General features: G+C 40.2%; 2 protein-coding genes and 1 long non-coding RNA gene across 20 annotated transcripts; all 3 read right to left on the reverse strand.

The window, feature by feature from the left end:
* Window positions 1-12,806: 12,806 nt before the first annotated feature.
* Window positions 12,807-63,206, reverse strand: LOC131257928 (putative disease resistance protein At1g50180). 15 transcript variants are annotated; one of them, XM_058258897.1, is made up of 9 exons: window positions 61,539-63,206; window positions 20,268-20,866; window positions 18,472-18,754; window positions 17,092-17,194; window positions 15,587-15,718; window positions 15,117-15,395; window positions 13,992-14,089; window positions 13,751-13,867; window positions 12,807-13,033 (listed from the first exon to the last, which is right to left on the reverse strand). In XM_058258897.1, exon 1 carries the CDS (start codon window positions 63,107-63,109, stop codon window positions 61,976-61,978), a length of 1,134 nt encoding a protein of 377 aa, XP_058114880.1. In that variant the 5' UTR covers window positions 63,110-63,206; the 3' UTR covers window positions 12,807-13,033; window positions 13,751-13,867; window positions 13,992-14,089; window positions 15,117-15,395; window positions 15,587-15,718; window positions 17,092-17,194; window positions 18,472-18,754; window positions 20,268-20,866; window positions 61,539-61,975. The 15 variants fall into 15 exon arrangements, with proteins under 15 accessions (XP_058114880.1, XP_058114868.1, XP_058114879.1 ...); XM_058258885.1 differs by lacking the exon at window positions 61,539-63,206 and adding an exon at window positions 33,956-34,034 and having other exon boundaries at window positions 20,268-23,152; XM_058258896.1 differs by lacking the exon at window positions 61,539-63,206 and adding an exon at window positions 14,202-14,237 and having other exon boundaries at window positions 13,751-13,830; window positions 20,268-23,223.
* On the reverse strand, window positions 37,438-84,828 carry LOC131257930 (phosphoglycolate phosphatase 2-like). 4 transcript variants are annotated; one of them, XM_058258899.1, is made up of 11 exons: window positions 84,653-84,827; window positions 84,472-84,539; window positions 83,794-83,886; window positions 83,628-83,699; window positions 82,031-82,102; window positions 81,580-81,639; window positions 81,366-81,418; window positions 76,770-76,867; window positions 76,561-76,660; window positions 75,535-75,638; window positions 37,438-37,746 (listed from the first exon to the last, which is right to left on the reverse strand). In XM_058258899.1, exons 1-11 carry the CDS (start codon window positions 84,747-84,749, stop codon window positions 37,646-37,648), a joined length of 918 nt encoding a protein of 305 aa, XP_058114882.1. In that variant the 5' UTR covers window positions 84,750-84,827; the 3' UTR covers window positions 37,438-37,645. The 4 variants fall into 4 exon arrangements, with proteins under 4 accessions (XP_058114882.1, XP_058114881.1, XP_058114884.1 ...); XM_058258898.1 differs by lacking the exon at window positions 37,438-37,746 and adding an exon at window positions 71,951-72,260 and having other exon boundaries at window positions 84,653-84,815; XM_058258901.1 differs by lacking the exons at window positions 37,438-37,746; window positions 76,770-76,867 and adding an exon at window positions 71,951-72,260 and having other exon boundaries at window positions 81,575-81,639; window positions 84,653-84,828.
* On the reverse strand, window positions 52,790-61,207 carry LOC131257931 (uncharacterized). The gene is made up of 7 exons (XR_009177717.1): window positions 60,172-61,207; window positions 58,334-58,616; window positions 56,933-57,035; window positions 55,426-55,557; window positions 53,903-55,195; window positions 53,662-53,778; window positions 52,790-52,900 (listed from the first exon to the last, which is right to left on the reverse strand). It is a non-coding gene; the product is annotated as an uncharacterized LOC131257931 (long non-coding RNA).
* Window positions 84,829-101,216: the final 16,388 nt, after the last annotated feature.

The following is a 101,216-nucleotide window of genomic DNA, read 5'->3' on the forward strand; positions in this document are numbered from 1 at the left end:
AGGAGGAGGAGGAGGAGGAGGGTGATGGTAGTGGGTGGTTGTCGGGCCTGGAAGAGGAGGAGAATGAGGGAGGGAGGGAGAGAGAGAGTTTAGGTTCAGGTCGGGGTAGGGTTAGAGAGTCAGGTCGAGTCGGGTTTCGGATATAATCGAGTCTAACCGAATCGAGTTTTGAGTCGAGTTATTGGGTAACTTGAACTCGACTCGGTTTGAGTTTGAATTGGGCGAAGCCGACTCGGTTCGAGTCGAGTCGGATTTGAACGAGTCAAACGAGTTGAGTTGGTTGGATCAAGTCCGATCATGCCCACCTCTGGGTCCAGCTGGGCTGGGCCTCATTCTCTCCCACAACCTGCACGGTTTGCGTGCATGCTTCAATATCGATCATTCACCTTGTGGGCCCATTATGGATAACCATGGCCCAAAATCCACAGGGATCAAATGATCTAACAATCCAAGCACCATCCATCGGTTGCGGTATCCATGTGAAATTGGACGATTGATATCATCAAATCAATATAACAAGCGGATCTCGCTCACAGACCTATACTCCAGCAGGAGACCATCTAATGAAGCAATGAGCTTTATTTGAGCCGTCCATAATAGGTCCTGAACTTTTAGGCCTAACCCGACCCGTGAAACACCTCGCCCAAAGACCAGACAGGCTCACCAGACCGTTCCTGTGAACACGTGACACGTGCATGTTTACTATAAAATGCAGGTCCACTATTTTTGTGGGCCCCACATAAATGTGGAGCATGAATCGCAAGTCGTATTTCCTTCATCTCCCATTGATTTTGCACCATATTGCCCACCTGATGAGTAGATCGGGCCTATCTTCTGGCCAGAGCATCTACATAGTGCGCCATACCTGATGAGATGCTGCGGATTCAGTCAGGTCGAGTTCCTACGTGAGGTGTACTGTATACTACGGAAGCCGTTGTGTCGGGAAGCTGCAGATTCAGCCTGGTTGAGTTCCGACATGTCTTTTCTGTGGGGCCTACCTAGATGTATGTATTGTAACTTGTATATCCACACTGTCTATCCGTTTTTCCAGCTAATTCTAGTGCATGGGCACAAAAATGAATGAGATCCAAATTTCAAGTGGACCACACCACAGGGAAAAACTGATCATTGAAAGCCCACCGTTAAAAACTTCTTAAGGTACAAAGCAATGTGTATTTGCCATCCAACGTGTTCATGAGTTAAAAAAAAACAAGGATGAAGGGAAAACACAGATATTGGCTTGATCTAAACCTTTTGTGGTCTAAAAAAAATAAAAAATTAATGGTCAATCACCACTGTTTCTTGTGGTGTGGTCCACCTGATATTTAGATATGCTTATTTTTTAGCCTATGCCTTTAAATAATCTGGAAAAACGGATGGACTGCGTGGATGTACAGCATATACATCGAGCTAGGCACCACTGAAAAGACGGACGGAACTCGTTCATTTCTCGACCGGACTGAATCCGCGCACATGATTTAGATGGTTAAGAGTGACCACAGTTTAATTACACGTGGTATATATCTAATGCAATCTGGACCGTGCATATTGTGGGCCACCATGAAGATGGAGCAAACCCAAAATTTGAAGTGATTTCACGAGATTAACCACCTGATTTCTCTCTTCAAATTCAGACCACCGATCATTTTATTTTATCTGTCCATTCGATAGCCACGCGGTGGATGGCTAGGATCATCTGATCAGTGCCATTTTCGAGCTGTTCTCCATGCACAGAGGACCTGCTACGGAAACGGATTGGCTACTTCCCCTGCCACCAGCCCGATGGCTGATGGTCAGTGCTCTGTGGGCCCCATACTAATGTATGTATTTCATCCATTCCGTTCATCCATTTTTACAGATCATTTTATAAAATCATCTTAAAAATGAAAGGGATATAGATCTCATATGGACCACACCATAGGAAAACAATAGTGATTGGATATCCACCATTAAAATCCTCTTAAGGCCCACCGTACTGTTTATTTGACATCCAATCTATTTATTAGGTCATACATGACCAGATGAAGGGAAAAAACAAAAATCATCTTTACCAAAGACTTTTATGGCCCCCAAAAGGTTTTTAATGGCCTATGATCATTTAACACTGTTTCCTGTAATGTGGTCCACTTGCGATTGTACTATATCTAATTTTTTTACTAACACCATAAAATCATCTGGAAAAATATATGGACGGCATGGATGAAACAAAAACATCATGGTGGGCTTGGCTGGTGGCAGCGAGAGTAGCCAATCCGTTCCCACCTACTACTTACCGCGCACCGTGAGTAGTCTCGAGATCTAAAGGAGTTACCTTACACCGTGAGTAGTATAGCCAGCCATACGTGTGCCACTCGGCTAATCTGATCCGTTGATCTGGTTCGGCACTATGTGGACAGGTACTACTGGTAAAAGAAAAAGGAAAATAAAGTAAAAAGACTTGGATATTAGAAGATCCAAATCGTCCAATTGATGCAGTTTTGGCCCATTGAATATGAACCAATGATCTTGTCATTTTCTTGTGTTTTCTTGCAATGCATTTCGTGCTTCCCATCCATTTCAGTGAGATTAGATTAGTCGAGACCCCGGTCTCACCTAAGGCTAAAGCCGGACGAGATGATTCGAGTCGAGTTGTGCTGAGCTTGATTCATTTATGCAGCAGCTTTACTCGACTTAAATTTAGCTAAACTTAGTTCTTAAGTCACGTACGCCATCTCAGCTTGGTTTATTCAATTAGCTAAAAAGAGGTGGCTTTTTAAAATAAAAAATAAAAAATGTGGGGCAGGCCTAGCTTCGAGTTGAGTCAAGTTGAACTCAGCTCAAAAAAATTTTAAACTCAATTAAACATCTTGATTTGGCTTGAACCCAACTTTCAAGTGAAGCCGAGTTGAGCTTATCTGAGACAAGTAAGTAACCGAGCTGACTCAGTTCATGTCCAGCTATATCAAGATGGTGTGACCCTTAACATGGGTTACCTTGGGGCCCACCTTGATTTGGGTATTATGGGTATGTATCATGTATCCACAATGTTTATCTATTTTTCCGCATCCTTCTAAGGCATCATCCAAAAATAAAGTAGATCCAATTATCCAATGGACCATATACCATAAGAACAATAGTAATTAATTAGCTGTACTATCATTTAAAACTTATAAAGCCGCACTTTAATGTTTTTCTCAGTGTTTATTTACTATCCAATCTGTCACATAAGTTTGGATGAAAAGAAAAAATAAATATCAGCTTTGGTCTCAACTTTTTGTGGCTCATTGATGTTCAATCAACGCTGTTTCTTTTGGTATAGGTCATCTGACAATTGCATCTGTTTCATTTTTTCGGATAACTTTTCTGAAAAACTGAAGGAAAGATCCACGAAGAGAATGTCATCTTTGTGCATAGAGTCCATTGCAAAATGCGCTTGTGAGTGCACCACCTCGACTAAGCTAGTGTATTGATCCAGGTGATCCCTCCATTTACATTCTCTGCCTAAGCACGCTTGTCCCTTCAATTGTTAGGTCAGCTATTTACAAAGAGAATGGACAGTTCACATTCAACGTATTTGTTCGGCCTACCAAATTAGAAGAGTGGCCCTTTTTTATCCAAGAATGCCTCCAAGGTGGGCCTACCGGATATGCTGCTTGGATCTAACATTTTTCCATGTCTTGAGACAGATAGAGTGGAAACTGCAATCAGCTTTATCATGTGCGGTGAGGATCCAAATGCCGCAATTGATGATCACGTACGGACTTACTTTCAAGGCAGAAGTCTGCAGGGCCCACATGAGCCGGAAGCGGATCGTGTATAACTCAGTACAGTAAGTGTACTGAGTAAACTCCGTGGGCCCCAGTGTCATTCATACATTATATCCACTCCGTCCATTTCTTGTAACACATAATTTTAAGGCTTTATTCAAAAAATGGAGTATATAAAAACCTCAAATGGACCACACCATGGGAAACAGTTTGAATTGAACATCTATCATTGAAAATTTCTTGGGGACAACGGAAGTTTTAGATCAAGCTGATATTTCTATTTTCCCTTCATCCATGTTTTTCTTATCTTATGAAAAGGTTGGATGACAAATAAACATCACTAGGGGCCTTAGAAAGTTATCAACGGTTGAAATCAATACTTCCACTTTTTCCAGTGGTATGGTCCACTTGAGCTTTGTATATGTATCAATTTTCGGTTGAACCCATAAAATGATATGGAAAAACAAATGGACAGCGTGGATAAACCACACGCATTCGTAGTGGGCCCAACTGAGTTTACTCAGTACGATAAGAGCGTACTGAGTAACTCAGTACGCAATCCGATTCCACATGAGCCAGGAAACGGATTGGCTACTCCCCCTGACACCAGCCCAGTGGCTGGTGGTCGGTTCTGTGTGGGCCCCACCATGATGTATGTGTTTCATCCACTCCGTTCATCCATTTTTACGGATCATTTTAGAGCATCCCAAAAATTAGAGGGATATAAATCTCAGGTGTACCACACCACAGGAAAACAATACTAATGGGATATTCACCATTAAAATACTCCTAAGGCCCACTGTACTGTTTATTTGACATCCAAGCTGTTGATTAGGTCATACAGACCCAGATAAAGGGAAAAAACAAAGATTAGCTTGATCCAGAACTTTTATGGCTCTCAAAAAGTTTTAATGGTCGATGTTCATTCAACACTGTTTCCTGTGATGTGGTCCAATTGAGATTGAAAAATATCTCAATTTTGGTCTCATAACATAAAATGATCTAGAAAAATAAATGGACGGCATGGTGAAACACATACATCGTTGTGGGGCCTACATAACACTGACCACCAGCCATTGGCTGGTGGCAGGGGGAGTAGCCAATCCGTTTCCCATGAGCCACGGTTTTTGCAAAGTGGATTGCGTAGTGAGTATACTCTATGGGCCCCACCATGGATTTATCTCTCTTCATCCATGCGGTGCATCTGTCTCCCAAATCAGTATACAAAGCTCAAGAGGACCACACCACAAAAACAACAGGAATAGTGATGTATACTGTTAAAACCTTTGTTTATATATGATCCGCTTTGATGTTTATCTTTCATTTAACTTATTAATAAGGTCACATAGACATGAATGAATGAAAAACAAATGTCAGCATCATACAAAACTTCTGTGGCCTAAGAATCTTTTAATGATGGGCACCCAATTTACAGTGTTTCCTTTGGCATGCTCTACTTGAGCTTTAGATATACTTCAGTTTTGGGGATCAGGCACTAAAATAATAAAAAAGATATAAATCACAATAGGCATCGATGTCTACCAAGTACCTTTAAGCATATTCCCGCCTTTAGTAAATGGATGGATGGGTCAAGAGAGAAAGCGAGACCAGATCCATTTAACCATCTGGTCTGTATTTTCACCCCGGCGTTAGTTTTTTAAGTTTAGGATAGGTCCAAGCCAAAATAAGCTAACTCATTTATTTAAGAGTGTGCTAGAGTGGCAACCGGCAGTTGAGCAGATGTAGGGCCCATATGATGTGTGAAGGCTATCTAACCCATACATCATAAGATTAGCCTTATGTCACTCTCAAAAGTCAGCCTGGTCCAACACTCAAGTGGGCCACAAAACTTGAAACAAATGGGAGAGGAAGCACTTACCTCCAGGTTACAGAGGCCATCCAAATTCTAAGCCGGTTTAATTTTTGGTTTGTTCCTTCATCCAGACAGGTTTATTGGTTTTTTTTTCCTTTACTTTTTCCCATTCTATAGATAAATGAGAAATGATCACCGACGTATTTATATCCGAATCTTCACTCTTTGGCAGTCCATACATGGGCCCAACTGATGAATCCCATGGATTGGGCTTGGATCTTCCTATAACTAAACCCATCATATTAAACAAATGAGTTAAGGGTCATTTAGGGGTGTTTGGTCGGTAAGTTACTTTAGATAAGCTATTTATGACACAAATAATTTATCTTAATTTATATTAAATCAACAGATAAGTATATAGCCTAAAAGGTAGAAAAACATATTTGGTTTCCAACATTATAAGTCATAATCTTGAAAGTTTGTTTTGTCCACCTCACATCTACCGTCCATCATATGGGGCCAAGCTTTCATGTATATCGTTCATTGTGTGGGCCCCACCTTTGATGTGGACAATCCATCATGCAGGGCCCACCTTGGTTGTGTGCCATTTATTATTAGTGGTTGACCTTTAATGTGCACAACTCATTAGATAGGGCCCACCTTTAATGGTAGTCATCCATCATGTGGGGCTATCAATGTTAGCATCCATCATGTAGAGTCCATCTTCAATATCACGTCCATCATGTGGAGCCTACTTTTGATATGAACCATCCATCATGTGGGCCCACCTCCGATGTGGGCCATCCATCATGCGGGACCTACCTTGGATATGGGCCACTTATCATTAGGCCGACCATTGATGTGGACTATCCATCATGTAGAGCCCACCTTGATGTGGATCATCCATCATGTGGGGCCCACCATTATTAGTTGTCCATCACTTGGAGCGCACTTTTGATGTGGGTTGCCCATCATGTAAGCCTTACCTTCAGTGTGGGTTGCCCATCACACGGGGCTCACCTTGGATTGAGGTCATTTATCATTGGGGCAGGCATTTGATGTGGATCATCGATCATGTAGGGTCACATCAAAATGGGCCATTTTTATGTGGGGCCCATTTGATCATCTATCCATTCATTGAATGATTTTTCAATCTCATGAACTTAGATCATGGCCACAGAGAGCACATTTCCTTAAAGAATTTTCTAATTAAAATGCTTTGTTACCAATGAAAATGAGGGAGATATAGTTACTTTTGGAAGTTGAAAAGCAATAAAAATAATAATTTATAATAATAAGTTACTTTAAAAAAAACCTACTCATTTAAGTTTAATAACTGAATTAAATTTTTTTTTTTTTAAATTAACTTAGTAATTAAGGTAAGTTTAAAAAGCTACTCATTTGATCCTATCCAAACAGGCCTTGGCAATATAGATTTAACTGCATTCAGAATCTGAAAGTTATTTGGCAGAATGGATTTGGAGGTAGGTGCTTGGAATTGAAGGCATTCGAAATATAAAATTCAGATGTATTTTGAAATCTCTCTTTTGTCATGATTATGAAAGAAATGCATTCATTAACTCCTTTTTTGAGGTAGAATAGTTACACGTGTGACATAAGGTACCACCGTAGGCTATTAATCCACGGTACACATGAAATATTGATGACACAAAAAATAACGACAGTAGTACCTGCATCACCAACATCACATCAATAGAATGATTTGAACGGTCCAAACATTACGTATGTAAATTAATGATTAAAATATATTCGCTTGCTTCCAATCTTATGCTTGTGCCACACTTGAGGCTCAAAGCTTTATCATTTTTTTTTTATTGGAGCATACACTTCAAAAGGCTTATTATAATTAATTTATCAAATATCACGAACGTGCATTAATCTAAGATATTAAAGTTGATTTAATAATCAAAATCAAATACTATAAATACAGTTTTTTATTTTTATTTTTAAATTATTATTATTATTTAGTGCATTCTGTGTACAAGCTAATGCCAAACCCAACAAATAAAATCACTTTGATTTGTGATTTGGAATCCAATACGTTACAGATACAAGCTCCCAAACAATCCCTTTGATTTCGACCTTGAACCTGCGGTGAAAGTACAAACAGTTACTAAATGGTTGGGTCTTGAACTCCTTTCACCTGACCCAGCCCATATACACACGCACGTAGAGAGAGACCCTGCTCGTAGATTTGCCCCCTGTTGCTCTATTCAACATGGGGGAATGACCTATCTCTCTATAGTAAGCTATGTTCCATTTTGGGATTTTTTTTTTATTTTAAAAAAACAAATAAAAATCTTATATTATTAGCTCCCATGCTGTCTTTCATTTTTAAGCCGGATACAATACAAACATTTCTAGATGAGCTCAACCTGCAAATTGATATGTAGAATCCGCTTGATGTTTTCATGGCATCCAACCCGCCCATCATGGGCACTAATCCAATACTCAGGTGGATTGTACCATGTAAAATCTTCCCTAAATTTTCTAAATCTTGTGTTGTGTTCCACCTGTGTTTTGGAATGGCCTTATGTTTTGGGTGTCTTTTGATCATCTTCATCAAATGCATCTTTTGAATGGATTAAATGGCATATACAGGACCTCTGGGGCCCACATACAATTTGGAAGGTTTTTAATTCGTGGGTTCTCATGCCAACTGCTCACTTTAACAGCCAATGAGTCTTGGATGGACGAGATTTTTTGAAGTGAGTGAGAGCATTAAGCTGTGCACATGATGGATGGATTGGATGTCATTAAAACATCACTTTGGACCCCACACACCAATTTGTAAGTTATCTGAAAATGCTTGTATTCAACAAGGCCTGAGAGTAATCAGTATATAGCTGAGAGTATACTAGCATGAATTGGGCCATGCATATGGATTATGGATGATCATAATCCTAAAACCTTATGATTTGCATAGATGAAATCCTAGAAAGCTCAAGTCCATTTTTAATGGTTAGGATCATCTTTGACTGTCGATAGTGTTCCCTACTTAAAGAGTGGATTTTTTTATTTATTTAAAAGATGAGCAATTTATTGAAATCTAGCGAAGGAAAAACAAAACAAAATAATAATAATAATAATAATCATAATAACAAACTGGCAAAAAGCTACTCCATAATAGCTAAAAACCCCAATAACATAAGGGCCCGTTGCATTAGGTGGTATTAAGGTGGATGAAATCGTAAAAGTTACGATACATGCATGTGTAAGGTATTGTCTCTTAAGTGGGTTTATCCCATATTTTCTAATACCATATTTTGAATGTATGCATTAAAAAATAAATCCTATGATATACTTTCAAATTGCATTTGGATTGAACTGGATGAAGTGAAAATCCATCGTCCATGAGATTAGTAATCCCATCTCACACTTTCCAACACAAGGCTCGTTTTCCAAAGCCTACTAAGTTAATTTTAATCCTATCTCACACTCTTTCTAAACATGTTATGCAAAGTGGGATTAGTAATGCAATCCCATTTAATACAACTTAATACCAGTGTCCAAATAGGCCCTAAAAGGATTAGTGGACATTTCATCTCAGCCTTTTGAGTTATGGATTTTCATTATTTTTGGCATTCATGCTTAACACCTGGCAGTATTTCTAACAAACAAGATGAATCCACCATGTCTTTTGATTGTAAATTTTATAGGAACTTTATTTTAACTGATTGAGGTCAACTACATGATTCTTATTGTACCATTCCTTAAATGCAGCCAACTTCTCAAAATTCGAAATCTAATTCATACAATGCAAAGATGTGGGCTGTGCATCATGTAATTCATTCTTCAGGTCTGTGGATCTCATCTGAGACTTATTCTAACTAATTGAGATTAACTATATCGATCTTAATCTACCACTCTTTTGGTGGGGCCCACTTCTCAAAATTCAAAATGCATACACACAATGCAAAACATGGGCCGTGTTTCATGTAATTTGTCTTTTGATTGGGATGTTTGGGCCAAACATGGTTAGATTATAGAGTAATGATGTGATTGGCTAGGTAGTGCTTTGGATTGACCAAATGAAATGCTTTAATTATCATCAATCGTGCAATGCTTTAATTATCAATAATCATTAGTTGGAGCTTGAGATGTTTCATTTTATACTGACACATGTGTGAGAGGCACTACTCAAGATCACACGTGGTTAACATTCCCATCCAACTTTTAAAATAGTATTTGACAGGGATTTCTATTGCAAAATTATTCAGGAATCAAAATGACCAGGTGGTGTTTTTGAGAAGAGCAATTACCAAAATGCCCTCTTTAATTTTATTTTTACCTTTAAAATGGAAGCCGACCATGTGATGGGTTTACTCCGCTAACTTATGTGGGCCCCACCATGATGTATATGTTATATCCAAATCATCCATCCATTTTATGAGATCATTTTAAGTCATTCGCTCAAAACTGAGGCAAATCCAAAGCTCAAGTGGGCCGCGCCACAGAAAGCAATGGGGATTAAACACCTACTGTTGAAAATTTGTTGGGGCTACAAAAATTTTGGATCAAGCTAATATTTTTATTTTCCCTTCATCTAGATTTGTGTGACCTTATGTTGGATGGCAAAGAAACATCATGGTGGGCCCTAGGAAGGTTTGAACCATGGGTGTCATTGTCCCTACCACATTTTTGTGGTGTGGTCTACCTGAGGTTTGGATTTGCCTTATTTTTGGCCTAATGCCTTAAAATTATCTTGCAAAATGGATGGACAGTGTGGATATAACACATACATCATGGTGGGGCCCACAAAAGTTGGTGACATTAACACACCACGGAGGTTTCCCCTTTCCTTTAAAATGTGCTAAATGAAGATATGTAAGATTTCATGTGGTATGCATATGACATCCAAACCTCTCCAGACTTAGAATGTTTTTGGGTGGTGTTTTATTATTTTTATATATGGTGTGGCCCACTTTATGATTGGATCTGTTAGATTTTTTGTTTGTTTGATTGTCGTGATGGGTGCAGTTGTTGGATAGGTTAGGTGACATTTAATTAAATGTGGGCCCTACAATTCTCGACTTCACCACTTTTTAAAGAAACTAATAGAGCATTTTGATAATTGCTCTCCTCCAAAAGCACCACCCTGGAGTTCCCCTTTGGCAGAGTCATTATTTTCATAAATTTTGAATTCATGCGAATTTGCCATGACAATCAATATTTAATATTTAAATGGGTTGTGATTAAGCAAGGGCTACTCATTGAGAGGAATAACACAAATGAGCAACTCAGGTGAACAGTCACATGTAAAAGATCGATTCATTCTAACATGGAAGTAGATTGGGTGGTGACCCCAACACTACCCAGCTAGACGACCATGTTGGGCATTGTGGGGCCATCATGGTGTATGTGTTTTTATATCCACACTGTCCATCTATTTTGCTAGCTCATTTTAGGGGGTATGGGCCAAAAAATGAAGTAGATACCAAACTCAAGCAGACCCACCACAGGAAACAGTGGAGATAATGACACCCACATTCGAAGCCTTTCTAATGTTTATTTGCCATTCACCCTGTTAACAAGGTCCCACAAACCTGGATAAGGACAGATACAAGTCTTTAAATATATATATATATATATATATATTAAAAGCACGAATATCACCTTCACCCAAAACTTTTTTGTGGCCTCCAAGAAGTGCTCAATCACCACTCTTCTGTCGTGTAGCCCACTTGAGCTTTTGATTTGCTTCATTTTTTTAAGCTCATGTCTTAATATGAGCTGGCACAACTGATGGACAATGTGGATAAAACACACACATCATGGTGGGCCCCACACATGTGGTCACCATCCAATCCACTTCTCACACGGATGTGGATTGGATGGTGACCCAACACCACGGTGTACATTGAAACATGTATGATTCACCTGGACCTCAAAAATTGTTCCACTCACATGACAAGGAATCATGATTAGAGCTGGGCATCAAGTCCAGTTGGACTGAGTTAGGACTGACACGGCAACCCAATTTTCAAATAGACCTGATCTAAACTCAACCTGACTTGGTACTGAGTCCGGCATGCCTGATGCAATCCGAGTCTGAGTCTAGACTACTAATCCGGACCGAGTCTGACCCGGTCACAAGTACCGAGTCGGGTCAAGTCAGCATGGAGTTGAGTTGGTGTGGTGGGTATCCGTGGGATGAAATCACAGCTCAAAACCTAAATGCACCGGCCAATATTGCAGCTTCTCCATCAGCTACATAGCATCTCAGATATTAAATGTTAAATATGGATTTTTTTATATATTATTTTTTTAATATGTACGAGTCGAGTTTCGGATCAAGTCGAATAAGTATTGAGTTGGATTTCGGGATGAGTCAAGTCAGTTACTGGGTGACTCGAACTTGACTCGGTTTGAGTTTTGATTCGGTTCAGCTCGTCCCATGCCCGGCTCTAATCATGACTCTATCAATTATATAAATACCATATAGATTTAGGGCATTTTGGAGAAACTTACGCAAAAGAGGGTTCTATTAAGTCCCTTGATATATATTAATACACCATCATCTAATGGCTCAAGCATTTAGAGTGAGTGGCTGTTTGACATGATATGAGAGCAGAAAGTCAAGTGTTTCAATCCTAGGAGCAGCTAATGTACTTTCATAATACATTCTCCCCGGGGGGTGGGGTCATGATTAAAAGCTCTATTGTTTCCTTTTATTTTGGTGGATGATGACACTTGATTGAACCGCATCATGTGCAAGCAAATTCTTTCTTCTGAAAGTGGGCCATATGAGTTAATAATCCAGACCATTTATGTATTTTGTCCAAAGACAAATGATTCTAATTAGCCCCATTCATCAGTTGAACCCGGAGCATTGTAAAGGGTTATGATAACATAGAGCTATTAAAACCAGATTATGGTGGAGTCATTTCTCTACTTTACTCATGATCCAAGTTTTCCATCAATCTGAACTGTCCAACTAGTGGGCCATGTTATAGGCGGATGATGTTTGGAGAATCATACTTATCACAAGACCATAGAGATAACTCATGTTTACTGTCTAGCACTTCTGTTTTCATTCTCATTGTTGATTTGCAGTACATGTGGGGCCACTAAGAAGATCCAAAGAGTTGAACTGGTGAGATAGAGAGCTGTTTGGTGCCTCAGAATTTTCAAGATTAATTGGAGGATCCTAGTCATTTGATAAATGGCTCGAGAAAAGAAGACAGCTGAAGGGTCTAATCATTATTTATAAGAAAATAACTCAATGATCAAAGGGTGCATTCTCCTGTCAAGCAAGATTTCTTGGGTGTCACCCATTCAAAACATCCTAACATGAACCGGCACAATAGATGTTCTTAGTGCATTTTATTTTACTATATGTAGATCACTTCCTCTCTGGTCAGGAGATTGATTCTTTCTCAGGTGACCATGGATGATGTGGATAATTTCCTTTGTAGAGTTGGGGATGCTCAGAAACCACCGCGTGCTGCACCTGGAAACGGAAAAAAAATCAAACACTTGCCAAGAGTGATAACAAACTCTGCTGAAGACCTCATCTAGTATCTCCATCACTATATGGTCAACATGAAAAGAATCTTGCGATGATCATTATGTAAAAATTCTATAAGGTGAGCCTTATTGATTAACAGTCTGGATCTCCCTAGGGGTTGGATGATGTGATCGGGCATACTAGTGTACCTCACTAAAGTTGGGTTGGTGTGCTAATCCTAAATTCGTGTGGAGCCTAAAAGAGAGGAATTTCAGTAAATATAAAAACATGGCTGGGTACCAAGCCTAAAACACATTGAAGCCTCTATTCCCATCTCGGTGCTTCTCTGAAGAGTGCAAGGTGCGAAAGATCCTAGCAACTTGAAATCCAGAGATGGCATCCCAATCAGGTACGGATTTTAGTTTGGATTTATCGATCCTCATGTCCGATGCACTACGATCCTTTCAATTCCGCGAATTACAGTTCAACAGATTACTCATGCAAAGGCGAGAAAAGCCTGCTTTTCTGGATGTTTCCAAGTCGCCTTAGAGATTCCATCACATCAATGGAATCTCTAAGGTGGGGCCCATCATATGAACACTGTAGATAACCATATCATTCCTCATCAATATATTTTGCGCTTCCACATTTTTTTTTCTAAACAAATAGAATAAAAGAGATTTTTTTTTTATATATTTAAAATGGCAACAAAAGAATTACCAGTGTCGAGTTTGCTGAGTGACGTGTATTCCCCAAATCTCGTTCTTTGCCAAATCAATTCAGCCGGAACTCTACCACGACTGATATTTAAGAAAACCGATATAACATCCAGATGATCTGAATTAAACAAAATAAAATAAAAAGTTGAAAATAAAGAATAAAAAACTGCAAAAATATATAAACATGAAGAGAAGAAAAAGGGAAAAGCAGAGAAATTAAATGCAGAGATTATTTATCTTACTTCAGATTCCCATTACTTCTTCCTCTTCATGATTGGCAGCAAAACTGTTGATAATATCTTTGATATGAGTAAAAGATCACATCTTGTGCTTTTCCTTACTGTGATAAAGGATTAAAAGAGAAGAAGCAAGACAATTAGAAAACACGCTCTTCAATGGAATTAAAAAAATGTAGTAGAAAATCATTAGGACAGTTCATTGAGTTTCTCCACCTTCTAAAAATGATCCCAAGAAATTGGGTTGAGAACCTGTTACTCGATCGTAACCAGCCCACGTATGAGAACCATACAAACAATTGGTTCAATGTTTTAATGAAAAATAACTTGCATCATAAGCAAGGTATTCCGTAACAGTAAAAGTGGCCGTAACAGCCACCATCATTACCTTTATGATATGGGTTATAATGGCCATTATGGTCCCCAGACACTTTTTTTTTTTTTTTTTATAAAATTTTATAATGGCCATTACGGTCTTGGACACTTTTTTTTTTTTTTCCTATTGAAAAAAATCTGAAAAATCTGTGTCGGCTCCATAACAGGCCATTACAGGGGCATAATGGGCTGTTACGGGGGCTGTAACGGCCTTTACATGTTATTTTATCCATAATGGCCGTTACGATATTTACGATCCATAACATGTAACGGTTGCCACCATTTACGACACACCATGATCATAAGCTTCTTATAGATAAAAGATCTTTTCTTGCAGATGATGGCTCCTCATCAAGCAGGAAGGTGCTCCTGTAAATCTGGTAGGTTCATTAGCAAAATTGTTCAATAGGATGCCCAGATTCTGCCTGAGAATTATCAGGCCTGATAGGACCGCCCTTTTTTTTTTCTTTTTAATTCAGGATCAGGAGTATATGAAGGATCGACAATTAGCATTGGTTTCTGAACAATTCCCTGTGAACAGACAGAGCTAACACAGCATTCGACTCTCCAGAGTTTTCAAGAAATTCATGTGCTTCATCACTAGGCAGCAGATTTACAATATTACATTCCAAAGTAGTCCTGGAAGCCATTGTTAAAGCATCTTCCTATTTGATGGGGATTCCATGCTTTCTTTAGGTGGTGTTTGATTTTTCATTTACTGGTGTAAATACTTGTAAATAGATTATGATTACTTACATCCATAATTGCAGAAGCATCCTCATACAACATTGACGGCACGCCTTTTGAACTCCAAACTTGGGCAGAAAGGAAAAAACTGTGGGGCCCATTGTGATGTATGTGGCTTATCTATGCCATCCAAACCTTTAGCCAGCTCATTTTAGTGCAGGAGTCTAAAAATGAGGCAGATCCAAAGCTCAAGTGGACAGCACCACGGGAAATGGTGGTCCTAAAGACGTTCACCGTTGAAAACTGTTTCTGTCCATTAGGCTCACATTGATTTTTTTGTCATCTAAACTATTCATAAGGTCACAAAGACATGGATAAAGGAACAACACAAATATCAGCTTGATCCAAATTAAAATGCTTAAAAAGTAGCTGAATTGCATTTTCTTTGCATCACCTAGTTTTAATCAATTTACAAGAGGATTCAATATACCGGGGAATGGAAAGTCAATACAGCAGAAAAATCTATAAATGAAGTTTACCTCATGTTGTAATGGTTGCATTATTTTCTCTGTCCTGCAAGACTGGTGAAGAAGTGGATGTAAGGTCTCTGCCTGTGCTTTGATTGACTTCATTATCCTTTCCAGTATTAGCATTCCTCCCACTACCAGCATCTAATCATATGAAATTAAGACAAGATGACTTAAACTTGGAAATATAACAATGCTAAAAATCCTCCAAAAGATATCATTCCAGTAACTGATCAGCATGGAGCAAGTTCTAAATGAACAAACCTGATGGTGCAAATGCAACATGATGCAATCATCAATCACATAAAAGGTAAGGAATGTCTTCAGCTCTAACCGAGAAGCATGAAATCTACATGAGGAAATGATGGAGGACAATTAGCCACTTGCTCTAAAAGCTCGAACTGATAGAGAGTGGCGAATCAATCCCTTTATCCAATAGCTCAGGCCCCACATCGCATGGGTTAGGACCTTGGCCAAACCTCCTCATGGGCCCCACTTCACATGGGTTCCGCTTCACACGGGCCACCTACCCCGAGTGTGTCCTCGCATCCCACAGGCTACCCCACTTGAGCCCGGTGTGAAAATTTCCCTGCATTAGGAAAAGGTTAGAAAGCTCACAAGTCTCCTTGGAGACAAGGCTTGCTAGTCTCTAACATCTCCACCATAAACAAGGAACATGTAATTCAACCACTCATCTACTGCGCCATCATGTAGGCGAGACAATAGCCCAAAAAAAACACAACACTACAAGAATCCCTATTATATCGGTTACGATTTCAGTCGTTGAATGGGGACTTCTAGCCAAGGGCGGAAATGCTTGGAACTGCCTTAAACCGGAGGGACCCTGCGAATGAATCTGGAAAACGATGAATCCCCTCTCTTAGGGCCATGGCTTCTGCCACAATCAGCTCCACAGCCACTAATAGGTGCAGGATAGGAAGCATTCACGTGAACACATCGTAATTAGCAGCACCACAAATACCAAAGAGCTCTGGCATATCAGAACAGCAACCCACTTAATCTCCACCCTCCCAGCTGAGGAACAGACCACAATACCTTCCATGTGTGCCAGGCCCACTGAATGTGAACCACTCAGTCTTTTGCTCAACTTCTTTTTACCATCCATTAACAGGCTGCCAATGCCTTGGCAAATATAGTTCAATGCTGTGATTTTTAGCCATAGGCCCTTCATGTGGTGGGCCATCAGATTAACTGTTCTGATTTCCCTTGAAATGTTCCATGTGTGCAGCAGAGATGCTAGAGACAAGTGAGCAAGATCTCCAAGGAACCTCATGAGCCTCCCCACACCTCAGACTGCATATGGTCATGGTTCAAATGTGAAATGGTAACACAAAAACCAAAAATTAACATCACTATCATACATGGAATTTGAGAGAAGCAAATGCAATGCCATGAATTTGAGACCATCCAAGTGCTAAAGCAGGCTTCAACGGTAACCAAGTGTTTCAAATAAATGCAGTTTTTTTTTTTCATATTAAGATGGGGAACATGTATACCACAGGAGATGTAATGAGAAGAATAGCTCCCTCAAACGCCACAACCCTGCGTTGCAGGTGATCTCCACCAAGTAGTCTCAGCAGGCTCCCTATTGCTAAGATTCTGCAAGAAAAGAAGAAGAAGAATGAGAAGATACTTGTTAACAATTTCAGACACTGGAAAGGCAAAAAATGAAAAGAAAAAACGCCAAGCTACTACGATGCTTATGCATTTATCAACTTAAGGACTCAATGCCGAATGTCGATAGACTGAGACAATAAAACATTAAACAAGGTATTTCAATCTTACAAACAACAAACTCATAGGTAAAAAAGCGCCATCATAAAATATGTCTAAGAGATGACAATGCATGCAACAGAAATATGTTGTGCATTACACACAACTCTAGCTTTTGGACACACAGAACTCTAGCTTTTCGCAGGCGTCAAGCGCAGTCCTGAAGAAAGGATGACTGTTCAACAGAAATAGAATGTAACAGCCATGTTTCCAACTTTAAATTGGACAACCTAAGGAAGTGAGCTTGTATACACTTACATAAATAAGAAAAGGATTCTAATGAACATATCCAATAAAAATCACCTAGAGAAAAAAAAAAAAAAAGGAAAAAGAAAAAAACAGAAGGCTAAATTCATACATTTTGGCGTAGTTCCCATGGAGACAGGTCCTGTACAGACCTGGTCCCGCAGTCCAAACTTGCTCTCTTTTAAGCTTGCAGGTAAAACATAGGCCTATATTTAAGTGCACCAAATGAACGGGACAGGCCCAGTCCAAGTTTGACAACTTTTTGAATTAAGGTCTAGCCCAAGATGGTATTCAGGCCCAATTGTTGATAGCCAGGCCCAGGTAGGTCTGGCCTGAATCATGGATCAGATGATTAAATGGGCGGGCCGTGGCCTCAATTTCAGTGAGGTTGGGTAAACAGACTAGGCTACTAATCCATTGTGCACGTGGCAGTCTAATGACACCTCAAAACAATCAAATTATCAACTGCATCACTAAAATTGCATTAATAGAAGGATCCTAACAGTCCAAACATTGGCCATGTAATTCAACAGTAAAAAACATTGGTGGCTCTCTTGCTTGTAGCCTACCCAAGGCTCGAGGTTTCATCATTTTTTACCAAAGTATATATTTCAATGGGCTTATTAAAACTACTTTATCAAATATTACAAAAATCTTGGCCCATTTATGTAGGATTCATGTCCTTGTTGTCCACTCACTTCTTATAATAGGATAAAATGAAAAGAATAAAATCTAAGAGCTTTTCTCATAGTAAAATTCTCCACAAGAAAGTGTATAGTTCTTTCAATTTCCTATCAAATGGGAGGCCAAATAACTGAATTAAATTTATTTGAGATACAACAGAAACATAATATCACCTGTTTGATAGAAGCATCTTCCGAGCTTGTGAAGACATATGATGTGCTTAGAACAGAGAAACTCCTAAATGGGTCTTGCTGCACAGAATTCGTAGGGAGTGGGTCCCTCGCTTTTGGTGACCCTCCAAGGAGTAGACTCGCCTGATTTTTGAGCTGTGGCATCAACAAGTAGGGACCCACCTAATGGACAGCTTGGATCTTGCACATCTCTTCCATCTGGGCCTGTGTTGGCTTGTAGGGGAGTTGGGTTGCACAAGCTTGAGACTTTCCAATCTCAACACATCTGTGTAAGCATTGGATATAAGGCTTAAGTAGTGGTTAAGGTCCATTTCTTAACTCAAACAACTATGCACGAGCCAAGCACACATGGTTGCATATCTTGATGATCTGAACCATCTGGATTGTCCTTAAACAGGGCTAAAAGCAAAATATGGTTGACGTTTATTAAATATATATTATGTAAAAACAAGGAATGATAAAAGAAAAGTTTCTGTGGTCAGACCACCTACTTTTATTCAATGGGGCATCATGGTAGGGCCTTCCAACCATACAACCATGTGGGCCGATTCATCCATAGAGAAATAATAGGCCCACAAGTGAGATCCATACAAAGAGGTAATTCATCAAACAGTTGGCATGCATGACATACAACAAGTATTATGCAATGGTTGGCATGCATGACATACAAAGAGGTAATTCATCAAACAGTTGGCATGCATGACATACAACAAGTATTATGCAATTCTCTGTCTGAAGGATTACAGATTACTACTTCAGTTCTCAGTTGTACAGGTAGGCCCATTGGTTTGGTGACCCAAAATGCCGACATTATGGTGGGAGCAGATTAGGTGAGACCTTGGCCTCACCCAAGATGGTGTGCCCTTACCGTAGGGCCCATCTTGATGTATGTATTCTGTATCCACAAGGTTGGACGGCAAATAAACATTCTGGTGGCCCCATGAAGTTTTTAATGGTGGGGTTTCAATCACTACTATTCTCTGTGTTGTAATCCACTTGAGAATAGATCCGCTTCATTTTTAGATCCATGACCTACAAATGATTGAGAAAAATGAATGGTGGATATACAACAGATATACCATGGTGGCCCCACGGTTAGGGATCCACCGACCTTGGATCCATTGAAACCGTTCCCAACTCATTGGTAGAGGAAAAAAAAAATGGGACTCAAATACAATCCACACAAAACATTCTTCGTTCAGCCATCTCATCAAACAGTCAGCATGCGTGACATGTAAGAGGTATAATACAATAGGTTTTTTAGTTTTTACAAATGGAGCTACTGTTCAGGTGTACTAAAATGCTGATATTATAGTCCTTGAACCAAAAATATGAAAAAGGGACCCAACTTGTACAAACCCCAAAACAAGAAAGATAACAATAAAAGCATAGCAATAAAGAAACTTGAATCCGGATCCTCTGCTTGCCACGGGCAGGAAAATTTTGATTGTTGCAGTTTAAAATTGGGATCATCTGCTTGATACAGACAGAAAATTCCTGTTTTCCTGCATTCTGATTGGTTCACATCATCATTGACATTGTTGGCACTACTGCATTAAATGCAGTGTGTGATGATGTGGCCCAATCAGATTGCAACAAACAATAATTTCTTGTTTCTGCAATTTAATTGGACTACATCATTACACACTTCATTTAATGCAGCAGTGGTGCTGCTTGTGGCAAGCAAGGATCCGGATTCAAGTTTAAAATGACTAAGATTATAGTTGAAAGTATATGAATGAAAAGTAGAGAAATTAAATGAAAGAAGTAAATGTCACCTGCTTTACTTTGGAGATATCCTGAATCTATCTTCAACAAAGAATGAAAGCCTGTCTTTGATTGCCAGTCTCCACAACAAATAAAATTTCTCCATATCAATATTTATCTTCAGAAACAGCTTCAGCATATTTCAGTGGAAGGTGTTCCTCATTAAACAATAGCTTCTACATATGTTGCTCGAGCATATATTAGCTATGATCTCTGCCTTTCACTGAGTATACTTAATGTCGATGGAGGGTAAGTGTTGAATCTTATGCCAATCCACTCCCCCTACACCAAGCCCATTGATTAAACTCTGAGGCATAGAAATTAGCTCCAAATTCCTGAGTGCAGTTACATGCTCCAATCCTTCTGGAAGCATCTTCATTTGTAGGCATTTGAAAATATGTAAATGTAAAAGACTCGGCATTGCTCCTTCCTCAACTATCCACCGCTCTAAATTATTAAAGCTAGCAACTGTCAAGGACTGAAGTCGAGGAAACCCTTGCGCAGAGCAGACCATTTCCTTTCCCTTGTATGCAAACAACTTCATTTTGAGAATCTGAAGGTTTGGTAGTTTCTCTAGTGTCATCATCGGGTCTTGCACTAAGAAAGAAGCCTGCAAGGTAAGCCTAGTGAGATTTGGTGAGAATTCATTAGTTTCCGGTAGCCTCTCTAACCTTCCCCATAAATGCAGCTTATTCAGATGCAGCCGATTTGAAATTGCCGGAAATAGGCTTGCAATATTTAGAATATCACCACGTAAACTCAAAGACTGGAGGTGGTCCAATTTAGGAATAGAGTCAAACAATCCCTTTCCATGCCTACTTAAATTAACTTCCTCTATTACTAGTTTCCTAAGATTAACCAGCTCTCCCAAGCAATCTTTTATCCAGTCGCCTGCACAAATAGTTCTTAGAGTTTGTAGGTTGCTTGAAAAACTGAGTTTGTTCCCGGTCAGCCCACCTGCATTACATCCTTTACACCTAAATCGATTCTTTACGCTTACATGCCTTAATTGTTGCATCTTCCAAATATCACTAGGTATGCAGATCTCATTAGATTCGATCTCTAGTGTTTGTAAATTGCAAAGATTGGCAATCGACGATGGGAGTGTCTCAAGATTCGTATCGTGTCCAGTAATGCCAAGGTATCTCAAGTGCACAAGTGTACCTATTTCATCTGGAAACTCTTTTACCCCTATTCGGTGTAGATGTAAAACCCTGAGTAAATGAAAGCTCTCAAAAAGAAACTTTTGCTGATTCTTTTCAAGTATTTCTTTGTGTAAGCTGAAGCACAAGATAGAACGAACGCATGGAGTGGATAGCTTTAAGGAAGTGTACTCACCAATACTATGTTGCATAGAAAGTCGACGTGCTTTACATGAAGAGAGGGTCTGTGTCCCTGTGGAGAAAATTTTCTTCCTTTGCTTTTGAGATCGAGAGATCGCGTAGTAGATCATGGATGCGACAGCTTTTAATTGTGCCGATGAAACTTTTTTTCACCACTTGAATTAGGCTTCTTTGGATTAGTTCTTGCACACAATCTTCTGCGACTTCCTCCAATGTCTCAGCCCCTCTTGCATGTACAAATCCTTCTGCAACCCAGAACCAAATCAACTCCTCCACGGAGATTTCGTAGTTTTCTGGAAAAGCCACAAGATAGAGAAAGCATGACTTCAGGTGATAGGGTAGATCTTCATAGCTTAGAGCTAATATTGGAGAGATATTTGCATCGCCTTCAACAAATTGCCAGCTAATGCTTTTGAGTACTTTCTCCCATTCACTTAAAAGCCCTGGTTTCCTTGATAATAAGCCCGAAATAACAACAACCGCAAGAGGCAAACCATGGCACTTTGCCACGATCTGTCTTCCTAACCCTTCTAGATATTGAGGGCAATGGGAATCTTCTTGGAAGAACACTTTCTTATTAAATAATTCCCAGCTCTCATCTTCTCTTAAAAGTTGCAGCTCATGAGGACGGCATCGTGCATCTGCATCTGTAGCTATGTCTTTGTTACGAGTGGTAAGCAGGATTCGACTTCCGTTATTCGTGTCGGGAAAAGTAGCTGCTAAAGCATCCCATGCTTCTGTCTTCCAGATATCATCTACCACTACAAAATATCTCCTCACCATCAAATGCTCGAAAAGCTTCACCCTCAGCTGATCGACGTTCGGGTCTTCAGTGGGAATCATAAAGCATCTCATAATACTCAGCAAAAGATCCTTCACATTATATTCTTGAGATACATATATCCATGCGCAACAATTGAAATGCTTCTTAACAGCGTCATGATTATAAACTTTCTTTGCAAGAGTAGTCTTGCCAAGACCACCCATTCCGACTATAGAAATCACACATCGTCGTCGATCGCCCTCGCTCAACCTTGCCACCAAGGTCCTTATATCTTCTTGAAAACCAATGAGTTCCGTTTGTTCATATAGATGAGAGGTTCGCCTCTGCTCTCGCAAACTTTCACTCATGGAACTACTTCCTTCTCCACCTTGACAGAGATCTTTAATGCCATAATTCGATCTTCTCTTAGAGATTTCATCGAGTTGGTTCTTTATCTTTTCGATCTCCTTGCCTAGCTGATGCCGAGCAAACGTCTTCTTGATAGGACCAAGAAAACCTCTTCTCTTTTGTTCTATTTTAAAGATGAATTCGTCGATGATGTCCTCTGCTTTGTAAGCAATGTCTCTAACATCTTCTACCCATTTCTTCACCCTTGCATCGTTTTGTTTCGTCTCTGCATCTTTTAAAAAAGCCTGCATCCACGTCAGTTCTTTTTGAACCCACTCGACCTCACCACATACTTCCCGGAGAAAGAATCCTTCATGGATAAGGAGATCTCCAAGTTTTTCTATGACAGAGGAAACAACAGCCTCAGCAATCATCTTAGCCTCTCTCTTCTTCTCACAAGCAAATGCACTCTGTTCTTTCAAAACTCACCGGTGGTGAATGAAAGCCACTCTTCTCTTTCTTTTTCTTTTACTCGCTTGGCAGCTTTTCTTTCTCTTTCTAAAGAGGGAAGATGCTACCGTCCACGCCCAGCAGGTGATATATTAATCACGGCCGTACGTCCATCTTATTTACGGTTAGATTGTTTAAAAATAAGAGTGCGGATCCTCTGCCTCCCAGAGGCAGGAACTCCCTGCCTCCCGCGTTTTCATTGGTCAACGTCAGTATAAGCGCCATGTAAACAGATATTTTAAATATATTAAAAAAATACATTTAATAAGAAGTATAACGGAGACGTTAACGGAAGCGGTTTGCGTGCTGAGTAACCCAACAGGGTAAGCGTACTGAGTAAAGTCTGTGGAGCCCACATTCGTCATTCGTGCATTGTATCAACTCCATCCATCTCTTTTATCATCTAATTTTAGGTTTTACAACAAAAATTAATTATATTCAAAGATCAAGTGGACCACACCACCTGAAACAGTGTGAATTGAAATGACCACAAATATTCTTGGGGCCCACCGAAGTTTTATATCAAGATGATATTTGTTTTTTCCATTCATCCATGTCTTTGTGATCTTATGACAGTTTGGATGAATAGAAACATCATTGGGGGCTTAGAAACATTTCAATGGTGAAAATCAATACTTCCAAGTTTCCTTTGGTATGGTCTACTTGAGCGTTTGATATACTTTAGTTTTGGGCTCAACCCCTAGAATGATCGAAAAAATGGATGGATGGCGTGCATAAACCACATGAATTCATAGTGGGCCTAACAGAGTTTCCTCAGACAATATCCATGAGAATTGGACGCGGATTTCCTGCCAAAGCCTTTTGCAGTAAGATCATGCAAGGATTTTGAATGTGCCCACCGCTACATTTGTGATAAATCCAATCCGTTCATCTATTTTTAAATATCATTTTAGGACATATTACTAAAACTCAAATGGGCCACATAAGAGGAAACGTGGGGATTTAGTGTCCACCGTTGAAATATTTATATGGCCACAAAAGTTTTGCATCGGCCTAATATTTTGGTGTTTTCATTTCATCCTAGTAAAAATGACCTTATTAAACAGTTTGGATGGCATATAAACATCAAGACGCCTGAGAAGGTTTCAACGGTTGGAATTTCTTTCTCTATTATTTCATCTTGTATGGACCAGTTGAGTTTTTGATCATCCTAACTTTTGGTTACATGTCTTAAAATGAGCTCTAAAAATGGATGAATGGATTGGAATTCTTATAAACATCATGATAGACCTCACCATACATCCCAGGGCTGGAATTTCATGCAAAAGGATTTTCCTAGTGAATCCGCGTCCACAGTTTCCATTAGAAACGGATTGGCTACTCCCCTGCCACTCAGTGTTATGTGGGCCCACCATGATGTATGTGTTTCATCGATGCCGTCCCTTTATTTTTCTAGATCATTTTATGGTCTAAGACTAAAAATGAGGTATAACCCAATCTTAAGTGGACCACATTACATGAAATAGTGTTAAATGAATGCTGAACATTAAAAACTTTTGGGGACCATAAAAGTTTTGGATCAAGCTGATCTTTGTTTTTTCCCTTCATCTGGGTCTTTATGAGCAAACCAACAGATTGGATGTCAAATAAACAACACGGTGGGCCTTTGGAGGACTTTAATGATGGATATCCAATCGCCAATGTTTTCCTGTGGTGTGATCCATATGAGATTTATATCCCTCTCATTTTTGGGATCAACCCCTAAAATTATATGTAAAAATAGATTAACGGAATGGATGAAACACATACATAATGGTGGGGCCCACAGTATTAACCACTGCCATTTACCGGTGGTGGGGGAGTAGCCAATCTGCTTTCATTTCCATTTGGGATTCAGTGCCACATTGAGCGTAAGACTCGCTACTAAAGTGATGTCACCTATTTATATGGGTCCTATTATAATGTATGTTTTGTATCTACACCATCCATCCATTTGAACAAATTATATGGGTCCTATTATAATGTGGACCCCACCACACAAAATAGGAGAGAGTTACGCCTACCATTTATTACGATGAAACCAATCAAAATCTCTTCATTTGTCTCTGAATGTGTTACTTTGTACCGCAACCCCGTCACTTTATCTCCTGAACCCTGTCACTTTGTGTTGCAACCTCGTCACTTTGTCTAGTGAACCCCGTCACTTTGTACGCAACCTCGTCACTTTATATACGAACCCCGTCACTTTGTACCGCAACCTCGTTATTTGTCTATTGAACTTCGTCACTTTGTATTACAACCTCTTTGTCTACTATAGCCCGTCACTTTGTGTTATAACCTCGTCACTTTGTCTCTGCCCCATCACTTTGTCCGCAACCTTGTTACTTTGTGTAGTAAACTCAGTCATTTTATCTACTTGAACCTCCTTGCATGCTATGACCTCGTACTTTGTCTCGAACCCGTCACTTTGTCTGCAACCTGTCACTTTTCTCTTGAACCCCGTCACTTTGTACTACAACATCATCACTTTGTCTACTGTACCTGAACTTTGCTGCAACCTCATCACTTTGTCTACTATCACCTAATTTAGTGGAACATCGTTACTTTGTCTATGAACCCCTCACTTGTCGACAAAGTGTTGCGATATAAAGTGAGGGGTTCGATGACAAAGTGACAGGTGCGAGCAAAGTGATGAGGTCTGACAAAGTGACGAGGTTCGATAGATAAAGTGATGGGGTTGCAACACAAAGTGATGAGGTTGCAGAACAAAGTGGGGGTTCAATAGACAAAGTGGCGAGGTTTAGATTAGATTCAGTCGTAATAAAAGTGACGATGTTGTAGTACAAAGTGACGCGGTTCATAGACAAAGTAACGGGTTGCAGTGACAAAGTGACGGGTTCGATAGAAAAAGTGACAGGTTGCGATATAAAGTGACGAGGTTCACTAGACAAAGTGACGAGGTGGTAGCACAAAGTGACGGGGTTCAAAGTAACATGATTCATTAAACAAAGTGATGGGGTTTAGTAGACAAAGTAACGAGGTTTGGATTGGATTCGAAGTTTTTAATGGTGGACATGACTCTCTCCACTGTTTTCTGTGGTGGGGTCCACTCGAGTTTTGGATCTGGTTCATTCTTTGGCTCATGCCCTAAAATGATCTCTCCAAATGGATGGATAGTGTGGATACAAAACATACATCATAGTGGGACCCATATAAATAGGTGACATCACTTCAGTAGCGAGTCTCACTGCTCAATATGGCACTGAATCCCAAATGGAAATGAAAGCGGATTGGCTACTTCCTCCCACCACCAGCCCGGTGGTGGTAGTGGTCGGTACTCTGTGGGCCCCACCATGATGTATGTGTTTTATCCATTCCATTAATCTATTTTTACATATAATTTTAGGGGTTGATCCCAAAAATGAGAGGGATATAAATCTCATATGGACCACACCATAGGAAAACAATGGTGATTGGATATCCATCATTAAAGTCCTCCTAAGACCCACTGTACCGTTTAATTGACAAACAATCTGTTGGTTAAGTCATACAGACCTAGATGAAGGGGGAAAACAAATATCAACTTCATCCAAAACTTTTATGGTCTGCAAAATGTTTTTAATGGTCTACGCTCATTCAACACCGTTTCCTGTAATGTGGCCACTTAAGATTGGGTTATAACTCATTTTTCGTCTCATATCATAAAATGATCTAGAAAAATAAATGGACGGCATGGATGAAACTCATCCATCATGGTTTGCAAACTCTGTAGAGTGAAGTTTAATTTAGCAAACTGTGAAGAGTTCGTAAATTTGAGGCGTATAAAGACCCCATCCATTCCGTACCATTTTCCATGCATATGTGCATGATGATCGATGCCCTTAGCTTGACCTGGATTGGTCGTTCATAGTACAAACCCGACTGACAGGAACCCTAAGACCTCAAAATGAATCTCATATTGACTGCCTCATCGCCACGATCATGGAGGTATCACCCGTGCGTCGGTATGATACTCCGTTAATGAGATACGTCGTGAAGAATAATAAGTGTATCATGTGCGCATGGCGCCGTGTATTTCATTCCACACATGTACACAACACATGTGATACACACATATACATGCCACACATGGGTGAGAGAATCTCTACCCATGTGTGTGATGTCACACACCCATACCTCTCATCTCTCATGTGCATGAAAAGTCAACCTTTCTCCATGCCATACACTATGCATGACATCACCACACCATGCCATCCCATGCTCCTTTAATCCAACATTAATTACAAAGCATGAAACCATAATCCTAGCCTAAGCAATATTAATCACATTAGCTTAACTTAACTAAAATTTTATCCATTTCTTTATAAATACCCCTCCATCCCTTAGCATTTCACCATTTTCCATAAGAGAGAGAGAGAGAGAGAGGAGTGACCTTGGTGGACCATCAATTTCGTCAATCCCATCCCTTCCATCCATCTCAACCATCCATTCCATCAATTTCATCCATCAAATTCATCAAGGTGAGTACACCCACCCTACCGATTCTTATTTTGTCTTTGTTGTGTTTTTGTATAGTGGAAATGATGTTGATGATAATGATATAATCAATGGTGTGGATATGTAGGAGAGTACATATAAAAAGATGATTAAAAAAATGGTGATGATATGATGATAATGGTGTGTTTAATGGTGTGGATTCATGAAAAAATACATATGAAAAGAATAATAATAGAAAATTATATATATTTTTTGGGTGGGACCCATTGATTGTGAGCTCCACTAGAATTTTGTAGGCCATCCAAATCATCCAAAGTGTGGCCCATTATGTTGGCCAAACACACACACATGCCCATGCACACACGTGCACACAACACAAAAACGACAATAAATAAATAAATAAATACCAGCGTCCAGAGGACACTGCAGCAAGCAACGTCCCCGCTGCTACTTAAAAGAAAAGAGGGAAGGGGCTGTGGAACCATAGTAGGCCCCACCTATGATGTATGTATTCAATCCACACCGTCCATTCAATTTCCCGAATCATTTTAGCCATGGAGCCGAAAAATGAAGCCAATCTGAATTTCTGGTGGGCCATATTGTAGAAAACAGTGATATTGTGTTAAAACATATAAAAGTACTTTCGAGGGCCCACCTGAAATTTTGATGTATCCGAAACTTGGAATGACCCCTTAACTTAGTGGGACACACGCAATATTGGACTGGATTGTCCTGTTGTGGGCCCCATATTTGAAAAAAAAAACTATATATATATATATATATATATATATATATATATATATATATATATATATATATATATATATATATATATATATATATATAAACAAGATGGCATATAGAAAACAGTGGGCCTGGAGAGAAGTGAGCCTCACCACAGGCCCTACTTTGATGCATGTCGAGCATCTACACCATGCATTCGATGGGTCCCCTTTAGAAAACAGGATACCCCAAAATTCAGTCGTACATGGAACTCAAGTGGCCCATACCATCAAAAAATAAATATAAATATAAATATATGAAGCTGAAAAAATCAGCAATTTTCATGGGTCTGATCATAAGGTATATGTTATATCCAAACCATCCACCCATTTGGTGAGCTTGTCTTAAGGCTTGAGAAAAAAAATAAAAAAATAATAATAATAATAGAAAGATAGATCTAACTATCAAGTGGGCCACACTACAAAAGCAACCAGGATTGAATGTCTACCCTTGGAACCCTTTTGGGTCATAGAAGTTTTGGACCAATATGAAATTTGCTTTTCCCCTTAATTCAGGACTTGTGACCTTATGAACAGATTGGATGGAAAATCAACGTAAAGGTGGGCCCTGTGAATTGTTTAATGGTGAAATCATTATCTCCACTACTGTTTGTGGTGAGGTCCAAATAATCTTTGGATATGATTCATTTTGATTGGATAATGCTCTAAAATGATATCTAAAAATAAATGAATTATGTATATATAATAAATATATCACTTTGGGGCCCATGTAACTTTGATCTCCTTGAACCTTTCATACAACTCGGAACTCGAGTATATAGAATTACTTCTGGGGTCCACCTAAAATTTTGATGCATATGAAACTTGGACTGAAGCCTCAACCAAGTGCGACCCACATAATAGATGGACTGGATTTATGAACCACATCTCTGTGGGCCCAACAAATGATTATGAATATTTAATGGAGGGTAAACCTCTTAACTTGTGTGCGGTATGGCCCACTTTGATGTAGGAGTTATGCCACTTAATCCACCATGGTTATGACATGATATATATTTAAGATTCTCACTGTTTATGTATTTTATCAACCCTTTTGACGGTATGTTACCAAGACTCAGGCCCATCCAATGATTAGATAGCTGTTCATTATGAAATAATGTAAATTGAATTCTCATTACTAAAAATTTATTATGGGCCATTCTGATGATGTATTAGATATTCAACCCATCTAGCCCATGTACCGGGTCCCCTTTAGGGCATTGTCCCAAAGATCAGTCAATCCAACTTGAATTGGACCACACAATACAAGGCTGTGAGAATAAGGACTTAACTATTGAATCCAACCTAAGGCCACCATGGTGTATCTATTCAATCCATACGGACCATCCACTTCCTCATATCATTTTAGGATTTGGACTAGAATCAAGATAGACCTAAGTCTTAAGTGGGTCACACACGACTTAACCTCATGGGAAAGCCTCATGAGCTCCACCACCTAGATCTTATTGTAATTCCATTGATGTGTGGGCCCAAGAATGTTAAGGCCCACTTTGAGTGAACGCCATGTGGGCCCATCAGTGGTAGCCTTGTTTGGGCCAACCATTGGGCCTCTTCGACAAGAGTTTATAATCTCCATGTGTTGAACATATGACGAACTGGTATTATAATTCTTGAAGTAATGATGAGTAATCCCTTAAATGGGCTGATTGTGGACAACCCTTGATCACTTGGCACTTTGGTTAGAGTGCGGCCCTAAGTAATAAGATCATGTGACTTGTGTTTAAACCCTTAATCATGTTTAATTATAACAAATATGTAGACTCTAGTGGTGTGAGGGTGTGATATACCTGTTTGGTCCATTAATCATGTAGGTATTTGATGTATATATAACCACCTCATCATAGGCAATAGTGCAGTATATGTAGTATATGTAGTCTTCTAATTGTATGAATGTGAAATACGTACAAGGCCACCTAACCGTATGAAATCAAGTGGTATTGATGGCCATTCAACAACGTAGGTTTGTGCTTATCGATATAGATACCGCCACTTGAATCACATATAACCAAGTTGTACACTAAACCGAATGTAATGTAGGGTTATGTTACTCAAGCTAATGCTATCAAGGTCCTGGATTCTATACGCTGTGATATCTAAACTGTAATTGGTATGATGAAATGTGACTCTTGGCCCTTAACCATGTAACACCAAATATTAGTCATTTACTATGTGACGTGTAATATAAGACTTATCATAATTGGTGTAGCCCTGTATTCGTGGCCTATGGGCAAGGCCCATTGAGATATATTTTCGGCCCATGTGATGTGGTCCATAGTGATGTGTATTAGGCCCAGGTATGTGGCCTACCTGTGAAATAGATTTGAGGCCACTTGCAATGTATTCGAGGCCCAATGTGATGTATTTGAGACCCATGGTTGTGGCTCATTGAGATGTACTTTAGGCCCATGGGTTGTGGCTCATTGTGATATATTTGAGGCGCATGTGTAGGGCTCACTTATTGTGTAGTTGAAGCCCATGGGTCGTGAAGCCTGATATGGTGTATTCATGGTCCATGTGACGAGGCTCATTGCGATGTGTAAGGCCCATATGATACGGCCCAATGTGATGTATATGCAGCCCATGAGTGAGGCCCAATGCGATGAATGTGCGGCCCTTGTGCGAGACCCAAAGTGATGTATCTGAGGACCGATGTGATGTGTGATCTCACCATGATGTATGTATTGATGTTTATGTGGGCTATTCTTTGGGGGCAATGTTGGTTTAATGTCCACATTGTTGAAGCCGATTGTTGAGGCCAGTTATTGATACTGATTATGAGTATGTGACAACATAACATCATTATATATACTCATACGCATCATCTGCATGTTTGTTATGAGATGTGGTTGACCATTGCATATGTCGTTGGGCAGATTGTTATGAGACTCCCTGATAGGCGGAGGTTATCTCACATGAGTGCACGGTATGCGCAGGATTGATGCATGACTGTATTGTATGACCCATGCATCTTGCATTGTGTGCCCTAGCGACATTAGGGTCGTTGCCTCCACAGGCATATAATGGATAGCCGGATGGGACACCGAAAATGTTTGGTTATAGTATACGGGTGCCATAGATGTCCCCGGGTGAAAATCCCTAAACCTCTGAGGGAAGACGCTCCAATGTCGAGACCTAGTGAATACATGAGCGCCGAGTACCGAATACCGGAGGTCGCGTCTCTCACTATGTCGTGGTTGGTTGAGAGGGGGTGTGGCCTTATCCGCTCAAGGGTAGGGGGCATTACTAGCCGAGTTTGACTAGCTTGTGAATGGGTCCGCTATCGACGTGCCGGATAAGTATTGCAGACTATTGGCCAGGCGGATAGTCGAGGTTTCTTACGCTCACTTGGATGTGCGGTAAGAGAGCAGTGCCATTTGGAGTGTACTAAACCCTGATGATCCCAGAGAGGAATTGTACTAATATGTGGACTTATTAATTAGGAGTTACATATTCATTCATTCACTATCCACTCGGTGATGGTTCGCAACTATTTATTACATGTACCTTCGCAATGGTCGGATTTCGGTTGGGGTGCGCCACTAACCTGGATTAGGAGTTTATCATATTGAGTTTGACAATCCAAATTAGGTATGAGACTAGTTTGGATAGAAGTCCCTTGTGATGGACCACGTAGCCTGCGATACTATGTACTATCATCCCGACTTCACACTCCAGCATGGTTATTCCATTCGCACTGCATATTGCATTACATCCACGGCATACGGCATTTTGGATTACTGTGCTTTTGCATTTAGATACGGCTGACAACATTCGTGAACTCATCAGGAATTGTATATTGCATCCTTGGCATATGATATTTGACTCTTCATGACTCTTCATTTACATAGCTGATCTGTATTGTTTACTCTGACATTGTATGATTATGGCATGACAATATAATGATGATGATGTGATTATGGATGTGTGTAATACAGTTATGGACGTGATAGAGGAGAAATGAAAACATGACTTGGTGATGCTGATAGCATTAACTCAGAGTATTACTATGATGTATATACATTGCATTGACATTGATATCATACCTTACGTGTTACATGCCTTTCACATATATGATTTTCTTGTGGCATATTTATTTTGCTTGCATGTAGGACACACTGCACACACGTGTGTACTTACTAGGCTTTTTGCCTAAGCTTCCTATTTCCCATTTTTCCAGGGCAGGAGTAGCTTAGAAGACTTAGCTTTCTCGATGTATTGTATCTATTTTTCGATTTGACAATGTTGACAGCATGTACCTTTTGTAAAGCATTGTACTTGTAACCATCAAGATTTATAATGGAGATTCTTGCTTGGTATTTTGATTATGGATCTTTATGCTCAGGTATTATTATATGTACATACAACAAAAATAAAATTCAATAAAAAATCATCCTTGTGGTGCGCCGAACTCGGAACTTGGTGTATGGCAGGGGAGTAGCCAGTCCGTTAAAAATGGAAACTGTGGACGCGGATTCACCGGGGAAAGCCATTTGCATGAAGTTCCAGCGCTGGGATGTATGGTGGGGTCCACCATGATGTTTATAAGAATTCCAATCCATTCATCCATTTTTAGAGCTCAATTTAAGGCATGTAACCAAAAATTAGGATGATCAAAAACTCAACTGGGCTATACAAGATGAAACAGTGGAGAAAGAAATTCCTACAGTTGAAACCTTCCTAGGCGTCTTGATGTTTATATGCCATCCAAACTGTTTATAAGGTCATTTTTACTAGGATGAAGTGAAAACACCAAAATATTATACCGGTGCAAAACTTTTGTGGCCATATAAATATTTCAACGGTGGACACTAAATCCCCATTGTTTCCTCTCGTGTGACCCATTTGAGTTTTGTATACACCTTAGTTTTGGTATTATGTCATAAAAATGATATCTAAAAATGGATTAACAGGTTCGATTTAAGACGAACTTCACAATGGGCCCATCCGAAATCCTTGTGCAGGATCTCACTGCAAAAGGCTTTGGCAGGAAATCCGCGTCCCCATTAGACACTTGAAATCAGATTGCGTACTGAGTAAACTCTGTTGGGCCCACGGTGAATTCATGTGGTTTATCCACGCCGTCCATCCGTTTTTTCAAATCATTTTAGGGGTTGAGCCCAAAACTAAAGTATATCAAAAGCTCAAGTAGACCATGCCAAAGGAAACAGTGGAAGTATTGATTTTCACCATTGAAATGTTTCTAAGCCCCCAATGATGTTTATTTTTCATCCAAACTGTTCATAAGATCACAAAGACATGGATGAATGGAAAAAACAAATATCATCTTGATATAAAACTTCTGTGGGCCCCCAACAACTTTTCAACGGTAGAATTCAATTCACACTGTTTCAGGTGGTGTGGTCCACTTGATCTTTGGATATGATTAATTTTTGTTGTAAAACCCTAAAATTAGATGATAAAAGAGATGGATGGAGTTGATACAATGCACGGTGGGCTCCACAGACTTTACTCACAACCAAATGCAATCTGTTTTTTCAAAACTCCACTATTCTTTTTCTTTTTCTTTTACTCGCTTGGCAGCTTTTCTTTCTCTTTCTAAAAACGTTTGATGCTACCATCCACGTCCGGCAGGTGATGTATTCATCACGGCCGTCCATCTATTTCCGATTAGATTATTTAAAACAAATATGCATTTGATGATTCTAGGGGCTGTCGGATCACTTTTTCAAAAGCAATGGTGGCAAACAAACGCAGTGGACTTTCAGCGTTGTTTCATCTAAGCTGTCGGAGCACACGGTACGCGCATTTCGTCCTACACCGCCCGTCTGAAGCCACGAATGGGCAGTTCTGTGGGTGGGTCTATTGTGATTTATCTGTATATCCACGCCGTCCATCCCTTCTCTCAGATAATTTTAAGTTAAATATATAAAAATGAGGCAAATAAAACACCCAAATGGACCACACCAAATAAAAAGCTGGTTTGCATTAAGTGGGCAAATCATTTCATGCATTTTGCATTAAATGCAAGAGTCATCTGATGTAGTGCACTTGAGCGTTGGATCTAAATTAGTTTTGTGCTCGTATATTAAAATGATCTGTAGAAAGAGATGAACGGCATAGATAAACAGATAGATCACGGTGGGCCAGCTCATAGAAATGTGCGTTCATGGCTAGAGACCGGCGGGTAGATAACAATCCGCGTACCGTATGTTGCACGGACATGAATTTCCTATTGCTGCAACGGGATTGTGCCAAATCTAATGGCATGGAACAATTACCATGATATGTCCCCAGTTTCAGGGTAAAAACGACAATGTGGGGCGGTCGCGGATTAGGTGAGAGACGGGGCCACCTTTATAAATGCATTCATGACTGTATTGATTGTGCGGATTAGGTGAGAGACCTGGCCACCTTTATACATGCATTCATGACGGAATTGATTGTGCGGATTAGGTGAGAGACCTGGCCACCTTTATACATGCATTCATGACGGAATTGATTGTGATATTTTTGTTTTATCTTAGTCTATAACTGTTTTGACTTATAGATAGAAAAGAAACAATAAAATAAAATAAATTCAGGAAAATTTTCATTAATGGATATTTTCTGCTATGTATGACTCTGTTACATTATTAATATAGAAAAAAATTAAAATTCGTAATTACCAAAAATAGCAAAATTTTAACTCTAATAAAATTCATAATTCTACTAAAACTCTTCTAAAGCCTAATTTCTAAAAAAAAAAATTCTAAATAAACTTTTGCTAAAAGAGTCTAGCATACTTACAAGTTATTTCTAAAAAGGAAGAAAATCTAAAACTCTAAAAATTAAAAATTGTGCCAAATCTAATGGCATGGAACAATTACCATGATATGTCCCCAGTTTCCGGGTAAAAACGACAATGTGGGGCGGTCGTGGATTAGGTGAGAGACGGGGCCACCTTTATAAATGCATTCATGACTGTATTGATTGTGCGGATTAGGTGAGAGACGGGGCGACCTTTATAAATGCATTCATGACGGTATTGACTGTGATATTTTTCTTTTACCTTAGTCCATGACTGTATTGACTTATAAACAGGTTGGACCTTGATTAAAAATCATGATGGCCCTAAAAAGGTATCAAGGGAGGGTGTCACTATCCCTACTGTTTTCAATGGTGGGGTTCACTTGAGCTTTGGATCGGTCACATTATTTGAGTCATGCCTTAAATTGATCTCTCCAAATGATGAATGGTGTGGATACAACACAGGTGGAACTCCACAGTGCTTGGTGACTGAAGTGCCTCTTAGTGGCGATTATTTATTTATTATTATTATTTTTAAATATCATTTTATAGTATAAGACCAGAGAAGAGGATGGCTCAAGTGGCCTACGTAGTGGGGATTAAACACCCACTGTTGAAAACTTCTTCAAGGGCCGAGGAAGCATTGGATCATGCTGATATTTGAATTTTACCTTCATCCATGTATATATGACCTCGTGAATATTTGAGGTGGCAAATAAACATCATAGTGGGCCCTAAGAAAATTTCAACAGTGGATGTCATAAAAACAGCTGCTTTTTTGGTGTGGTCCACTTAAGCTTTTGATCTACCTCACTTTCAGGATTATGTGCTAAAATGAAATTAAAAAATGGACAGTAGGTATTGATATAACCCATATGTCACAAAAAAAACTCCTGAGAGCCCTGCCTGTGTGGAGCTCTAGGTGGGGCAAGACCCCTTCTGCATCCCTCTGATGGGGCTCCATGGGCCCACCATAATGTCTTTTATCTACACTATCCATCCATTTTCCAACTCATTTTAGGGCATGAGATAAACATTAGGCAGATCCATTATTTAGGGCAGACCATACAGGAAACAATGGTGATTGAACCCTCACCATTAAAAGCTTCTTTGGGGCCGCATGGGATGCATGGCTTGGATACTATACAATCATTATTCCACACACGAAAACAACATTTGAGGCCATTTAAAACACATCATTGTTTCTGAGTTAGGCTCAAAGGTGGAAATATCACATATACATGATATACATTTGGCCTACAGGACTCAAATCAAACTGACCAAATTGTTGAACCTGCTGTCCCAAATTCAGTCGCAAAATCAGATTGGTTAAACAATCCTAACCTTTGATTCACGGTCACTCCTTTGTTGAACTAGGATTGCAGGATTTTTATTTATTTATTTATTTTTCACTTTAAGCGTCCAACAAATGCCCACAAATCCAATAATCAGATAACAAGATACACGACTTGTTGTGCATGACACATTTAAACTGGCACCACTAAATTGGACAGTTAAATTAGTATTACTGGCACGACATGCTGGTATGCAAGTTCTAAATAGTTTCTATAAGATCGGACTTCTATATTGGCTGATACCGGCAATATGTAACAGTTTTGGAAGTGACGATAGGCTATGATCCTTGGTTCCAAAACACTTAGGGCTTCATTTGGACGCACCTTCCATACAGGCCTTTGAGGTTTGATGCAAACGATCATCAAGCATTTGGATGAACTTTGCAAACCTTCATCTCATCCTCAGCATAACAAAATAGGCGCTAAAACACTGCCCACAGCAAAAACTAATCATATTGGTTTTTCTCTATTGAGAAGCAGGCCTAAAACCCTCCTTTTTAGAAACTCCCCTTTGAGGAAGTGTTTCCAAATATGCACTTTGGGCTGATTTGGACACACCCTCAAAAGGGGTCTTTGATGCCTAAACTGTGTTTTGAGCCAAATCCTAGTTAGTTTGGTGTGTTTGGATGCACTTTCACAAACCTTGTCTCATCCTTAGCAAACTAGGGGCAAGATAGCTAAATTGGTTTTCGTCAAGTCACCGAAAAAGCAACTGTGAAACTAGTGTAGAAGTGCATCCAGAGGGGCCGTTAGTCCACTGAATTGTTTGGAAGTACTAGGGTCAGGTCAATTTTGGAACTACATGAGGATGCCAGCGTAGAAATCTAGTAATTCAACAAACAGAAGCTGATGGATTTGAGATGCATGGGCATCCACAAACAACAACTTTAATCAAATATTTGGAGAAATTCTCATGTATTTGATACACATGATACATAATACATGATGAATCATCTGCATTACTGCAGATTGTCATTCAAGAATTTCAAATCACAATCTTCATAAATAGCGATTTATTTTATCTGTTTGATAAAAAAATATACTAGCAGAGATATGTATGGTTCATGATCCCAAGAGTTCAAGAAGATCCGATACCAGGTTCCTATAGTAATCTGGATGGATGTTGTTAGAGGGGTCACGAAGACCAGATAAGGTTGTCACACCTGCAAATCTCCAATTTCTTTTTAGAGATACGAGTATCAGTGTATCATTTTTATCAGTGTTTGTATTAAAATGAGGTTTGTTAGGCCCACACGTGTATACGAGGGATTCCACATGTGGTACATAGCAGAGGTGCAATATCCAAGCCATCCACCAGGTGGGTCTGACCTTGAAGACGTTCTCATTTACATGGGATTTGAATGAGATTTGCAAAGACACAACCCAACCTACATGTCGCTAATTTTACTTTGGAACTGTAGCTGTTGATTTTGGGGAACCTTTAAAAATAAAAATAAAAAAATACTAGAATATTTTTACTCTTGGATCAATAACTCGCCTTTGATTATGAATAGTGTGATGTTGTTTGTGGGAGAGGCGTGGCCCATCCATGGTAAGGCCCATCATAAAAATGGTTGGGATTGCTGCAAATGAACATCTGTCCAACATAGGGATGCAACATGGGGTTGCCCTAACCCAAACTTTGGGCCATTTTGGGTTGAGGTTCAGTTGGGAACTTGGGATTGGGTTAAAAATCCTCGACCCTACCTAGGTTGGGTTGGGTTTGGGTCGAGGCCTTGGGCAACGTGAACATGACCTGATATGTTGTACATACCTGATATGTTGTACATATACATGTGGGTTGTGACTGATATAAATGATATAAATGTAAATTTATGCAAGTTTGTCTTGCATGACCAACAGACTCATTATTTTTTGTCTAAGCATGTTGACAATGATCCCTATTTGATGAATGGCATAGATCCATGACACATATGCCTTCCGTTGGGATCTTTCTTCGCATGTATTCCACCCCCTTACATTGGGGGCTCTTGATTGAATATTCCCAAGTCGGGACTCACAGGTCATGACTCTATTAGAAAGGTTGGAATCATCGAAAACTGTTTTATGCATTCCCCACAGTACCCAAGCTTTGTGGGGGACACCATGTCTTATATGTGATATCTACTCCTTGCATTCATTTAATTTTATTTATTTACAAATGGTAATTATAAACCTTATTTTTCTGGTGTTATTTTGGTCGATATGTGACACTTAATGTTAATAATGTTATTGGATGGTTGTATGTTTTATTTTATATATTAATTTACTAGTTAGGGCTCAACTCAATCCGGTTTTGAAATAGACCTGACCCAAACTCGATCCGACTTGATTCCGAGTCCAGCATGCTTGACTCGATTCGAGTCCGGTTTGGCTTGGACTGATTCGGACCGAGTCCGATCCGGTCAGAAGTGCCGAGTCGGGTCAAGTTGGCACCGAGCCGGATTGAGAGATGAGGGAGAGACCGAGAGAGTGGAGAGGAGAGAGAGGAGGAGGAGGAGGGTGATGGTGGTGGGTGGTTGCCGGGCTTGGAAGATGAGGAGGATGTGGGAGGGAGAGAGATTTTGGGATCGGGTCGGGACATGGTGCGGCGAGTAGGGTTAGAGAGTCAGGTTTTAGATGAGTCGAGTCTAACCAAATTGAATTTTGGGTCAAGTCCGGTCGAGTTACTAAGTAACTTGAACTCGACTCGGTTTGAATTCGAATTGGGCAAAGCCTATTTGGTTCGGACCGACTCACCCATTTGGTTCGGGTTGAGTCGAATCAGAAAGAGTCGGACAAGTCGAGTTAGCCGGATCGAGTCGTCCTGTGCCCACCTCTATATAGGATCCGAGAAATAGTAAATGATACGGTCCCACAACTATCCTATCAGCTTGAAAACTCAGACCCGAAGCTTGACCTATGTGGGTCCAGCTGGGCTGGGCCTCATTCTCTCCTACAATGCACAGACGTTGGGAAACCACTGCAGGGTTTGCGTGCATGCTACAATCTGGATCGTTCACCTTGTGAGCCCATCATGGATAACCATGGCCCAAAATCCACAGGATCAAATGATCTAACAATCCAAGCACTATCCATCGGTGACAGTCTCAATGTGAAAATGGACGGTCGATATCATCAAATCAATATAAATCATCGAACCAATATAACAAGCGGATCTCGGTCACAGATCTATACTCTAGCAGGAGCCCAGCCCATTGAGCAATATATAAGTCCCAGTGAGCCCCTCTAATGAATCAATGAGCTTTATTTGAGCCGTCCATAATCGGTCCTGAACTTATAGGCCTAACCCGACCCGATATCCGGATAAATCTAGATCCAAGCCCGACCCGTGAAACACCTCGACCAAAGACCGGACAGGCTCACCAGACCGTTCCTGTGAACACGTGACACAGGCATGTTTACTATAAAATTCAGGCCCACTATTTTTGTGGGCCGCACACATCTATCGCAAGTTTATTTCCTTCATCTCCCATTGATTTTGCAATATATTGCCCATCTGATGAGTAGATCGGGCCCATCTTCTGGCCAGATCATCTATATAGTGGGCCATACCTGATGAGATGCTTGGATATTGCATGCATTGCCGGTGCGAGTCTTTTCCACCGTACCTGAGGTGTATGTTTTGTATCCACACTTTTCATCCATTTGGAGAGATAATTTTAGGGCAATATCCAAAGAACGAGTTAAAGCCAAATCTCCAATGGACCCCAGCACAGAAAACAGTGGGACAGTGACGTTTAAAAACTTCTTAAGGCTGCAAAGTTTTAGATCAAGTTGATATTTGTGTTTTCCCTTATTTCATATCTTTTTTCACTTTTAAACTGGCTGGATTTCAAATATACATTACAATAGGCCTTAGGATAGTTTCAATGGTGGTAATCACTCTCCCCACTGTTTTCTTTGATGGGTCCAACAGATTTTTATTTCCCTCGTTCTTTAGTTCATACCCTAAAATGATATCTAAAAATGGATAGGAAGTATTGATATAACACATACATCGTGGTGGGGCCATTGAACTTGGTGGTGAATTGCAAGCTTGTTACTCATTTCCATGATGGAAAGCAAATCCGGCAAACTGTTTATTCTTCTCAGTTTCTTCGTATTCTACCGACGCGAATTGCGTCCTACCCGTCCGGGCAGGGCTCTGTGGGGCCCACCGTAATGTAAGTATTTTATCCACGCCGTTAAACGCTTTTTTCAGATAATTTTAATATGTGAACCAATAAATGAGACAGGTCCAAGGTTTAAGTGGACCACAAAGTGGGGATTGAACTTCCACCATTAAAAACTTCTTGGGAGCTGGAGAAGTTTCAGATGAAGCTGATATTTGTGTTTTCACTTCATCCACGTCTACATGACCTCATGAATAGGTTTTATGGTAAAAAAATCCATCACGTGGGTCCTTAGAAAGGTTTCAACGGTGGGTGTCATAGCAGTGCAGGTTCCTTTGTTGTGGTCCACTTAACCCTTAGACTTGCCTCATTTTTTGGTTGGCATACTAAATTTATCGGAAAAAATCGTTGAACGGTGTGGATAAAACACTTACATCACGGTGGGCCCCTCAGAGCCCTGCCCGGACGGATTACCGTCCGGGCGGGGGTAGGACGCAATCCGCGTCCATCCATCGGTAGGCTCACTAGCGTGGCCATTGTAGCAGAAAACTCTTTGGGGCCCACAGAAATGTTTTTGTGACATCCACTCCGTCCATCAGTTTCTTCATATCATGTTAGTGTGTGAACCCAAAAAAGAGGCTGATACAATATTCAGGGAAAAACTGATCATTGAAAGCCCACCGTTAAAAACTTCTTAAGGTACAAAGCAATGTTTATTTGCCATCCAACGGGTTCATGAGTTCACAAAAACAAGTATGAAAGGAAAACATAGATATTGGCTTGATGTAAACCTTCTGTAGCCCAAAAAAAAAAATAATGATCAATCACCACTGTTTCCTGTGGTGTGGTCCACCTGATATTTAGATATGCTTATTTTTTAGCATATGCCCTTAAATAATCTGGAAAAACGGATGGATTGCGTGGATGTACAGCACATACATCGAGTTAGGCACCACTGGAAAGAAGGACGGAACTCGTTCATTTCTCGACCGGACTGAATCCGCGCACATGGTTTACATGGTTAAGAGTGACCACAGTTTAATTACACGTGGTATATATCTAATGCAATCTGGACCGTGCATATTGTGGGACACCATGCAGATGGAGCATAACCCAAAATTCACAGTGATTTCAAGAAATTAACCACCTGATTTCTCTCTTCAAATTCAGGCCACTGGTCATTTTATTTTATCTGTCCATTCGATAGCCACGCGGTGGATGGCTAGGATCATCTGATCAATGCGATTTTCGAGCTGTTCTCCATGCACACAGGACCTACGACTTCCCTGCACCGTGAGTAGTCTCGAGATTTAAAGGAGTTACCTTACACCGTGAGTAGTATAGCCAGCCATACGTGTGCCACTCGGCTGATCTTATCCGTTGATCTAGTTCGGCACCATGTGGACAGGTACTTCTGGTAAAAGAAAAAAGGAAAATAAAATAAAAAGACATGGATATTAGAAGATCCAAATCGTCAAATTAATGCAGTTTTGGCCCATTGAATATGAACCATTGATCTTGTCATTTTCTTGTGTTTTCGAGCAATGCATTTCGTGCTTCCCATCCATTTCAGTGAGATTGGATTAGTTGAGACCCCGGTCTCACCCAAGGCTAGAGATAAACGAGATGATTCGAGTAGAGTTGTGCTAAGCTTACTCATTTATGCAGCAGCTTTACTCGACTTGAATTTAGCTAAACTTAGTTCTTAAGTCACGTTGGCCAGCTCAGCTCCGATAGAAATGATTGTAGAAACAGGATTCGTAAAGCCAAGGCCAAATAGCTCAAAAAAAAAAATGAGGGGCAATGATGAAAAGATTTGCCCGAATTGAACTCCTTAGCTATAACAGCTGCCAGCTTGCTTCATCTCTTGTATACATGTGTAACTAGACAAAATCCAACTTTCGAGTGGAGCTAAGTTGAGCTTATATGAGCCAAGTCAAGTAAAGGAGCTGGATCAGTTCATGTCTAGCTATAACAAGATGATGAGACCCTCGTGGATTACTGTGGGGCCCACCTTAATGTATGTATCATGTATCCACTTCATCCATTTTTCCACCACATTTTAGGGCCTCGTCTCAAAAATGAAGTAGATCCAATTATCAGGTGGACCATACCATAAGAACAATAGCAATTCACTGTCGTACCATTAAAAACTTCTTAAGGTGCACTTTAATGCTTCCGTGGTGTTTATTTACTATCCAATCGGTTGCATAGGCTTGGGTGAAAAGAAAAAATAAATATCATCTTGGTACACAACTTTTGTGGCTTATTAATGTTCAATCAACACTGTTTCAGTATAGTTCCCCTGACGATTGGATCCGTTTCATTTTCTCGTAAAATGATATGAAAAAACTGATGGAAAGATCCACGAATAGATGCTATCTTTGTGCAAAATGCGCGAGTGCACCACTGCCACAAGCTAGTGTATTGATCCGAGCCGTTTATCAGGTGACCCCTCCATTTACATTCCCTTCCTAAGCACGCCTGTCCCTTCACTTGTTAGTTCAGCTGTTTACAAAGAGAATGGACGGTAATAAGAAATGACCCACAGTTCACATTCAACATAATTGTTCGGCCCACCAATCTAGCAGAGTGGCCTTTTTTTCTCCAAGGTGGGCCTACCTGATATGCGGCTTGGATCTAACATTTTTCCATGTCTTGAGATAGGTAGAGTGGCAACTGCACTCAGCGTCATCATGTGCGGAGAGGATCCAAATGCCGCAAGAGATGATCACGTACGGACTTACTTTCAAGGCGGAAGTCTGGAGGGCCCACATGAGCCACGGTTTTTCCAAAGTGGATTGGGTATTGAATATACTCTATGGGCCCCACCATGGAATAGTGATGTCTACCATTAAAACCTTTGTATATGTGAGATGATTATTTTTCATCTAACTTCTTAATAAGATCACATAGTCATGGAAGAAGGGAAAACAAATATCAGCCTCATACAAAACTTCCGTGGAGACATGGAAGAAGGGAAAACAAATATCAGCCTCATACAAAACTTCCGTGGCCTATGAATTTCTTTAATGACGGGCGCACAATTTACAGTGTTTCTTTCGGCATGGCCTACTTGAGCTTATAGATATACTTCAATTTTGGGATCACTTACTAAAATGATAAAAAAGATATAAATCACGACTAGGTATCAATGATCTACTCAGAACCTTTAAGTATATTCCCGCCTTTAGTAAATGGATGGATAGGTTAAGAGAGAAAGGGAGACCAGATCCATTTAATTCTGGTCTGAATTTTCACCTCCGACCTTAGCTTTTTAAGTTTGGTATAGGTCCAGGAGTCAAAATAAGCCAACTCATTTATTTAAGAGTGTGCTAGAGTGGCAACCGGCTGTGAGCAGATGTAGGGCCCATGTGATGTGTGAAGGCTATATAACCTATACATCATAAGATTAGCCTTATATCACATTCAAAAGTCAGCCTGGTCCGACACTCAAGTGGGCCACAAAACATGAAACAAATGGGAGAGGAAGATCCAAGAAGAGAATGCTATCTTTGTGCATAGAGTCCACTGCAAAATGCGCTTGTGAGTGCACCACCGCGACAAGCTAGTGTATTGATCTGAGCCGTTTATCAGGTGACCCCTCCATTTACATTCCCTGCCTAAGCACGCCTGTCCCTTCACTTGTTGGGTCAGCTGTTTACAAAGAGAATGGACGGTAATAAGAAATGACCCACAGTTTACAGTCAACCGTATTTGTTCGGCCCACCAAACTAGTTGAGTGGCCTTTTTTTCTCCAAGGATGCCTCCAAGGTGGGCCTACCTGATATGCAGCTTGGATCTAACATTTTTCCATTCCTTGAGATAGATAGAGTGGCAACTGCACTCAGCGTTATCTTGCGCGGAGAGAATCCAAATGCCGCAAGAGATGATCACGTACGGACTTACTTTCAAGGCAGAAGTCTGGAGGGCCCACATAAGCCAGGAAACAGATTGGCTACTCCCCCTGACACCAGCCCGGTGGTTGGTGGTCGGTTCTTTGTGGGCCCTACCATGATGTATTTGTTTCATCCACTCCGTTCATCTATTTTTACGGATCATTTTAGGGCCTTAGCCCAAAAATTAGAGGGATATAAATCTCAGGTGTACTACACCACAGGAAAACAATAGTAATGGGATATTCACCATTAAAAATACTCCTAAGGCCCACTGTACTGTTTATTTGACATCTAAGCTGTTGATTAGGTCATACAGACCCAGATGAAGGGAAAAAACAAAGATCAGCTTAGTCCAAAACTTTTATGGCTCTCAAAAAGTTTTTAATGGTCGATGTTCATTCAACACTGTTTCCTGTGATGTGGTCCAATTGAGATTGAAAAATATCTTGTTTTTGGTCTCATAACATAAAATGATCTAGAAAAATAAATGGACGGTATGGATGAAACACATACATTATGGTGGGGCCCACAGAGCACTACCCACCAGCCATTGGCTGGTGGCAGGGGGAGTAGCCAATCCGTTTCCCATGAGCCATGGTTTTTTCAAAGTGGATTGCATAGTGAGTAAACTCGATGGGCCCCACCATGGATTTATCTCTCTTCATCCATGCAGTGCATCCGTCTCCCAAATCAGTATACAAAGCTCAAGAGGACCACACCACAAAAATAGTAATGTCTACTCAATACCTTTAAGCATATTCTCGCCTTTAGTAAATGGATGGATAGGTTAAGAGAGAAAGGGAGACCAGATCCATTTAATTCTGGTCTATATTTTCGCCTGCAACCTTAATATTTTAAGTTTGAGATATGTCCAAGCCAAAATAAGCCAACTCATTTATTTAAGAGTGTGCTAGAGTGGCAACCCGCTGTGAGCAGATGTAGGGCCCACATGATGTGTGAAGGCTATCTAACCCATACATCATAAGATTAGCCTTATATCACTCTCAAAAGTCAGCCTGGTCCAACACTCAAGTGGGCCACAAAACATGAAACAAATGGGAGAGGAAGCACTTGCCTCCAGGTAACAGAGCCCATCCAAATTCTAAGCCGGTTTAATTTTTGGATTGACCCTTCATCCAGACAGGTTTATTGGTTTTTTTTTCCTTGACTTTTTCCCATTCTATAGATAAATGAGAAATGATCACCGACATAATTATATGTGAATCCTCACTCTTTGGCTGTACATCCATTGACCCAACTCATGAATCTCATGGATTGGGTTTGGATCTTCTTATAACTAGACCCATCCTATTAAACAAATGAGTTAAGGGTCATTTAGGGGCATTTGGAATGCAAGTTACTTTAGATAAGCTACTTATGACATAAATAATTTATCTTAATTTATATTTAATCAGTAAATAAAGTATGTAGGCTAAAAAGTAGAAAAACATATTTGGTTTCCAATATCATAAGTCATTATCCTAAAAGTTTGTTTTGTCCTCCTCACATATTCCACCGTCCAACACGTGAGGCCAAGCTTTCATATGTATCATTAATTGTGTAGGCCCCACCTTTGGTGTGAACCATCCATCATGCAGGGCCCACCTTGGTTGTGGGCTATTTATCAATAAGGGCTGACCTTTAATGTACACAACTCATTAGATAGGGCCCAACTTTGATATTAGTCATCCATCATGTGGGGCCTATAAATGTTATTATCCATCATGTAGAGCCCATCTTCAATATTCACTGCCATCATGTGGAGCCCACCTTTGATATGAACCGCCCATCATGTGGGCCCACCTCCGATGTGAGCCGTCCAACATGCGGGACCTATCTTGGATATAGGCCACTTATCATTAGGCCGACCATTAACGTGGACTATCCATCATGTTGGGCCCACCTTGATGTGGATCATCCATCATGTGGGGCCCGCCATTATTAGTTGCCCATCACGTGGAGCCCACTTTTGATGTGGGTTAACCATCATGTGGGCCCTACCTTCAATGTGGGTTGCCCATCACGCGGGGCTCACCTTAGATCCGGGTCCTTTATCATTAGGGGCAGGCATTTGATGTGAATCGTCGATCATGTCGGGTCACCTCAAAATGGGCCATTATCATGTGCGGCCTAATATTAGATCATCTATCCAATCATTGAATGATTTTTTAATCTCATGAACTTAGATCATGGCCACGGAGAGCACATTTCCTTAAATAATTTTCTAAATTGCTGTGCTACCAGTGAAAATGAGAGAGATAAAGTTACTTTTGGAAGTTGAAAAGCAATAAAAATAGTAATTTATAATAATAAGTTACTTTAAAAAAAACTACTTATTTAAGTCTAATAACTGAATTATCTTTTTTAAGAAAAATAACTTTTTAAGCAAGGTAAGTTCAAAAAGCTACTTATTTGCTCCTATCGAAACGGGCCTTAGCAATATAGATTTAACTGCATTTAGAATTTAAAAGTTATTTGGCAGGATAGATTTGGCCGTAGGTAGCTGGAATTGAAGGCATTCGAAGTATAAAATTCAGATGTATTTTGAAATCTCTCTTTTGTCATGATTATAAAAGAAATGCATTCATTAACTCATTTTTTGAGATAGAATAGTTGCACGTGTGACACAAGGTACCACCGTAGGCTATTAATTGATTGAAATATTGATGACACTCTAAAAATAATGAAAGTAGTACCTACATCGCTAACATCATATTAATAGAATGATCTGAACAATCCAAACATTACCTATGTAAATTGATGATTAAAAAATATTGGTGAGTCACTTGCTCATGATATCATGCTTGTGGCACACTTGAAATTCAAAAATTTATCATTTTTTTTATTGGAGCATACACTTCAAAAGGCTTATTATAATTAATTTATCAAATATCAAGACCGCGCATCAATTTAAGAAATTAAAGTTGATTTAATAATCAAAGTCAAATACTGTAAATAGATTTTAAAATTTTTTTTTTAGTACATTCTGTGTAAAAGCTGCTGCCAAACCCAACAAAATCACTTTGATTTGTGATTTGGAATGCAATACATTACAGATACAAGCTCCCAAACAATCCCTTTGATTTCGACCCAACTGGATCTTAACAGGTTGAGTCTATGGTGAAAGCACAAACAGTTGCTAAATGGTTGGGTCTTGGACTCCCTTTCACCTGACCCAGCCCAATTACACACGCCCGTAGATAGAGACCCTGGTCATAGATTTGCCCTCTGTTGCTCTATTCAACATGGGGAATGACCTATCTCTCTATAGTAAGCTATGTTCCATTTTGGGATTAAAAAAAGAAAAATAAAAAAATCTTATATTATTAGCTCCCATGCTGTCTTCCATTTTAAAGCCGGATACAATATAAACATTTCTAGATGAGCTCAACCTGCAAATTGATATGTAGAATCAGCTTGATGTTTTAATGGCATCCATTCCGTCCATCATGGGCACTAATCCAATACTCAGGTGGATTGTACCATGTAAAATCTTCCCTAAATTTACTAAATCATGCGTTGTGATCCACCTATGTTTTGGAATGGCCTTATGTTTTAAGTTTCTTTTCATCTTCATCAAATGCATCTTTTGAATGGATTAGATGGCATATACAGGACACTCTGGGGCCCACATACAATTTGGAAGGTTTTTAATTGGTAGGTTCTCATGCCAACTGCTCACCTTAATAGGCAATGAGTCTTGGATGGATGAGATTTTTTGAAGTGAGTGCGAGCATTAAACTGTGCACATGATGGACGGATTGGATGTCATTAAAACATCACTTTGGACCCCACATGTCAATTTGTAAGTTATCTTAAAATGCTTGTATTCAACAAGGCCTGAGAGTAATCACTATATAGCTGAGAGTATACTAGCATGAATTGGTGCATGCATATGGATTATGGATGATCATAATCCTAAAACCTTATGATTTGCATAGATGAAACCTTAGAAAACTCAAGTCCATTTTTAATGGTTAGGACTATCTTTAACTGTCGATAGTGTTCCCTACTTAAAGGGTGGATTTTTTATTTATTTATTTAAAAGATGAGCAATTTATTGAAATCTAGCAAAGGAAAAACAAAACAAAACAAAATAATAATAACATAATAATAATAATAACAAACTGACAAAAAGCTACTTCATAATAGCTAAAAACCCCAATAACATAAGGGCCCGTTGGCTAGCTGCATTAGGTGGTATTAAGGTGGATGAAATTGCAAAAGTTACAATAAGTGCATGTATAAGGTATTGTCTCTTGATTGGCTTTATCTTATGTTTTCTAATATTATGTTTGGAATGCATGCAATGAAAAATAAATCCTATGGTGTACTTTCAAATTGCATTTGGATTGAACTGGATGAAGTGAAAATCCATCATCCGTGGGATTAGTAATTCCATTTCACACTTTCAAACACAAGGCTCATTTTCCAAAGTCTACCAAGTTAATTTTAATCCTATCTCACATTCTTTCCAAACATGCCATTTCCAATTTCAAAGTGGGATTGGTAATGTAATCTCATTTAATACAACTTAATACCAGTGTCCAAACATGCCCTAAAAGGATTGGTGGACAATCCATCCCAGCTTTTTGAGTTATGGATTTTAATCATTTTTGCCATTCATGCTTAACACCAGGAAGTATTTCTAATGAACAAGGTGGATGTTCCATCCACCGGCTCTTTTGATTGTGAATTTTATCCGAGCTTTATTTTAACTGATTGAGGTCAACTACATACATCGTACTGTCCCATTCCTTAAATGCACCCAATTTCTCAAAATTCAAAATCTAATTCATACGATGCAAAGATGTGGGCCGTGTATCATGTAATTCATTCTTCAGGTACGTGGATCTCATCAGATACTTATTCTAACCAATTGAGGTTAACTATACCGATCTTAATCTACCACTCTTTTCGTGGGGCCCACTTCTCAAAATTCAAAATGCAGGCACACAATGCAAAACATGGGCCGTGTATCATGTAATTTGTCTTTTGATTGCGATGTTTGGGCCAAACAAGGTTAGATGATAGAGTAATGATGTGATTGGCTAGGTAGTGCTTTGGATTGACCAAATGAAATGCTTTAATTATCAGCAATCATGCAATGCTTTAATTATCAATAATCATTAGTTGAAGCTTGAGATGTTTCGTTTTATATTGACACACGTGTGAGAGGTACTACTCAAGACCACACGTGATAAACATTCCCATACAACTTTTAAAATAGTATTTGACAGGGATTTCTATTGCAAAATTATTCAGGAATCAAAATGACCAGGTGGTGTTTTTGAGAAGGACAATTACCAAAATGCCCTTTTTAATTTTATTTTTACCTTTAAAATGGAAGCCGAACTATGTGATGGGTTGACGTCACTAAGTTACGTGGGCCCCTCCATGACGTATATGATATATCCAAATCATTCATCATTCTTATGAGATCATTTTAAGGAATTTGCCCAAAGCAGAGGCATATCCAAACCTCAAGTGGACCACATCACAAAAAATCAGTGGGGATTGAACACCTGTCATTGAAAACTTGTTGGGGTCACAAAAGTTTTGGATCAACCTGATATTTGTATTTTCCCTTCATCTAGATTTGTTTGACCCAATGTTGGATATGAAAGAAACATCACGGTGGGCCCTAGAAAGGTTTGAATAGTGGGTGTCATTGTCCCTACCACATTTTGTGGTGTGGTCCACTTGAAGTTTGGATTTGCCTAATTTTTGGGCAAATGCTCTAAAATGATCTTACAAAATGGATGAACGGTGTCGATATAACACATACATCATGGTGGAGCCCATTGAACTTGGTGACATCAACACACCATGGAGGTATGATCTGCTTCCCTCCAGAGGAGGTGTGATTTGCTTCCTCTAGAGGATGTGCTAAATCAAGATATGTAAGGTTTCATGTGGTATGCATATGACATCCAAGCCTCTCCAGACTTAGGATGTTTTTGGGTGGTGTTTTATTGTTTTTATGGTGTGGCCCACTTTATGATTGGATCTATCAGATTTTTTGTTTGTTTGATCGTCATACCGGGTGCACTTGTTAGATAGGTTAGATGTCATTTAAATTAAATGTGGGCCCTACAATTCTTGAATTCACCACTTTTAAAAGAAAAGAATGGAACATTTAGATAATTGCTCTCCTCCAAAAGTACCACCCTGGAGTTCCCCTTTGGCAGAGTCATTATTTTCATAAAGTTTGAATTCATGAGAATCTGCCATGACGATCCCTATTTAATATTTAAATGGGTTGTGATTCTACAAGGGCTACTCATTTAAAGGAATAACACAAATGACGAATTCAGGTGAACAGTCACATGTAAAAGAGCAATCCATTTTAATATGGAAGCAGATTGGGTAGTGACCCCAACACCTAGCTAGATGTTGTTGGGCATTGTGGGGTCATCATGATGTATGCGTTTTATATCCATACTGTACATCTGTTTTGCTAGCTCATTTTAGAGTGTGAGACAAAAAAAAAGTAGATACCAAGCTCAAGTAGATCCCGCTATAGGAAACAATGGAGATAATGACACCCACATTCCAAGCCTTTTAGTGCCCATCTCAATGTTTATTTGCCATCCAACCTGTTAATAAGGTCCCACAAACCTGGATAAGGTCACAAACACAAATTTTTTTAATGGAAAACACAAATATCAACTTTATCTGAACCTTTTTGGCCCCAAGAAGTTCTTAATGGTGGTGTTCAATCACCACTATTATGTGGTGTAACCCACTTGAGCTTTTGATTTGCTTAAATTTTTTTAGCTCATGTCGTAATATGAGCTAGCAGAATCAATGGACAATGTGGATAAAACACATACATCATGGTGGGCCCCACATGTGTGGTCACCACCCAATCCACTTCTCACATAGATGTGGATTGCATGGTGACCAAACACCACAGTCTAGATTGAATCAAGTACGGTCCACCCGGACCTCCAAAACTGTTCCACTCACATGAGAAGGAATCATGACTAGAGCTGGTCGTTGAGTTGAGTTAGACCCTTGACTCGGTTTTGAAATAGACCCGATCCGAACTCGACCCGACTTGGTACTGAGTCCGGCATGCCTAAAGCGATCCGAGTCTGAGTCTAGACTACTAATCCGGACCGAGTCTGACCCGGTCACAAGTACCGAGTCAGGTCAAGTCAGCATGGAGTCGAGTTGGTGTGGTGGGTATCCGTGGGTTGAAATCACAGCTCAAAACCTAAATGCACCGGCCAATATTGCAGCTTCTCCATCAGCTACATAGCATCTCAGATATTAAATGTTAAATATGGATTTTTTTATATATTATTTTTTTAATATGTACGAGTCGAGTTTCGGATCAAGTCGAATAAGTATTGAGTTGGATTTCGGGATGAGTCGAGTCAGTTACTGGGTGACTCGAACTTGACTCGGTTTGAGTTTTGATTCGGTTCAGCTCGTTCCGTGCCCAAATCTAATCATGACCCTATCAATTATATAAATACCATGTAGAGTTAGGGCTTGTTTGGATAAACTTATGCAAAAGAGGGTTTTATTAAGTCCCTTGATATACATTGATACACCATCTTTGAGCTTTTTAAAGCAAGTGGTTGTTTGACATTGTATGAGAGCATAAAGTCAAGCATTTCAATCTCCAGAGCAGCAAATATACTTTCATAGTATATTCTCCCACAGGGGGTGGGATCATGACTAAAAGCTCTATTGTTTTCTTTTTTTGGTGAATGATGACATTCGATTGAACCGTATCAAGTGCAAGCAGATTTTTTCTTCTGAAAGTGGGTCATATGAGTTAATAATCCAGACCATTTATCTATTTTGTCCAAAGACAAATGATTCTAATGAGCCCCATTCATCAGTCGAACACCGTAGCATTGTAATGGGATATGATACCATAGAGCTATTAAAACCAGATTATGGTGGAGTCATTTCTCTGCGTTCCTCTAAGAAGATCCAAAGAGTTGAACTGATGAGATAGAGAGCTGTTTGGTGCCTCAGAAATTTTCAAGATTGGAGGATCCTAATCATTTGATTAATGGCCCAAGAAAAGAAGACAGCTGAAGAGTCTAATCATTATTTATAAGAAAATAACCCAATGATCAAAGGGTGAAATCTCCTATCGAGCAAGATTTCTTGGGTGTCACCCAATCAAAACATCCTAACATGAACAGGCACAATAGGTGTTCTTAGTAAGATCACTTCCTCTCTGGTCAAGAGATTGATTCTTTCTCAGGTGACCATGGATGATGTGGATAATTTCCTTTGTAGAGTTGGGGATGCTCAGAAACCACCGTGTGCTGCACCTGGAAACGGAAAAAAATAAAAAAATAAAAAATCAAACACTTGGCAAGAGTGAAAACAAACTCTACTGAAGACCTCATCTTGAATCTCCATCACTATATGGTCAACATGAAAAGAATCTTGCTGACAAGAGATGATCATTATGTAAAAATTCTATGAGGTGAGTCTTATTGACTAACGGTCTAGATCTCCCTAAGGGTTGGATGATGTGATCAGGCATACTGGTGTACCTCACTAAAGTTGTGATTGATCTAAAATTGTGTACGGTTGGTGCGCTAATCCTAAATTCGTGTGGAGCCTAAAAGAGAGGAATTTCAGTAAATATAAAAACATGGCTGGGTACCAAGCTTAAACACGTTGAAGCCTCTATTCCCATCTTGGTGCTTCTTTGAAGAGTGCAAGGCGTGAAAGATCCTAGCAACTCGAAATCCAGAGATGGCATCCCAATCAGGTACGGAATTTAGTTTGGATTTATCGATCCTTATGTCCGATGCACTACGGCCCTTTCAATTCCGCAAATTATAGTTCAACAGATTACTCATGCCAAGGTGAGAAAAACCTGCTTTTCTGGATGTTTCCAAGTCGCCTTAGAGATTCCATCACATCAATGGAATCTCTAAGGTGGGGGCCATTATATGAACACTGTAGATAACCATATCATTCTTCGTCAATATATTTTGTGCTCCCACATTTATTTTTTCTAAACAAATAGAAGAAAAGAGATTTTTTTTTTATATATTTAAAATGGCAACAAAAGAATTACCAGTGTCGAGTTTGCTGAGTGACGTGTATTCCTCGAATCTCGTTCTTTGCCAAATCAATTCAGCCAGAACTCTACCACGACTGATATTTAAGAAAGCCGATATAACATCCAGATGATCTGAATTAAACAAAATAAAATAAAAAGTTGAAAATAAAGAATAAAAAACTGCAAAAATATATAAACATGAAGAGAAGAAAAAGAGAAAAGCAGAGAAATTAAATGCAGAGACTATTTATCTTACTTGAGATTCCCATTGCTTCTTCCTCTTCGTGATTGGCAGCAAAACTGTTGATAATATCTTTGATATGAGTAAAAGATCACATCTTGTGCTTTTCCTTACTGTGATAAAGGATAAAAAGAGAAGAAGCAAGACAATTAGAAAACATGCTCTTCAATGGAATTAAAAAAGATGTAGAAAATCATTAGAACAGTTCATTGAGTTTCTCCACCATCTAAAAATGATCCAAAGAAATTGGGTTGAGAACCTGTTACTCGATCGTAACCAGCCCACGTATGAGAACCATACAAACAATTGATTCAATGTTTTAATGAAAAATAACTTGTATCATAAGCAAGGTATTCCGTAACAGCCACCATAATTACCTTTACGATATGGGTTGTAACGGCCATTACGGCCCCCATAACCACTGTTATGGACACTTTTTTTTTATCTTCTATTGAAAAAATCTGCAAAATCTGTGTCAGCTCCATAACAGGCCGTTACAGGGCGTGTAATGGGCCGTTACGGGTCATTTTATCCATAATGGCTGGTACGATCTTTACGACCACATAACATGTAACAGTTGCTACCATTTACGACACACCATGATCATAAGCTTCGTATAGATAAAAGATCTTTTCTTGCTGATGATGGCTCCTCATCAAGCAGGAAGGTGCTCCTGTAAATCTGGTTGGTTCATTTGCAAAATTGTTCAATAGATTGCCCAGACTCTGCCTGACAATTGTCAGGCCTGATAGGACCGCCTCTTTTTTTTTTTTTCCTTTTTAATTCAGGATCAGGAGTATATGAAGGATTGACAATTAGCGTTGGTTTCTGAACAATTCCCTGTGAACAGACAGAGCTAACACAGCATTCGACTCTCCAGCGTTTTCAAGACATTCATGTGCTTCATCACTAGGCAGCAGATTCACAATATTACATTCCAAAGTAGTCCTGGAAGCCATTCCTAAAGCATCTTCTTATTTGATGGGGATTCCATGCTTTCTTTAGGTGGTGTTTGATTTTTCATTTACTGGTGTAAATACTTGTAAATAGATTATGATTACTTACATCTGCAATTGCAGAAGCATCCTCATACAACATTGACAGGCACGCCTTTTGAACTCCAAACCCGGGCGAAAAAGGAAAAAAACTGTGGGGCCCACCATGATGTATGTGGCTTATCTATGCCATCCATCCCTTTAGCCAGCTCATTTTAGTGCAGGAGCCTAAAAATGAGGCAGATCCAAAGCTCAAGTGGACAACACCATGGGAAATGGTGGTCCTAAAGACGTTCACCGTTGAAAGCTGCTTCTGTCCAATGGGCGCACATTGATTTTTTTTGTCATCTAAACTATTCATAAGGTCACAAAGACATGAATAAAGGAACAACACAAATATCAGCTTGATCCAAAGTAAAATGCTTAAAAGCAGATGAGTTGTATTTTCTTTGCATCACCTAGTTTTAATCAATTTACAAGAGGATTCAACATACTGGGGAATGGAAAATCAATACAAAAGAAAAATATATAAATGAAGTTTACCTCATGTTGGAATGGTTGCGTTATTTTCTGTGTCCTGCAAGACTGGTGAAGAAGTGGATGTAAGGCCTCTGTTTGTGCTTTGATTGACTTCATTATCCTTTCCAGTATTAGCATTCCTTCCACTACTGGCATCTAATCATATGAAAGTAAGACAAGATGACTTAAACTTGGAAAATATAACAATGCTAAAAATCCTTAAAAAGAGATCATTCCAGTAACTGATCAACATGAAGCAAGTTCTAAATGATCAAACCTGATGGTGCAAATGCAACATGATGCAATCATCAATCAGATAAAAGGTAAGGACTGTCTTCAGCTCTAACAGAGTAGCATGAAATCCACATGACGAAATGATGCAGGACAATTAGCCACTTGTTCTAAAAGCTTGAACTGATAGAGAGTGGCAAATCAATCCCTTTATCTCATAGCTCAGGCCCCACATCAAATGGCTTAGGACCTTGGCCGAACCTCCTCCCGGGCTCCACTTTACATGGGTTCCGCTTCACACGGGCCACCCACCCTGAGTGTGTCCTCGCATCCCATAGGCTACCCCACTCGAGCACGGTGTGAAAATGGCCCTGCATTAGGAAAGGGTTAGAAAGCTCACAAGTCTCCTTGGAGACAAGGCTTGCTAGTCTCCAACATCTCCACCATAAACAGGGAACATGAAATTCAACCACTCATCTAGTGCGCCATCATGTGGGCGAGACAATAGCCCAAAAAAACACAATACTACAAGAATCCAACTATTATATCGATTACAATTTCAGTCATTGAATGGGGACTTCTAGCCAAGGGCGGAAATGCTTGGAACTGCGTTAAACTGGAGGGACCCTGAGAATGAATCTGGAAGAAGATGAATAACCTCTTTTAGGGCCATGGCTTCTGCCACAATCAGCTCCACAGCCACTAATAGGTGCAGGATAGGAAGCATTCAGGTGAACACATGGTAATTAGCAGTACCACAAATACCAAAGAGCTCTGGCATATCAGAACAGCAACCCACTTAATCTCCACCCTCCCAGCTGAGGAACAGACCACAATACCTTCCATGTGTGCCAGGCCCACTGAATGTGAACCACTCAGTCTTTTGCTCAACTTCTTTTTACCATCCATTAACAGGCTGCCAATGCCTTGGCAAATATAGTTCAATGCTGTGATTTTTAGCCATAGGCCCTTCATGTGGTGGGCCATCAGATTAACTGTTCTGATTTCCCTTGAAATGTTCCATGTGTGCAGCAGAGATGCTAGAGACAAGTGAGCAAGATCTCCAAGGAACCTCATGAGCCTCCCCACACCTCAGACTGCATATGGTCATGGTTCAAATGTGAAATGGTAACACAAAAACCAAAAATTAACATCACTATCATACATGGAATTTGAGAGAAGCAAATGCAATGCCATGAATTCGAGACCATCCAAGTGCTAAAGCAGGCTTCAACGGTAACCAAGTGTTTCAAATAAATGCAGTTTTTTTTTTTCATATTAAGATGGGGAACATGTATACCATAGGAGATGTAATGAGAAGAATAGCTCCCTCAAACGCCACAACCCTGCGTTGCAGGTGATCTCCACCAAGTAGTCTCAGCAGGCTCCCTATTGCTAAGATTCTGCAAGAAAAGAAGAAGAAGAATGAGAAGATACTTGTTAACAATTTCAGACACTGGAAAGGCAAAAAATGAAAAGAAAAAACGCCAAGCTACTACGATGCTTATGCATTTATCAACTTAAGGACTCAATGCCGAATGTCGATAGACTGAGACAATAAAACATTAAACAAGGTATTTCAATCTTACAAACAACAAACTCATAGGTAAAAAAGGGCCATCATAAAATATGTCTAAGAGATGACAATGCATGCAACAGAAATATGTTGTGCATTACACAGAACTCTAGCTTTTGGACACACAGAACTCTAGCTTTTCGCAGGCGTCAAGCGCAGTCCTGAAGAAAGGATGACTGTTCAACAGAAATAGAATGTAACGGCCATGTTTCCAACTTTAAATTGGACAACCTAAGGAAGTGAGCTTATATACACTTACATAAGTAAGAAAAGAATTCTAATGAACATATCCAATAAAAATCACCAAGAAAAGGAAGAACAAAAAAAAAAAAAAACAAAACAAAACAAAAAACAAAAAAACAGAAGGCTAAATTCAAACATTTTGGCGCAGTTGTCATGGAGACAAGTCCTGTACAGACCTGGCCCCCGCAGTCCAAACTTGGTCAGTTTTAAGCTTGCAGGTCAAACACAGGCCTATGTTTAAGTGCACCAAATGAACGGGACAGGTCCAGTCCAAGTTTGGCAACTTTTTGAATTGAGGTCTAGCCCAAGATGGTATTCAGGCCCATTTGTTGATAGCCAGGCCCAGGTGGGTCTGGCCTGAATCATGGATCAGATGATTAAATGGGCCGGCCGTGGCCTCAATTTCAGTGAGGGTGGGTAAACAGACTAGGCTACTAATCCATTGTGCACGTGGCACTCTAATGACACCTCAAAACAATCAAATTATCAACTGCATCACTAAAATTGCATTAATAGAAGGATCCTAACAGTCCAAACATTGGCCATGTAATTCAACAGTAAAAAACATTGGTGGCTCTCTTGCTTGTAGCCTACCCAAGGCTCGAGGTTTCATCATTTTTTACCAAAGTATATATTTCAATGGGCTTATTAAAACTACTTTATCAAATATTACAAAAATCTTGGCCCATTTATGTAGGATTCATGTCCTTGTTGTCCACTCACTTCTTATAATAGGATAAAATTGAAAAGAATAAAATCTAAGAGCTTTTCTTAGAGTAAAATTCTCCACAAGAAAGTGTATAGTTCTTTCAATTCCTATCAAATGGGAGGCTAAAGAACTGAATTAAATTTATTTGAGATACAACAGAGACATAGTATCACCTGTTTGATAGAAGCATCTTCCCAGCTTGTGAAGACATATGATGTGCTTAGAACAGAGAAACTCCTAAATGGGTCTTGCTGCACAGAATTCGTAGGGAGTGGGTCCCTTGCTTTTGGTGACCCTCCAAGGAGTGGACTCACCTGATTTTTGAGCTGTGGCATCAACAAGTAGGGACCCACCTGATGGACAGCTTAGATCTTGCACATCTCTTACATCCAGGCCTGTGTTGGCTTGTAGGGGAGTTGGGTTGCACAAGCTTGAGACTTTCCAATCTCAACGCATCTGTGTAAGCATTGGATATAAGGATTAGTGGTTGTGGTCCCTTTCTTAACTCAAACAACTATGCACGAGCCAAGCACACATGGTTGCATATCTTGATGATCTGAACCATCTGGATTGTCCTCAAACAGGGCTAAAAGCAAAAATGGTTGAAGTTTATTAAATATATACTATGTAAAAACACAGAATGATAAAAGAAAAAGTTTCAGTGGTCAGACCACTGCTACTTTTATTCAATGGGGCATCATGGTATGGTCTTCCAACCATACAAGCATGTGGGCCGATTCATCCGTAGAGAAATAATAGGCCCACATGTGAGATCCATACAAAATGTTCTTTTTCCAGGTAATTTATCAAACAGTTGGCATGCATGACATACAACAAGTATTATGCAATGGTTGGCATGCATGACATACAACAAGTATTATGCAATGGTTGGCATGCATGACATGCAACAGGTATTATGCAATTCTCTGTCTGAAGGATTACAGATTACTACTTCAGTTCTCAGTTGTACAAGTAGGCCCATTGTTTCGGTGACCCAAAATGCCGACATTATGGTGGGAGCGAATTAGGTGAGACCTTGGCCTCACCCAAGACGGTGTGGCCCTTACCGTAGGGCCCATCTTGATGTATGTATTCTGTATCCACAAGGTTGGATGGCAAATAAACATTCTGGTGGCCCCATGAAGTTTTTAATGGTGGGGTTTCAATCACAACTATTTCTGTGGTGTGGTCCGTTTAAGATTTGGATCTGCATCATTTTTCATATCATGCCCTAAAATGAGCTATCAAAATGGACAGATGGTGTGGATTTAAGGAACACACATCACAGTAGGCCCCACGGTTAGGGATCCACCGACCTTGGATCCATTGAAACCGCCCCCAACTCATTGGTAGAGGAAAAAAAATGGGACTCAAATACGATCGACACAAAACATTTTTCGTTGAGCCATCTCATCAAACAGTCAGCATGCGTGACATGTAAGAGGTATCATACAATGGGTTTTTCAGTTTTTACAAATGGAGCTACTGTTTGGGTGTCCTAAAATGCTGATATTATAGTCTATGCACCAAAAATATGAAAAATGGACCCAACTTGTACAAACCCAAAAACAAAAAAGATAATAATAAAAGCATAGCAATAAAGAAATTTGAATCTGGATCCTCTGCTTGCCACAAACAGAAAAATTTTGCTTGTTGCAATTTAAAATCTGAACCCTCTGCTTGCCACAAACAAAAAATTCATGTTTTACTGCATCTTGATTAGTGCACATCATCATTGACATTGTCATTGTCAACACTACTGCATTAAATGTAGTGTGTGATGATGTGGCCTAATCAGATTGTAACAAACAATAATTTCTTGTTTTTGACAAGCAGAGGATTCGGATTCTGCAATTTAATTGGACTACATCATCACACACTTCATTTAATGCAGCAGTGGTGCTGCTTGTGGCAAGCAGAGGATCCCGATTCGAGTTTAAAATGACTAAGATTATAGTTGAAAGTATGTGAATGAAAAGTAGAGAAATTAAATGAAAGAAGTAAATGTCACCTGCTTTACTTTGGAGATGACCTGAATCTGTCTTCAACAAAGAATGAAAGCCTGTCTTTGATTGCCAGTCTCCACAACAAATAACATTTCTCCATCTCAATATTTATCTTCAGAAACAGCTTCAGCATATTTCAGTGGAAGGTGTTCCTCAGGAAACAATAGCTTCAACATATGTTGCTCGAGCTTGCATTAGCTGGGACCTCTGTCCTTCTCTGTGTGGGGATTTTTCATTAAGGATGCTTAATTAATGTCGATGGAGGGTATGTGTTGAATCTTATGCCAATCCACTCCCCCTACACCAAGCCCATTGATTAAACTCTGAGGCATAGACCTTAGCTCCAAATTCCTGAGTGCAGTCACATGCTCCAGTCCTTCCGGAAGCATCTTCATTTGTAGGCATTGTAAAATATGTAAATGTAAAAGACTCGGCATCGCTCCTTCCTCAACTATCCACCGCTCTAAATTATTAAAGTTACCAACCTTCAAGGACTGAAGTCGAGGAAACCCTTGCGCAGAGCATACCATTTCCTTTCCCTTGTATGCACGAGATTTCATTTCGAGAATCCGAAGGTTTGTTAGTTTCTCTAGTGTTATCATCGGGTCTTGCACTAACTCAGAGGCATACAAGGTGAGCCTAGTGAGATTTGGTGAGAATTCTTTAGTTTCCGGTAGCCTCTTTAACCTTCCCCATAAACGCAGCTTATCCAGACGTGGCCGATTTGAAATTGCAGGAAATAGGTTTGCAATATTTAGAATATTATCACCATATAAACTCAAAGACTGGAGGTGGTCCAATTTAGGAATAGAGTCAAACAATCCCTTTCCATGCCTACTTAAATCTACTTTCGCTATTACCAGTTTCCTAAGATTAACCAGCTCTCCCAAGTAATCTTTTATCCAGTTGTCTGCACAAATAGTTCTTAGAGTTTGTAGGTTTCTTGGAAAATTGTGTTTGTTCCCAGTCAGCCCACCTGCATTATATCCTTCACAGCTAAATCCATGCTCTATGCTTACATGCCTTAATTGTTGCATCTTCCAAATAGGTATGCCGATCTTCCAAATAGGTATGCCGATCTCAGTAGATGTGATCTCTAGTGTTTGTAAATTGCAAAGATTGGCAATCGATGATGGGAGTGTCGTAAGATGGGCATTGTATCCTGTAATGCCAAGGTATCTCAAGTTCACAAGTGTACCTATTTCATATGGAAGCTCTTTTACCCCTATTCGGTGTAGATGTAAAACCCTGAGTAAATGAAAGCTCTCAAAAAGAAACTTTTGCTGATTCTTTTCAAGTATTTCTTCGTGTAAGGTGAAGCACAAGATAGAACGAACGCATGGAGCGGATAGCTTTAAGGAAGTGTACTCACCAATACTATGATGCACAGAAAGTCGACGTGCTTTACATGGAGAGAGAGGGTCTGTGTCCCCATGGAGAAAATTTTCTTCCTTGGCTTTTGAGATCGAGAGATCTCGTAGTAGATCATGGATGCGACAGCTTTTAATTGTGCCGATGAAATTTTTTTTCGCCACTTGAATTAGGCTTCTTTGGATTAGTTCTTGCACACAATCTTCTGCGACTTCCTCCAATGTTTCAGCCCCTGTTGAATGTACAAATCCTTCTGCAACCCACAACCGAATCAACTTCTGGACGGAGATTTCGTAGTCTTCAGGAAAAGCCCCAAGATAGAGAAAGCATGACTTCAGGTGATGGGGTAGATCTTCATAGCTTAGAGCTAATATTGGTGAGATATTTGCATCGCCTTCAACAAATTGCCAGCTAATGCTTTTGAGTACTTTCTCCCATTCACTTAAAAGCCCTGCTTTCCTTGATAATAAGCCCGAAATAACAACAACCGCAAGAGGCAAACCATGACACTTTGCCACGATCTGTCTTCCTAACCCCTCTTAAATATTGAGGGGAATGGGAATCTTCTTCGAAGAACACTTTCTTACGAAATAATTCCCAGCTCTCATCCTGTCTTAAAAGTTGCAGCTCATGAGGACGCCATCGGGCATCTGCATCTGAAGCTATGTCTTTGTTGCGAGTGGTAAGCAGGATTTGACTTCCGTTTTTCATGTCCGGAAAAGTAGCTGCTAAAGCATCCCATGCTTCGGTCTTCCAGATATCATCTACCACTGCAAAATATCTCCTCACCTTCAAATGCTGAAAAAGCTTCAACCTCAACTGATCGACGGTCAGGTGATGTTTGTTCATCTTGTAATCTTCAGTGGGAATCATAAAGCAACTCATAATACCCAGCAAAAGATCCTTCACATTATATTCTTGAGATACATGTATCCATGCGCAACAATTGAAATGCTTCTTAACAGCGTCAAGATTATAAACTTTCCTCGCAAGAGTAGTCTTGCCAAGACCACCCATTCCGACTATAGAAATCACGCATCGTCGTTGCTCACCCTCGATCAACCTTGCTGCCAAGGTCCTTACATCTTCTTGAAAACCAACGAGAATTCCTTCATATAGATGAGAGGTTCGCCTCTGCTCTCGCAAACTTTCACTCATGGAACTACTTCCTTCTCCACCTTGACAGATATCTTTAATGCCATAATTCGATCTTTTCTTAGAGATTTCATCGAGTTCGTTCTTTATCTTTTCGATCTCCTTGCCTAGCTGATGCCGAGAAAACGTCTTCTTGATAGGACCAAGTAAACCTCTTCTCTTTTGTTCTATTTTAAAGATGAATTCGTCGATGACGTCCTCTGCTTTGTGAGCAACGTCTCTTACATCTTCTACCCATTTCTTCACCCTTGCATCATTTTGTTTCGTCTCTGCATCTTTTAAAAAAGCCTGCATCCACGTCAGTTCTTTTTGAACCCACTCGACCTCACCACATACTTCCCGGAGAAAGACTCCTTCATGGATAAGGAGATCTCCAAGTTTTTCTATGACAGAGGAAACAACAGCCTCAGCAATCATCTTAGCCTCTCTCTTCTTCTCACAACCAAATGCACTCTATTTTTTTTAGGAACTCGTGGTGAATGTAAGGTGCTCTTCTCTGTCTTTTTTTCTTTTACTCGCTTAGCAGCTTTTCTTTTTCTTTATAGAAAGGGAATATGCTTAGGGGTGCACATTTAACTGGTAGAACCGTAGAACCGGACCGGAACCGACCAAACGGTCCGGTTTGGTCCGGTTCTAGAGTGCACCGATTCCAGTTCCAGTTCCAAAAATTAAATAACCGGTGACATCGGTTCGGTTCTCGGTTTGGGGGTATGTAGAACCGAACCAAACCGTGAACCGATCCGTAGAACCAAATCGTGGATCCAATCCGTAGAACCGAACCGTGGAACCGAACCTCGAACCGAACCGATGTATTTTTGCATACCTTATAATTATTTTCTCTAGAATAATTATTTTCGTAAATGTATTTTTGAACACCTTATACAACATCTAAACTATTCATCAAATGGACCACAACATGGATGGACATGGGCTTGCAATTGGGCTGGATTATAAAAAGCCAAGAACCGTGGAACTGATCCGGAACCGAACCGGTTTTAACGGTTCGGTTCCGGTTCCAAATTTCCTAGAACCGTTAGTAACGGTTCGGTTCCGGTTTCACCCCAAAACCGGACCAAACCGAACCGTGTGCACCCCTAAATATGCTACCGTCCACGTCCAGCAGGTGATATATTAACCACGGCCATACGTCCATCTTATTTCCGGTTAGATTGTTTAATATAAGTATGCATCTCATGATTCTAATGGCCTGTTTGGGAGCGTGGATTCGAAACCCCTGGATTCCCAACCCCCATGATTGAAACCCCCTGGGTTGGCAATCCTCCCGTGTGTTTGGCGGGGGCGGATCGAATACTGACAAGGTCATTAGCCAAATGGCTACTGAAGTGACGTCACCAAGCTCTGCGGACCCCACTATAATACATGTGTTGTATCCATACCGTCCAACCATTTTTAGAGATAATCATATGGCACTAAAAAAAGAATGAGATAGACCTAAAGTTGACCCCACCATAGAAAATAGTGGGGACAGTGACATCCACCGCTCAAAACCTTTTAGGAGTGATATTTTTGTTTTCACTTCATCTATCTTTATGTTAACTTATGAATAGGATGGATCTCAAAAATACATCACCGTGTGTCCTATAAATGTTTCAATGGTGAGTGTGATGGCTCCCATGGTTTTCTATGGTGGGTCCACTTGAAATTTAGACCTATATCATTCTCTTTATAATGCCATAGAACGATCTCTAAAAATGGTTAGACAATATGAATACAACACATGCATCATGGTGGGGTCCATAGAGCTTGGTGACCCTACTTCAGTTGCAATATGGCTACTGACCTTGTCAATATTTGATCGCTCGTGTTTGGCATCCTGCGCAATGTGAATCAACTTTAATTCAAAAATATCTATGCATGGTTTATTTAAGGGGTTTGAATTTAATTATTAAATCAACTTTAATGTCTTTAATTAGTGTGATATATAATTTTTGACATTATGGTTATGGTAAGCCTGAAATATACGCTTTGCCTGAAAATGATAAAATTCCCAGTCTCAAATGGACTGCAAGCACAGGATTATGTCTGAGTAACTAAGTAACGATTTTTTTTTATTAATGTGAACAATGTTTAGACGGTACTGATCATCATTAGTCAGCCATGTGTCCCGTAAAATGATAGTGTACAGTAACACAAATGTTACACATGCAACTATTGAAATCATTTTAGGTATAATCCTAGCTCTCACCGTAGATTGCAAACCCTCTGAATTTGAAATCCCATTTACTTTATCTTGCCAAACAACCAAGGAGATTTTCCCTCCAATTCCCCAATCCACGGTGCCAAACAATCCGCCGGGTAACTTTCTCAAAAGTAATGGTGCAAACAAAAGCAGTCAACTTTCGGTGATGTTTCATGTAAGCTGTTGGATAACTTTCTCAAAACGAGGGGATGCGGATTGCGTCTTACTCCCGCTCATCTCAGGCCCCAAATGGATAGTTCAGTGGGCCAGCCCACCGTGATGTATCTGTTTATCCCAGCTGTCCATCCATTTTTTTCAGATCATTGGCATGAGTACAAAAATGAGACAGATCCAATGCACAAGTGTACCACACCAAATAATCAGCTTATTTGCATTAAATGCACACTGCATTAAATGCAAAAGTCATGATGCGGTACATTTGAGCGATGGATCTACCTCATTCTTGTGCAAATACCTTAGAATGACATGAGAAAAGGGATAGGCAGCTTAGATAAACAGATACATCACGGTGGGCCCACGCACAGAACTATCTGTTCGGACTAATGGGGTAGGACGCAATGCGCTTCTGACACGGATTTCCTCTAAAGTTTGAAAATCCGCTAAAGCCTTTCGCAGGAATCCTACGCAAGGATTCTCTAGGGTTTACTGTGATGTTTGTGAGAAAGACATTCCATTCATCTGATTTTTGAGCTCATTTTACCATATGCGGCTAAAAATAAAGTGTATCCAAAACTCAAATGGGTCACACGAGAGGAAATAGTGGGGATTTAGTGACCACCGTTGAAACATGTATATGGCCATGAAAGTTTTGTATCGATTTAAGTTCTCGATGTTTTCACTTCATCTCAGTGAAATGACCTTATAAACGGTTTAGATGGAATATAAAAATCAAGGTGGAGCCTAGCAAGGTTTCAATCTTGGTCATTCCTTACTCCACTATTTCATCCTGTATGGCCCACTCAAGTTTCAGATCCTCCTCATCTTTGGTCTCATAAACTAAAATGTGATTGAAAAATTGATGAATGCGTTAGATTTCTCACATACATCATAGCAGCCTCACCCAAAATTCTTGGGCAGGAACCTGGATTTCGCATGACATCCATGTCTCAAGCTTTTACAGGGCGGGGATTTTGTCCTACCTTGAACGAGCAATTTTATTGGTGAATCTGATGTATCTATATATCTACATTGTTCATTCATTTTCTCGTATCATTTTAATATATGCGTATAAAAATGAGGTAAATCTAACACTCAAGTAGACCACACCAAATAGTAAGCTTGGGTTGCATTAAATTAGTAAATCTGCAAGTTACATTAAATGCAAGATTCATCTAATGCGCTACACTTTAGTGTTGTATCAAACTTATTTATGTGCTCATGTCTTTAAATGATATGAAAAAAGAGATCAACAGCATAGATAAACAGATAGATCACGGTGGGCCTGCCTATAAATATGGGCGTTCGTGGCTAGAGACCGGCTAGCAATCCGCGTACAGTACGTTGCACGGACATGAATTACCTGTTGCTGCAACGGGATTGTGCCAAATCTAATGACGTGGAACCATCACCTTTAAGTCAAACATCAAATCCGCATGATATGTCCCCGTAGTTTCCTAATAAAAATGTCAAAGTGGGGCCGCATGATATTTCCCCGTAGTTTCCTGGTAAAAATGCCAAAGTGGGGCGGCGGATTAGGTGAGAGACGGGGCTACCTTTATAAATGCATTCATGACTGTATTGAGTGTGATATTTTTATTTTACCTTTAGTCTATAACTGTAATATAACTGCATTGACTTACGACTTATAGACAGGTTGGACCTCGATTAAATATGATGGTGGGCCCTAAAAAGTATCAGTGGTGGGTATTACTGTTTCCACTGTTTTCAATGGTGGGGTTAACTTGAGCTTTGGATATGCCTCATTAATCGGCTCATGCCTTAAATTAATCTCTCTAAATGGATGAATGGTGTGGATACAACACATATATTGTGGTGGAACTCCACAGTACTTGGTGACCTGATTCCCTATTGAACTAGTCGGCAGCTACTCCCCATCCATGCTACCTCGCTTTTCCTAAGCTCGGCACATGCAGTGCCTCTTAGTGGCGACCATATGTGTGGGTTAATAGCACACCCTCCATCTTATCTTCTTTTTTTTTTTCTTTTTTCTTTTTTAATATCATTTTATTGTATAAGACCAGAGAAGAGGATGGCTCAAGTGGCCCCCTTAGTAGGGATTAAACACCCACTGTTAAAAACTTCTTCAAGGGCTGATCTTTGTATTTTACCTTCACCCATTCTGCATCCCTCCGATGGGGCTCCATTGGCCCACCATAATACGTGTTTTATCTACACTATCCATCCATTTTCCATCTCATTTTAGGGCATGAGACTAAAACATTAGGCAGAGCCATTATCTAGGGCGGACTACACAGGAAACAATGGTGATTGAACCTTCACCATTAAAAACTTTTTGGGGCCGCATGGGATGCATGGCTTGGATACTATACCATCAGTATTCCACACACGAAAACAACATTTGAGGCCATTTAAAACACATCATTGTTTCTGAGTTAGGCTCGAAGCTGGCTATGCGATATTTCCCGCAGAGTACATGTGGCCTGCAGCAACTCAAATCAAACTGAACAAATTGTTGAACCTGCTGTCCCAAATTCAGTCGCAAAATCAGATTGGTTAAACAATCCTAACCTTTGATTCACGGTCAACCGTTTGTTGAAATAGGATTGCAGGATTTTTAATTTTTTTTTTTTTTTGTTTTTCACTTCAAGCCTCCAACAAATGCCCACAAATCCAATAATCACCTATGGATACCCGAACCTTTGACCGGATGTTGAAATTCCTGAGAGTCTACCACCATATATATATATATATATATATATATATATATATATATAAACTAGTACGAACTTTTTTGAGAATCCATCATACGTGAGGTGGATCTGAAATCTGAACCGTTCATGTGAAGCAGCACCTCCTGAAACCCCCCGGGCCCAAGTTTTACTTTGATCTAAAACTTTGATGGGCCATGAAAAATGAAAACAGTTTCCTCCCTTGATTTGCATTTCTCTTTGCTATGGCCCACCAGAATATTAGATCGGGGTGAAAATTTGTCACATGGCATTTTATGGGATTCCGCATCACATGGACCGTTCAGATTAGACACCCATGGCACGTGTGCAAAGGTGCGCACCTGTGTAGGTGCACAAGTGAGCATGACTCTCTCTCTCTCTCTCTCTCTCTCTCTCTCTCTCTCTCTCTCTCTCTCTCTCTCTCTCTCTATATATATATATATATATATATTCACTTTAAGTGTCCAACAAATGCCCACAAATCCAATAGCAGTCAGATAACAAGATGCACAACTTTTTGTGCATGACACATTTAAACTGGCACCACTAAATTGGACGGTTAAATTTGTATTACTGGCATGACATGCTGGTATGCAAGTTCTAAATAGTTTCTATAAGATTGGACTTCTATATTGGCTGATACAGGCATTTGAGGTTTGATGCAAACGATCATCAAGCATTTGGATGAACCTTGCAAACCTAACCTCCATCTCTTCTCCAGCTAACAAAATAGGCGCTAAAACACTGGCCTCAGCAAAAACTAATTATATTGGTTTTTCTCTATTGAGAAGCAGGCCTAAAACCCTCCTTTTTAGAAACTCCCCTTTGAGGAAGTGTTTCCAAATATGCACTTTGGGTTGATTTGGACACACCCTCGAAAGGGGTCTTTGATGCCTTAAGTGTGTTTTGAGCCAAATCCTAGTTTGTTTGGTGTGTTTGGATGCACTTTCACAAACCAAAGCTGATTTAGTCCAATTTGGAAGTACTAGGGTCAGGTCAATTTTGGAACTACATGAGGATGCCAAAGTAGAAATCTAGTAATTCAACAAACAAAAGCTGATGGATTCGAGATGCAAACAACCACTTTAATCAAACATTTGGAGGAATTCTCATGTATTTGTTACACATGATACATAATACATGATGAATCATTTGTGTTATGGGTGAATCTGAACCTAGCCGCATCGAGGTTAAAGTAGAGGCACCAATGAGCAAAGCCTCGGACAGACAGCATTCGACCTGAGGCGATACCAAGGGCTCTTATAGGGCTATGACGCCGACCTAGGACTTGTAAGAAGTTGTCACACGTCCTACGAGCAGGACCTCATAGCGGTATCAGTACGTTTGAGCCAACCTGCCTCCGAGACCTTTTGTAAGAGTTCTCATGTCAACTCTGAATCCAGTTCACCTCCTATTCGATCCTCACTGCTTTGCGTGTCAATGATCGCCTCGTTCGTGGGCTCGGATTGTCGAGCAAGATCTGAGCCACAAGGTCGGCTCAAATGAGAGCTTGGTCAGCAATGACATTAGTGGACTAAACCCAGTAACGCACGACAAGAGTAATGCCTATTGCACAATCTCCGGTAACAACTAACGACCACGAACGCGTAGCTCTCACGTAGTGGCTATAACCGTGCCAAGATTGTCGGGCACGTTTAGTACGATCCTCAGGTATAAATATGAATCATTTCTACAGGGATAGGTACACGATACCTGGCACTCTAACCTACTCGAATGGTCCCCAGCTCTAGCCAGGGTCTCCTTTGTCTTCCATTTGTGTAGGACATAGGGTTCGCTCCGAGCACTCGGAGCTCGGTGGAGAGTGATCCAAATTTTGGCATCAATATTTTGGCGCCGTCTATGAGAATTCAAATAAAAAGACTAGAGAGCTTTACGCTAGAAATGGGCGTTCGTGGCTAGAGACTGGCTAGCAATCTACATACCGCACGTTGCACGGACATGAATTTCCTATTCGCTGGAACGGGATGGATTGTGCCAAATCTAATGACGTGGAATAATCACCATACAGTCAAACATGAAATCCGCATGATATGTCCCCGTAGTTTCCGGGTAAAAACGTCAAAGTGGGGCGGTAGCGGATTAGGTGAGAGACGGGGCCACCTTTATACATCATTCATGACTGTATTGACTGTGATATTTTTGTTTTACCTTAGTCCATGACCGTATTGACTTATAGACAAATTGGACCTTGATTAAAAATCATGGTGGGCCCTAAAAAGGTATCAGCTGTGGGTATCACTGTTCCCACTGTTTTCAATGGTGGGGTTCACTTGAGCTTTGGACGTTCTTCATTAATTGGCTCATGCCCTCAATTGATCTCTCCAAATGGATGAATGGTGTGGATACAACACATACATAATGATGGAAACCCACGGTGCTTGGTGACTGATTCCCTACTGAACTAGTTGGCAGCTACTCCGCAGCCATACTACCTCGCTTTTCCCGAGCTCGGCGCATGCAGTGCCTCTTAGTGGCGATTATTTATTTATTATTATTTTAAATATCATTTTATTGTATAAGACCAAAGAAGCGGATGGCTCAAGTGGCCCACGTAGTGGGGATTAAACACCCACTGTTGAAAATTTCTTCAAGGGCTACGGAAGCATTGGATCAAGCTGATATTTGTATTTTCCCTTCATGCATGTATATATGACCTTATGAATAGGTTGGGCCTAAGAAAGTTTTAACAATGGATGTCATAACAACAGCTGCATTTTGTGGTGTGGTTCACTTAAGCTTTTGATCTACCTCATTTTCAGGATTATATGCTAAAATGATATTAAAAAATGGGCAGTAGGTATTGATACAACCCATACATCATAAAAGACTCCTGAGAGCCCTGCCTGTGCCGAGCTCAAGATAGGTGGGGCAAGACCCATTCTACATCCCTCTGATGGGGCTCCATGGGCCCACCATAATGTCTTTTATCTACACTATCCATCCATTTTCCAACTCATCTGAGGGCATGAGACTAAAACATTAGGCAGATCCATATCTAGGGTGGACTACACCATAGGAAACAATGGTGATTGAACCCTCACCATTAAAAACTTCTTTGGGGCCGCACAGTATGCATGGCTTGGATACTATACAATCATTATTCCACACACGAAAACAACATTTGAGGCCATTTAAAACACATCATTGTTTGTGAGTTAGGCTTGAAGCCAGCTATGTGATATTTCCGGCAGAGTGCATGATATACATGTGGTCTGCAGCTACTCAAATCAAACTGACCAAATTGTTGAACCTGCTGTCCCAAATTCAGTCCCAAAATCAGATTGGTTAAACAATCCTAACCTTTGATTCACGGTCACTTGTTCGTTGAAATAGGATTGCAGGATTTTTAATTTTTTTTTTTTTTTGTTTTTCACTTTAAGCCTCCAACAAATGCCCACAAATCCAATAATCAGATAACAAGATAACTTTTTGTGCATGACACATTTAAACTAGCACCACTAAATTGGAAAGTAAAATTTTATTACTGGCATGACATGCTGGTATGCAAGTTCTAAATAGTTTCTATAAGATCAGATTTCTATATTGGCTGATACCGGCAATAGGAAACAGTTTTGGAAGTGACAATAGGCTAAGCCAAAATGAAATTTTAATCCTTGGTTCCAATACACGCATTTCAGGTTTGATGCAAACGGTCATCAAGCATTTGGATGAACTTTGCATACCTCCATCTCATCTTCAGCATGACAAAATAGGCGCTAAAACACTGCCCTCAACAAAAACTAATCATATTGGTTTTTCTCTATTGAGAAGCAGGCCTAAAACCCTCCTTTTTATAAACTCCCCTTTGATGAAGTGTGTCCAAATATGCACTTTGGGCTGATTTGGACACACCCTCAAAAGGGGTCTTTGATGCCTAAACTGTGTTTTGAGCCAAATCCTAGTTTGTTTGGTGTGTTTGAATGCACTTTCACAAATCTTGTCTCATCCTTCACAAACTAGGGGCCTGAAAGCTAAATTGGTTTTCGTCAAGTCACCGAAAAAGCAAGTGTGAAACTCGTGTAGAAGTGCATCCAGAGAGGCCCTTAGTCCACTGAATCATTTGGAAGTAATAGGGCCAGGTCAATTTTGGAACTACATGAGGATGCCAAAGTAGAAATCTACCAATTCAACAAACAAAAGCTGATGGATTTGAGATGCATGGGCATCCACAAACAACCACTTTAATCAAACATTTGGAGGAATTTTCATGTATTTGATACACATGATACATAATAGATGATGAATCATCTGCATTACTGCAGATTGTCACTCAAGAATTTCAAATCGCAATCTTCATAAATAGCGATTTATTTTTCCTGTTTGATAAAAAATGTACTAGCAGTGATATGTATGGTTCATGATCCCAAGAGTTCAAGAAGATCTGATACCTGGTTCGTATAGTAATCTGGATGAATGTTGTTAGAGGGGTCATGAAGACCAGATAAGGTTGTCACACCTGCAAATCTCCAAAATTTTGAGAGATATGAGTATCAGTGTATCATTTTTATCAGTGTTTGTATTAAAATGAGGTTTGTCAGGCCCACACGTGTATAGGAGGGATTCCACATGTGGTACATAGCAGAGGTGCAATATCCAAGCCATCCACCAGGTGGGTCTGACCTTGAAGACGTTCTCATTTACATGTGCTTTGAACGAGATTTGCAAAGACACATCCCTATCTACATGTTGCTAATTTTACCTTGAAGCTGTAGCTGTTGGTTTTGGGGAACCTCTTTTTTTTTTGGTATAGAAGAATAATTTTACTCTTGGATCATTAACTCCTTTCCTTTGATTATGAACAGTGTATTTTAATTTTATTTGTGGGAGAGGCGTGGCCCATCCATGGTAAGGCCCATCATAAAAATGGTTTGGATTGTTGCAAATGACCATGTGTCCAACGTAGGGGTGCAACATGGGGTTCCCCTAACCCAAACTTTGCGCGATTTTGGGTTGAGGTTCAGTTGGGAACTTGGGATTGGGTTAAAAAATCCTCAACCCTACCTAGGTTGGGTTGGGTTTGGGTTGAGGCCTTGGGCAACATGAACATGACCTTATATGTTGTACGTATACATATGGGTTGTGACTGATATAAATCATATAAATGTAAATTCATGCAAGTTTGTCTTGCATGACCAACAGACTCATTATTTTTTGTCTAAGCATGTTGACAATGATCCATATTTGATGAATGGCATAGATCCATGACACATATGCCCTCTGTTGGGATCTTTCACGTGTTCCACCCCCTTACATTGTTGGCTCTTGAATGAATATTCACGGGTCGTGACTCACAACTCATGACTCTATTAGAAAGGTTGGAATCATCTAAAACTGTTTTATGTAGTCCACACAGCACCCAAGCTTTGTATAGGCCACCATGTCTTATATGTGATATCTACTCCATGCATTTATTTAATTTTATTTATTTATGAGTGGTAATTATAAACCTTATTTTGCTAGTGTTATTTTGGTCGATATGTGTCACTTAATGTTAATAATGTTATTTGATGGTTGCATGTTCTATTTTATATATTAATTTACTAGATATAGGTGTTAACCCAACCCAAACTGAATTTCAAAAGTAGCCAGTATTCATTACCTTGGGTGAGGTTGGGCCTTGAGCTGTCTCCTTATGAGCTTGGGCTGGGCTCAGGTTGACCCTCAACCTGACCCAACACTGTCCAACCTCTTCATTAAATTATAAGGGGTTGTTTAGCATAGATGGAGAAGTTTGCCAGAATACACATCCTACTGTATTGCCACAGGACACATGGGGACAGTAGCTGCTGGTGATCTATGGTCATGTTCGGTGATCCAAACTGATGTGATTAGATGCATAGATGAAGGTGGCTGCCTCAAAAATTCTTCAAAATGGGAATATCTTAAACTTCTGATCAATGGTCTACAAAAAAATGGTCATGGAGACTTGGAAGGTGTTCATCCTAATCTGGCTGAAAAGGGTGGCCTGCACTGGAGATAAAGTGAAGGTGTTTTCTGTCCGCTCCTTTATCGATGTGGTTTCGGAACCAGCATCTGCTACTGCCTGCTGTCACACAGGTTTTATCTGGAGCTACAGGGTGCCTTTGAAGGTCAATGCATAGTATGGCTTGCAGTCAAGAATAGAATCCTAACTATTGATAATCATAAAAAAGGGTGATGGCTCTCCCTAATGCTTGCCTTCTTTTGTTTGAAGGATGAGGAATCGGTGAATCAGATTTTCATCCATTGCCTGTTCATGAAGTCTGTATGATAACCTTCCTGCTTTCAGCATCCCATATGTTATGCCTAGCTCCTTTGAGGAGCTTCTTTGTTTATGGCACACTAGGGGGAGCCCTCCTGCTAAAGATCAGGAAAAAAAATTGCATTTGGTGTTGCTAGTGGTTCTGTGGTCTGTTTGGCTGGAAAGAAATAATAGATGCTTTAATAACCACAGGGGTTCTGTTCATAGTACCATCAGGAAGTTGTTGATCTGATTGAGGATGGGTCTCTTGAGTTCTGGGGTTTTTGGGTGGTTTTTCCTTCTGGGGGTTTTGGGTAGCTGTGGCCTTTGTATTTTGTGCCAGCTTTGTTTTTCTGTTTCTTGTTTTTTTGTTCATCTCTCTGCCTTTTGGCTGTTTAATAAATTCAATCTTTTAAAAAAATAAAAATAAAGGGTTCTGCAAATGGTCCAAAGAGAAGTAAAATTATCAGAGTTTAAAATATTCCACTTTGGAAGCATCATTATTGGGCATCTCCCATCCGTGGTGAGGTCTATCATGTTAACTGTTTGGATCACTAAACATGACCCTGAATCCAGTGGCTATAGTCTCGATGCATCCATGGAAACACGTCGGAATGCATTCTAGCAAACCTCTGTTTGGGAGGTTGACTAAGCCTAAATGCATGGATGAGGCATCCCAGGTACATGCCTCCTCTGGCGCCAGTGTACATGGGTGTGATATCCAACCGTACCGCAGATGGGTCCCATCCAAAGAATAAGGATAGTCTGCTAGCCAAATGGGCTATAATGTTACAAACAGGTAGACAACGCAGCAAAAAAAAAAAAAAAACCTTTGCCAACCGCTTTCAATCTGTCTATTTGTTTTGTAAGCTGTGGTCACTTGATGGGTGGATTGGCCCATTCTTTTTTATCCAGGCTGTCTAAGGTGTAGGACTCACTAGGTGGATAGCTTGGATCTCATGCTTGTATGCCATATTGGAACATGTGGGGGTGTGGATGGCCGGCATTAGACACATGTGTGGGCTTTAACTAAGGTGTGGGACTCACTAGGTGGATGGCTGGATCTCATGCCAATATGCCATGTTGGCATATGTGGAGTTGTGTAGATGGCTGGATTTAGACACACGTGGACTTAGCAAAACCTCTATAATGTGATATGACATGCATCACATTTCATGGTGTGTGCTTTGCTTAAGCCCACATGCACCTCCAAACAGGCTACATGGTATGTGTGTGGGACATCCAAGTCCAGAACTGGTTCAGGCAGGTCCACTCATTAGCAGGCACACATGGGTCATTGGCAAATCTTTAACATTGTCCGTTGTTGTTGTACACATGTGACTTCAGAAATGAGTTGACTGGCCTGATAGTTGGGCCATTTCATCTACATGACAGTCCACATGACATGTGGCATGGATGCCCCATGCACGTGTGACCACATGGAGAGGGCCTGTGCATGTAATAAAACCATTAGATGGTGTAAAAATTTCCATGGAGTCGAGGAGTGGACCTGAAAGGACGAGAAGGGTTTTGCAACCAGCATTCTGCCCGAATAGAATATCAGTGTCCAATCTATCGCCCACCATGCACATTTTGGATGTATCAATCTGAAATCTGCAGAGCAATGGAAGAACAAATCAGAATATAAATCATTACATCGCATGCTCCAGCATGTGTATTAAGTTATTGACTACTGCAATGCTTATAGGTGATTTTGATACAATGCCTATAAATTCTAATTCATACATTGTTTTGCATGCTTAATGGGCTTGTTTGGTGCTGCAGGCTTTAGTTCATTGGACCGAATGGTTGGACCAGTTTGGGCCACAACCTGCAGTCACGAAAATGGGTCGGGTTACCAGAAGCCCTGACTCAATAAAGATGGTCGATAGGTGTTTGTAGTGTCATTGATGAAATTCAAACCCACAACGTCGACTTTGAAACATCCTAATCACTGTTCCAAATGCATATTAATTGCTATTTCGTTTTTCATTTCAATTAAACTAAAACTAGATAGATTCTCAGGCCAAAGCAGGTCGACAGGAGTCTGGCCAATTCAACTGGTGGTTCCGGTGTCCAGTCTGGATTTTAAAACATTGCCCTAGACCTTAAATCTATTTGCAAATTACCCTTACGGATGCAATAGCTGTGTTAAGGTGCAGAAAAGGGGGTGACCGTGATGGCATGTGGGCTGTGTTTGGACACCATGCATTGATGTACTCAATGCCTTCTTTGTGCAGGCAACTACTCGGTCTTGACCCTCCATGTTATCTATGCCTTGTAGTCAGCAGTTTGTCAGGCAACCTCCATGTGCTGGCCCCCTTTGGGGTGTGCATGTAATAGTTGAGCCAGGGGCTAGTATTGGGTGGGTACCGTGCTGGCATGTGAGTGTTGTCAATGTAAGCCTCTGCCATGGCTGCTTGAAAGTTCTGGTGGGCAGCTTGATCATAGAACTTCCACTAATCTACCATTAAAAAGCAGCCCAAAACAGCTGGGAGAAAGGCTAAGATGATGATGATGTATTGATTCTCCACACCTTTTTAGTAAGAAGTCCATCAGAAAGGTTGATGGTTTTCCAACGACAACAGGTTCTTTTTGAGTTGATCCACATACTGCAGCAACCATGCATCCAGCACCTGAAATTTGGATCCAAAAGTCCAACTTATAATCAAGATTACACTCTTCTAACATATACTTTTAACAAGAACTTTAGTTCATGCATGAAAGTGGACTATTAGGAAAAACCTGGCCACTCCTGCAAATCGGTCATATGACCAACAGCATCCCGATTGGTGGCAATGAAAAGGCATCCTGGATTCTCGCGGATGCATAGAATTGCATACCTGTCAGTTCAAGTCATTGATATTGCTGTCAAACATGAGACAACAAATGAAGGATTATATGAACCTTGGCCGGGTGATTGGATTTGAAGCCCACAGTTTGGTGATCCAGGCCTTGATCTGGAAGGTCCCACTGTGGATGGGCCATGCCCCCAAAATCTCCCAGATTGGAAGATCGTAGCCATTCAATATCTGGGCCTCTCACTGTTACTGTGTCAGTTCCTGTTGCAAGCCACTAACCGAAAGGATTGTCCCAGTGGAGAGTTCTTTTGAGCATCCTCCATACGTAGTGGGGCTCATCTGACCTACAACCTAGATCACCGAACCATTGCCCCCCTTGTACAAACTGAGGAATCCGAGGGTGGGTGTGTGTGTGTGTGTGTGTGTGTGTGTGTGTGTGTGTGTGTGTGTGTTATCCTATAGCTGAGGCTCATATAATTCTCAAAACAATAGCAGTCTATTTTTTTAAAAAAATGTTGAAACAAGCCACAAATTATCTGGATTACTTATCTAGATGTTGGAGCTTTGGAGAAATGAAAAACTAGTGTAAGGAGTGAAAATATGAAAAGGTTTCCACATTTGTGCAAGAAGGTTGAGCTCTAAATTCAGAGATTTGCTAGGCCCACACGTGCGTACCAAAAAGCTCATGTACAAGCAACACACATATGCCAAAATGGCAGATGGGTCTAGGATCCAATCCATCCGTCAGAAAGGCACCAGTATGTTGATGCCCTAGCTCACAAATCAGATTAATCCACTCATTAGGTGGGCCATAGTTTATAAAACAAATGTATGGCTCCGAAAAACTTGGCTGAAGCTAACCAATCCACCTTTCCAATATTGGGGCCCACAAGCTGAGTAGACCAGATTTATTTTTGGGAAAACATGTAGAAGGTTGGACTGACCTACGTGTGGATTGGATCTTGCACCCAAGGTATCCGATAATGGAAATGGTCACCATAACAGCCAGCCCTATGTCCGTTACAATAGGGCCATAACGGTCAAAAAATTTTGAAAGGAAGGAAACGCATCAACCCTGTATCAGCCCATCATGGGCCTCCTTTTGTTTTTTTTTTTTTTTCAGAATGGCACATGACCCAGTATTGCATAATGGGTCGCATTGTTACCGTTGCGTAAGCATTTTTTAATACCATGCTTGAACATGGCACATATGTGGCGTGTACATGAGCTTTATTGCCGGCATGAGTGCATGGGGTGTGTGTGCGTGTGTAAAAAAAAAAAGAAGCTTTATTGCAGGCATGAGTGCACTTAGAAAAGGTCCTAAAGTTCAATATGTATGAGTCATTGAAGCCCTATGAAGTAAATGATTAAATTCAATGTTCTCTTCATCAACAGAAGAATGTTAGTGCCTGTCAATGTTCTCTTCATGAACAGAAGAATGTTAATGCCTGTCAATGTTCTCTTCATCAACAGAAGAATGTTAGTGCCTGTCAATGTTCTCTTCATCAGAGATGCTAGATTCATTGCTGTTTGTTTAATTCACTAAAGCATAGCACTCCCCAATTCTGCCATGAGAGCAAGCCTTTTTTGCTTGTTTGGCAACAGCTAACAAGATCCTAACAGTTGACAATTTGAAGAAGCACCAATGGTCTTTGCCATACGTGTGTTTTATGTGCAAGAATCAATAAGAGAATTTCAACCACCACTTCCCCCATTGTGATGTGGCAAGAGTCTCAGTGGCTTTCTTCGACAGGTGATTTTTGGTCAGGATGTGGGCCTATTTCCATATATGAAAAGTATCGTATCGAAAATGATCCCTTTGGCCCTGTTGATCAGGGAAATGAGACTATGGATTTGATCCATAAACTTGTCAAATTCATGGATTTGCATTTTTCAAAAGCAAAAGTCCACTGTTTGGGAACAACCACGCTACAAATCCATGGATTTGGGAGCATTTATTGCAATGTCAGAGCATTTACTGCAAATTTGGATTTCCCCCAAATCCGTGGATTTGTGGGGGTGTGCATTTGGGAAATCAATGGATTTAACAAATCCCAACAAAAAAACATAAAGGGGATTTTATTTTATTTTTTATAGCAAATACCAACAAAAAACATACAGGGGAAATTTGAAGTCCAAGGATTTCACAAATCCTTGCTTGAAAATCCCTCACCCTAAACAGCCCCTTATGGTATAATGTGGAGCTTGTGGCAGGAGAGTAATAGGGGAAAAAAAATGCAAACAAATTCAGTTTGATTGGAGCAATTAAGAAAGGCATAGCTTGTTAGTGACGGGTTGGGCTATGGCCAGGAAAGAGTTTTCTGGATGCTCATTTGAGGAGACTATGGAGGAATGCAGTGGAGTTGCGGGATAAGTCACGTGGGGATCTTCTTTAGCCAATGGTTTCTGGTTTGTGCTTAGCTGTTATTTGTTGTAGCTCTCGAGGGGCCAATGTCTCCTTTTCAGTGACGAGAGGGTCACTGGAGGACTGGCTAGCCTGTTTTCTCTGTGTATCTTTATCATCTTTAATGAAGTTTTGTCACAATTCAAAAAAATAAAAATAATAATACTAATAAAAAAAATAATGAGTATACAAAAGGAAAAGGGAAGCTTCGATGGAGGTGTTCATTGGGACAGGGGGAGTCGCAAATTGACATATGATGGCCCTCCTTAGAGAAACCCTTGGCTTTGTGGCATTAACAGTGTTTTAAGGGAAGATAAGGTTGAAAGTCAGATGGCCTTCTCTAGTCTAGCCGATTGGTGTGAAACTAGTGAAGCAAAGCCTTGAGCTTTTCTGTAATAACTTCTGGTTTGTTGGTCATTTAAGGAGTCATTTAAGGAGAATCTAAGAATGTAAAGTCTGGCATCTAACAACCATTCCAAGTAGTGGAAGCTATTTTTTGTGATTGATGAATTTTGAGACATCACTAATGTGATAAGCATTTCACCTGTCCTTGTGGGAGGAAAGGCAAACAACATCGGTGACTCCTTGGCCAAAGAGGTTATTAACCATTCAATTTTGTATCAAAATAATACGTAAAGAAGCATCCTAAAAGTAAAAGATAATGATAATTATTAAACATAAAAAATTAGTTACTATGAGCCATGTCCAGGATTAACGGACATGTCTATGTTGATATGGCAGAATTTCCAAGTGTTGTTCTTGTGACATGGCCTGCTTACACTTTTACTACTTTTTCCCCCCTGGCTCACAAAACATCTTTCTAACTACACTGTTTTTATGGCAAGTAACAGGGCCTTGAATCTAAGACCTCACTGTTGAAACACATCTTGTCCACCACTGAGGCATGGGCTTGAAACTGTTATCGTATTTACTAACTGAAGGATCTCTAATTGTACATGGAATTTCTATGAAATAGAAGGCAAAATTTTCTTTCGCTCGAGCTTGGGACTCTTTCCCTCCACATTCCATGCATTCTAACTTCCAAGCAATTTTACTACATTGTTGCAACTTGCATGGGTTGTATTATTCATTGTCGGAAATTAGGAAGACTATACAATTAAACAGAAGCTTTTTTAGAATTTTAACCACAGAGATTAGAAACTCAATCCAGGGCTCAAAAGATCACTATAGCCAATTGGCTCAGTTAAGGGTTAATATGGTTTTCTTTTGAGAATTAATAATTTTATTGAGAAAGCCAAAAAGGCCAGCAAGAGAATAAAGACCGACTACAACAAGCTGGAAGAGCCAGCACCCAAAAAACTCAGGGATCTCACTCCCTGAATACATAAAAGCCCTCCTTTCAACTTCAATGAGACCGAAGATCTGCAAGCGAGGCTAGCCACCATCTCAACAGAAAACTTGATTGAGCAAGCACAACACTCAACTGGGTACTTGGAGAACAAATAAAGCTCAACTACAACCTGGGCTGTTCATAAGTGAAGTCTCAATCATGTACTGGACAGAAGTTCGAAGAGTTCTAGTAATTTGGCACTCAATTTGTCTATTCTTTGTCTTTCTCTTCTTTCTTTTCTTTCCTTTTTGAGTTTTTAACCCTGGTTTCAATCAACAATTTTTGCATTTGGTAGTCCTTTTTCATGATTAAAAGTACAATTAAATAGAAAAGCAGATTGTGCATTCCTCACGTACACAGTTGTGTCTGGCTTCCAAAAACCATACATGTGGCCATTCATGTACAAGGTCCACACAGATCGGTCTTGCAGTGTATGCAATAGCTAAAAATCAACACTGACCAAGAGTTCTTAACCCTCTGAACAAAAGAGCTTCCCCACTGAATGTGGGTCATTTCTTATTCTTACCTAGTTTTCTGTCTTTTATTGCCCATTTGTAGGGTTACTGATTGGATGTCTAGGACCATCCAATCAATGTGATTTTTTATGGTCACATTCCAGATTTCATCCGCATGTGCTGCATTTACGGTTTTTCGACATCTACCATGAAAGTTGGGTCCACTGAAATAAGGAGATGATTCATGTTTTTTGTTCACCAATAGCGAAGCACCTGATCTCTACTAATTTCTAGGCAGACAATGAAAACAGTGAAGGATGAGTGCCTCACTGGAGCTTATAATAGTTGATATACTGGTCAAGTCCAACCACAACTGCTCCAACCTGGCAAGAGGAATTTCAAATGCATTAATTATATGGGTGTTGTAATAGGCTCGAAGACCCTATATCTGGTAAATGCTTCTGGACTATTATCAAGCATATAATTTGCAGAAGTGGAAAGTAAAAAAATGAAAGAAGAATGGGGCATTATGATGTTACATTACACTCTTATCATGTTCAAATAGGAAGTTTGGCTTCAGATGTACCCTTTTGTCACGATCTTCCTGCAGAAAGATCCATTATGCAGATGCAATCCTTCATAATAATAAAAGAGAAAAATCTGATGCAATCTTTCATAATAATAAAAGAGAAAAATCTGCAGAATTTGCTACTAATTACTTTCACGTATATGGGGCTCAAATTAAATCATCGTACAACATTAGCTTGTGGCATTTGGAACTCATGAAGGAGTGTTGGATTAGTAATGGAAATAACATGTATATTGAATAACATAATGATCATTTTCAACAACTTGAAAACAGTAATTTCTCACATGGTATTTGTGTCAGATAATATCACAGCAGAGAGATGGTGAAAGCATCACTCAATCATAAAGGTCTCAGGTGGTGTTCTATGCCATAGATTTAATAGTCTATGAAAACAATGAAGACTTACTGGACCACCGAGACCTGTAAAACCAGCAAGCTCCAGTTCTTCCAATATTCCCTCCTCGCCTATAACGTATACCTGCAGAGGGACAGAAGCTATTTTTGATGATGTTCACTTTCCAATTACCTGGGAAGGTGGTAAACATCTTTTTCATAAGTATATAATGCATAAGGAATGCAACACAGAATGAAATGCTCCTGTTGTTCAAATGTTCCACAATGCAATTCAACTGCAAGAAACGTTATGAAATAACAAAGAATAGATAGTGATCTACAGAAGTAATGGAAATAACCCTACTTCTATATTCGCAACACTTCAGCCGTAGCATTCATAGGCAATGAACCCAACAATCTTCACTTGCAGTATACAGATGTTTCAGAACATCATCAACTTTATGTAGATCTGATGCAAGATCAGAAATTATTTTTTATTTTTTTATTGTTATTATTATTTTTACTTTCATTTTGTACATCAGAAAATAGTTTTGCAACATATCATCATTGCCATCTAGGCCTTATCGTAGCCAATTGGGGTTGGCTACATGAATCCTTTTCTGCCATTCCACTCTCTCAAGGGTCATAACTTCAGCCAGACCACAGGTCATCAAAGCTTACTACCTCCATCCACGTCTTTTTGGGCCTTCCCCCTGCCTTTTAGAGCCTTCAACCTGTACCAACTCACTCCTAACCTGTGCAGCTCTTGGTCTCTGTTGCCCATGACCAAACCATCTAAAACTACTTAACACTCATTGTTACCTATTGGTGCTACTCCTAAATTCCTCGAATGCATTCATTTTTAATTCTATCATTCCTTGTCTTGATACTCATCCATCTTAACATCCTCATTTCAACTAATGGACATGTTATTCCTTAACTGCCAAACATTCTGTCCATTACGCATGGACCAAACTGAATTTCTGATCCATTCATCTCATGTTTTAGTCCAGAATGGCGCAGAACCCTTGCCTACTTCTCACAGCAACTGGATACAAATAAAATAAAAATAAAAAACAAAACCATGGATGGGACCCTTTTTATGAATAGGTTAACAGTTATTTGGATTATGGGCTAATTCAATAATTCCCTGTCACTTAATGTGATACACAAATTTAACAAGGAACATGATCCAGTCGAACTTGCCTATGAAAATGTATCATTCTAGTGGAGATAGAGCCATATAAATTGCTCCCACTGCATCTGGTTGTATGCTCAATGAGGGAGTACAGCAAGGATGAAGGCTGTCCATAAGACCATGATATACCAAATGCGAGTAATGCGGATCCAGGCAAAGATCGGTGGTAAGTAACTGGAGCCTAGAGGTAGTTATAAGAACTTGTACAGAAAAAAATCAGTCGTTTATGTGCAGAGAATCAGAGCTCAGATGTATGGGCGGTAATCAGAGCAAGAAGATATTAACTTTACTTTTCCAACAACACTGATTTTGGTTAGATTTTAAGCAACAGTGCATATTTAGAATATCACAAGAACCACATTAGATAAAGAGTTACAACTAAATCAACATTTAAGAGAACAAGTAAAGGCCTTCTGGCATGGAACCAAACAAGAAAAGCAGAAGGCTCAAGGAAGTCATAAAAAAACTAAACCTTTTTCTCTTGGGGGAAGTCAATGGATTTCAAATACATGGCTGCAGCAAAGGATGAGCAGAAAATCTCTTCCTGCACAAATAATGCAAACAAGGAATGTCTGTATTGGAATCCTGAACTACTATAGAAAAAGAGACATCTAGAACACATGAGATCCAAAAATTACCTCACTAACTGTGACTCCAAGCATTTGGAACTTTTTTGCATAACTCTTCCTTGATTTTGTTGAGTTATTAGTAACAAAAACCAGCTTTTTCCCCTGACAAAGCAGAAATAAGCCTTTAAGTCCTAAGGATGGATACGGTTATGATAAAATCGAAATAACTCCGTCATACACAAATATTCACTCACAACAGAAAAAAAAAAAAAAGCAGTAGAGCTTTGTTCCCCTGTAGAATGATTAATTTAATACCTTACCATGAATAAAAGGGCACAAATGTTGATCACATTTTTCTATCCAACCTCAAAAAATATTGCTTCATCATCTCACGGAAAAATATTTTAAGTACTGCTCAAAATTACAGTTGTTTTTTTAATTGAATGACAAAAAGACTATAGTACTGTTACCATAATTACTCTTGGAATATTCAACAAACCAAATATATATATATATATATATATATATATATATATATATATATATATATATATATATATATATAATACTTTTTTAAATAAAACCATTTTCCATAACAGCATCCAAACACTGGATAGCTCCCTCGGCCACCGACATCCATGTTTTAAGCAGAGCTTTCCACACATTAAATAAACTAAATTCACATAAAAATTCAAATAAATGAAAATGAAATTTCAAAAAATGGCGAAAAATTTAAATTTTGCGTACTCTTGATCGAAGCATCTCTAACGTCTGCGGCACACCTTCGATGAGCTTGTCGCCCTTCCAAATCACGCCTGACAAAAAAGACGAAACAGGAAAGAAGTTTCAAGGAAATGAGATCGGAAGCGAGAATCGAATGGCTGGGATCGATTCGAAAAAATGCTCGGCTAAAATTTGCATTTCTCACCATCGCAATCGAAGAGGAAAGCTTCAACGGAATCGAAGAGAGCTTCGACATTCTGAGCAGAGAGAGGTCGAGAAGAAGAAGCAGCAGAAGCTTCCATTTAGGGTTTCTGGTATTGCAGAAAGACAGGGGTCGCGAATGCAGGAGTTGCTGCAAAGGCAAGCAGTTCGTTATATATTTGATACTCTGGCAGAGTGTGATGGCTGATACTCAGGCACCTAGAAATTACCTAAAATTATACACATTTTATACTAATAAAAATCAAGTCGTCCAAATTATGCGTAAAGTTTAGATTTATCATGGCCCAAAATTTACTCTTTTAAAAGATCAGATTAGTGGATATTTATTGGACGGTTTTAATGAAAAGTATCCAATGGACTTATTCCAACAAACAAGTGTCTACGAATCAAAGGTCAGAATTGTTCAATCAATCTGAACTTGGGAATGTAACTTAAAGAAAATGGTTTCCGTCATTTAAACGGTTTCATTTGAGTTAATATATTCCACGTGTACCGTTTTGTAAGTGCCTGCGTATCAAGCATCAGACGCAGCCAGAGTATCCAATAAGTTCCCCGTTATATTCAGGTATTGGTATGGAAGATGACGAGAATGCCATCCCTTTTCCATCAGAACTACTGAAATACCGCGAGCTCTACGAGTTAGGTTTAGGAGATTCGCGGAGGAGAGATGAAGAGGTGATTCGCGGGACAAGTGCCAGCATGGCGTATGGATGAGGGATCCGGTCCATACATCATGTGGAAAGAGCCCTGAAAATGTACCTTCCTATATTGAAAAGGTTCACTATCCAGACTCATCTCTAGTGGGAGGGTGGGTAACACCCTTAAAAGGTATAGGATGAGAAACGGATTGCCTACTGAGTAAATTTTGTAGAGCCTTCTGTGATGTATATGTATTATCCATGCCGTCCATCTGTTTTTTCATATCATTTTAGGGGATTTGCCCAAATTTTAAGTATATCCAAAGCTCAAGTGGACCACACCACAGAATAATGTGTTTGTTGATCAATGATATCCACCGTTGGTGTGGGGAAGACGTGGGAGGTGGGCCAGCACATAGGCGGACGCGGGTTTCCTGCGAAAGCCTTTCGCAGGAAGTTCCTGCGCAAGGATGCTGCGTGGGACCCACCGAGATGTTTGTGTAAAATCCACCCCGTCCATTCGTTTTGAGAGATCATTTTAGATCGTGTTACGCAAAAATAGATTTATATAACACTCATGTGGGCCACACGAGAGGAAACATTGGGTATTTAGTGAGAACCGTTGAATCATTATTTTGGCCATAAAAGTTCTATATCAAGCTATATTTTTGCTGTTTTCGCTTCATCACATTCGGAATGACATTATAAACGGTTTGGATAGCGTATAAACATTAATATAGAGTCCAGGAAAGTTTCAACGGTGGGAATTTCTTTTCCCAATTTTCCCTCTGGTGTGACCCACTGAGTTTTGTATCCACCTAATTTTTGGTCCCATAAAATGAGCTCTCAAAACCGATGGACGGAATTAATTTCTATCATACATTGCAGTGGGCCCCACCCAATATACTTGCGCAGGAACTTCCTGCGAAAGGCTTTCGCAGGAAATCCGCGTCCCACATAGGCACTGTAGAACACGGTGGGCCCAGGGCATGTCAAAGGGCTTCCAATGGGGAGCAATGACGGGTCACAGATGTTTTCGACGGTTGAGAGCAGCCACCATGCAGTGCCGACGTAGACTGTGGACGCCACCACCGTACCCGCCAGCTGAGCGTGTGAACAAGGGAAACGGATTGGCTACTCCCCCTGACACCAGCCCCGTGGCTGATCGTCCGTGCTCTGTGGGCCCCACCATGATGTATGTGTTTCATCCATTCCGTTCATCAATTTTTAAAGATCATTTTAGTGCTTGATACTAAAAATGAGAGGTATATAAATCTTAGGTGGATCACACCACATGAAAACAATAGTGATTGGATATCCACCATTAAAATCCTTCTAAGGCCCACTGTACTGTTTATTTGACATCCAATCTGTTGATTAGGTCATACAGGCCCAGGTGAAGGGAAAAATAAAAATCATCTTGACTCAAAACTTTTATGGCCCCCAAAATGTTTTTAATGGTCGAGGCTCATTCATCACTATTTCCTGTAATGTGGTCCAATAGAGATTTTGATATACCTCATTTTTGGTCTCATATTGTAAAGTGATCTGTAAAAATATATTGACGGCATGGATGAAACACATACATCATGGTGGGCCCCACAGAGCACCTACCAGCAGCCATTGGCTGCTGTCAGGGGGAGTAGCCAATCCGTTTCCGTGAACAAACGGGCGCGGATTAGCTACTGACAGGTTGAGTAGCGAGACTCGCTAGTGAAGTGATGTCACCATGTTCCGTGGGTCCCACCATGATGTATGTTTTGTATCCACGCCGTCCATATACTTGGAGAGATCATTTTAGGGCAATATGCAAAGAATGAGTTAAATCCAAAGCTCCAGTGGACCCCATCACAGAAAACAGTGGGGACAGTGACACCCACCATTAAAAACTTCTATAGGCCGCAAAAGTTTTAAATCAAGCTGATATTTGTGTTTTCCCATATGTCATGTCTTTTTTTAACTTTTGAACAGGTTAGATTTCAAATAAACAATACGGTGGGCCTTAGGATAGTTTCAACGGTGGGAATCACTCTCCCCACTGTTTTCTGTAGTGGGGTCCATTACAGATTTTTATCTTACTCATTCTTTGGCTCATGCCATAAAATGATATCTCAAAATATATGTACGGTGTGGATACAACACATACATCATAGCGGGTTCCACAGAATTTGGTGACGTCACTTCAGTAGCCTAATCGCTACTCAATCTGTCAGTATCTAATCCGCGACTGTGAACAAACACAAGAGAATGTGTTAGACTCGACTCGCCCAAGCCGGAGACGGAGTTTAATGTATCAGCCCGAGTCAGGGGTGACTCATGAGGTAACTCATGGTACCCAGCCGGTTTGCGTAGTACCTAATCTCAACCGGCTCTGATGAGTCGCATCTTAAAACCATATGTTTCAGTTGTGAAATGTCTACACCCTTTTGTTGGTTGCACTCTTTGTTTTAATTATGACAGGGGCTCAATCCAGGTCGATTAACTTTGACCCTAAGCGTTAAAATAAGTACATATATCTAACATGAACTTAGATAATTAAAATTTAAAAAGACCGGTTACTTACTCAGCCACTTATAAAAGTGTGGGTGAGGTTTCTCATTCATTTTCAACAGACCATGCATCTATTTTGGCCATCCGCTCATGATATGGCCCGCTTGATGAGTAGATCAGCCTGATTTTCGCCCCATCTCATCTTCATGGTGTGGCCTACTTTTTGAATGGGGTGGATGTGCAGCACAAGCGACATTTTGGAAGGAAAGATGGGTGTTTGTGAAAGTTTCACAAGCAATGATTTATTTATTTATTTATTTATTTATTTATTTTTACACACCCCCACGCACTCACGCTAGTGGAATTTTACCACGGTACTCGAACCCTTGACCGTGACCGGGAGTTGAAACTCCTGAGAATCTACCACCTGAGCAGGAGTAAGGACCCAGCAATGATTCTACTATTAAGCGTGATTAGGGTTTAGATGTATACCATCCACGTCCAGGGGTTACAGTGATGCATACATGAAATCCAGTCCCATCATTGGATGGGTAATCTGGTGATTCAGGCCAATCAGTGATTCAAGTGGGTCACACCAATCGATTTCACCCTTGATTTTTTCAAGGCCAATTTTGTTAGTTATATGAAATCCACTCCAACATTAGATGCCACACAAATATTTAGACTTGAATTTCAAAAATTAGGCAGGCTCGTTATTAATGTTAGCCACACCATAGAGAAAAAGTTTAGACTGTCCTGATTGTCTTATACATTGTTTCAAACAATGTAGTCTACTAAATCACAAATGAGACTGGTTTCTGGCCATTAAAGCAAATGCTGATAGAAGTGGATTTTAAATAGAAGTAGATTTTACATAAATATCATAATGGGCCTATATACGCTGCTGACCTCTTATAGATTCAGCCGAGAGAGGAGACAACAAATGTTAAGTGCTTCAGTACAGTGAACTTGGAACTTAATAAAATGAAAGGCAAAAGTCTTAAATGCTCTGATCCAACTGTTGAATTTGTGCCACAATAAATATGGGCTGACTTGTGATTTAGGTGGGCCACGATCAAAGTAAATAATTGAAGGGGAAACATTCATTCTTAATTTTTACAAGGCTCATTATGATGATTATATGAAATTCACTCCAATTATCAATCAACAGTTACCACACACAAATTTCATTGTTGATCCAACCGCCAAAGGAAACAGTTTCAAGAGAAATGTCCACCTTTGATTTTTGCAAGGGTCACTATAATGATTATATGAAATCAAATGCAACCATTGGATACCACACAAAATCTTAGACTTGGCTACCAAAAAAGAGGCCCATCTGTGATTGAGATGGGCCACACTAAGGAAAATTATTTGGAGGGTCTGGGTTGGCCCCTTCCACCGTTTATAATTGTGTGGTCACATAAAACCCGTATGGGGCTGATTTTTGGTCCATAAATCTAATGCTGGGCAAAGAACTTGGTGGTTGCAGTGGATTCCGCATAAACATCGCAATGTGGCTCACCTATACGGCTGACCCCTCATCAAAACCCTGCCAGAGTTCCCATTCCGGTTTTCCTTTCAAAAGGTATCGCATGGTTGATATATCCGTTGGATACAATTAGTCTGAGTTCGAATCCTCAATTTTAGATGATTTGGAATGTGTTTTATTGCCAAACACAAAAGTAGCTTGTGCATTTCAAATGATCTTAAATACATTTAAATCCATGGTTCTAAACGAGCCGTTATTGAATCAAATGAGATAAATATGGGGGTGTGGGTGTAAAAAAACAAGAGGCCCTGCAAATGACATTTTTACTGAAATTTATTATGCGTTTTACCAGCAACAATTTATTACAGGAGAATTTTTTTTTTTTTTTTTTTTTTTTTTTTAAAAAAAAAAAAAAAAAAGAAGAAAAAAAAAAAACGAAAAAGATTCCACTGGTAAACCACAGTAGCTAACTTCACCACCGAAGACAATGGATTAGTTACGTGGATTTTGGGTGGTTCGATTGTAACATTCGGGGAAACGTGGGCAACATCGACACTACAGTCACATATACTCCTCTTTTGTGCCGATGTTGTTACTTGTTATTATAAAAAACATCAATATTACAATAATCTTATAGATTATAAAGATGGTCATGATGATGCTACTGTGAATTAGGTGGTGTGGATCTTGAAGTGGACAATGGTACACTTTCCATTTCCCTTTATATAGGGAAAATGAACGACGCATCTCATGTATTTAGTGTGGGAGTATCTTTGGGTTTCATGCATTTGTTGTGGATATTCGGAAGACCGGCGCAGATAATTTTAGAAGGTTTGATTGCAACATTCGAGGAAACGTGAGCAGCACTACCACCGCGGTCACATATACTCCTCCTTTGTGCCCATGTTGTTACTGGTTATGAGCAAAAACATCAATATTACAATAATCTTATAGATTATAGACCAGATGACTATGATGATGCGACTGTGAATTGGGTGGTGTAGATCTTGAAGTATACGATGGTACACTTTCCATTTCCCTTTACATAGGGAAAATGAGCAATGCATCTCATGTATTTGGTGTGAGAGTACATTTGGGTTTTAATGCATCTCATGTTGTGGTCGTCTAGAAGACTGGCAAAGATAATTTTATAAGGTTCGATTGCAACATTCGGGGAAACATGGCAGCACTGCCACCGCGGTCACATATACTCTTTTACACCCATGATGTTACTTGTGATGAGCAAAAACATCAATATTATAATAATCTTATTGATTATAAACCAGATGGCCATGATGATGCGACTGTGAATTAGGTGGTGTCACGCCCCGAACTCGGAAACCGGGCTCACAAAATTCCCGATTGCCGAATCCGGCGCCGACAGCCTTCATAGAACCCCATTCTCGGATCCCGGCACCCATTCACCAGGTTCCGATCCTGGGATACTACAAGGAGGGTTTCAATCATTAGTCTGATTCATAATGAGCATAACAAAAGCATAACCCACAAACAATAAGCACAAGAACACCACCACAAAATCCACTATGATCAAAAACTTTTTAGTACAATGCGACTGAAAGGGGAAAATACAATGTAATAAAAGAAACAAAACTCCAGAAACTCGGCTGCCCGCTCCAACTACAGCGAGACTATGGCTGCGACTGCGTCCTGGCGTCACCTGCACGCATCAATCGTGCATAAGCTTATGGAAAGCTTAGAGGGTGGTGTAAGTGTGTGCGCAATATAAACATGCTCAAAATGCAAGGTCAGAGTGATGCGGAATCATGGTGATGAGCACATGAATGCAATCAGCCGTACCAAGGCTATGCGGTGCAAGATATGAATGCTATCGGCCATACACAGCCATGCGATGCGAGATGCAACTCAAGCATGCCAATCCTCATCATGTATCAGTATAGTTCTCATTCTGGATAATCACCGGGGTTCAATACACTCCAAATGGCACTGTCGCTCTCATAGCCGCACAGTCCAAGTGAGCGTAAGAAACCTCACTATCCGCCTGGCCAATAGTCTGCCAATACCTATCCGGCACGTCGATAGCGGACCTATTCGCGAGCTGGTCAAACTCAGCCTAGTATTGCCCCCTACCCTCGGGCGAGTAAGGCCACACTCCTTTCCAACCGACCACGACACAGTGGGAGACGCGGCCTCCTGGTATTCGGCCCTCATGCGCTCATATACCCACCCGGTCTCGACGTTGGAGTCATCCTCTGGTACTATCGGGTTTAGGAATTTTCACCCAGGGACGTCTATGGCGCCCGTATGCTAGAACCAAATATTTCCGGTTTCCAATCCTGCCATCCACAATGTGTCTGTGGAGGCTATGGCCCTGATGTGGCTAGGGCATACAGTAATTACAATCACACAAATGCAAGTGCATGAATCACACTCTCAGTCATGCAACAACCCTGTATATACCATGCACTTATATGAGGCAACTCTGCCTATCAGGGAGCCCATAAACAGTCTATCCAAAGGTATATGCTATGATCGGTCACTCCTCACATCAGGCATACATATGGTGCGAATGATCATGAATTATGGATCTATACTAAACATATATAAAGAGATGGGCTCTAGGTATAATGGAGATAGCCCTAGACAGCCTACTTACCACAATTATGGGCCTATCAGTGGGCCTTAGGGAGAGTTATAATGCGGACATTTAACCAACATTATCCATTCAATGTGGACATCAAACCAACATTGCTCCCAAGGGATGGCCCTCCATGAATTACACATTGTAATGGGCCTTTTGTACATCTAATTGGGCCTTGACCCAAAGACCCAAATACATCAAATGGGCTACATGACATGAGCCTCATATCTATCTCAAGGTGGGCCTCAACAAGGACCACTAATACATGAAAATGGGCCTCCACAATGGGCCTTAAATTATCTCCAAAACAGTTGGACAGTTGGATGAAACACATACATTATGATGGAGCCCACACTAATAGAGGGTGTGGTTTACAATACTTACATAAGTGGGGCCACCAAAATGCTCATTTTTCACCGAGCCTAAGGCCCAATGTAATGTTTATTTTCCACCCAACTTAGGGCCCAACAAAATGTTTATTTTCTACCCAACTATTCATAGGGTCATGTGGACCAGGTTAGAGGCCACTGTATATATATATTTATCATCCAATCTATCCACAAGGTCACGTGGGCCTGGATAGGGCCCACTGTGCTATTCATTTGACACCCAAACTATTCATAAGGTGATATGGGCCTGGATAGGGCCCACTGTAATATTTATTTCCCATACAACCTGTTAATGAGGTTGTGTGGGCCAAGGGCCCATTGAAATGTTTATTATTATTATTATTATTATTATTATTATTATTATTATTATTATTATTTTATCTCCTGTTGTTCACGGGGCCATGCAGCCAAGGAGGGGCCCACCGCAATGCTTATTTGCCAATCCGCGTGTGCAGGGAGCCCACTGTGAAGGTCGTTGACGTCCAACCTGTTTATAAGGTCACCATGACCCGGGGTGGATGTGGGGCCCACCGAAATGTGGTTCACAAATCCAGCCCATTCATTGTGTGAGTCCCACCTGACTGACCGTTCAGACCAACTTTCAGCTTCATCCAAACTTCGGGTGGTCCCCACCAAGTGTTTTTATACATTTAGATATGTTTTCACATAGTTTTAGATGGTGTGGCCTGCCTGAGTTCCGTTTACAGCTGATTTTTGGGGTGGACGGCTGGTCCATGGGGACCCACCTAGTACAGTGTTTTGATGTCCGAAACGCATCACGTGGGGCCCATAGCTGGGGCCGTGAGCCCCAGCCCGGTCGCCCGTCCGTCACCCGCTGGCAGGGCCTGCTGCACGCGCTGATAGCAGCAGCAGCTGCTGTAAGTGTTTCTCTCTCTTTTTTTTTTTTTTTGAAAATCAATTTTTCGACGGTTTTCCTGGGGTAGGGCCCTTATCAGATCGATCCGATCCTGCCACTGGTCCCTGTAGGTTGATTCAATCCCATAGAGTCCAATATTGGGATATTTCAGACATACAAGAGCATCAGGGAGGTATTTTAATGGTAATACCGATATTTCCTTTGGTATGGCCCGCTTGGTTATCAGATTAGTTCAAATTTGTGGTTCAACGGCTGAAATGAATTGGGTAACGGAATAGACGACTTAGATTATATATATACATCCAGGTGGGGCCTGCATGAGTGGCCCACCATTTGGCTAGCTCATTAGTACCTCCCATGCCATTTTACACTACCCTGCTTGCCAACGTCCAGCGTCCAGGGACGCTGGACGGCATGCATGAACACATTATCATGGTGGGTCCCACGTGGACGTGGCCCACCATCATATATGTATATACATATACATATAATATATATATATATACATACATAATATATATTATATTATATATATATATTATATACATATTATATAAAATAAAACACGTATAGAATGCCTTGGGCCCATCCAAACAGTGGATGGTGTGGATCATCACCTGTAATAGAGCGGGCCACACCGTCTGATGTAGATGGACGGGGTAGATGTAACACATATTGGTGGGATCCACACCATTACAAGGAGAGAGAAAGAGAGAGATAAAGGGAGACATACGGTGAGATAGAGGAACCCCGCCACTATGGGCCCTCTTGATTAGATCACATACATCCAAATGGGTTCCACCAACAAGTGGGCCCTAAAGTTTAAAATAATGGCAAATCACCCACCTTATCTTCCTTCTCCTTGCTCCCTTGGACTCCTTAGCTCCTTACCTTCACTTTTAATAGAGGTTGATGAAAGATGAATGGTTGAGATTGGAGATGAGAGGGTGTAGATGGAAGATGGAAGGTGGACCACACTTGAGAGGGAGATGGGAGCTTGGACGTATGAGGCTTGGGGTTGAGTTGCTTGGAGATTTGAGAAATGAGAGAGAGAGAGAGAGAGGAGATATGGACGGGTGAGGTGTGATGGGTGATGGTTTGGGTTGAAAAGTTGAAAAAGGGGTATGGTGGATGTTGAAAATGGGAAAAAGAGGAGTGGTGAGTGGAAAGAGGGTAGATTTTTTTGAAAAAAAAGGGGATGTGTTGATGTACTTGATGTAAGGTTGCATTTATGGTTGATTAATGGGACCAATTGTGTAGAGATTCCCTCGAAATCCGCAACGCGCGGTGTTTCTTCGGAATAAACGCTGATCGGCATCTTCTTACCTGGGTATCAGTTCGGTGCGCAAGTCACGGCGTTGGAACCGCGGCGACGACGCGGTCGCTATGATACAACTTTCGGATCAAGCCGACGTCGGTGCGCGAGACCTGGCTTAGGATCGTGCGCAAATACCGAATACGGTGCGAAGGTTGCCGGAATTTGACCGGAAGGACTGCGGAAGCTAACGGAATGGTACGGATTAGAACACGGGTCTTACAGGTGGTGTGGATCTTGAAGTGAACAATGGTAAACTTTTCATTTCCCTTTATATAGGGAAAATGATCGACGAATCTTATGGATTTGGTGTGGGAATATATTTGGGTTTCATGCATTTGCTGTAACCGTCCTGAAGACCGATGCAGATAATTTCAGAAGGTTCGATTGCAACATTTGGGGAAACATGGGTAGCACTACCACCACGGTCGCATATACTTCTCCTTTGAGCCTATGCTGTTACTTGCTATGAGCAAAAACATCAATATTATAATAATCTAATAGGTTATAGACCAGATGACCATGACGATGCGACTGTGAATTGGGTGGTGTGGATTTTGAAGTGGACGATGATACACTTTCCATTTCCCTTTATATATAGAAAATAAGAGACATATCTCATGTATTTGGTGTGGGAGTATCTTTGGGTTTCATACATTTGTTGTGTACGTCTGGAAGACCGGCACAGATAATTTTATAAGGTTCGATTGCAACATTCGGAGAAACATGGACAGCACTGCCACCGCGTTCGCATATACTCCTCCTTTGCGCCTATGCTATTATTTGTTATAAGAAAAAACTTTAATATTACAATAATCTAATAGATTATAAAAGGAAATGGAAAGTGTACCACCATACACTTCAAGATCCACACCACCCAATTTACAGTTGCATCATCATGGCCATCTGATCTATAATCTATAAGATTATTATAATATTGTTGTTTTTGATCATATCAAGTAACAACATGTGTGCAAAGGAGGAGTATATGCGACCGCGGTGGCAGTGTTGCCCACCTTTCCCCAAATGTTGCAATCGAACCTTCTAAAATTATCTAGGCCAGTCTTCCGGATGTCCACAACAAATGCATGAAATCTAAAGATACTCCCACAAGAAATACATAAGGTGCGTCGCTTATTTTCCCTATATAAAAGGAAGTGGAAAGTATGCCATCGTCCACTTCAATATCCACACCACCCAATTCACAATCGCACCATAATGGTCAATTGTTCTATAATCTATAAGATTATTGTAATATTGATTTTTTTGCTCATGGCAAGTAACAGCATGGGTGCAAAGGACGAATATATGCGATCGTAGTTGCAGTGCTGCCCACGTTTCCCCGAATGTTGCAATTGAACCTTTTAAATTTATCTGCGTCAGTCTTCCAGACGTCTACAGCAAATGCATGAAACCTAAAGATACTCCCATATCAAATACATGAAATGCGTCGCTCATTTTCCCTATATAAGGGTAAATGGAAAGTAGACCATCGTGCACTTCAAGATCCACACCACCCAATTCATAGTCGCATCATCATGGCCATCTGATGTAGAGTGGGTCGCGGACAGTTACATGGCCAAGATGGATCAGAAAAGGCCCAGTCGACGACAGAAGTGATCCGGACCATCGAACCTTAAATCGGGCGTATCTCGCAATCCGGAATGAGTTAGCTGATGTAAAATATATGATTTTGGGGTAGAACGAGCTACTGAAGCCAACCAACCTAGCTATGATGGGTTGCACAGCCCGGAATTGCAAAAAACCCCTGGATTGATGGTCGTTTCCCTGTTTTAATTTCGTTTTTACTATAAATAGTAGGTTTTAGTTTGATTATAACTCTTCATCCATCGGGCTTTAGGAGTTGCGCCCAACGTGAAAAGAGCTTAGAATAATTAGGAGAACGGTTTGGTGAAGCCAAATAAGACACTTACTAGTTTTGGCTGAAAACCTTGCGCACTAGTAGACATCACGATCGTCTATAAATAGTAAGTTTACTATTTATAGTAGGTCATGGATTCTAGGAGTTTGAGTTGTAGTTTGATTCTGATTTCTTTCTCATTGCTTGGTACCCTTATTTACAGGGTTGTGAACTCGTTTTTCTTAATCAAGTAATCAATTTAGAATTTCTTAGAATTTATTTCTATTTTCTACTTTCTTTCCTCGTGGATTTGAGAAGTCTCTGTGAGGAGTCCAGAAAAGCTCCGTGGATTCAGAGTAGGTATCCTCATCACGGTCATCCCTGCATCACCATCTGACTATAATCTATTAGATTATTGTAATATTGATGTTTTTGCTCATAGTTAGTAACAGCATGGGCGCAAAGGAGGAGTATATGCGACCACGGTGGCAGTGCTGCCCACGTTTTCCCGAATGTTGCAATCGAACCTTCTAAAATTATTTGCATCGGCCTTACGGACGTTCAAAGCAAATGCATGAAATCCAAAGATACTCCGACACCAAATACATGAGATGCGTCGTTCATTTTTCCTCTATAAAGGGAAATGGAAAGTGTACCATCGTCAACTTCAAGATCCACACTACCAAATTCACAATTGTATCATTATGGACATCTGGTCTATAATATATAAGATTATTATAATATTGATGTTTTTGCTCATTGCAAGTAATAAAATGGGAGGAAATGAGGAGTATATGCGACCGCAGTGCAGTGCTGCCCACGTTTCCCCGAATGTTGTAATCAAACCTTCTAAAATTATCTGCATCGGTCTTTTGGACGTACACAACAAATGCATGAAATCCAAAGATACTCTCACACCAAATATATGATATATGTCGCTTATTTTCCTTATATAAAGGGAAATGAAAAGTGTACCATTGTCCACTTCAAGATCCACACCACCCAATTCACTGTAAGACCCGTATTCTAGCCCGTACTGTTCCGTAAGCTTCCGCAGTCCTCTCGGTCGAATTCTGGCAACCCACGACGTATAATCAGCATTTGTACGCGACCCTGAATTGCATCATATTGATTTGAGTCGGGTGTGGCGAGTAGGGTTAAAGATACTAAGAAATTAAAATTAATATATATATATATATATATATATATATATATATATATATATATATATATATATATATATATATATATATATATATATATATATATATATATATATAAAATCCAAGTCGAGTCGGATTTCAGATCGAGTCGAGTCTAACCGAATTGAGTTTCAGGTTGAGTCGAATTATTGGGTAACTTGAATTTGACTCGGTTTGAGTTCAGATTGGGTGAATCCTACTCGGTTTGTACTGACTCACCTATTTGATTCGAATGGATTCAGGTCTAAATAAGTCACACAAGTTGAGTAAGGCCAGTCGAGTCATCCCATGCCCAGCTCTAATGATAGCCATAGGCCTCCCAATGTCCCCACTGTTTCCTTTGTTGTGGCCCACCTTAGTTATGATCTCTAGCCAAGTTTGGAATCTAGGCTTAGCATTAGGTGGTCCATATAATGGATGGTTTGGATGGCACTCATAATACATCACCATGGGCCACACAGCTTGAGCATTACCTTTCAATAAAAGTAAAAGAAGAAAAGAACTCCTAGGATCATTAATCTGAGCCATCCATTATTCTATGTGTTCACAGCTCCATCTGGCAGCTGACGAAGAAAGCTGTAGGGAGGAGCAGCGATCAGATGGAGGACGTTCATAACAGATTAATGAAAAAATACAAGCCTGTCCCTCAATGGTGGTTCCATGTCATCTTGGTATCCATGATTGGTCTGTCCATCCTCACCTGTGAAGGCTTCGGTAAGCAGTAGCAACTTCCCTACTGGGGGATCTTTCTAGCGTGCGCACTGGCTCTATTGTACACCCTACCGATAGGGATCATCACAGCCACTACTAACCAGGTGAGCTTTAGCTTGATTTTGTTTCATTTCATGATGTTCAAGGTGGGCCACATTTTTTTGACGGCTTGGATCTCATACACGTGCTAAGATTTAATAACTTTTTTTTTAATGAATATATATCTGCAGACCCCAGGATTACATGTTATAACGGAGTTGGTTATTGGGTACATGAACCCGGGCGCGGATTGGATACTTACAAGGTCAGTAAGCAAATGGCTACGGAAGTGACGTCATCAAGCTCTGTGGACCCCACCATGATGCGTGTGTTGTATCCATACCGTCCAACCATTTTTAGAGATCATTCTATGGCATTAAAAAGAGAATGAGATAGATCTAAAGTTCATGTGGACCCACCACATAAAACCGTGGGAGCAGTCACACCCACCGTTGAAACATTTATAAGGCCCACCGCGATGTATTTTTGAGATCCAACCTATTCATAAGTTAACATGGAGATAGATGAATTGAAAAAAAAAAATATCAGCTTGATTCGAAACTACTGTGGCCCCTAAGAAATTTTGAACGGTGGATGTCGCTGTCCCCACTATTTTTTATGGTGGGTCTGCTTGAACTTTAGATCTATCTCATTCTCTTTGTAATGCCATAAAACGATCTCTAAAAATGGTTGGACGGTATGGATACAACACATGCATCATGGTGGGTCCACAGAGCTTGGTGACGTCACTTCAGTAGCGATTTGGCTACTGACCTTGTCAGTATCCAGTCCGCGGCCCATGTAGCCGGGGAAGCCCCTTGCCAACGTGTCTTTCAAGACCTACGGTAATATCAGCATGAATCAGGCGATCCAGTTCCTTTCGGATTTCAAACTGGGCCACTACATGAAGATCCCTCCTAAATCCATGTTCGTTGCTCGGGTACTTATCTTTCACTGTTAAATAATTAAGGCCCACCGTCCAAAAATCAGATCACGATAACGTAAAATCTCAGCCAAACATTTTAAGGGTCCAATTATCATGTCCGGGCCCCACCATGATGTATGTGTTTTATCCATGCCGTCCATATATTTTTATAAATTATTTTATAATATGAGACCAAAAATGAGGTATATCCGAATCTCAAGTGGACCACATTATTGGAAACAGTGTTGAATGAACGTCAACAATTAAATACTTTTTGGGGGCCATAAAAGTTTTGGATCAAGCTGATCATTATGTTTTCCCTTCATCTGGGTCTGTATGACCTAATCAACAGATTGGATTTCCAATAAACAGTACAGTGGCCCCTTGGAACTGCTGAGAGAGTGAAACTCACCGTTGATTGTCTATGGAGCCGACTATTCTTTATATGTGAAATCCAATCCATTCACTCGACGCACCCCACCAGGATGAAGGGAATTCCAAGAATCAGCCACTCCGACACTCATGTGGCCCCAGCACAATCATGTTGTGCATCCCCTATGCGAGTATTCCTGTGCCGTGGCCCTGGCCCTGGCCCATCACAAGGGAGCTTGTCTGATGGACAGAGTGGATTCATGCTAAAATCAATTTGGGTCCTACGCAAACTCTACATTACTCACGCCCCGGATTTTGAAACCCCTAATTTAGAGGTCATTAATTTGGCACCATGAATTTGAGGGAATTGACGGTTGGATTTGCATTTTTGTTGATTTTGATTGTGAATGTGATGATGATGTGCACATGGATTTGATTAGCCTCGATTGTGAATTTTTTTAAAATATTTTAAAGTGATAGTTGGGAGATGTCATTAAGCATTCTATTTCCATGTTACTTTTTACTGGCCACAAAAAAGTCACACCAGTCATTTGATCCTAGCCACTGATTAGAATACTTTGTGCTTTTAAAATTGACCGTTCATCGTTGTATTTTCCTCAAACTTCGGCCTTGTAGTCAAACCGGGTCCCTAGCTTGACCCGTGGGCTGAGCTTGGGCCTCTCATGCATGACCAAATCATTTTTTGGACTGGGCATGGACTCAAATGTATTTTAGTCCGACCCAATTTGATATGATGCATCTAACTTACAAATATGCTAATTCCAAACCCATCTTAAATGAAAACTCGTGTGGCCCACTTGATCAACGGATAAGTTACGAGCATTTAAGTGGGAAAGATGGTTTTTATAAATTTTTATGGGCAGGTGGGGTCGTGCCCGGGTCCAACTAATTTTTTAGGCAAGACTGATTTGTTAGCCCATACTGAGCTCGTACGGGACCCGTCACAACCCGTTCCAAAACCTGGCCATTGCTACTTGATTGCATGTGGGTTTTGATATCTTTTGCATTTCCGTTTACTAATTCCTCCTGTGAAATTCCTCCCTAAACCGAATTTCAAATTTAAGCTGTTGTTATGCAGCTTCAATAGATGAACGGTACAGGGCCCAATAAATGATTATGGATATTGTAATGGGAAGTTAATCCCTCTCAACTGTTGTATGTCTCAACTGTTGTATGTGATGTGGCCCACCCAAGTCATTGACTTGATTTTTAAGCCCATGGACCACAATAGAATGTTGCATCTGAGTGATGGGGTAGGTGTTCTACACACATCCCGGTGGGGCCCACACAGCTCAACATCATAGAGAAATGGTACAATGAGGTCTTACCATACCGAGGAAATGGTACAATGAGGTCAACATCATGGAAAATTTCCATGAGGTCAGACCTCATTGTAACATTTTCCCATATATATATATATATATATATATATATGGGAAAAGGTACTATGCGCTCGAGCGTAAAGCGGTCTCCATGCGGTCGAGCTGGGGTGGACCCTACCGTGATGCCGTTCGAACATCCACACCGTCCACCAGATGTACCTCTCCAAGTGGGACCCACACGGCTTGAAATCGACCGTCCAAGGAACTCAGGTG

The sequence above is a fragment of the Magnolia sinica genome, chromosome 10 (genome assembly GCF_029962835.1).
Source record: "Magnolia sinica isolate HGM2019 chromosome 10, MsV1, whole genome shotgun sequence".
In the NCBI taxonomy this organism is placed as follows: Eukaryota; Viridiplantae; Streptophyta; class Magnoliopsida; order Magnoliales; family Magnoliaceae; genus Magnolia; species Magnolia sinica.

Excerpts from the sequence above, each read along its gene's own strand:
- LOC131257928 (XM_058258885.1), bottom strand. The coding sequence starts at position 23,144 with ATGATTGCTGAGGCTGTTGTTTCCTCTGTCATAGAAAAACTTGGAGAT.
- LOC131257930 (XM_058258899.1), bottom strand. The coding sequence starts at position 84,749 with ATGGAAGCTTCTGCTGCTTCTTCTTCTCGACCTCTCTCTGCTCAGAAT. Across the intron at positions 75,639-76,560 it reads ATGGACTTCTTACTAAAAAG|ATTTCAGATTGATACATCCA; the intron begins GTGTGGAGAATC and ends ATTGCTCTGCAG. Across the intron at positions 37,747-75,534 it reads AACCCTTCTCGTCCTTTCAG|GTGTGACAACCTTATCTGGT; the intron begins GTCCACTCCTCG and ends GGAGATTTGCAG.